This window comes from Eutrigla gurnardus (genome assembly GCF_963514095.1).
Source record: "Eutrigla gurnardus genome assembly, chromosome: 6".
In the NCBI taxonomy this organism is placed as follows: domain Eukaryota; kingdom Metazoa; phylum Chordata; class Actinopteri; order Perciformes; family Triglidae; genus Eutrigla; species Eutrigla gurnardus.
In genome coordinates, this window is record NC_139920.1 from 30,298,080 (window position 1) to 30,440,178 (window position 142,099).

General features: G+C 44.2%; 10 protein-coding genes across 21 annotated transcripts in view; 3 read left to right on the plus strand and 7 right to left on the minus strand.

Moving 5' to 3' along the window:
- The window catches only part of celf5a (cugbp, Elav-like family member 5a), a 175,485-nt gene extending 172,367 nt beyond the window's left edge, over window positions 1-3,118 (plus strand). For all 10 annotated transcript variants that reach the window (XM_084011753.1, XM_084011757.1, XM_084011758.1 and 7 more), the window contains exons 11-12: window positions 1,532-1,695; window positions 2,127-3,118. In XM_084011753.1, coding sequence (XP_083867879.1) covers window positions 1,532-1,659 — 128 coding nt within the window. In that variant the 3' untranslated portion in view covers window positions 1,660-1,695; window positions 2,127-3,118. The remainder of the gene's footprint in view (window positions 1-1,531; window positions 1,696-2,126) is intronic.
- A 7,755-nt stretch (window positions 3,119-10,873) lies between these two features.
- Window positions 10,874-17,701, minus strand: rgmd (RGM domain family, member D). The gene is made up of 3 exons (XM_084010750.1): window positions 17,534-17,701; window positions 14,250-14,758; window positions 10,874-12,501 (listed from the first exon to the last, which is right to left on the minus strand). The coding sequence occupies exons 1-3, from the start codon at window positions 17,625-17,627 to the stop codon at window positions 11,812-11,814; spliced, it is 1,293 nt and encodes a 430-aa protein (XP_083866876.1). The 5' UTR covers window positions 17,628-17,701; the 3' UTR covers window positions 10,874-11,811.
- A 36,688-nt stretch (window positions 17,702-54,389) lies between these two features.
- Window positions 54,390-58,424, minus strand: hsd11b1la (hydroxysteroid (11-beta) dehydrogenase 1-like a). The gene is made up of 6 exons (XM_084011374.1): window positions 58,263-58,424; window positions 55,637-55,767; window positions 55,347-55,550; window positions 55,109-55,202; window positions 54,728-54,893; window positions 54,390-54,648 (listed from the first exon to the last, which is right to left on the minus strand). The coding sequence occupies exons 1-6, from the start codon at window positions 58,345-58,347 to the stop codon at window positions 54,465-54,467; spliced, it is 864 nt and encodes a 287-aa protein (XP_083867500.1). The 5' UTR covers window positions 58,348-58,424; the 3' UTR covers window positions 54,390-54,464.
- A 5,366-nt stretch (window positions 58,425-63,790) lies between these two features.
- micos13 (mitochondrial contact site and cristae organizing system subunit 13) lies at window positions 63,791-65,920 on the plus strand. The gene is made up of 4 exons (XM_084010925.1): window positions 63,791-63,948; window positions 64,474-64,630; window positions 65,161-65,218; window positions 65,414-65,920. The coding sequence occupies exons 1-4, from the start codon at window positions 63,920-63,922 to the stop codon at window positions 65,509-65,511; spliced, it is 342 nt and encodes a 113-aa protein (XP_083867051.1). The 5' UTR covers window positions 63,791-63,919; the 3' UTR covers window positions 65,512-65,920.
- Window positions 65,921-66,002: 82 nt separating this feature from the next.
- LOC311014358 (spindlin-Z-like) lies at window positions 66,003-70,172 on the minus strand. Of its 2 annotated transcripts, none has more exons than XM_084010923.1 (5): window positions 70,063-70,172; window positions 69,360-69,401; window positions 68,962-69,209; window positions 68,638-68,871; window positions 66,003-67,984 (listed from the first exon to the last, which is right to left on the minus strand). In XM_084010923.1, the coding sequence occupies exons 2-5, from the start codon at window positions 69,377-69,379 to the stop codon at window positions 67,779-67,781; spliced, it is 708 nt and encodes a 235-aa protein (XP_083867049.1). In that variant the 5' UTR covers window positions 69,380-69,401; window positions 70,063-70,172; the 3' UTR covers window positions 66,003-67,778. The 2 variants fall into 2 exon arrangements, with proteins under 2 accessions (XP_083867049.1, XP_083867050.1); XM_084010924.1 differs by lacking the exon at window positions 70,063-70,172 and adding an exon at window positions 69,901-69,923.
- Window positions 70,173-71,282: 1,110 nt separating this feature from the next.
- On the minus strand, window positions 71,283-72,840 carry LOC311014559 (serine protease 57-like). The gene is made up of 5 exons (XM_084011220.1): window positions 72,686-72,840; window positions 72,447-72,600; window positions 72,091-72,220; window positions 71,745-71,999; window positions 71,283-71,574 (listed from the first exon to the last, which is right to left on the minus strand). The coding sequence occupies exons 1-5, from the start codon at window positions 72,726-72,728 to the stop codon at window positions 71,422-71,424; spliced, it is 735 nt and encodes a 244-aa protein (XP_083867346.1). The 5' UTR covers window positions 72,729-72,840; the 3' UTR covers window positions 71,283-71,421.
- Window positions 72,841-74,171: 1,331 nt separating this feature from the next.
- LOC311014543 (mast cell protease 8-like) lies at window positions 74,172-75,469 on the minus strand. Its single transcript, XM_084011199.1, has 5 exons — window positions 75,346-75,469; window positions 75,126-75,267; window positions 74,866-74,971; window positions 74,466-74,723; window positions 74,172-74,353 (listed from the first exon to the last, which is right to left on the minus strand). The coding sequence occupies exons 1-5, from the start codon at window positions 75,401-75,403 to the stop codon at window positions 74,204-74,206; spliced, it is 714 nt and encodes a 237-aa protein (XP_083867325.1). The 5' UTR covers window positions 75,404-75,469; the 3' UTR covers window positions 74,172-74,203.
- A 3,450-nt stretch (window positions 75,470-78,919) lies between these two features.
- On the minus strand, window positions 78,920-80,619 carry LOC311014741 (duodenase-1-like). The gene is made up of 5 exons (XM_084011515.1): window positions 80,491-80,619; window positions 80,266-80,413; window positions 79,994-80,132; window positions 79,572-79,829; window positions 78,920-79,385 (listed from the first exon to the last, which is right to left on the minus strand). The coding sequence occupies exons 1-5, from the start codon at window positions 80,546-80,548 to the stop codon at window positions 79,224-79,226; spliced, it is 765 nt and encodes a 254-aa protein (XP_083867641.1). The 5' UTR covers window positions 80,549-80,619; the 3' UTR covers window positions 78,920-79,223.
- A 9,951-nt stretch (window positions 80,620-90,570) lies between these two features.
- On the minus strand, window positions 90,571-115,976 carry fgf22 (fibroblast growth factor 22). Its single transcript, XM_084010849.1, has 3 exons — window positions 114,806-115,976; window positions 94,116-94,219; window positions 90,571-92,411 (listed from the first exon to the last, which is right to left on the minus strand). Exons 1-3 carry the CDS (start codon window positions 115,167-115,169, stop codon window positions 92,217-92,219), a joined length of 663 nt encoding a protein of 220 aa, XP_083866975.1. The 5' UTR covers window positions 115,170-115,976; the 3' UTR covers window positions 90,571-92,216.
- Window positions 115,977-124,349: 8,373 nt separating this feature from the next.
- polrmt (polymerase (RNA) mitochondrial (DNA directed)) overlaps window positions 124,350-142,099 on the plus strand; it is a 35,940-nt gene continuing 18,190 nt past the window's right edge. For both annotated transcript variants that reach the window (XR_014597247.1, XM_084010829.1), the window contains exons 1-14: window positions 124,350-124,549; window positions 125,001-125,099; window positions 125,320-126,161; window positions 126,859-126,992; window positions 130,407-130,593; window positions 133,083-133,232; window positions 134,396-134,563; window positions 135,039-135,209; window positions 136,119-136,358; window positions 137,337-138,122; window positions 138,304-138,426; window positions 139,106-139,228; window positions 139,771-139,950; window positions 141,229-141,315. Coding sequence is in view for 1 of the 2 variants with exons in the window: in XM_084010829.1 (XP_083866955.1) it covers window positions 124,393-124,549; window positions 125,001-125,099; window positions 125,320-126,161; window positions 126,859-126,992; window positions 130,407-130,593; window positions 133,083-133,232; window positions 134,396-134,563; window positions 135,039-135,209; window positions 136,119-136,358; window positions 137,337-138,122; window positions 138,304-138,426; window positions 139,106-139,228; window positions 139,771-139,950; window positions 141,229-141,315 (3,447 nt within the window). In the remaining variant the exon portion in view is untranslated. The remainder of the gene's footprint in view (window positions 124,550-125,000; window positions 125,100-125,319; window positions 126,162-126,858; window positions 126,993-130,406; window positions 130,594-133,082; window positions 133,233-134,395; window positions 134,564-135,038; window positions 135,210-136,118; window positions 136,359-137,336; window positions 138,123-138,303; window positions 138,427-139,105; window positions 139,229-139,770; window positions 139,951-141,228; window positions 141,316-142,099) is intronic.

The following is a 142,099-nucleotide window of genomic DNA, read 5'->3' on the forward strand; positions in this document are numbered from 1 at the left end:
TTCTTCTCACATAGAACTCTGTGAATCAAGTGTTCCTGTCGGAAAGTTTGATTTAGCTTCTGTCGTGTTTCAAGGATCAGCGAGGTGCTTGAATGTCTGTTGGCTTTGTGAAGAGCATAGCTTTATTTTAATTAAGAAATTAGAATCATTTTGCAAATCCCTGTTGATTAAATGTATTATATATTCACTTCAAGTCGCTGTCCAACTGTTTCCTGAGAATTATTATCCCCTAAATAGACTCAAAGTATCCCAGAATTCATCTTGTGAAGGACTATTATGTACAGACCATTAAAATAATATCTTTAATGTAAGTAGAGCATCATAAAACCGACACTCATAAAGTACTTTGAATGAATGTATTAATTTGGGAAGATACGCTAGTTTCCTAATACTGCTCCTTCACAATAAAAGCCCTACAATATGTTTTTATTACAAATCAAAATGTCCGTGTTTATCATGGATGGTCCACCAGAGAAAAGTGTGTTTTTTTTCCATTTTCCAGATGAGCTCACTATATAACTCCCCGGTCACTATATAACTCCCCGGTCACTATATAACCCCCGGCCACTATATAACCCCCCGGCCACTATATAACCCCCCGGTCACTATATAACTCCCCGGTCACTATATAACCCCCGGTCACTATATAACTCCCCGGTCACTATATAACTCCCCGGTCACTATATAACCCCCGGTCACTATATAACTCCCCGGTCACTATATAACTCCCCGGTCACTATATAACCCCCGGTCACTATATAACCCCCCGGTCACTATATAACCCCCCGGTCACTATATAACCCCCCGGTCACTATATAACCCCCGGTCACTATATAACCCCCGGTCACTATATAACCCCCGGTCACTATATAACCCCCCGGCCACTATATAACCCCCCGGTCACTATATAACCCCCGGTCACTATATAACCCCCGGTCACTATATAACCCCCGGTCACTATATAACCCCCCGGCCACTATATAACCCCCCGGTCACTATATAACCCCCGGTCACTATATAACCCCCGGTCACTATATAACCCCCCGGTCACTATATAACCCCCGGCCACACCTCTGGGTGTTTGACCAGTGCATGCCTCTCTGAAGGATCTCACCACCAGCTGATATCACGTCTCTCTCAGACCGAGCTGTCGATCACCAGCGTGATGCTTTATGACAGCGACCCCCCCGGGCTGGTGGCTGCTGTCTGGCGTCCCACAGCGGTGGCTGGTTTTAGCTACACCGCTAAAAGTTGATCAGACGTCGAGCAACAAGAAGCAGCTGGTGTTCGTTGTGAACATTTTCAGTTTGAAAACAACTTTATAGGCAAACTGTCACAAACACTGAGATCCGCTCTGAGGCTCTGACAGCCGTGAGGATCAAGCAGGGAAGATATTAGTTCATATCTCTTCTACACTTTTCTCTGCCTGCCAGTTGAGTCATCTGCAGTAGAAAGCATGCCTACATATTGATCTGAATGATGATGTTAAAGCTACGTTCGGGGGCTAATGAGCGTGCTCGTCTTCCCACAGGCTTCGTGAGCTTCGACAACCCTGCTAGTGCACAGGCAGCTATCCAAGCCATGAACGGCTTTCAGATCGGGATGAAGAGGTTGAAAGTGCAGCTAAAGAGACCGAAGGATGCCAGCCGCCCTTACTGACACAGCCTACCTTCAGTATTCATCGCAGCAGCACAGGTGAGCCAGCAACGTGGCGTTTAGACCCCGACGCGTCCCCGAGCTGCAGATTTAACCCCTGAAGGCTCCTCGCTTCTTCTCCGATCACCTCCCTATAACTGCTTGTAGTGTTTCTCTTCATAAATCAACTATGTACTCATTGAAAAGCTGAATTCTTTAATGTTTCAGGAGTTTCCGTGTCCGCAGACGCGTAGAAACCATAAGACTTGATTTCATATGCGTCACAGCAGGCGTATTAATTATGGGGAAACCTGTCATCACGGTGATTGACAAAGATTGATTGGGTTGCCAGTGTGGGTTCGCTCTCTCCAGACCATTTCACTGATATAATAGAGCCATATCCAATCCAAAGTTTAAAGAAATGGATCTTTGGAATGACAGCTTAATGAGCGGTGAGATCTGAAATTGCTCCCTCTTTTCTCTTTTTTCAGGTTTTAGAGGACACGTGAAGATATCTCGGAGGAGTTAAACTTTTTTTCTTTGAAAGCAAAAATATGTTTTAAAAAAATCAACACATAAGGAATTTTTGAAGACATATCAGCATTTACGTATGAAGATATAGGTAACGGCGGGGAAGAAGATGTCTCTTCACCGGGGGACTAAACGGGGACAGACGGCACAGTGAAGAAGGAAAGTGAAAAAGACGTGGTGGAGACGGAACAACAGAACTTTTTTTCTTGTTGAGACTTGAATCGTTAATTAAGCAACAAACTAACAAACAAAAAAGCAGCAACAACAAATAGATTTCTATATACATATTATATACACATATATATAAGGGAAGAGGCGCTTGTGGCTTTTACTGTACTGGACAAATGAGGGTTCAAAGGTGAAGATCCAAGAAAACGGTGGGAAAAAGAAGCTCTTCTGTTCGTCCGCTGACAGACTTCCTTCCTCGTTCCCTCTTTCTCTTACACTCGTCTCTCAGTGCAGAACTACGACTATGGAGGTCACGGAGGTTTCCATTAGCTAGTAGAACTGCAAATCTTTCACCCCTAAGGGACCAAAGGACCAAACGTTTTTATTGTTCTCAAACAGTAAGATATAGTATTAAATGATACTAATACTACAAACTACTACTAATAATATTACAAGTTAAACTTAAGAAGAAATACTAGCTTCAGGTTTGAAAAAAAAAAGACAAAAGAGGAAATGGGCTTTTTGGTTTCTTTTCCTTTTAACATTTATAACTACCGGGTTTAAGGAATATTAAAAGAAAACAGAAAAAAAAGATGTATAAAGCTATACTATTTTAGTGGCGTAGAATATGTGGGTTAGACATTGTTTCGGGGCATGTTCAGATGTGTTCTTTCTCTTTTTTTGCCACATCATCGCTTCATCACAGCGTTTCATCTCGGAGCTGCGACCCGTCGCCCGTCGTGTGAAGAAGGAAAACCTCGGCCCGTTCAGCCACGTGTTGCCATCGCCGATCCGTAATTGAAGCGGGAGATTCGGCGTCGTTGAAGCCTCGATATCACAGATAGTCTGAGCGTGAAGCACCGCGGTGGAAGCTGCGTAGCCGCGGCAGCATCTGGGGCGGCTGAATGAAACACACAGATGAGAAAGAAAGAAAGAAAGAAATTCCAGCGGCGTGTCACCGTGGTCCCGGCGGGGTCGTGACCTCTCCCGCTGCCGAGCTCCTCCAGCTGCACTCAGCAGGAGGCAGCAGCCTCCCCTCCTCTCTCCTCCTCCTCTTCCTCCTCTTCCTCCTCACCTCCCGAGTGCCAGCAAATCTCTCTCTTAATAGGGACCATCAGTTCACGGGGGCCGAGCGCTAACCCACAGCATAATTAGGATAATGATAATATTGATCAGATGGGGAGCAGCGCCGCAGGGCGAGAGATGCGCAATCAATTACACATTGGCATTTCCAATGAATTGACTGAGTGACAGAGTCCATTCTTCTCTCGTGGTCGCGGCGCATCTCTTCTTCTTCTTCTACTCCTTCTACTCCTTCTTCCTCTTCTTCTTCTCCTTCTCCTTCACCGTCCTGTGGGAGTCCCTTCAACCCGCGTCCATTATGTCCAAATCTAGCCGTGTAGCTCTGAGTTTTCCCTCCTTCCGAAGGGTGTGATAGCACAGCGAGAGCTTGTACACGGTGAGGAACAGCCTGGCATTAGCAGCCTTAGGAGGTCAAATTAAGAGCAAAATGATCCATCAATTAGACAGCAGCAGGCCTGAAAGTGTAGCGGCTACAGCTGCTGCTGCTTCGCCGAGACGACAGCTCGCCATTAGCGGCGGTCACACGTGGCTCCTATACGGTGTGGTCACGACACATCACGCTGCATCATGTGATTAATTAAGTGAAGCAGCGTCGTGGCGACGGGAGGCGCGTACACTACGTCCCAGATGAAACGACTTATCCGCTTTATTTCCATCCATTTCACTCTCAACATCCACTCCGCTGTCTTTTAATTTGAAAATCTTTCCAACATTGATTGAGTCAGTTTGCACTGAAGTCCCCTCAGGACTCTGATCATCACGCCAAACTTTAGACACACCAGCTTCAGTGGTCCAATCAGGATGCTGTCTCCGGGTCTGAGGAGACCGCTGAGCTCTTTCCAGTCTGGAAGAAGAGATGTCATCACCAGAACGGCTCCACGATGACTGCATCTTTATTTTCTCTTCTCTTTATTAGTATGATTAGCGATGATCAGGAGGCCATTAACAAACACTGCTGCCCCTCATCCACTCTATATTGTTCTCTTGCAGGCAATACTTCGATGCCGTGAAGTCTTTAAAAAAGAAAAAAAATGCCTTTTCTCATCGCAAATTGCCAAATTATGCAAACATATCCACCGCCTTTCCTCTCCGGACTCAAACGTGTGCCAGACTCCTCGGGAAGAGGGTTTCCTACAAACCAACGTGTTGATTTTTGAGTTTGAGGAAATGATTGACGAGTAGGGAAAGTATTTGATGTTGTGTCCTATCGGGTTGTAATGGTATACAATAGAGATTCCCCGTGAAAAGGTTAGATTTCATCTATATTTTCCAGAGACGGCTTTGTTCCCCGGTGAGTTACCGTTGGTTTCCTCGGTGCTGTCAGGCCGGCAGCTTTAGGGAGCGGTGATATAAGACCTCCTTACCCCGGGCCATGCAGGGCCTTAGAAACCCACTCACAACGCCGTTCTTATGGGATTTCTACTGGAGAGTTTTTTAAATTATTAAAATCAAATTAAATTTGGCCTTCACAACAGCTTGGGTAATGCAAATTAAAGATGCCAGCTGTGGCTGAAATTTAATGAGTTTGAAAAGATGTTGGAGTTCATTTCTCTCCGCCAAGAGAAAGAAATGAAATTTGATTGAACGCAATTAAAAAAAAAACGGCAAAAAGGTTTGTGGATGGAGACGAGTTGGAGTTCATAAGCCTGAATATACATTTCCACGCTGAAATCCAGGGGAAAAGTGGGGAAAGTAATGAAATCTATGAAGTGAAGTGAGTTAACAGTTTTTCAATTACCAGAACTGATTGAAAGTCACTTTTTTAAAAGGAAGGAAAAGCAGCGTTGATTCCATTATTGTTAGAGTTCGGCTGCGTGTGGTCACAACTTTAATTTCACGTTTTCACCCTCATCTTCATATTTCATCCTACATGTTGCCCTTCGATCTCTGAGCATGCTCAACGGGGGCTGGGGGGGTAAAGATTACGGGACTACTAGTATTAACAATATGATTCTTTATGGTTTGAATGCTAAGGATAGTAGCTTATTATAAATATGAAATCTGTATATTATGGAAAATCAGCACAGGACCTTTTAGACTAGGGTTTGGAATGGGGGGGAGGGGGGGTCGCTTTCTGAAGATGTTAACTTCCTGGTTTCTCAGCACAAAGCAAACTAAAACATTCAGCAGCGGTGAGTCCTGGAGGAGACTCCGCCCACACCAGAGGAATCTCAGTTTATTCTTTAGAGCTGGACGAGGAAACGCAGTTTACAGGTCGGATCGCTTTTCCTTCCTTTCTTTCTTTTTTTAAAAGGAGAGCGCCACCTGTTTCCGTGGCGGTGTCAGTGCAGCATGGATTAACTGACGGGGAAAGCAGTATCTTTTTATAAAAAACAACGTATTGAGAAAAAACCTATGTGTTCTGTATTAGCCTGAGAAACCAAACATTTTCCCCCTGTTGAAATTTCTTAATACTTGCTGCTTAGAATTACTTCATATTAATGATTGATGATTAAAATAATTTTATAATTCATTATCGGGGTCAAGTATGTAACTTGATGTTTATTTATTTATTTATTGATCTATTTATTTTTTATTTATTTATTATTTATTCAGCCACTTTTCTTTTACGGTTATGGTAAGATAAAGATATGTATCAAAAAGAAATGCTTTATTGGGGCTTTTCTCTCTTTCTCTCCTTTTTTTCCAATTTTACAATAAAAATTCAAACAGGACGTTTCGTGTTTCTCTGCTGTGGTTTTTGTCTCTCAAGGACGTGAAACCGTGATGATGATGATGTCATTTAAAGGACAGGTCAAAGGTTATTACTGTGGAGCCCACAGCTTGAACTTCTGTACAGCTTTTTTTGAATTATTATTATTATTATTTTGCAGAGGAGCCACAGTTTTCTGCTGCTCTGCTCTCGACGGGAGTCCACTTTGGTTTTCATCACAAAGGAACGTCTTCATTTCATGCTGGTATGGAAACGCAGCGGGCGGCGGGTCGTCGGTTCAGATTATCTGTCTGTGGATACGGAAGGCTTTTCCCACTTAGAGGGTCACCTGACGACAACGTGAACATCAGACAGCTGGGGGGTGAGACAGGAGAACAAACAGCATTATCTTCCTCACAATAAGAAGAGTTTTCCATCAGAAGCAGCCCGGCTGATTTCAAACAGCAGCGTTGAAGAAGAGGAGGAGAGAGTGGGCGGGACAGGAAGGGAAAAAGGAGAGTCACTGGCTCATGAAATAAATTGTCCCAATTACAATAAAGTGTGGCTCTTGGTCAGCGTGCACGGCAGGCAGTTCATCTTTATTACAATCAGTTAATGAAAATCAATCCCCCTCCTGATAAACTCTTATCTCCACGGCCTCGGCCGCCCCTCGTGCGGGGAGATAATAAATTAGGGTAATATTGCCTTTGATGAGGGAGTGAATTGCAAATTATTGTAACTTTCCAAGATTTATGATGCAGATGCTTCATTTCCGAGGTTTTTATTTTTTTTGTTCCAGGGTGCCAGGGGAGAAGGGGGGGGGGGGGGGGGGGGGGGGGGGGTTTGTTAAAAGTTTGGTGACACAGGCTCGTTAATAAAGAACACACACTCAGACAACCAGGTGTTCTCACTGTTACAGTACAGGAGCCCTCGGTGGTGATTTACCTGGCAGAAACCCGGGGGATGCAACGTGTTTACTAAAGCAGGGCTGCCAATCACACGGTGTCACCCCCCCCCCCCCCCCCCCCCCTCCCCATCTCTATCACACGAGCCAGGAGCGTATGATTTGATATGTAGGTCAATACCCCATTCTGGAGCCAGCCAGTGGGGGAGATATGTCGAGTTGCTCGCTGTCACTCTGATTATTGAGGAGACACAGAGAGATTGAGTTGGTCAGGTATGAGAGAGCCTGCGGTATGAGATAGCTGCATAATCTCCACACACACACACACACACACACACACACGCTGAGAAATGAGTAACTTCTCACTCTTTGTTCTGCAGCAATGACCCATGTAACAGGGTGTAATGTGTGTGTATGTTGGACGTCTTCTCCTCGCTGCAACAATCAGACTCTGAGTGCATCATTAAGCAAAATGCTTCAATGAGGGGGGGGGGGGTGATGATGCAAGGTGATCATTTAAGGAGCCACTTGTGAACCTGAAGGCAAACAGTCTCACTAGAGCAGCTGAATGACTGCTTTTCTCTGTGGCTTTGTGTCAAAGAATCTGCTAACATGTCAAAGTTTTCCTTTTATCATGTGACATGTGTCCGACTGCTGTGATTGGCTCTCTGGCTGCAGGTGTAGTCGAATAAAGGACTATCTTATCTTATCTTATGGCGTCTTACATCAGGTCAAAGTCATTTTAGGCGCCATATTGCTCCAAACACTCGTCATCACGGCCTCATTAAAGTCTGAGGAACGTCTCGCATTAAGACAGCCATCAATCTGTCCATTATCAATCAAGGAGAGGACTCACACACCACTATCTATTTATCTTGCCAAGTGCTCTATTAATATCAAATTAATTTCCCCATTGAGAGTATCAATCACCCCCCCCCCCCCCCCCCCCCAAACTCATTAGCTTGGTAATTGTCCTTGTTTACAGGGTAAAGTCAAGACAGGACGGCTCAAAGAGGCTGGACGAGGAATCTCTGCAGACACCAGCCGCTTCCTGCAAACCTGCATCCGGCCAGCTAGTAGAGGAATATATAACATATATATGTTCTTTGTTTCCCAGAGCGGGCCTGAAGCTTCTTGGATTTGTTTCACATTATAAAACAACATAGGACACAACTTACAAGCCATCGGCTCAGCTTACTGTTCATTTAGAGGGCTGGTGAAGAAGTACAAGAAGTATTCTAGTCATTAAATACAAAACTAATACTCAATGACACGTACAAGTACAGAAGAATGATCAGCAGTACAAAAAGTGAGTACTTTCTACAAATCTGGCTTCCTTATAGTGACATATTTCTGAGTGAACCAGGATCGGAAGGCGGGACATAACGCCGGGAGGAACTTGATCTGATCTTCAAAAGTATTGGCTCACCTTCTCCAGTAGTAGAGGTCAGATTGATCGATGATGTCATGATCTTATTGGTTGAAATTGGTTGGTACTCGCTGATGTAAGCACGCATCATATTTTGTTTTCCAGGACAAAAAATATTTTTGATATAAAAATACAAAGAAATTGTTTCGTTTTTTTCCCAGGATAAATTGTTTAACATCATGTGACCCGTCATGTGATCTAAAAGGCTTCAAATATTTATATTAATAATATATTTTTTTATTATTATTATTTCAGCTCGACTTTAAATAGTTTTGCTGCTTTTAACATTGCATCGGTTCCAGAGAAAACCCCAAAGTAACATGACCAAGTCCTATAAACGATGTGAGAAGCTGCAGTGTGCGTCTGCGGCCGCAAGAGGGCGGGACTCCGGACAGGAGACACGCCGGAAATGATGCGTCATAAATGATGCGTTCACGAGCCGCCGAGTTCATAATTAAGGATGACACAAGAATGACGTTGTTGTTCCTCGACGTAGTTTAAAACGTAACGAATCACTGATTTAACGACCCGCGACCTGTTGGTGGGGCGGGCTGGGCTAACAAGCTAACATGCTAACACGCCAATCACTTCCGGTGTTCTCAGACGAAGTTTTACCTTTTAAAGGCCAAGTGGACTGGTCATACTGGGACCAGAGAGGCCGAGTGGACTGGTCATACTGGGACCAGAGAGGCCGAGTAAACTGGTCATACTGGGACTACAGAGGCCAAGTAAACTGGTCATACTGGGACCAGAGAGGCCAAGTGGACTGGTCATACTGGGACCAGAGAGGCCAAGTGGACTGGTCATACTGGGACCAGAGAGGCTGAGTAAACTGGTCATACTGGGACCAGATTGGACTGGTCATACTGGGACCAGAAGAGGAGAAGTTGAACCAGGAGCAGACTGTGGAGGACTTCACGGGGTCTCAGGACGTCAGCGTTCAGACAGGTGAGAACAGGTGTGTGTGTGTGTGTGTGTGTGTGTGTGTGTGTGTGGAGAGAGAGTGGGAGGAGTCGGGTTCATGTTGATGAAAGGAAGAGTCATATAAACAGCTTTTTGGAGGAAAGGTGCATTTTAGCAGATTCTTTGACACGAAGCCACAGAGAAAAGTCATTCAGCTGCTCTAGTGAGACTGTTTGCCTTCAGGTTCACAAGTGGCTCCTTAAATGATCACCTTGCATCATCACCCCCCCCCTCATTGAAGCATTTTGCTTAATGATGCACTCAGAGTCTGATTGTTGCAGCGAGGAGAAGACGTCCAACATACACACACATTACACCCTGTTACATGGGTCATTGCTGCAGAACAAAGAGTGAGAAGTTACTCATTTCTCAGCGTGTGTGTGTGTGTGTGTGTGTGTGTGTGTGCGTGTGTGTATACTCTCGTATCATGTAGTAACATCTCTTTCCAGTAACAGTACTTGAATATAATAGTACTCTTTGCACCTCCCCTGTAAGGAAACTAGTCACTGTACTTGAGAGATAAATGTTGAGTTAAAAAGTCTAATATTTCCTCTGTGATTGGTTGAAAGTAGAAAGGAGCTTTGGACGTTGACTCTGGTTGCTGCTCCTTCAGCTCTGTGACAGGCTTTTATCACCAATCACCTCTCCTCTGTCCTCTAATAGCCTTTTAAGAATGAGGTGATGAGGCGGCGTCGCCCACAGAACACTTGATTTAGGACGTGGACATGCTGGACATATCATGAAAATAGTTCCAGCTCCTTCCCAACGCCATGTTGTCTTTTTTAGAAGAAATGTGACGTTCTGTCACTCAGAGCGGTAAAAAAAAAAGACACTTTTAACTTTGATTCCAGATATAAATTAAATTTACATCTGCTAATTATAGCACATTAATTCTTAATGTCTTCATAAGGAGTATGCAGGAGCTTTCTTAATTGCATTTTTGATGGCGACGGGAAGTGATCACATCCTTCTTCCTAATCACGGAGGCTCATTGTTCGTGTGTGTAGTGCAAATATCAGCCCCGTGTTGACTCTAACCTGGTGTTAAACCCCAGACTAAATCCTATTTGGAGCCGTGCAGCGCTCTGGCAGACAAAAGCAAAGCCAGCAGCCAGCTCAGCACTCAGAGGTAACATTTACACAGGGGACTGAGAACATACTGTGGATCCCTACAGCTACACAGCCAGCTTGTCAAAACTGTCTGTATGCTACAAGCTGTCAGGCCTTATGGGCCGAGGACCCCACCAGGACACTAGTGGTATTACAAGCACACGGTCCGTGTAAAAACACTGCATTCGTTCTTGAAAGCATCCGCGGTTTTTGCTCGTCATCTTGTGTTAAATGTGAATGTGGTCAATGTGTTTCCATATTATGGCTCATAATCCTCCCGTTTAAAAAAGGGACAACGGAAACTGATAGACATAATTACAATTACTGTGATGAAAAACATGTCTGTCATCCATGAAACCAGGAACAAGAGAGGGAGAAAAAAACCAGACCGTGATCCGTAATGTCCAACACTTTAATACAGAAAAATTACAAACACATTAGTTTACTTTCTTACAATGTCAAAATAAGCTACTAAAAACACAACAAATGGAAAACAAATTACAACATCTATAAACAGGCAAATGTACACAATATAAAACACATATATACACTCTTTTAATATATTATTATATAAAGATTTGTGTCTTTTTACCTTTTAAAACTGGAAGGCAAACAGCTTGAAGAGGGAGTGTTTCACAGAAGATTAGAACTGTTGAGTGTCACACTGACGCACCGCATATTTATGGATAGGTAGTTTTTACATACAGTTGTTGGATCCTGTGTATTAAGCGTACCGATTTTATGAAATCAACTGTTGAAATAGACAAAGAAATAACATTTTGAATACACAAAACTGGCTGTTAAACTGTTAAGTGCTATTGATATTACTGGATAATAAAGGACCGAGAAGCCGCGTGGCTTCCACACAGTAAGGAGTTACAGCCTCATACATGGTGGAGTGTTGGAAGGTTGTGCACGACGATGACTTTGCTATTTACAAAAAAAAAAACACCTCAATGCCGTTTAGCTGCCGTGACATCAGCACACACACGATTAAGAGTTTTTCAAAGATTGCTGGAAACCAAACAGTGAGCATATGGAAACAACATGTTGAACTGGACCCCAAACCACATGATTTATTATTTTTAAATGATGACGCGACCCATGAATCCACAGAAATGTGAAGTGGGGAAAAAAATACCATCTTTTATGAATGTGAAATCCTTCAAATGACAAAAACAAAAAGATCACAACATTCACAAATCCCCCCCCCCCCCCCCCCCCCAAATCAGAAACATTATAAACAGATATATGAGCTCTCGTCACTCTTTCCTCAAGCTGGTAATGCTTCCACGTTCTGTTTGTCTCCATGTTGTTTTAGATCGTATATATATATTTATTTTAATAAAAGCAGCAGAGTGAGGAGGAGGAGTGAGAGCAGGGAGCTGCTGGCAGCTGCAGCCGCTGTGTGTGATGTCGCTCGGTTGTAAAGGCGAGGAGTCCTCGGGGAATTCTGCCTCAGTTTACTCGGCGGCAGCGCCTTTAAATCCTCCAGAGCGCCGTAGGCCGCCATGGAGAACTCGGGGTCTCCGGTGGTCAACAAGTCAAACACGCAGGACTGGAAGTACACGTCCTCCACCTGCAGAGTCTCTCTACACTTGGCCGTGGCCCGCTCCACCGTGTAGACCTGGTGAGGCGGCCGCAGACGACCCAGCTCTGTGTTGGGGGGCTGCTGGCTCTGACGGCCCAGCGTGTGCTCTTTGATGAGCTCGTTGCGTGGGCAGCCGTGCAGGCAAAGCTGCAGACCGCCATTGTCCTCCGAGAAGTCCAGCGTGTCCTCTGGCATGCGGATGGCAAAGGTCAGGTAGCTGCCCACGCGCCGGACGATGAGGGACGTGCCGATGTAGCGGGCCTGTATCTTCACCTGCCGGCCCACGCCGGAGCCGCCGCGCTCCACGATGGTCAGGCTGCCGCTCTCACCGCCGCTGCGAGACCCGTCCTGAAAGGCCAGCGGCAAATCTTCAGTGGTGGCCTGGTACACCTTCTGATCTGTGCAGCCGTGGAAGGACTTGAAGATCACGGTGATCTGAAACAAGAGAAACACGATAATTTACGTTATAATTTGAATGTCCTTCCCAACACAGAGCAACACATATTTGCTTAAATTTAATGATAAAAACTACAAAATAAGAGCAGTACCAATTGAAGCCACAAGGTGGCAGCAGGAAACCAAACATTTCTGCATGCTGTGGAAGGTGTTGATGGTAAAACTGGCCTTTTTACAGCGTGACAGTGATTGCTGTCAGTCGTTCACTGGGAGACTGCTCCAAAAAACCCCACCATTACAATCATTGTGTGGTCCTCAGTGTTTCTTTTCTTATCCAAAAAGTCTCCCCCCTAATGTTGGCTCAGAACACGGTTTCATAACGGCCTCAGATCTCCACGTATCTTCCAATACTTCGACTCCGCTGGCACTGCTCCCTCTGACTGACTGGGATTTGTATTCCAGCTGAGCTTTGAAAAAAATTGGGGCCTAACCTCTGTTTCTTCAAAGTATCTAGACAAAGCGGTGGCTGTGGTGACGTTTACACTTACGGGGATACAGTATTTGATGGATGATTTCCTGTCTTAAGTCTGGCAGTTGCAAACAACTCTGAAAGCGTGATGGGGGCATGCGGGTGCTGGCGCAGACGTACCCACACTACAGGTTTGCATCAAGCGGCACACACCGCTAATGCCTTTTGACGTTTATTCAAGTGCAATTTTATAGTTAATTGTTTCGTGTAACAGCGGCGTTAACAATGATATGTGTAGGGAGTTTATTATTTACTATTGAAGCATACGATTAACGTAAAAGCGGATTAATGCAACTATTTCTAATAGACTGGATCTGTGCGTGGTGAGCCTTATACAGATGTTCAGGACCAATAGAGACAAAGATTTAAAGCATGAAGAATCCGCCTATTTCATTAAAAAAAATCAAAACCCTCACTGCTGGCCAATTATTCCTTTATTTTCCACATTATTCCATATTTACACAAAAAGCGCCCAGTTAATTATTTGACCAGAGGGGTGAAAAAACATTCCTGATCGCGGCTGTGGAGGAAAATGTTTGAGTGAGCGTTAATCACTACCATATGACCACCCATGTGTTAAAGGTAGAGTGCTCAAGCATGTCTGTGATTCAACACCGCTGAAGACTCCCCTCCTCTTTCCCCTCAGAGATCTGAAGGAGCTCCAAGAGGAATGCTGGAGGCTCGAGAGGCTCCATGGAATGACGATTAACTTCACATGTTGATGCTTTATGGCAATGCTTGAGCCAGCACTCTAAAGCAGCCCGCTCATACGGGCCGCTAGTTTCAAACTCACTATAATCAGCGTTTCTGAATGTCTTCGTAGGTGTTTGTCGTGAGAAACCCTCGAGGGCTCCCGAAATAAATCTGAGGAGCCGTGATTTTATTTTTTCCACACTTTTGTTTAGTCTTTGATTTTCTTCCAGTGAAAGCTTGGATAGATGTAACTATTCATGCCAAGGAAATGTGAGTGTTTGCAAGGAGACACTGCTTTGATTTAAGGGGGTCACATGCCAAAAAAAGTCTAAACTAGGACTTCAACTAACGACGACAATATTACTCGATTAATTCAGTCTATAAAGTGTTGGAACATTTGTCAGAGCCCACCATCTTAGCTTTGCTTGTTCAAACGCTAGATATTTATAATTAACTGTCATGTATTTTCTTTTAAACAAGAGATCGTTACGTTTTAGAATGTGATCCCAGAGAGTATTTTCTGTTAGACAATGAGGAATCGTTGCAGCGCTACGATCATCCTTACCTTGCTGGTTGCCGTGGCGCTGGAGCCCAGAACGACGGGCACGTTGGTCACTTGCACAGACAGGAAGCGGTTGTCAATAAGAGGCCACGCCCCTTCCACTTTGCATGTCTGAAACTCGTCGCGGAACGTCCTTAGGTGCGGGTCTCCGAATAATCCACAGTGGGCGTATTTCTTCTGTCCGCCTGAGCCCGACATGAGGACCCGGTTCTCGTAGTCGCACAGCTCCGACACGGCTGGGCGGGACGTGCTGGGCACCTTGGCGGAGGAGGTGGGCCCGTCGCTGGAGCAGTTGTGCTGAGAGAATAACTCCTTAATGCGGAAGACGGCCGAGTGGTAGACCAGGTCGCCCCTGCAGCTGCGCGCCTGCCGCCGGGTGCACAGAGCGTAGGCCCGCAGGGCGATGCAGTAGTCCACATCCAGAGCCACGTCCTCCTGCAGGCCACTAGAGGGGGAGGTAGAAGCCACATACTCGGCGTTGCAGCGCTGGATTCGACACTGCTGGCAGTGAGCTGGAAAACAAAAACAAATGAGCATCAACATTGTGTGCTGCAGTGTCATTAGTGCATCACAATGACAGTAGAAAAGGTTGGCTTGCCCTCTCATTTTCATCAAAGTCCTCTCTCTGCAAAAATGCTTCTGACTAGATTCACCAATCTGTACAAACGGTTTCCTCTTAACACAAACGACAATCTGACATTTACGGATTAATTACCTCAGCACAGTACACGAGGCAGCAGAGTCAAAACTTTTCCACTATCAAGTTTAGCTCAATCAAGAGAGCCATTAAAACCCAAATGCATGAGCTCACGAGGCCACGATCCCACACTGTGCTCCAGAGTCAGTCAAATCTTATTTCCCCCAACTAGCCCTCATAGAAATGGCACGTAGCCTCGCCGTAGGAGGAAACTAACCTGTGTTAGTTTGCCTGAGGGTGTGTGAATGTGGTTTGGCTGTTGCTGAGGTAATTGAAGTGCATTAAGCTACGCTGCATGGCACGGCAGGCCTCGGTGCATGGGGGCAGCTAACTTCAAGAGGAACATCACAAAGAGTCACACTTATTCAGCAAACTCCGGGTCCAAACTGGAAGCTGAAGGGCCGATGGCGGGGGCCAGCTCGGCACAGCGTGTGATGTTTGGGTGGGATCGCCTACATTCAGGGCTTCCCGTTAACTTACGACTCACAAGTGGGATATTTATTATCAAGCAAAACAAAGAAGTACAACTTTTTCTGTGGGAAGTGAGAGTGTGGATATTAATCAAGCTTATTCAGTGTTGTTACTTCTGGGTGGGACATTTCATATGCTGACTGGAATATAATTACTCCTGCTGTATGGTGGATATATTTTCCATTTCAGCAGCACCAACACATCACTTTTACTGCAAGAAAAAACGGATTTGGTTGCAACAGAATAATCCTCCGTTTGCCTCCATCTAATCCAACGGTGTGGACAAAGACAACCAGATGAGCACGGTGATTTCACACCAGTGCACACCAATATTTTTGCACCGTTTCTTCCCTTTCACATGACGCGTTGGAGGGCGGGATGATTAATGCACCTCACAGTCGCCTGCACTTCAACACACACACACACACACACACACACACACACACACACACACACACACACACACACACACACACACACACACACACACACACACACACACACACACACACACAAAAAGGGAGATGGAGTGTGAGAGGTCACGATGGAGGCATTCTGCATCCCTCCTCTGAATTCCAACAGTCTCGCTGCGAGGTCATCCCAGTCTGCCGTGATTGACACTTTCAGACAATCACTGCCTGCACAGCCATCAACAACTGGGCATCTCCCCAAAGGCTCTTTATGCTCCGGCACTTAGTAGGCTACCAACAAGTGTGAGGACCATGTGGGGAAATAGCAGAAAAGGAAGAGGCAAACACGACCACACAGACAGTATTTATAGGAGGACGGATTAGAGTAGATTTTAAGTTTGAGCTGGAGATAAAGGAAACTTTACCCTTAGTCTTTACGTTACACTCCAACACGGCTTAATGTTTTCACAAACACAACCACTATGAGTGTTACTGGAGCCAGAGCCAGCTCCTAATTGGTACAAAACAAGGCTGAAAACACTTAATTAAATGCTATTTTTAATAACCTGTAAATCGCAGCGACTACACTTTGAGTACACAAACTTTTATAAAGTATTACCTATCAAATAAACAACATTACAAAAACTACTTTTGCACATTTAAACCATAACTTTAAATAGAAAGGTGTTGCATCCAGTTATAACAAGCTATTATTAAGCACCAACGCGAAATAGAAGATAAAGCCTTTAGACACATTTTACATGACTGTCTTATTACATGTTAAAAACTCCCATTAGATGTTGATACTAAGCATTCACATCAAACTCTTATTATGAGTATATTATGGATGAACATAATGCCAAAGGGATGTTTTTTTAACAAATAAAAGTCATCTCACATCGTCAACGGCTGAATATAAACACGAAAACTAGCCCCACATATATGAACTTAATCGAGTCCATAAGCCAGACCCGGGCTGCTGGTTTGGTCGTGGTGGTTTCTGGTCTGTAACTGGGACCAGCAGGTCCAAGAGGCCAGTCGGACCCCCGTGCTCCGCGACGTTAGCTAGAAGACGAAGGTCCCGGGACCACCGAGCCTCGCCACCGACACAAAAACACCCCGAACTACGAAGTTCCTAACTTTAATAGTAACGGTGGCCGTCTGGTGTCCGGTGTAAAAAACAACAAGCCCCGGAGTTTTCTGGTGGTCTGGACTGCGGGTGCTGGACCCCGGTTGCTAGCTAGCTAAGCTATCTGGGAAGCTAATCCGTAACTTCGATTTAACAAAAACTTCAGCGACGGCTGGAAGTGAAACGCGATGCCCGTTAAAGCTGTTGGCGACCAACGCATCACTTAGCGCGGTTGTTTCCCGGCGAGGCCGGTTTTAAACGCGCTTTCTTTGCTTTTCCGAGCCCGTCGGGGAAGCGCGTTAACTCGTGCTGCGGCTCGGCTAGCAGCCAGAGTTCGTCCCAACAGGACGCACTTTGTCCGGACGGGATTCACTCCCCAACCGGCCTCTTCGACCGGAACCACACAACAAATCACAGCGTTAGCTACGAGGCGTGAGGACGGATGGGAAAGTTAAAAAAAAAAAAGTTTACGCCAGAAAAAAAAAAAGTTTTCCCAGCTCCGTGTGCGAGGAGAGCGGGGTTGCGGGGTCTCGCATGCCGGAGAGGAGTGGAGGGAGCCCGGCTTGGAAAACTAACTTACCTGGTCGAAACAGCAGCGAGAGTAAAACCATCGTCAACGTTACACAGTCCAAAAGCTGCCGCTTAGCCGTGATCTGTGGTCCGCTTCTCCCCATACCAATCCATTCACTTAGAATGGAGTTCCTCGACTGCTTCTCATCGACGCTGCGGGAGAAATCACACACAAAAAATCTGGTCTTCCTTCCCCAGCGCTGTCATTCAAAAAGCCCCCCTCCTCCTGCCCCTGCCCCCCTACCCCTCCCCCCTGCCCCGCTCCTCGGCTCTACGAGGGAGGGGTCTAACCGGCGGGGGCCGGAGAGGTGATCGCTGGCCAATCAAACACTAATTATTCACTAACCGCTTGATATTTACATGTAGTGTCAATTAGTGGCTAAAACTACAGAGGGGCGGTGTGAAATTATAATTGCCCTGATTATAACTGAGGGTGTTGTAGTTATAATAGTATTACAACCGACTATTAAATGCATATAACACATAATATATACTTAGATTCATCCGCACAAACAAACAGATGAATAGACATTTACTCTGCACTACAAAGCACTCAGGGACAACTGTCTCCCCCCTCCTCCTCCTCTTCCTCCCTCCTCCTCCTCCTCCTCCTCCTGAGGACAAATGTTTGTGTTTTCAGCATTGAGCAGGAATGTCCCACCTGTTGTTTTCACACTCCAGATTTAGCACTTAAATAATTGCACATGACTGACATTTGTGTGTGTTGGTGCACGCTAACTGTTTATCCAGTGAATATTTTAAGCGTATACCTGACATAGCATATAGCAGGTGCATTATTTATTTTTAAAGGAAGTCGAAGTCGGCATTATCCTGACTGGAAAGCAGCCACTTAGTCTCAGGACAAATATACTGGTAACGTATATAGCATGGGATTTCCTCATCACACTGCTATCGATCACTGCTTATCCTGTTCAGGGTCGCGGGGGGCTGATCCCAGCTGACATCGAGGGGAAGGCAGGGTATTTGGACTGGTCACCATAGCAGGGTGGACACGTAGAGCCAGATGCATGTCCTGCATGTCTTTGGACTGTGGGAGGAAAGCCGGAGAGACCCCACGCTCTTACACTAATTAAGCTTTTATATAATAGCTCAATAAATGCAGTATTTGTTACAAAAGGGGCGTTTAACCTGCCAAACGTCATTGGGCATTGTCTGTTTTGTCCCTTCAGAGAAAATACTCTGACTCAAGTATTTTTCTTTCAGCAAATCTCACTTTTCCATGACATTTTCAGTTTCGCAACTTGCATGTTACTCCTTTCCTTTTGTGGCCAACTTTCCATCTCTCTCACCTCCTTCAACGACACTCCGTCTTTCATTTGCACAGCTGCCTTGAGGCCGGACCATCTGCAAGGCACAAACACTCACCAGCCTTCAGGCTTTTCTCTGAGCCGCGCAAGTAAAGAAATATAATGCACCGACCAATTACCGAATAAAATATTTGGTATTCTGAAAATCAACAGTCCCAGTTTGTGTCGTTCCATGGAGTTGGAGTGAAAGTTAAAGCTTTGTTTTGGTGCAGCTGGGACATTTGGACTGTAGCTGTGGGTCTCCCTCCCTGACTTTATGAGAGAGAAGTGAACCCAGACAGTTATTGGATCACTGGTTTTTCTATACACATGCAGGCTCCTCCGGCCACACAATTGTGTGATTCAGGTGGCCTGTCAGTCCCGTGAAAGGTCTTCACAAGGCCCATGTTGATGTGGGGCTGATATATATATATATAGTGGAGGGGGAAACGAAGACAGCTCAACCCAAGTGGAACGTTTGGATTGTTCTGAGCTGCCAGGAGGGCCTCTGTCACACTGGGTCCAGTGTGCCAAGTCTATCCCCCGGAGGACTCTACCTTACTCTGTTTGTTCAGCTAATTTTGGAGGCTTGGATGGTTGATCTGCCTTTATGGCTGCGCTTTATGGGTGCATTTTTAAATCCCATCAAACCAGGTTTACACTACGTATTCACCGTGACAACTCGGACACGGGGGCAGCGGCGCACGTGTGTCGATGGTGCAGCGGATTAAAATGAACTGTCTCACCTGTTACAGCGTTTCTCTTCGGGGGTGGGCGATGACATTTCCTGCAGAAGAAAACACAATTTATCTGAGATAATCCTCAGCTTTAGTAATAGTGGTAGAAATAATGCATCTGCATTCCTCCCGTGTGTGTGTGTGTGTGTGTGTGTGTGTGTGTGTGTGTGTGTGTGTGTGTGTGTGTGTGTGTGTGTGTGTGTGTGTGTGTGTGTGTGTGTGTGTGTGTGTGTGTGTGTGAGAGAGAGAGTGACATAAAGATAAAAGCCCTAGTTGGGCCCAGTAAGCTGCTGTCTAGTAAATGAGGGTCCAGGCTGCGGGACTGATGACCACTGAAGCAAACAGTTAATTGATCCAGGTGGACGGTAAGGATGAATTCAGCACATGAAAGAAACCCCGAGACCCCCTGTCAGGCTTGATGGGTGGAGAAAGACCTCTTTCTTCCCATGTGTCCTTATGAGCGTATTGCATTGCATGACCCAGCAATATGTATATGCTACCTCCTCTCAAACAAGCTGGCGAGAGGGAGGGAGGGTGTGGGTGCACCACACGGGTGTATATCAGGTAAAAACAAGGCCGGTATGATCCTACTGATGACAGTGGGTCGCTTGTTCTGGTACAACAGAGGGGGGGGGGGACTCTAAGATGTAGTTTATGTACCTCAGAAAGTAAACCTTAAGAATATCTGACAGACGAGAACAGAGGACGCTCCATTATTCAAACTTAGAGACAGAAAATGTAGAGAGCGCTGCTAAAAGAGTGACAAAGAAAGAATGGGAGAAAAGGGGGGAAGGGAAATGAAGGGGGAGAGAGAGAAAAAAAGGGGAGTGAGGGATTGGGTTTCCTCTGACTGTGTGTCTGGGCAGCTCCACATGTTCCTCATTAAGGTCCTCACACTGTGGGACCAGCTCCACACCGGGATGCTTGTTTTTGTTATTAGGCCCAGCGTGCTGTGGTCTGGTGGAAGCCTGAAAACCAGGACCGGGACCATCTCTGCAGCTCGCTGTCCTCAAACCCAGGAAATAAGTGCAGTGACGTCACATGTCCACACCGCCACATGGTCAACATGCAGTCATTCTTTAATAATGCCTTCAACTGGAAAGTGTAAATTCAACTGCACCTTTTCTAAAAAAACACATAGAAAACTGCTTTGTTGCAAACAAACTCCTTTTTTTATGGAAATGCAGTGTTTACTAAATAATAATAATAATAAAAATAAAGTGTAGTTGCAGGAAATAGTTGTTGTGTCACGCTTCTGATTTTTGTTCAATTTCATGCCCATCTAGATTCATCAACTGAGACATGTATCATGTTTCTTCTAGGGGGCGATAACATCAGAGATTGGGATCAGAAGTAGCACGCGCCCTCTGTAGCCTCACCAGCACCACACGGTTGCAATAGAAGAGACAAGCTTATTGAATTTTAAACAGGAACCAGAGCAAATTGACTGTTTTTTTTCGGAGGCCTCCTGTCAGAGATGAAGTGGCCTGTAGCAGCTGAGACGGAGAGAGTGAGCGGGGAGATGCAGAAAAGCAAGTGTGTGTGGTTAGGCCAGCTCGCTGTTAGATGGGGGATCTGTTATCTGTGCAGAGATAAGGGAGACTGTGGTGTGAGTGTATACGGGGCAGCGCTGATAGCATCTCCACTCGAGGATCCCACTTACGGCACCCTGATTGATAGCTGACAGCGCTCACAGGGGGGGAGTGTTTTTGTAGGTACCCCTATAGGTATCCATGCAGGCATCTGTTTACTGAGCTCCTTTGGATCTTTGTCTCTGAGTCAACAGGAATGATCACACTTGTGTGTCATCGGAGTAGAAAGTCTGCTGCCTGTAATCTGAACTTCTGAGACTGGAAACAGAAAAGGATAGATTTTTAACCCATTAATCTAAAATATTTGATTTCTTTCTAAGTCACCGAACCCAACGTCTCCCTGCTTTCTCACAGAACAAATGTTGACACAGCATCGAGTCCCGTGCTCATGAATAGACAGTCAACTGACAGGTAACCCTAGCTCCGGGGTCGCGGGGTCACCCCAGGCCTGATGAGGGATGATGGGTAAAATAAATGGAGAGCAGCGCACAGAGGGACCTCTGATGTGTCCTCAGCCCAAAAGGGAGAGAGTTCAGGGCCATTTGACCTCTGACCCAACCCCTGCATATGTATGAGTGTGTGTTTTAAAGAGTTCTCCCTATCCTGCATTCTCTAATATGTGTCTCCTTGTTTTGTACCTGCACACTGAGCAGCCTGTGAAGCTTCTTCCAGTGGGAAACTCTGTTTGAACACGCCTCGTCTCTCTTTTCATGACAACACTCCCACACTTCACCCGAGCCATGATGTATTATGGAAACAGGCAACAAATTGTTTTGCTTTGTAATGACCTATGACAACTCTCTTTGCTCCCAGAAGACTGAATGAACTGTGCCTGGGTGTAGCGTGTTATATGTTAGAGCATGTTTTATCGACCAAGAAAGAACAACATAGTCGAATCATCCAAAGACTGTAAGCCGAATGCTCATAAAAATGCTGAATTTGCTAAAAGTGGGACGTTTTGTTATTTTCTATCTCGATGATGATCCCAGGAATCCTCCACTGGTTGCATTTTACATCAGTTTTGTTATCTTTTACAAATAAATATATATATTAAGCAGGTTAATGTTTTTTCTCCATTTCAATAGATTTCAAATAATGTTAAATAATGTAATGAAATAATGTTTAGCCCGATGCATCGCGTCCTAAAAGCTGGTTTGGGGTTTTCCCCGCTGTGTTTTCCACCCGACGGCCGAGGCTTCATCTGCAGATCTGTGATGAAGCGAGTTGGGAACGTTTCTGCCCCGGCCCTCCCAGACAACGGCCCTGAACCACGAATAGACGGACAGACAATAACTCACAAGTGTTATATATTTAGCCATTCTGATCCACACATTTTCACCCAGGAGGCATGCGGAGAATGTTCCCTGCTGTTGGGGTTGATTTAAGGCACTGAAACGCAGAGAAACATGGCGAGGGTGTACACTTCTACCAATCAGGTTTGATTGACTCACTGCTTTGTGCCGAGTGCAGATCTGTTAGTGGAGAAACGTCCACATGAGGTGCCGGGAAACTGATACGGCTGTGTTTCCACCCTGAGATTTTTCACTCCACGTTTCTCACATTCACATTTACTTTAACAGAAAACGCCAGACCTTTGGTTGAGCAGGATCACACATGTCACAGATTAAAACACGCCATCATTATTGACACTCCAGTATGTTAGTGAATCACTCCATTACATCTTAAAACTTATAATAATTCACTTTTTTAGTCACATTCAAAGCAAGCGTTCCATCATTTCATCTTTGTTGAAATCATAGGACCTTCCCGTGTGTGTGAGTGTGAGGATGCAGTGCCAGAGAGGATAAAAAAGCAACTTACCTTGGATCAGTGTGTTTGTGGTATAGCTGTATTGTGAATTGGAGTACTGCTCTGACGGGCGTTTGAATGAGCAGGCGGCTTTAACCCTCGTTCCCTCCACAACTTCAGCTGGCCGACTAAGACCTCGGGCAGCTAACAGGGACAGATAGCCATTGGAATCAAGGCACATGACAACAGCTGTCTGTTTCAAGAATCGGCACTTTGATTAGAGTAGGATGGTAGTGAGCGATGTGGCCTAATTCCCACATATCTGGGTAGGGCACTTCTGAGAAGAGAGAGAGAGAGAGGGAGGGGGGGGGGGGAAGCAAAAGCACAGAATGGAAAAAAGATTGAAGCGCGGTATCACATGCGTGCATATTCAGAAACGTGCACACTTGCAAACACACCCACACTTATGCTACACTTATATTCCCAGATATTCATAGGCCTGAAACCATGTGTCTCACTTGGAAAGCTTCCCATCGTCTCTGAGCGTCCCATCAAACACACGGACAGAAGGATATGAGTGCAGCCGACCATTGGCCCCAGTGTAAGCCGAGCATGTGTTCAACGTGAATGAGACCTCTGTCTGTTATTACGGTCGATCCCTCGTCCGCTGCTACCCCCGCCCCACCCCTCCCGTATCAGTTTCTCTCCTTTTTAAAAGCAATTCTTTACGTGTTGTTTTTTAAACTTATTTCTGCTGTTCAAACACCCAAAGACGCTGCTTATTTCTGCTTGGTAACAATCACCCCAAACACCACAGGAACCACGGCTTCACCTGCGATCCAGACTCTTTCATGTGGCGTCCCTGATATGAGCAGAATTCACAAACAAGAGGGATCATGCCCCGTAATGTGTGTTTGGTTATCAGTCGGCTGCTGCAAACAGGCCGAGGAGATGTGAATGTGATTAACCTTGCCAGACTGACTCAGCGCGCTCGCTCCGGGATATAAGCATGCGTTCCTGGTGATTTATAGATGTGGAGTCGTCAGCCACAAGGCCTCGGGCTGAGGGAGAGAGAGCAAAACAACAGTACTTAATTCAAGTCTGACAAATATTCTGCAGGAAATCCATGCAGACCGCTCCATCAAATCTGTTCAGACCCCCTGGTTCTTCTACGGCTGTAAATTGCAACTAGTAAACTCAAAAGTTCCACATTAACAAAGCTGAGAGGAGAAAACATTGTCTGCTTTAGTTTACTTTCTGCAGTAATTCACCATTCTGTTGCTGTCTTTGCCCAGACAGCATAGAAAATGCATCTTTGCAAGCTCCCTGGGAAATGTGCCGTGGAACAGATGTGAATTTCCAATAAAAGTGATTCTTAATCCTGCATGCATTTTTTTTTTTCGGTTGTGAAATTGTAAAATACCTCATAGGCTGAATATGATTCATCCCCACATTGTTCTCTTCTCCCTCCCAGAGTTAGTTCTGTCTTTTCGGCGAGCAGCTGTTCACGCAGACAGCTGCATCGGCCATTCATCGCAGCCGAGGAGGCAATTAAAAAATCAACTCAATGTTGTGTTTCAGTTGATCCATTGCTATTTCTACATATAATCCTCTCTCTCACACACACACCAGCACTTTCTCAGGCACGCACACGTGCTCATGCACGGCGGGCTGCTATGGAGATTCACCATTTTTCTCGAGACAAAAAAGCCCCAAATTGGAGTGACATGGCACCGTCGGATTTGGGAACATTATGGAGGGCCGGAGCTGAGAGGAGCCATGTAATCCACGACTTACTGGGCCACAGATTTTTTCCATATCTTCTCCGGCGGAGGTATGCGGGCCACACAAAGTCTGACTGGCGTCACGGTGGCATTCAGTGGGAGTTAAATCGAGCCGAGGCCCTGCCTTGTGCCACACCGGTGCATTATCCTAGCACCGTGCACACGGACACACACACACTCACACAAGAGCTTTAGCATGCCCAGTTGTGCTCTTGTCCACACACACACACACACACACACACACACACACACACACACACACACACACACACACACACACACACATACACTGTGCGTGCCTCCAGTTGTTCCCTCCTCTCACGGCACACAGCAGGTGTGAGGCGGAGTGTGATGGAGCGGGGGATGGGGGGGGTCGTGTGATCTGAAGTTTTGAGAACAGCTTTTCTATTGTTTCTAATATGTGTGTGTGTGTGTGTGTGTGCTCTTTGATTTGGAAAATGTAATGGGATTAAGCCGTTGGCCAAGCACGTTGGCGACCAACGCAGCACAAGCAATTATGATACCTGGTATAATTAGATTGTTTTCCGTGTGGAAAACAACATTCATCTCATATCATCTGATGGTGGCGGTTTGTGACATCTAGGCATTTCCCCTGTAGTAAACAGAGTAATCCCGCTCCTCACACATCACCCAACACGCTGCCAAACTGGCTTGGGGATCAAAGCCGGCGGTCAGCTGCAGTCACAGAGAGTGATGGCCTTGGGAGATCCAACCAATCAGACGCTGTACTGTAGGTGAGGCGGAGAGAGATGGGGTGATGAGAGGTCAACTCACTCACCGGCTCGGAATCAGAAGTCAAGCTGGAAGTCAAGCTTCCAAATGTCCAGAAAATTGCAGGAGCAAGTAGCAGCGGAGATCTTGTATCGGGGATTAGCCGAGTTTATCGTTGTGATTCAGATGCTGGATTTAAAACTAATCTGCTGCAAGAAAGACGATATTGCGTATAACGTGGACAACGATACGACAACTCTCCAATACCTACCGAGCTTTACTGAGAAAAGTTTTTTTTTTTTTTTCATTGACAACGTGAAATGCTAGCAGGCAATTATTCCCCTCCTCTGCTAGACTGAGTAAACTTCCCTGGCGTTGCCAGCTTTCATTGCTGCAATTCTCCAGTCCTGGAAGGAGAACCAGATCCAATTTTATTTCCACAACTTTGAGGGAAATGTGCCAAGATTATCATTCATCCGTGGTTCAAAAATGTATTTCAGTTTTCCAGGAGAACGATCAGACTTTTGGCCTCTCTTTATACTGATGGTTATAGAGTCCCCAGTGATAAATGGTAGATTCAAGGTAAAACAACTCACTGACAATGACATGGTATTTGAATACGCCGTCGTCGTTGTTGTCTCTTCTGTTGGTTCATCCCATAGACTACCCGTCTCTGTGCATTATTCCTGGCAGATGCCATCCCCTCTGTCAGAGCGGAGCATAATTGTCCCTAACCAAAGAGATGATCCACGTGATTTATTTCTCATGGCGGCTGCACAGACAGACCATTATGTACGTGGAATCGCAGGCTTTAACCAGCTGTGGACTCACTGTTGCCACACAATACGGATTTCTCTTCCCATTTCTTTAAAGCACTCGTCCTACAGACAGGAAGTGTGGATCATATGGAGTGGTGATTTTTGACTTCCTCTAGAGTCTTGTCTAATGATTGCTGGGGATAACGGAGGCCATCATCGTTCCTGCCCCCCTCCCCCGCCCCAACCCAATACCCGAGCACTTCCTGTCTGCCACATGTGTGCTGCAGCATCCAGATGTCCACAGATACTTTCTTCTCTCCAGGCAGGGTTGAGTGAGAGCGCTGCCAATCACAGTGTTGCATGCTGGGACGGGACGTGAAAGTCGTGGACCTTCTCTGTAAAAATGCATTTCCTTTTCCTCCTTCATCCTTCTCCTCCTCTTCCTCCCGCTCCAGACAGGAGCATTACAGAGTAATAGCAGTTGGCTAGGAGCGCTTTCGTAATTGCCTGGGCTCATGTGCTGTGGAAAGCCGGGGCAGGGGCCAGCGGCATCAAAGCCTGACTGATCATTCCTCAGGCTCCCTCCACTGAGGGGGGAGGGGGGGAGAAACACAAATACAGATGGACAAACAAACCAGGGGAAGTCAAAACTGAAGCAGATGTGTTGATAGCAGTAGATGGACAGATAGACGGACAGGAACAGGAGAGCTTCACCTCCCACACCTGTTAATATTTAACAAACAATGGGGGATGGGGAGGAAGAAAAAAAGTAGCAGGGAAGGAAAAACAAAAAAAGTGATGTTGATGGTGACATCATGGATTATTAAGGTGTGTGTGTGTGTGTGTGTGGAGGGGGGGGGGGGGGGGGGGTCTAATAAGGGCCTGGCTTGGCCTGGTCGGTAAAGAGGGCAGGAAACTGAGGCAGAAGCAATTTGAGAAGCCGAGGCCTCAGTCTGCAGCTGTGCACTCACTTTTCCTCTCCCAGCCTCGCAGCTGCAGGACCGACACCGCTGCAAGTACTTACCCACGACCTCTCCTCTACTTCACAATCCAACGCTATCTCACATATGTTCCCAAAGAATACACAGGAAGAATCTCAAAAAGAAAAGTCCAAGCCTTTCGAGAAAAAGCTATGCTTGGCATCTTTCTTTCCAGAGCCGTTTGAGTCACAGCTTACTTCTCATTCGTGTCATGTGTTTTTTTTTCCATGGAGACATTCTAACAGCGGCAGCTAGCATGGAAAACACGCAGTCATCCCCAGCAGATGTTGTCCAGGGCACACAGATGAGTACAGTAAAACAATGAGGTGAGCATTTCTGTGAGGCGGCGTTGAATGATGCACCACACACTGCGATCAGAGTCCCAGCACACAAAGAGATGTCTGCGGATCATGACTACTAGTCGTGTGTGTGTGTTTGAGGCACGTGCACGCCTTTTTTTTATTGGCCGTGTTTTTTAAAGTTTGCCAGATTGTCAGCAGCTTTCTCCTTTGAAATATAAAAATATGTGCTGCTAGTGTCACGGGGCTGCATTCATCTTTGCAGACGCCTCAATTACAACCCACTGATGCCCTTAAAGTCGGAGAGGAGCTCAGGAATGCTCCGGCGGGACAACTGCCAAGCATCACTATAAACACCATCAGCTCCAAGCGCCCCCACGGAGAGAGAGAGCAAGAAAAGGGGGAGAGAGAAAGAAAGAGAGAGGAGGGGGGGGGGGCATCAGTATGTTTGCAGACCAAACCAGGAGAGAGGAGGAGGAGGAGGAGGAGGAGGAGGAGGGATAATATGTGGCACCACTCTGAGAGCTAGAGCCCTCCGCCACGGCACTTTTGTTGCCAGATCACAACCAGATGTGCCAAGTGTGTCCAAACAGGAATGACTGTGTGAAGGCAATTTTCAGCAATTTGTCAGATTTTAGAGTTGCCCCCTCCCCCCTCCTCCTCCTCCTCCTCCTCCTCCTCCTCCTCCCCCTCCCCCCTACGCCTCCTGGAAAGATAAATACAAACGTTGGAGGGGCACAACAATCATTTCTTAAAAAGGGCTCCCATGAATGTACGCTGCCTCCAGCGCAGTCGGGTGATGAGAGATATAGAGTCTAACTGCTGAACGCAGAGGGGCAAGACAAGGCCTGTGGTATTGACAAATAACCACCCACCTTACTTTCATGCATCAGCGTTGCTGAATCTACACATCCAAATGCACGGCGCATCTATTTACTCTTTGCCTGTGGAGTCAAAATCCCCTGACAACGTTCACGCACCCGAAATCCATCATCTTAACTCACTGTGGACAACGCAACCAAAACAAAGGGAGGGATAGATAGAGAGGGGAAAGGTGTTTTAATCTTCCTCAGACACCTCATCAATTACAGCTTCACTATCAAGGTTACAGCAACTTCTCTCACCACTTTTCTTCCTACGTTTTCTACATACAGAAACATAGAAGCACTTAAAGAGGGATTCCAAGTACTTTAAACATCAAAGGTTGTATCATATCTTTGCTGCTCCAGATGGAGCCGTGCAAGGTTTGATGAGTTGAAGTGATGTCACTTGAGTCGGCGTCTGATAGAGATGAATAAAAAGCAGAAAGCTAATAATCTCACTTTCGAGACACAGGGCCAGAAGGTATGTTGTTGTCTCCTCATGTGGGCGTCTTTATAGGAAATTGAGGGCTGTGTCTCGCCTTTATAGCAACCGTGAAATGTGCCAGCTCAAGGGATTGGAGACCTCTGGGGGGTTCACCCTATCTAACAAACCCTCAGGTCCGTCTCTTCACTGCCGTTTAATCCAAAGAAATGCCTTTTGTGCTCCTGCATGTCATCACATGTAAGCTGGCGATGGGTTTCACCACAGCAGCCATTTTGACACGCAGGTTAAACGCAGGTGTAATCCATCCAATTAATTATGATCCCATTCTATTTAGCGTGTCCAGCGAGCCAAGCATACGCACAATGCCAGGACCCGAATGGAACGGGGCCGTAATTAATGTTATTAATTGCACCTGTGTTTGCTCTGCAAGGACGCGTCAACACGGCTGCTGGCGGTGAAAAGGGCCTATTCATGGACGGAGGTGAGGAGGTATCGGTCAGATGGGGGTCGTTTTCACGCTCACGAAGGCCTCGTTGTGACCCGGGAGCGTCAGAGAAGATCCTGTTGAGTCCGTGACACTGTTAGACGCGGGGATGCGCTCGGACGCTCCCACGCAGCTGTATTCGTTGTTGTGTCATAGGTGAGTTATTGGCGTTACGTTTTCTCGCTTATGGTTTTCAGATTGAATCCCACCCACGAGTCCCGAGTCTCTTCCTTTTCCTTGAGTCAGACTTCTGGAAGGCAACAAGTCCCGAGTCCTGGGGACCAATGAAAGGGACAACTGTGGGAGGGGTTGCTCAACGTTGCTGTCAGTCATGTGTCTCGTTACTCCTTAAGAGAGCTCAAATTCACAGCTAATGCCTGTTTTAATTTGTAGCCTCATTGCTCTGGAATCCAGGAGAAATGGCTCATCTGGCGAGTCTCTCATCAGGAAAATTAGCGAGCGTTTCCCGTATTTATTAGCTTGTTGTTCTGGCGGACGTAACGGAGGGAATTTTGCTTATGTTTCAAGAAACATGCTACTCAATAGCTCCACATTTACATTTACATTTGCAATAAACACGGTATGGCTACTCACACAACTGGAAATGTATCTCCGTATAATTAAATAATTTCTGAAAACTGTTTTGGTGTCACGCCGTTGAAAAGTGAGAAGGAATTCTACACATGTGGGCTCGGCTTTCGCTCAAAAAACAGAAAACAGCCCGATAGAAAGATGTGTCGGCTGCTTGCGGCGTAGACGACCCAGAAATGGAGTCCATTCCAGCCAGTATGTGTAAAGTTGCGGGTTTTTCCCTCCGCGGGTTGTGTGTCTAGCATTACGGCTGAGATGGACGGCAGCATCGGAGTTTACAGGAATCTGTGTGGGTGTGAGAAGGGCTGCACTTTCTTCAAGGGGTACTTTTCCCCCACTTTCCTTTTCATGTGTGTGTGTGTGTGTGTGTGTGTGTGTGTGTGCATGGTTGATCTGACTTATGTGTGGCGTTTGCATATGTTTTTGCGTGTTTATACCATTGTGTCATGGGGGAATCATTTTTTTCTCTCTTTGGTTTTGAGCGACAGACAGACTTTGTGCTGGCATGTGTGCAGACCAGATGCGGGTAGAATATTCTAAACAATGACCTGGTGTGTGTGTGTGTGTGTGTGTGTGTGTGTGTGTGTGGTGTGTGTGTGTGTGTGTGTGTGTGTGTGTGTGTGTGTGTGTGTGTGTGTGTGTGTGTGTGTTTTGGGGTGTGCCTGTCAGTACATATCTTACACTATGGGCCCCACATGTGTGTGTGTGTGTGTGTGCATGTTGTGCCATGCTCTTGAATACTTCTGGTTCTATCTATGAGTCTCCCTTTGACACAATAACGATGGCATGCACTTATATACATACAGTTTTGCTGGCGTGTGTGTGTGATGGAGAATGTGCATTAGCACAGGCTGTGTGTGTTTGTCTATGCAGACCCGTAGCAGCTGCTGGACACCACCTGTGGCCCGAGCCCTCCCTCAGGCCTGTTGTGGCTCCAAATAGTCCCTCTGGGCTCACAGGGACTCGGCTTTAGATGTCAGAGATGGCCAGCCCTCCCAGGCTGGATGCATTGTCTGTCTTATAAACTCTGCTGCAGGTTTGTTTCTTCATTGGATGGCTGACAAATGTCCATCATCCCCCCCAGACAAGCAAACCTGGCAACGACCGCTCCACGAAACACGGCCCTATAAATGGAAACGTTCTGGCTGTCTAGATGTTTAGAGCACTTTAAAAGCCAAACATTTTTCTGACTGCGATGATCTGAATAATAGTTCATGTAATCCTTCTATCAGCAGTCGGAAAATTATTGAGAGTCACAGTTTGTTTCATGTGATCTCTTTTACACGAGACAGTATGAAACATGGGCTTGATTATTGGCCGTGCCTGAAATCAATCCCCATCACAGTTCACCATGTGCTGTCTGAATATTTTGTGAGAATTGTTATCATATATAGTGGACTCAAAGCATCCCATAATTCATCTTGAAAAGTAGCGTACAACCGATGATCACTAACAGAGCATTATATACCATCATGCATTGTGCTGATGGAAAAATGACAGATGGACGAGAGCACGAATATAATATATTAAATATGAGTAAAGCAGCGCATCCAACACAGACAGTCACAAAGTATTTTTTGTAACCAGTGGAGGAAGTGACCATATATGGACTAAGGATCTGGCCTCTGGTGCAAAGTTGTTAACAAAGTTAGCTTCATAGTTCAAGCTAACTGTTCAAATAATCTTCGTATCTAACTGTATTGGTTACATTAGAAACTAGTGAGGCTATAAACTCATGTTTACGATGTTTACTGAGATAATAAAGCAGGTTAGAAGTAGAGTAATGTTCTCATAGACTTCCATGTTATCGGAATCGCCCCCTGATGGCCAGTGGAGAAAGTGCAAGTTTAAGGCACTTCAGGATTGGCTTCACTCTTCAGAACCGGAGGTTTCCCACCTTTATCTTGGGCATCTTTGGACATTGACTCACTTTTGGATCCAGCGGGAAGAGGCTGTTTGAGGAACTGCAGTTTTAGTTCGCCGCTTGCCCTCCCCTCATTGAATTACATGACTTCTCCAAACTGAACATGTAATAATGACAGACCTGGTTGTGAAAAGTCCAAAGGGTCGGTTTTCATTCATTATCTCCCCAACTCAATTTCCGGGCCGAGGGGCAGATAGTTACAGCCCATAACTTTTAGGTATGATTATTAATAACCTGTAATTAGTTTCATGTTGAGAAGAAAAGCAGGAATAGGACACGTTTATTAACCAGGTGCATGCAGGAATGTTAAACCGAGTAGCCTCTCCAAAACAATCGTCTTGTTTATCTGCCTTGTCTTTGTTTTCCGCTACAATAGCTAGCACTGTCTCCGTTTGGTAAACAGATAAGCAGTGTTTTCTCCAAGTAAAGCCAGGGATTGTGATAAATAATTGTTAAATACCCGAAATGTGACTGGTGTTAGTCAGTCATCCATTAGTGAGGTCATCTTTTGAGAGAGATAAGAAGAAAAGCAGGTGACCATGTTTTCTGTTGCACTGAGAATTAATCATTTTCTCCATTACTCAGTGCGTGGGTTTATTTTTTAATCTACATGACTTACTCACCAGTATTCTGACATTACACGGTCCCATTTTACATCAACGTTTGTCATTTTTCCAATGCTGAAATGGCAGACGGGTTTGAGAATGTATGTGTTAGTAATTTGGAAACTTAGTTGTGGGGGGTTACCGGTGTCATATCCCACAATGCACCAGCGAATTCCTTTAACATGTGGTGAGTCAGGAAAGGGGTGGTTGACCTATGCCTTCCCATGAGCCCCTTGGGAACAGCTGTGCTCGGCTGCTCAAGAAATCTAGGATCGCTGCACAAGCTGCTGCGCTCGCTGTGACTGGAATTGTAATCACCTTATTCTCCTTCTTCCCCTCCGAACTGAACTCTCTCTGTTCCTTCATACTTTTCCTTCCTTTCAACGCCGTACTATTTCTTATTTGTGCCCCTTTCTTCTTTCTCGTGTCTGTTTTAGTTTTTTTTTTATTCGGCACAACACCAGCTCCACACATGCAATCCATTACACTAGGTAGAAGAGGGAGAAAGTACAGGAAGCTGGAAGGTGAAATGTGTTGCTCTACTTTCCTCTGTTTCCCGTATGAACACATTTCTACTGTTTTACCTTCCCTAAGTCTCATATCATTACCATGTTGTCAGTGGTTCTGTAACCCAGCTCAACAAAATGGGTTAGAATAGAAATGAACACATTCATAAACATTTGAATTATTGTAAATGCTTCTATCTATGTGATTTGACACTATGGTTGTGTTAACTTTTATTTGATACATTCCCATCATGGATGTACACAAAGAACTGGACACCAGTTCATTCCTATGTAGGGTGCTCAGTGGTGCATGAAGCAGGAGAAGTCTGACTTCCACATTACCTGCATCTTCATCATCTTATGCATCCATGGGGCCCATATAGCAAACGTTTTCTTTAACCCCGCCCCCCAGCTGCTCGCACAAGCTCGGCCTCATTCACGTACGGAAAAAGGGAAATAACTCTTCATTTGTCTACGAGTGTATTTGACAACTTATAGGACCTAATGATTTAAATAAGTGCTATTTAAGTGTTTATATTGGGAAGTTGATTTTCCCTTAAAAAAAAAACAAAAAAAAAGATCAGCTGAGTTTTCCCCGATGTAAGGTTTTCCTAAAAATTCACTGCAAGACGTGAAGGACCCGGAAGTTGTGATTCCACTCTCCGACTGTGTGAATTTGCTTCAAAACTGCTCTCTTTCTCCTAAAATTAACAGGAAGGATGTGTCCGACTCACTCATTCACTTTCCCCTATGCTACTTTTCAAGATGAATTGTAGGCTATGTTGTGTCCACTATATAAGCCTTATCATATAAGGTATAATAACTCATTATATAGTCCACTATATAATCACTATTTAGTGTTGCAGACCAGAAAAAATAATTACAGTGCATATGCGAAAAATAACCGTATAGTAATTGCATTTTCCATTGCAATTACTATACTCAACCGGAAGTTTTGCAGTTCACATACGAAAATGAACCGGAAGTTTTGCAGTGCACATACGAAAAATTAACCGGAAGTTTTGCAGTGCAAATACGAAAAATTAACCGGAAGTTTTGCAGTGCACATACGAAAATTAAGCGGAAGTTTTGCAGTGCATTTACGAAAATTAACCGGAAGTTTTGCAGTGCATTTACGAAAATTAACCGGAAGTTTTGCAGTGCAAATACGAAAAATTAACCGGAAGTTTTGCAGTGCAAATACGAAAATTAACCGGAGGTTTTGCAGTACACATACGAAAATTAACCGGAAGTTTTGCAGTGCAAATACGAAAATTAACCGGCGGACGTTTTCCAGCGCGGTTACTAAAATTAACCGGAAGTCTTGCAGTACTAAAGGTAACCGGAAGTGTCGCAGCTCTGTTTGGCAGCGGGACGTCGGGAGATTACGCCTCTGACTCGTCATGGTGAGATAATTGCGTCATAAAAACATTGAGCTTCACAAAAATGGTGAAACAGTCGTAACGAAGTCAAATCAGTGTTGGGCAAGTTGTCAGCTGACTGAAAGCTTCCCAGAAGCTTCTAGAAGACTTTGCCTCGGTTAGCCAACGTTAGCTTGTATTTTGCTAGTTTTTTGTTGCTATGTGAAGTCTGTTCTAGTCTGTTATTTTACTCTGGCCTTTGAATATATAGAGTCCAACAGTACATTTAATATGTCTTATTGTTCAGAAGAATGTTTTATAATAAATAGAGAATTGGGAAATTATTGACTGTTTCTCTGAAGTTTTTGTCAAAACTATTGTTTCCTCAGTTGGTGAAGCAGGTGCTGTGTTTCTACAGAAAATATGATTTTGTTTTCTGAGAGAGTTCAACGTTCAATGCTGAATCTGTAAAATACATATTTATATAAACTGCATGTGTGTGTATTTTATTGCTAACTAAAGTATTGGCTTTAGCCCTATTCGCACAGGACTGTGATAATAAACTGCGAATCGGCCATTTCTGTAATTTGTAAAGTAAATATTCCTGCACAAATAACCTACAATATTTCGGTGAACACAGTGGTCATCTGGCAATGCTAGTCCTGTGTGAATCGGCATCTCAGTGATTCAGGGTCATTCGTTTTGTTTTTCCCCTACAGGTCCGACTGAGTGAGAAGATCCAGCGAAGAAGATCGGACGAGTCCAGTAGATGGCGAGCCTCCCAGCGTGATATCCAGGAACCCGGATATACATTCCCACTGAACCAGCCCGATGAACTGCTTCTGGTAGGATCTCACCAGTCACCTGGTCCCACCCTGAACATAACAACAATACATGTAGAGACTCGGACTCATCAGATCTCCAACTGATCTCAGGGTTCGGCCATGGTTTTCATATTTTTGCTTTAATCAGTATTTGTTGTTAATACCCTTTTTTCAAAAACACATTACCTGTATTAATGTAGCGTTATGGCAGCAATCTAGCAGCAAAGTACATTAATACAACCACAATAACTCAAAATCCTATTTTTAGGGTGATAGGGTCATAAAATATGAAGACATTTGGAGCTTCACTCAAAAAACCTCAGTCAAAACTTTGCATTTAAAAATAAAATACAGCATATTCAATACTCCACAATATACTCCATTTGCTCCAATACGCTTATAAATACTAAAGTGTTATTGTTGTAGTATTATGTTGACTAGATTATCATTCATAGTCGATGGCTAAATCATTCTGGTGGCACAATAAACAAATAAACATGGCAGCTAAATGCTGCATCACATGACAGGTGCATTAATGAAGGCCCCTAATGAGTGGAACCACTTTAATCAAAGAGAAGTAGTAAGACTTTCCAAGGTCTCATAGATGTGAGTGAGGCCTCGGGGCGTGAGGAGGATGTAGAGCGGCTCTGAGTCGGGGTCATGAGTGTCCCGATGGCTTTATTGTGGCAGTGAAAGCGGCTGTGATTTAGGCGAGGAACGGCTCAGCTCTGGTCCGATTGGCGGCGGTGTTGGTGGTGTTGTTGGTGGGGGAACCTTTGGAGGGGACACAACTCGTAGGGGAGCAGAGATGGGAGAAAAGGAAGTAGACAGCTGCACAGGGGTGAATAGGAGGTCCCTTTGTGTCCTGCCAACACAAATCTGTGACCAATTATCTGTGTCTGTCTCTCAAGGGGGAATTCTTGAACACTTTGGGTGGGTGGGTGGGTGGGTGCATAAGGGGCAGTTGTGGGAGAGAGAGCGAGAGCTGGGGTTCACTGTGGTGGTTGGCAGTTTTTAATTTTCAGATCTTGTCTTTTTCTGTGGCCTGGAACTTTTTGGAGGGAGAGCAGAGAACATATAGCTTCCCTTTTTGGGTTTTTATGTTGCTAAAGAACCAAAAATATACAGAAAAATGTTTAGCATTGAATTCAGTGCATGTAGCCAAATGTAGAGCCAGTAAGAATATTATTTTGCATCTCCTGTGTGTCTATTTTAAGCACAGGAAATAACAATTTGTCCCACAATTGCTGAATTACGCCTGCCTGCTCCTCACCCCCACCCCCACTGAGAGAGCTTCCTATTCGTGTGGTTAGATTTCCAGCTTTGTGAAGAGTGTGTCCTACGGAGAGAAGGGAAAAGTGGTTGGAAGAAGGGAAGCTGGGCCCATGGATGGCTTGTAAGCCATGTGTTAGACATTATTGGGCTAATTACAGTTTTAAAAGCCCCATGTTTACCACTGAGAAAAGCCTTGTTAGGTATATTTTACTGTCTCCCCTGAAATTTTTCATCCTTGACAAGCTCAATTGACATTATCATAATTACAAATGGGATTGCCGCTTAATCGCTCCGACCGCTGTTTCGCCATTTTTAAGTGTCTGCAGCGGAAGTCAATTGCTCCTCTTTGACCATTCATCAGAAAAGACAGGATGCAGGATACAAGATAGTTGTCTTCCTGTAATGGCCACGCTTGAAGGGAAAACTGACACAGTAGTTAACTCAGGTGTGCTCGCGTTGATGCCATTCATCATTTCTTGTTGACAAGGGAGAGGAATCAACACAAGTAGTTTCTCTTGTTGATGCCTTTTGAACTTAAACGTGAAATAGTGCTCCAGTGTGTGTTTGCAGGATGAGGGTAAAGGCATGTTGTGAACTCTGCCCCTGGCCGGGTGTGTTATTGCATAGATCTAGAATAACGTGGCTGCCGCTGACCCCGTGGCCACCTCTCCCCTCCAGTCCCGCCGAGCGATGACTCCAGTTGATCTTCACCTGTCAAAGCAAAGCTCTGACTAAAGACTTGCAGCTTGAGGAGAGGAAAGCAAAACAAGAGGCGGCGAACAAACAAGCAGCTTTGTGTGCGACTCAAAGAGTGTATCCACAGTTAGACTAGCATAGGGTTTCTCCGTTAAAGTTATCGTCCTTTTATATTTGATCTCCTGGTCGGTTTTGGCAATGCCCGTGGTTACCGTGGTAACGGCTAGTGTGGTTGAATACTACAGGAAACACTTCTTGTGCGGCTGGATTGTCACAAATACAACAGAGGAGCAGCTGTATATCTGTTTACAGTGCAGTAAAACACACTCACGTCGGTTTAATAAGGCAGTCAGTCAATAGTGATTGCAACAGCACTCGTGAGTTCATGCCAAACACGTCATGAAATCAGACTGCATGCAGGAAGATGCGTTGATCAGATCCTTCTGATCTGTGCAACCTGCAACTCTTCAACTGAGATGCTATTTTTTTTACTCTTATTCTTATTTATTTAAGCATATTTGTTATCTTTTTTATTGTGATATTGTGGCTGTATGTCTATCTGTCTTTTATGTCTGGTGAGCCAAAGAAAAATGTCCTCCTTGGTGGACATTAAAAGATTTATTCTATTCTATTCTATTCTATCTAACAGACAAAGAATCATGGTTTTTGATGTACGACCTGGTTCCTACTAACTGGGGTGGCAAATACATGCATTTCCTGTGGATGCTTAACAATAATCCAATGATTAAATTAAATTAAATTGAATGCTTTTAATGTGAAAAAGCCAATTTAAGGGAATATTTCGGTTTGCATTATTAGTAACTCATACAGCTCTCATACGGTCTTAAGAGAGCGAGCGTTCAAACAGTGAGATTGAGTTCAACGAGATAGAATTAAAAACGTTGATTGTGTCCCATGTGAAAGCAGAAATCAACGATGACTTATTTTACTTCCATACTTGTAACCACTTCTGTAATTATTTTAACCTTTTCCTAAAACTAACCCAGCAGTTTTTTATGAATTATGTTAATAAAATGCGGAGCATAGATGGTATCAGGGGTTGATTTCATGAAAATCTTAAGAACTACAACTGTATACTGTTATGTCTTTATGTGAATGAGCCCAGAGGTCTAGCTTACTCTTTCAATGCCTTCAGCCATTTGAAAGGAAGAGAAATGCGACAAGTCCCAATCAATCAATCGGCAGGCAGCAGGAGGCTGGGATTGTTTTGCATTTCTTCAGTTTGTTTCTTCCTGGGATTTTTCTTCTCCTGACAGGAGGTGCCGCGAGCATACCGACACTTGAAAGGGGAGCCACATTCTTTCAGCGCAGATTCCTCCATCCCTCCTTTTGTTCAGAGTTTGTGTTTGTTTGAGGGGCTTTCCTCACCTTGCACCCTTTTTTGTAGATACATGGTCTGAACCAACCACAGACAGGGGAGAGGCCCAGCGGCTGCTCTTATTGGCCGTCTCCAAATGGAACGCTCTGATTTGATTTATGTTATCAGAGAAAGTCTCGCTGTCACGGATGAGTGGCAGGAGTCGCTCGTTTCAGTCCGTTTACAGTATGTGGTCACGTTCTGTTGTCATAATGTCAGGCCGGTATTAGCATGTGGGCTATTTTATTGGCCGTTTCCTGTGTCATGTGGTTTCTGTCGGAGTGAAAGTACAATGAAAACGTTGCTGTGTTTATAGGAGGAAGAATTCTCAGGAAGCTGATTGAAGTTGTCTGGCTTAAAGAGAGAAGCCTCCTTGTAAAAAGCCACTAAGTCCTCTGTTCTGCTTGACTTGCACCCCCCCCTCCCCAACTCTTGGAAAGATGGGAGTCAAACATTCCAGTCCACATAGCCCCCTCCCTTCAGTCCTTTTAGAATTAAAAGACAAATTTGGCAATGGATCTTATCCCTAGGAGTTCTATTTGTCTTGTGTCAGGGTTAAGAAAATAACCTGATGTCTTTTACCTCATTGGTCGGGGTTAAAGGGGGGTGGGGGTGTCATTGTTACAGTAGAAAAGCAGCATGGGCACGCTCACAATGCAGCTGTAGGATGAACAGCCTCTCCTCTCCTGTGGGTTTGTTCCCTACCAAGCTGTGAGGGCTGAATGTGGAAATCGAGGCTACCTGTTGCATGAAACAGCTCAGGCATTATGCATGCTGCTGGCCTGCCACCCTCAGGGGAACCAGAGTGCAGGCCGCTGATGGAGACTTGGCTGTGGAGCCTAAAAGCACATCTGGTAAACGTTGTGTGGACTTTTACTTCTTTTTTTTTCTTCTTCTTAAAAGTGCAGATGGTCTTGAATTGCTTTAGAAAAAAAAATCTCTCCGTTCTACAAAAAAAAAAAACTATAAAATGGAACCTAGGGGGAATTTTGACTTGACCGTTGGGGATTTCTTCTTGCTGGTTCAGTTCCTGAGCTGTTCATGCACACGTAGAGAACATGCATGGAAGGGAACGGAGATAGTAGAATGAAAAACCTGTAGAAGCAACGGTTGTTCTCCTGAGAGGTTATGTAACAGTGAAACGGGTGATGTATGCGTGGGCAGGAGCATCGAGCTGTGGCCTGGCTCCTGTTGACGTTGGCCATGTTCTTAAGGATCTGTCTGCAGGAACGGATCTGAGTCTTGTTTTCAGGCCTCTCACCTTTTTCTTCAGCCTCTCCCCATCCGCTTCAGTCCTCCACGACTGGCTGCTGCATTGTGCTCTTCTGCCAATATGACGGGCTTAAAAAGATCTCGACGTGTTATAAACGAATTGTAAAAGAAATTCGGCGGTACGAAGCAGAGGAGGCTAGAACAAACAACCTGACTTACTAGCCTCTGCGTTAGCCCACACCACATGGGCCTTTTATGGCAGTGCCCAATGTCTGTTGACTCACCGAGGTGCAACTCGCCAGCTATTCATACCTTCCGCCCACTCGCCGTTTTATTTCTCTGGCAAATCAGACGGCGAGCTTAGCAGGTGGGGACATTCAAGACCGAGACAAGAGCTCCATGAGCAGTGAGTGTTTTTATACCTATATGTTCTATATTATAGGACATATGCTATCTTTCTGTACAATCTATTTGACTTGATCTGATAAGGGGATTGATTCTTAAGAGGTATAGTAGTGTCATCAATCATATTAACACAGATATTAACTGTAAACAAATGAAATGCTTCAGATCTGGAAATGTGGCTACAATGAAGTCCAACAGGAGACGTGTTGTCCATAGATATCAGACAGGTTGTAAATACACCTCATTATACAAACGTGTTATTTGGAGGTAACACAGAAATGGAGCACACCCGTAATGATGGCAGTAAATTCTCACTGTGCAGAAAGATGGTGTGTGCGCTCACAACCCAAGTATGGTGGTTCAAAGTTGAACCAGGAAGTCGGTCTGTAAACAGTGATGAATGTTTACCTCCCATAGTTTAGGTCATAATTTTACACTTGGGTTTGCATTCTCTTAAATACTGTAAATTGTATACCTCTGACCCCAACCTGTATGCAGTCCAACACTAAACACTGCCACGTATCACAAGCACGAATTGAAGTCTGTGTTTTATCTAAATTATTATTATTTCCTGTAAAAAAAACAACTCTTTCAGTCAGGGCCATTCAATTATAATATTATGTTACATAATTAAATATATTCACATTCTACAAAAGTGTTTTGGTTCAAATTTCAGTCACATAAATACTGCCAAATACACAAACCTGAGTCCGGCTCTGCACACGGCTCATGGAAAATAAAAGTGTGGACAGACTATCTCCGTCCGTTCCAGTGGTCAAGACCGCGGTGATGATGATGATGATGAGTATGATGATGGTGATGGTGATGATAGTCACCCAGATCAGAGGTGTGTGCATCCATTCCCCCGGAGAACCATCAGGGAGCAGAGATGGGCTCTCCCCCACCGCTCCGGCCCCCAGACCGAAGCCCATGTCTGGAATGCAATCTGCCTGCCATCTGCAGGCCTCCACGGCTCTGTTTGATATTCAAACAAACACCTGTCAGAAGTCCATGTCTCATCTCACATAGCTCTTGGAAATTGGCAAAAAAAAAAAAAAAAAAAAAAAAACTCGACTACTTCCTCGCACCGAAAACAGAGGGGAAGAGGGGTAAATGTGGGTTTTATTCCAACCATCTGTGCGTGTGTTTAAATATAGATTTTTTTATGGAAGACTCGGAGGACTAGTTCTACTTTCCACTAAAATGTCAAAGAATAATAGGCCAGTCAAGGTGCTGCGTTCAGTGGAGGTGTTTGTACAATAAATTATTTCAGATTCAATTAGGGTTTCTTTGATTGCACAGTGGGTGTGCAGTCACGGTGTAACGATGCCAAGAGCTTTGGAGGATGTTCTCATATGAAGGAATAGTCCTGAGCCTTATATAGTCCTGGAGCCTTATATACAAATCTATCCGTCCCCCCCTTCTCCTTCCTCCTACTCCCTGCTGTTTTCCACATCTCCCTCTCCCTCACTCATATAGAGATGAAGGGTCTGCTGTAGGATGACGGGGCGCTGCTTGGCAGCCATCCAGGCCCCACATCTGCCTGACTGCTGCCCCCCCAAACAGCCCCCTACAGTATTGGTTCAGTTGTCAGCCCATTTCAGGGTCCGTCTCAAGGTCTGCAGATGTGTTTCTCAGAGCAGCAATGATGGACTCTTGCCGAGATCTCTAGTGTGAGTGACTAATGGTGCGGAGACATCTCCGAAGACATTGAGGAATGGATTTATCCAATGTCATTTATCACGCTGCCTGTCAGTGCCAATATAAAGGCCTGATGGAAAGCACACACTCACCTTTTTCAAACCGACTCCACAAAAACTGGAGGAGAAAAATCTGCAGTGAATCATGAGATTAAGTATGTATACAACGTTTGAGAGAGAAAGATTTGTATTCATTTTTATATTGAAAATAAAATTCTGACTGCAGGAAGAGATTAAAGCGTGGAGAGCACATGTTCCTGTTAGAATTGGAGAGCACGAGGAACAGCTCATTTTGGACAAACACATTGAGACATGAATACGACGGCTTTAAAGCCAGCTGGTTTCCCCATGTTAGTGACTGTGGATTCACGTTCAGATCATCTGTGGAGGCTGTATCACTTCAGTTCATCTTTTCTCAAAGAAGCGTTTTATGGCGTGTTTCTTGCATCTGCCGTCAGTCAGGTTTGGAAAGCTGTTCTCAGTGTCAGCAGCAGCAGCGGCCGTCCCACTACGAAGATAACCTTGAATTAGTCACTTGCAGATTCAAATTTATCATAAAAAAAAAGCAACGGAACATAAAATGGCATCCATTATTCATCCGCCCCGAGTCGAGAGCGAAAGGCTAGTCAAACTCTTTGAATTTCGCTGCGTCTGTCAGTGAGGAAGGAAAACGTTGTCAGACAGCCGCTGCACAGAAGAGTGAGATCACAGTTAGTGTAGGTATGAGTCTGTGAAAGGTACCAGATGCCACATACTTTATTTTCATTTTGCAAGAGGAGTTATTAAATGTCGCAAAGACCGATCCAGAGAATAATGAAGCGGAAAAGAAGCACAGCCGAGTGCATTTTTGGGACAATAAAACCCGAGCGCCGAGTTTTATGTAAAGATGTTCTAACTGGCGAGGGGGTGAAAGAGAGACAGCGAGAGGGAGAGAAAGGTAACAAGGAACTGACAATTAGGGACAACTAATCACCAAGTGTGTAGCCAAGCGCATCCCCCCACGCTGGTGCCAGCGCTTGCACTGTGCTTGAACCTGTGCTGAATGCCAACGGCAGATAATTATAAACCCGCAGGGCAGGCCTCCTCTGTGCAGAGGGAGGGATGGAGCCTCAGCCAAGCCTGAACTCCTGACCTTCTTCACACACCGAGCGTCTGTTGTGGGCTTCGGGAGGTGCAAGATGGGTCACAGCGAGCCGTGAGGCAACTGGGAGAGAGGGAGGGAGGGAGAGGGGTGGTAGAGGGCTGGGAGGGGGAGCGGGTAGAAGTGGAAGGGGGATGGGTGAGGGATCCAGAGCGAGGGGGGTGGGGGATGGAGAGGCATTTGGGGGAGGAGGTGCTCACTGGAGGGGTCACTTTTTTGTTGGCATTCTTTGGTGAGCGTTCCCGGCCAATCGGAGGGGAGAAGGAACCACTTGACAAATCAGAGTGAGACCCTCAGAAATCCCTTTTGTTGTGCCTGTTTGCTTATCTGCTCTCACTTTATCAGCATTCATGAGGTGGGGAAATGTGGTCCGCTCAAATCCTTTAGTATACAAAGAGAAGCCTTTGTTGGAGGGGGGGTTCATCTTTTAAAGGTTTCTTAACATTATCAGGACATTGTCAGCAGTTAATTATTTAAATCTTAATAGTTTTTAAAGCCCTGATCTCCCTCATTAAGAATAAAAGGGATGACGTTTACAGATTGGTGGCAATATATTGGAATTGAAGTGGTGTGGTAGTTACTGGTGTGATCAAGAGAGATCGAGACGTGAGCGGCAGTGAGCTACATATTTGAGGACGTGGATTGGAAGCCACTGTAGAGGACGAGTGGCGAGAGAACTCTGGCTTCTTGTCATCCCATCAGAGCGAGACACACATTTTACATTATTTAGTTAAACTTTCATTCATATCAATAATTTAAAAAATATACGGTGTCTGCAAATGAAGTCAAAAAGCCATCTTTGTTTGTCACCCTGATGCCTGCAGGGTGCCGTGAAGTCTGTGGTTGGCCTTTACTGCACTCATGATTTGGGGAATAAAGTAATCCCATTACTGCAAAGCAAAGCATTATAGCCCAACACTGTTACTGTGAGCGCTGTGTAAATATTAAATGACATTGTGTCGTTCTGCTCATCTGTCAGTGCGTATGTGGTTATAAATAAATACACTGCATTGTTGATCAGTGGATGTGACAACACAAATCACATCAACAAACCTAATGCACTTCTGTGTTTGTCAGGTTTTATCCGCTTTTATCTGATTGTGATTTTTCATTTCCTCTGTAATCTACATCACGTTTGACGATGGTTTCATTATGTTTTTGTCATTTATCCCTTCAATCCGAATGGAAATAAACTGGTAGCAAAGTCAATGTCGGCGTGACCCACAACAACAAGGAGACGCAGAGAAAATGCTCCAAACATCCAAAGAGAAAAAAACCTTTGTGAAGTCAGACATGTCAGCGGACCACCTCGGCTCATCTGGCCTCCTGCTCTCATCTCATCATGAAGATCTCTCTCGCTTTGCACTTTGCCAATTTCCCATGATTGAATGTAATTGGGACCAGATAACCCTCTCTCTCTCTCTCTCTCTCTCTCTTGCTCTCTCGCTCCTCAGCAGTCTTTGATCACTTCTGACCTGGCTCCATCTCAACTCTGACACACTGGCAACCATTTCTTGGGTGGTTTGTGATTGCTCGCAGACAGACTGGGAGATATATTGAGTAGTGATGTGTGAGCCCTCGAAAATCCACCATGCTGCAGGGAATATTACAACTTAATTCTCTGGGATTGTTAGGAGTTTGTGCGACAAGCTCTCCTGCGGGCACGAATACATCTGTGCGGGTGGACCAGCGCAGAGTTGTTTGAGTTGTTTATGCGTGTGTGTGTGTGTGTGTGTGTGTGTGTGTGTGTGTGTGTGTGTGTGTGTGTGTGTGTGTGTGTGTGTGTGTGCATGCATTTTCATGAGTGATTGTCTGGAGGGAATAGAACAAGATGTGTGCTGAGATTCCCCAAATTCGATTCAGGAGATTTGTAAATCCTGTGCAAATTACTGTTGCCTCTTTCTCTTCTCCCCCCGCCGTCCTCCTCCTTTGAAACTCGTCTTCTGAAGCAATCGCTCCCAGATGGAGAATATTAGATGTAATCACTTCCATTTGCCGGCTCTTTTACTCTCACTGCGAGGTGACACGCCGTCTCCCCCTGACATCTCCTCACAATGGACAATTACCGAGCACTCATCGATCACTTTTCTGCTCAGAACTTTGACACCCAAAATCTGGTAGAAATCATCTCGTTCGATAACCTAGAGAACTCTTACAAATCTGCTTATGTGTGCATTATAAGTTCAGATTCTTCTGAGCGGCATTTTGAACTGTCAAGTGCATTTAGAGTACCGTTGGTGAGCCCCTTTGCTCATGGTATGGAGCATATACATGCAGTATGAATGTGCTTTTGATCTGCCGTTATAAATACTGTGTCAAGGGGATTGGCTCAGCTTTAAAGATAGCTGTGTGCTTCGAGCCGAGGGGAAACTGTCTTCCAGTCTGCCATATGGAAAAGCTGAGAATCACAGACCGACGTGTGGACCACCTCTCTATACTCATTCTTTCCCTCATCTACCTTTATGTCAAAACATCTTCCATAATACCCGCTTGCCCAACCTCTCCCATCCACCCTCACCTCCTACCATCCCTCCCTCTCTCTCTCTCTCCCCCTCCATCCTTCATTCTCCGAGACAGACAATAAAGCAAGCTTTTTCCATGGCTGACCCGTAATTCACCCCTACCTCCACACCATCCCGAACCACAGACAGAGGGTGAGTTACAGCCCGAGCTCCAACGTGGAGCAGAGCGGTCCTGGATCCGGAGCCAGATTTGGGTCCCGCAGGGGCTTTTTGGGCCCCCGTGGCCGGTCTGCTCTGTTCTGCTGATGGGGTCACGCATACTCCAGACGTGCACACAACACTCGCATCGCGGTCTCATGGAAGGAAATTCCTGTGAGTTTGGGAGGAATAAAGGATGTGAGATTGAGGGGCGAAAGAAGAGAAGAATGTTGAAATGAAGGAAAAGAGGAAATCCTGTTTCACACAGAGAGAGAGAGGGAGAGAGACCTGCAATTGCACTCTGGCCAAAGTGACTGCTCTCACATGTGTCCGTTCTTTAGGAAGAAGTGGAACAAATTCTGACATTCATCTAATTCTAGGCACGTGCTCCTTTGGGCTTTTCTCACGACCCTCATTTGACACAGCCACATCACTGACCTATGGATCAGTCGTTTGGCAAGCAGACATTCTAGTTCATGTGAATCAGATGTTAGAGAGGAGACTGAGTGCACTTTGCTGCCTGGCAGCTTAGCCGGAGGAGGAGCACCTGTTTCCAAATAAATCTTCAGATAAAAATGATATACTGGAGCTCCATTATGTGTCTGGAAATGTGGAAATCTGATTCCTTGCGTATACATACCGTTTTTTTAAATTCTTTTTTATTCCCACATGAATTCTTCATCTATTGCCACAAGCTGTGAGTTCCCATTTTAGACTCCCCTAAGTAAATCCCAGGATTCAAAGCAGAGGCCAGAGTCACATGTCTGGCCAGCCGCCTTCATCCCAGAGAGGCTGCAGAGGGTCTTGACCCCGAGGTCCCAGGGTTAGGTAGAGACCCAGCCAGCCGCTCACTGGTGGAACCATGAACCGTGTCAGGTCATGTCAGCTCGCTGCTCAGCTCTCCTTACTTTAATGTGGATAAAGCCCGTCTGGCTTTGTTCCACACCTCCACTGCCACTCACCCTCTTTTGTAGGGCCAACAGATGACATTCTGACCCTTTAAATCTCCCGTTCATCTTCTGGAAAATAATAAAGTAGGGTTATTAATATCCATAGAGCAAAGCTGTGTCATTTTTGCTCAACAGGTGCGAGCTCAGGTGGTAATCTCTCGTACTGAAAAGTGAGGCAAAAGCAGAAGTGCCTTAAACATGCATTCTCTCTGCTGGCCATCAGGGGGCGACTCTTCCAGTAGCAAAAAGAACAGAAGTGTAGAAGAAAATGAATCTTCACTTGATTTATTACCTCAGCGAACATTGTTTCTGGTCTCAATCTGTAGTTTTAAGTCTTCTTCCATCCAGCATGATGTTCATTTAGTAATATAATACAAATAGACGATAAAGAAAGGCGTGCTTTAGAGCGTGGCTACCAAGACGGCCTCCCGTCGCTACCAATGCAGTTAGTAAGATTTAGCTGTAAAGTTAACGTGATTTATAAAACCTAACTTTGCGCCAGAAGTCAGATGGAGCCAGATGCATTCCAAATATGGTCACTTCCTTTCACTTGAAAGTTCCAATATGGAGATGGCCAAAATGCTGAAGTGGAGGCTTCAAAACCGTAGTCCACCAAACCGATGACATCACGATGACCACGTCCACTTCTTATATCCAGTTTGTGGTCTGATCCCTGCAGACAACCAGACTCCCTTTAGAAAAGCTCTCATTTTAGTGTAGCAGGATCTGACAGTGCTCCCTGTGTTTTATATTTTAATAATAATTTTAATACGTGTCGTTTTTGGTTTTCTTTTGAGTGTAATATTATCATAAGTCTTACTTAATAGTGCAGATTTTACTCATACATTGCACATTGCATTTTTTTTTACATGCAAGTTATTTAGTGTGTTCTTTTCAAACTATATTATGAACTAGAAGGAACCATGAGGCCTTTTTCTTGAGATAAGCAAAATTCAATTCAAGCTTGGCTCCTTCCCCACAAAACAAACCCATTTCAACCGGGCATCTCATCCCCAAGTAAAGAAGGACTAGGGGACCTGGTCCCAAGAGGTCATAAATTGTAGAGGCAGACCCCGTTTGGGCAGGGAATTGAATTCAGGCAAAAGCTCCGTTAAAGAGCCAAGTGGTCTCTGTTTCTCCCGGAGTTTAACCCTCTCACCTCTTCTCATTGGCCGCTCTTTTATTCAGAAGGCTGATTTATAGGAGTTCACAAGGGAGAAATCCAAGCATAGCCTTGCCTGTGATAAATGACCAACGCTGCTATCTTCATCTCAAGTGGGACCTACAGTTCCAACGGGTGAGAAATGCATATGTATGTGAGCCCTTATGTGTAAACTGGAGTCTTTACATAAATGTTTGCATGCTGATGATGGAGGTGGAAACAGTAAAGCTAAAGGGCGAACATGTACGTTTATTCTTTAATGACAGTTTTTTTTTGTAAAAAAAAAAGAAAAAAGTAAGATCAACACATGATGTAAATATTTGGCCAAATCTTAAATTGATGATGGTTGTCTCTCTTCCTCTGCCCCCCCGGTCCTGCCCCTGGCTGCCCCAATGCAACGCAGCCCCTCTTCTCACTAAATGAAATTCTTTGGAAAGTCATTTTATATCACCCTTTGACTGTGCATTGAACTGTAAAACCACCCCATTGGAAACAAAATAAAAGGATAGGAGAGGGAGAGAAGGGGGGATGGGGCAAGGAAGAGAATTATAATTCTTTGCAGGCCTTTGGTATTAACCCAAACACCAGAGCTGTCAGCAGTTCAGAGAGGGAGGTGCGAGGGGCAAACATTCAGTGTTAATTGGCACTTTGTAAGCTCTGAGCCTTCCTTTTGTGAGGGAAGTGGAAGAGAGAGTGAGTGAGCAAGAGGGGGGAGGAGGGGGGAGGGAGGAGTGGTCAGCAGAGGGGGGTGAGGGAGAGAGAGAGAGAGAGAGAGAGAGACAGCTCTTGTTCTTGTAGGTTTGTTGGGCCTTGTTGAGGGTGTTTACGGTTCACTTCTTATCCTTTGTTAATTGGGCTTTCTCTCCCCTGATGGAAAAAAAAGAAGAATTCATGTAACCCCCAGCCCGCCACCCATGCTCGCCGCGACTCCCCCACCGGCCCGATCGGCTGAGAGGCATGACATGGACGCCACAAAGGCCTGTCCTGCCAGCGCCGTTAAACGGGAACTGTTTGGGTTGCGTTAACACAAATTTAGCAACACAAACAACAACCAAATGTGATGCCCTCTATGTTAACGGTGCTGGAGCGATGTCAGGTCATTAGGAACCGGATGTAAAAACACCCCGTCTGTCCTCTTTGTGGATCCTCTCCTTCATCGGAAATCATTAAAGAGGAAGAGAGAGAGAGATAGGAAGGCACCTGTCTGTAAAGAGAGAGAGAGAGGGGGGGGTGTTGGCATGAGGCTGGTCCACTCTGCTTCACAGCACCTCTGGCCTCGTTCTGTCTCCCCCTCTCTCTCCCACTGACTGATGTAAATAATAATAGTGCCAGTACTGAAAGGACACAGGTGTCAACCATTGTGCTGCTCTGAATGGACCTGGGGGATGGAGGTCAGGGGTCACAGGGCCACCTCAGCCACCTCTCACACCCACCGTTTGTTTTATTCACACTGACGCTCCCTTTCATAGGTTGCCTCCCCCGCTCCCCTCCCCCCGTCTCCCCCGCTCACTCTCTCCCTTTTGTTATCATAGCTCAATGTTTTGTGAAAACTTTTCAGAGGTCGCACAGAAGCTTGGTATTCAGGAAGATTAACATTCTTTTGAAAATGTATGGGCCTTTTAATAACTACGCAGATCAATGGCTGGGTTCAACTCGCCAATGAAGGAATTCAATTTGACTTTAAATATTTTCATCGCAGAAATGTGCTACATATCTACGATCTATTCACGATTCATGCCTACCAAGGTTAGCCTACTTGCATGAGGCAACGCATGCTGAGGTTTGTTTTGATTTATTCAGTAACATTGTGTTGCATATTCTTGCTTCACTGCGATGTGCTGCAGACATTCTGAGAAATGCACCTCTTCACAGATCGATAGCACTCTCATATCTGTCAGTTCAACAAGTAGCTGGAGCTAAGCTAATTAGCTTAGCCTAGCACAAAGACTGGTGGCAAGGGGAACGGCTAGCCAACCGCTATCTATAAAGCTCACTTATTAACATGTTATATATTATTACTTTCAATGTTGGTGTTGGTGTAAATCCTACAGATCATGACCCAAGTGATCGTCCCCATCTATCTAACTAACTGACTAACTAACTAACTAAACTAATAACTAACTAACCTAATAACTAACTAACCTAATAACTAACTAACCTAATAACTAACTAACTAACTAACCTAATAACTAACTAACCTAATAACTAACTAACTAACCTAATAACTTACTAACATTTTTTCCCTTCACATTACATTATTTTTGCTTTTATTACAATTTATACTAGCACATTTCTTATTATTTTCACAGCTATCTTAATTTGTGATGTAGTATATGTCCTTGCCTGCTAGCCTGTGTGTGTGTGTGTGTGTGTGTGTGTGTGTGTGTGTGTGTGTTCAGCTTTTTCTTGCTACAGAAATCCATATTTCAACATTTCCGCATGTTGATATTATAAAGCTTTACATTTGCATCGTAATCTTTCCAGTCGGCCTTTAGGCCATGAACAAAAACTAATATAGGTATTTTGCAATTTCTGCCCGTTTTATCTTTACTTATTGACAGATTTACATATAACATCTTAATATTTTAAGTGGCCGTCTACTGAATTAGTGTTTAAATGTATTGAATTAATTAAAGAGCAGCAGATACAGTCCATGACTATCCATCACAACAGTCATGTAAAATGTCTTAATAAGAGCGGGAGGGAGAGCGGAGATCGGCGGTTTGAATCCCAGCTCGGGCTGAACGTCTGTACAAGCCCTGGACTATAGAGCTGATGGATTAAACGCGATCAGTGTCTACGTGGATATTGGATGTTGATATAAAAATAATTTAAGAAAATATTGCGACAGTTATTGTTGAATAGGTGCACAACATGACCGCGGATGTGATCTAAGAGGGACATTTTTCATTTCAGCTCCACTTCAAACGGCACAATTGTATGACCAGTAAAATGACAATACATTTTGAAATGACGGTACAGATTTCTGTGTGTGAAGTTTCTCTCAGTACTTACCTCCACCTGCTCCCTTCATCTTCTTCCAGGAGTTCTCTGAGAATTAATACATACGTGTGTGTGTGTGTGGTATCGTCACCGTCTCCCCATTCTCACCAGTTGGCCGCCCTCTCCCAAGCCAGTGGTTGATAAATGTCACACACTCAATACTTACAGGCCGGCGGACATCAAGGCCGCGCTTCCCGTCGCGCTGAAAGTAACTGATGGATGAAGCCAGTGGAGATTTGTGGAGCAGTGTCCTTTGTGCTCAAAGAAGCAGGACAAGAAAGAATCATAAAAATGGAATTGGTGCTTGATGGTTGATGTGCACTCTACTATTGCCATGGATAGGTGACTATTTATGGCCTGAAACGTGACATTTCTGCTGCATCAGCAAACGTGTGCAAATATTAAAAAGCCGAGGACGTACGGTGTGCTATCTGGAGAAGTCGTTTGACTCCGGCACATACACAGATTGTCTTTCTTTATCGGTCGACGTAGAAATGAAATAATATGCTGTAACACGGACATTAAAGCAGAATTCCACCTCCATTACAAACCTCGCTAAGTAGGAGTCCAATTGGCCAATCAGTCTGCCACCTTTCAAGTTTTTATGTGCAGTCGGTAAAGCAGCCGGCGTCGGCTTGGTATTGGCCTTGGCTGTTTGCCGTCATGATGGAAATGTTTGATCTTGATGTAGAGGCCGGTGTAAAACCCTCGGGGAAAACCTCCAAGAGGCCGTACCAATAGGAGAGAGATTATATAAGTAGTTTTCATTTGCAGCATACACAGCAGTCCTTAATCAAAGAGACAAACTAAATCCATCCGTAGATGCATCAACATGTTTGCTACGGTGTGTGTTGTGTTGTGGGTGGATGCTCCTCAGCCTATGAGAGCCATGCTCGGTGGAGATGGAGATGCTAGAGAAGGGTGAGAGGATTTATTACTTCGCATTAGGACAACTAATCTGTTGCAGGTGTTTCTGGCTGTTCTCCCGGGCCATGCCTGCTCTCCTCCCCGGGAGGCCGAGCATATCTGTGTGTGTGTGACAGCCAGAGGAGGGTTTCTGTTTTTCCCTTCCTTTCCACTGCATCTGCAGAGAGACTACGCCGTCTGCACAATCCTCTCCAATCATTAAGTGTCAAGATGAGGACAGAGAGAACTTGTATTCCAATGACATCCCCCCATGAGTCATATCAGTCAAAGCAAAGTGCAGGGGAACTGTGCAAACTTTTAGATTAAAGATTCGAGGCCACTCGATTCAAGGAGAATCATTTGCATACATACATTAGAAAGCGCTCTTCATTTTTTTTTGGTTCTCTACTTTTCAAATCGCACTATAATTTTCAGCGAGGCATTCGCATTTGACAAGGACAGCTCACTCTGGCTATACAGTAGGAAAAGCACTTTATCAGCGGGGTACAACCTCCACAATGGAGGAAGAAGACCACCCGGATGGATTTAGCCAGCAGCTTCACAGGAAGCCTGCGGTGCTTTTGGGGGGGATGATGAACAAAGACACAAAGAGAAAGTCCTGCTCCGTAGGAAGTCTGCAACGCCTACTGTGGCCATCTTTAGAAAGGCGGACCTTGGGGAAATAGAGAAGAATGGGGATGGAGAGGAACCCGGGGGTGGAGAACAGTGAAGACGGGAAAACAGGCAGGGTGAGGATTAATATGCTGATGGAGGGTTAAAAAACCCACATGATTCAGTATGTGAATCCACAGCATTCCAAAGATTAAATAATTTCAAACCACATCACCAGCACATTCATGACAGTCTGCTATTAAGGTTTACTTTTTAACAGAGAAAGACTTCACTGATAAGTGTAGACAGAATGAAGAAGAATGACTCCACTGCTTTGGCACTACTGCCCTCTTGTGGACATTCAAAGTACTTTCCCATTCTTACAGGAAAGAGACCTTATATGTATGTATGTATGACTGGGTTTAGACCTCAATGATGGTGTTTAAGGGGAGACGAGTCTAACTAATAGAATCACTGGGAAACTTCTCACTTCATTACTTGCATTAAGACACTTTTTTGGGGAAATTGCATGATTAAAATGCAAATGAGGCATTCTCTTAAAATATCTTGTAATTTGGATACTTTTCAGCAAAAGAAATGTGAACATTAGATAAAGCAAGTTTAAAAATTAAATTTTGTTGACAGTCAGTTTTTCACAGAGGGAATGTTGGATCTTTTTGTCTCGCTTCATAAATCAGAGAAAACCTTCAACAACCATTCTTGTGTTATTTGTAGGATTAAAATGTTCTATAAATCAGGCTATGAATGATGTATAAACAAACTCCTCTGTTAAAACCTAGGATGTACACACGGAGTGAAACTGGAAAGTTGGACATTTCCGGCTCAAAGTATGACAAAGGAACATTTGTTTAAAAAAAACGAGCCTTGAAAAGATGTGAAACATTTTGTACGACACGGTCAAGTTTCCCCTCGTTCTGTTGCTCGTGGTTTGCATTGAATTGGAACTTACTACCTCGTCACATTGCACTTTGAACTTTGACCCTCTTGCCCATATATGTGCTGAGTAGAGGGTTATAGGTCAGAATAGCCAGAAAAGCATGCTGGCTTACATACTGCAGAATGCGACCGCATGCAGGAGGACGTGCCGGCATTTTTGGACATACATTTACATACTTTGTCTTTTTTGGCCTGTGCAGATTTACCCGTGGATGTTAGATTCCTGTCTGACTTGACCGCCACTTGCTCTGATGTCATGCACACATAGGCAGCGATCGAGGCAGGCAGTTTTTAGAGCCATGCATTAAATATATTCAAATCCAGGCTATGAGCTCTTCTCCATACCCTTTATTTATTTATTTAATTTATATATAAAACTGGACCAGATAAAGAAATTGTAACAAGATCCATTTGGGTTTGACAGGAAAATTATTTTCTATCTGGAAAGTTAAAAGAGAACCATGGGTGCAGTCGAATAGTCAAAAAATAAGGTCCTAACTCCTATTCCTTGACCTCTGGGGAAAACGTCACGGGGTTAAGGAAAGGCGATAGGAGAACTCAAAAGGACTTAGGAATAGTCGACCGCGGTGCTCAGAGAATCCGACCGGACTTTCACTAAGCTACGTCATTAAAACGCGGCCGCTGATGATTGACAGCTGATGATCACCGGTGATTGACGTGCGTCTGCGCTGGAGAAACTACAATAATGGACTACAAAAAGCGCGTCGTCCACTTCTCCACATGTTGGTTTTATAAACAGCTGGTTCACTGACCGGCTTCAGGTCCAGCAGCTCCTCCTTCCTGTTTGACCGTTTGATTTATTTACGTTTCATTTGTGGTTTTAGTTTCGTTTTTGTCAAACATTTGTAACATGATTGAAATAAATGAAAAAAAAAAAAACATTCAATTATTATCACTGTCCACACATTTATCGACACTATTCCAATTACTATATGTCTGCATGAAAGTTAATGTCAAATATGCAAATGCACATATCGTATGTTTTCATGAACGGCCGAGGTGTGCGGCACTTTAAATGTTGCTCTCGCAAAGAATTGTGGGTCGGCGTAATCTCCTTTCCTATCGCATAGGAAGGTCCGTTGCATCCTATGCTAAAGGAGCTCTGAAAGGAAGCATTGGAGCTCCTTTCCTTCAAATTTAGAGAATCCGAACGGCTCTTATCATGGCGGCCACTTGTTTACTTCCGGGTCACTTCTTCAGTTAGGAACCTTCCTAAGCAAAAAAGACTATTCGACTGCACCCAACGTTAAGGTCATTGGGTGAACTAAAACGTGGAGGCTGAATCCGGGCAGTGGAATATCTAAATGATTACAGAACGTTCTTCATGGGCTGTAGCTGTAAGAGTTCTGGATGATGTAGTTTGTGATCGAGGGGAACCAGTCTTTGCTCAGAGTCACCATGTGGGTGAACCACGGGTAGAAGAGGTCCGGCTGTCTCGTAGCTCCGGTCTTGATGATGTTCAAGGCTGCGTCTGTGGCCGGGTAGGCCGGTACATTGGTGACTTCCCTGTAGGAAAAACACTCATCAATACACTGGGAATGACTCTGATGTAGCCACGAGACACGGCTGTGTTCACTTGACCGACCTGACTTTATCCATAGCCGATTCCGTATCGATGAGGCCCAGTGTGCATATGGAGATGGAGATATTGCTTTTCTTCATAGCCAGCTCGTGCTGAAGGGCCCCGAAGAAACCATTCAAGGCAAATTTGGTCGAGGTATACGGCGCCACGAAGGGACTGGGCATTTTACCTGCCAAGCATCAACAACCATTACAGTCGCATGTAAAATGTGGCCTTTTTTAAAAACTCATCAGCATTTCAATATTTCCCAAAGTTTTATAAGTAGGGACAGTTTAAAAATAAAGAGGCCAAACACATACATTATTTGTAATTGCTTGGTGAAAAGTCATAATGTAGGTAAACATCTATGTTTCAGTTTGTGTCAAATAAATGTGGCAAACTTACCTAAAAGTGATGAAACAACCACTAGTGATCCTTTACTTTGCTCAAGTGAGGGCAAAACTTTCCAAGCCATCTGAATGTAGCTGAAGAAATTAACCTTTGGAACACACACACACACACACACACACACACACACACACACACACACACACACACACACACACACACACACACACACACACACACACAAATCAATGCATTCCCCTTATTCTATGACATAAGCATCAAAATGTTGCGCTACCTTCATCAGCCACCGGGTGTGCTCCACATCTCCCTCCCACATGCTGAAGGGACTCGGGCCAATGTGGTTCAGAACCAGGTAATCCAGCCCTCCAAGCTTGTCCAGAGCAAAGTCGACAGCTCTGTCGGGGTCCGACTCGCTGGCCATGTCTGCTGCCACGTAGAGGGCTTTCTGGGCTCCAAGTTTCAGGCAATTCTCTGCCACCTGGAAGCAAAGATCAGGAAGCGTGGATCCACTGCAGGTGCACAAACGAGTAGAAAGTACTTTTTGATATTGTTAAGGTCACTGACCTGCTGTAACAGTTTCTCCCTCCTTGCTGTAATTACTAGATGGGCACCAAAGCGGGCATAGTGGTACGCCATTTGTTCACCAATCCCTGTACTGGCCCCAGTCACCAATACCCTGGCACCTCTGAGGGACTCTGAAAGACACGAAACGCATTAAGACACGGCTTTGGTCATTATTGATAACAATGCTGATATTTTGCCTGGGCAGGTATATGTGACAACTAAAGTTCTGGAAGTGATTTGAAGACGTGCAGTGCATTTCTAGAATTTGCACCACGAGAAATGTAAACCAGGTTACAGGATACAGTTGCCCAACGAAGTGCAGTTTGCAGACACCAGGTGGCAGCAGAGTGAGCAGGCTGTGGCTGGGCACCGCTCATCATCACCAATAATACTGATGCTCAATAAGAGGGCATCAATAATGTTGTGGGCGGTTTTAATCACGATTCTCATGCCAGTGTGGAATGTTCCCGTGCTTTCTCTGCTTCAGTTTGAGAAATATATCAGTGATGCTGTTCACTTGTTCCTTCTCATCTCCATTGATGTAGACAGGCGTGTGTGTGTGTGTGTGTGTGTGTGTGTGTGTGTGTGTGTGTGTGTGTGTGTGTGTGTGTGTGTGTGTGTCCTATTAAATCAACAAGCAGCTCCTTTGTTTTACTGAGGTTATAGTAGTGTAGCGACTCATGCGATGCATCGATCGTCAGTCCTACTGATTCCACTACATCCATCTGCTAAAATAAATAAAGGGATAACAACAGGGATAAAAAACAACTCAGATGTGGTAAATTTCCATTATTGGGATAATCGTAAATATCGTTAAAAAAATATGTTTAGCTCACTCTCATGGTAGAGAAGTGGAAAATTTGAATGAATTTGATTCATAATCATCTTAATATTATTAGATGTTTTCATCTGTGATGCAATACAAATGTTTGTTTCTTAAGATAATGTTATGTGATTCCGGTATGTTTTAGTGCCATTTTAGTAGTTTTGAGCACATTTTGCTGATTAATGGCTGATTAATGGGGATAACATTGTGATATGATATTTCCATGTCGTCCCATGCCTTATGTGAACCGGTGAGGGTCCAGGTTGAAAGGAATGTGTTTGACGTGCTGGAGAACTGATAGGCTGCTTCAGTGGACTCTGAGCTGGGAGATATAGGTCTCACTGTAATGTGGAGGTAGACCATAATGTCATGTGGCAGCTTACAATAAATAGAGAATATCTCTGTGCACCATTCCTGCAAAATAGCAAAACCATTTTTAAATCATTTCTTAATAGCTGCGTGTTACAAAAGTGAAATGTATTTGGTTATCACATCGATGCTACTCGTGATTCCCCCCCCCCCCACACATTGATATGATCAATAAGCTGTCAGGCAGTTATTAATCAAATTAAACTGAACACATTTCGAATGAATTGAGACAACAAGAAAGAACATTGTATGAATGGAGATTCTGGTAGGAGTTCAGGGGAAAAACCTGGGTTGGATTTCATGTCACCTCAAGCTGTGCTTTTATTACACTGGTGGTTAAACTGATTAGACACATTTAACTCTAGATAAGCATACACACACACGCAACAGATACGAGACCTGTCTGCAGCATTTGGCTTCCAGTAATTCTTCAACCGCAAAACATTCAAGTTCAGCAATAAAGACTTGTTGGAGCAGAATCACACATACACAACGTCAATGAAATAGACATATTAATGATGCGTTTCATAGAGAGCCTGCATCTTGAAAAGGGGGAGAAGAAAACACATTAACAGTCAAAAGACAACAGGAATAAAATCACATTCTGCTCAATCTGGCCTCTATCTCACATTACCATCTCCACCGTCAACACCACATCGACAGCTCCTTATTTGACCGGAACACGTTTCTCCAAGAGGTTTGCTGAACATTCAGCATATTCATATATTCTTCATTGGTCATTCAGGAAAATGAGGAAAATGTCTTTCCATAATAATTAGTGCTGACAGGTGATTTTACCTTTTTCTGAACTAACAGCCAAGGGTACTCTTATAGTAGTAGTAGTGATCTTAATTGATATAACACTTTTCTGAACACTGAGGCACGATCACAGAGGAGGAAAACCTGTATAAATGAAAGCATTTCACACAGAAGATTTCACAAATAGAAGTTTGAAGAGGAGTTTAGAGACTTTGTGTGTTCAGAGTTAGAAGTTGCCTCGGGATCTGCAGTGTAGGGATCCGTGACCCAGCAGGAGTCCATCCGGCCGGGTTATAATCCAGAGAAAGGTGAGCTGTGCAATGTTTAAGATCAACTGGAAAACTAGGAGTTGATGTGAGTTGCTGGTTTGTCCCAAGTTTATCGACCTGGCTGGAACCTGAGTAGGTCAATAATCTGCCATGTGTGACTTTTATAGATAGTAGACAATTAGAATTAATCACAAACAGAAAGTTTTTTGAGTTTTTTTTGCCAGGTACGTTTTCACACACAAGCAATACAAGCAAAAAGGAAAAGGTAGTTCTGAACAAGAATTCAAAGCATTTCTTTTCATGAATGTAACGGTTTTTTTTTTCTTTTAAAATTAAAGTATGGGCTCCTATCAGCAACAAGCCTATTTAGATAAGCCCACCTTGATGTCGGCGTCGCTCTTACCTGCATCAAACCTGGGTGAAGTCCACTTGCCAGCGAAGAACGCGACGCATGCGCTGAGTAATACCACTTTGGTGAACGTCCCCATGTCGTTGGCAGGTAGTTTAATGTTATATCTGTAGCACCAAGTGTTCAGGAGTGAGCTCCTGCTAATGCGCTGCAGCGGTGACTATGAGGACACGAGATGACAGGCCCCGCCCCCCTCTCTCCCCTCCTCTCTCTCTCCCTCTCTATTTAACGAACTTTGAGCTCGTTAAATGGTAACACGTAATCACTACGTCACGTCACGCCGTTATACAAGTCGACATGTTTATGATGCACGAAGAGTCGCTTAAATATGAGAGACGAGCAAAAGTTTGATCGAGCTCCCCAGATTTCCGACACTCGTTGAATGCGTCACACGGCCGACGTCGCATGTAAACGCTCGCACATGGCAATTACACAATTACATTCTGGATATCTGCAATTGAGTTCTTACTAGGAAAAACTCCCATTTCAGATATCTTCAATCCAATTGTTAGTCATAATTTTAATTTCAGATATCCAAAATGAAAAACTATTCCAGATATCCAGAATGTAATTTTGAATATCCAAAAATACATTATGACTAGTAGAAATGTAATTTCAGATATCTACAATTAGAATTGTGACTAGGAACAATACAATTGCAGATATCCACAAATGTATTGTTGATATCTGTTGACAGGTAGACAGACGGTTTTTCATTTTGGATATCTGAAATGTTCTTTATGACTAGGAAGAATTGAATTACAGATATCTGCAATACATATCCAGTTTAGCTATTAAATTATAAAACGGCCACTTACTTTTACTTTTAGTAATACTTTTTAAGGATTTTTAGATATCTTAAAGGAAAACACCACCGCATTTCCATACTGAACTATGTTCTGCTCTGATGTTAGACGAGGTGATACATACCTCCCTCTCCTCTGTGCGTGCACTCAATGGCTCTTGCGCGCACTCCGCGCAGCGCTAATTTGCTAGCATGTAGCTTGTCCCAGTATATTCCTTAGGATCCAAAGGGGGGTGAAGTTAGAAGCGACCAAGCACTTCCACGTTGTCCCTATTTAAATACGGTTACGTGAGTAGTTACACGACCCAAGTTTGGTTACACAAAATGAAACATGCCAATTTTTCTAAGCGGATAACAAGGATAACTATATAGTATGGCGGAATAACAACTGGAAGCACTTCGACGTCGGCGCAGTAATATCATCACTCAAAACATGACGGGACTATATACCTTCTGCTTGTTTTCACAACCCTGTACGATGCACGTTATAACCATGATGTTTGATTGTTCACAAACGATCTTACTACAACCTGATGCTTCCTCAACTGTGCACAAACTACTACAGGTAGTGCAGGCGGCGGCGTGCAGGTCACGTAGGTTCTATTGACGGAAGTAAGAGGGGGAGCGGAGTGATGATATTACTGCGCCGACGTCGAAGTGCTTACATTTTGACTAGGAGAAATGCTATTATGGATATCTAAAATATAATTACAGATAGCAGTGTGGTTCGATTAAATGTTAAAACGCTCCATGTGCGAAGGGGTGTGTGTGTGACCGTGAACTGGGCTTTCTGCTGGGGTGGACAGCAGCGTTGCTGCCTGGCTGGCAGGTTTCCCACTGTTGATCAAGTCTGGGAACCGGAGCATTGTGCTGGTAAAAAATATATCAGTCGTTGTGTCCACTTTAAACCAGTTTAAAACCATTACACGCACAGTGGAAGACACATACAAAGCTTCCTCTTTGTTAAATGACTGAAGATAAAATGAATAATGTGCAGTCAGATAACCAAATATGCAAATTCTCATGACTGTAACCACAACGTCGAGATAAGTAGTTCCTCCATCGTCCCAAACAGCGATGCTACTCCTGTCAGTCGAACATTTCTCAAATGAATCGAGTCTGTAATATGAGAGTGGATAAATACTATATTATTATTGTTATGTTATGTTTGACACATAAACCTGTTAATGTGTTCCTGTTATCATATGTGTGTCATTTAAAGTCTGTTGAAGGTGAACTGTTATGTAAAACCAGTCAGTTATCAAAGACAAAATCATTGCTACATGAATCGAGGTTTTACACCCACTGACGTATCTTGTGATATTTATAACTTTATGACACTTTTTCCACATTTTTATGAATGATCTTCTCCATAAAGTATGTCGCTAGTTCGGTAACCATCCTCTCTATAATCCAACAAACATGCCAGGTGGGCCATTGGCCTTCAATTAGAGGACCTAGAAGGATCCGTCCCCGGCTTCCGTATATTGTTTTAGCCTTCCTCCGTGCTTTTGGCAGCCTTCCTTCCTCCCAAACGCTGACTTAAAGCCCAATTTTTAAGATTCCTCGACACGTTGCAACATATTTGATCTTTCCCTTTCCAAATTGGCATGCCTGCTTCTCACATAGAAATAACAAATTATTTTTATGTGGTGTTCAAAAAAATGCAAAAAAATCAGAGGAGAAAAAATCAGTGGCTCTTAAAACAATTACGTGAGCTTTTTAAAGGACAACTTTATTGACACCACCTGGGGCGAAGCTCATTTTGACACTGAGCGAGCAAACAAAGGAATTCAGCTGTTGCTCCTGTTATGGAGACTGATAATGAAGATCGGGGGGGTTATCAGATGATGAGAATAGACAGCAGCCAGTCAGAAGACTTTAAGGTGATCCTGAAATTGAAGGAGGGCAGCCGGGGTTTAGTTCATTGAACTGGGCGGCTTGCTGTGGCGCGGAGGGAAGAGCTGGGTGAAAATGCTAAATGCAAGAACTCTGGCAGATGGGAAGCTTACGTAAGTCTGCTGCTCGGTTGGCCAAAGCTGTTGCACTGGAGGCGATAGGGAAGAGGCAAAGAGAAGTATTTGTTCCAGGGAGCCGTGCTATGAAAGGGGTGATCTATGGGGGCTTGAAATCTCAATTGGGGAACCAGTCAAGGGCATTGATGGAGCTGAGAGTGATCCAAAGTTGATCCACATAGGGCGCCAGCCTCGTGTGTGTGTGTGTGTGTGTGTGTGTGGGGGGGGGGGGGGATCATGACATTGCTGAGTTGCTAACAAATAACTGGATTGAATGTGTGTTCGTGGCTGAAACCAAATCTGAAGTTTTGCACACCAGGATGCGTTGGAGATGTTACAGATATGATAGAAATACCCTGGGGGAAGGTGTACAGTGTTGGTGAGTGAGTAAATGTGGTATCAGAGCTAAAAGCTAAATGCTTGTCACCAGTTGTAAGATGAAATAAGGGGTCATGTGCGGCCCCCGGGTTTTTAAGCAGCAGCAAAAACCACGATAATAATGCGAGTCAGCTTAGGAAAAGTCCAACAGTCATGCCGTTGATTGTGACAGACTGCGATCAGAGGCTAGGAAGGTTATTAACGGGGCTGAAGGACGCTGGCCATACTTTGTGGAACTGGAGGTACAGAAGCAAGTCTGGAGTCTGATTCATTGGGCAGCATTAACAGGGATCTCCCTGTCTTGATGGAAGGAAATAAAGGGGTTGTAAGCCACAGGGAGAAGCCTGACCTGTTAGTAAAGGACTTTTTAGAGAATGCACAGCATTGGTAGCGTGGCTGGAGATTTAAAATGTGTGATACGACGAGGGCAGTCATTCCACCCCTGGAACAGATCGCTGTGAGATACTTTGGTTCGTTTTGTAAATTTCCCTGCTGTGGGACAAGTAAAGCATTATTATATTCAACCACATGGATGGCTTGTCATTGGAGGAGATATGTTTAGCGCCATAACTTGTGATTTTATTTCAATGCTCTCTCTCCTGTCATCCATCTGTCCTTTTTTTCCTTCAGCACAATGCATGATGGTAAATAATGTTCGGGTAATGACCATCGGTTGTGCACTACTTTTAAAGATGACTTGTGGGATAATTTGAGTCCAGTATAAAGGGAATAATAAACACTACAACATGGCGGACACACTCAAGGGAAAGGAGGTGGTGGATGAGGTAGTATGGCTTGTTTGGGCAGGATGGCCATATTAGATGGGATGCAGACAGAAGAGGAAGGACGTTTTGTAACATCCAACCGCCAGTGAGACCTGGCAGCACAGTGAACATGGCTTGGGAGGATGAGATGGGGGTGCATTAGCTCAGGAGGTAGAGCGGGTTGGCTGGTAACGTAAGATTACCGGTTCGATCCCCGGCTCCTCCTAGCTGAGTGCCTGGTGTCCCTGAGCAAGACACCTCACCCTAATTGCTCCTGACGAGCTGGCTGTCGCCCTGCGTGGTTGACTCCGCTGTCGGTGTGTGAATGAGTGAATGAATGGGTGAATGTCAGTCATTCCTGTACAGCGCTTTGGATAAAAGCACTATATAAATGAGGCTAACAAATTGTTAGAAAGTGGTTTGGTGCTAATGGGCAAACACAGAAATGGCAGCTGTGAACACACCTTATTTATCAACAGTGCAGAGAAAAGGTTCTACTTGTCTAAACCACCATGCTCGTGCACATTGGGGGTCATTTGCATTCAGAAACGCCCCCAATTAACCATATATGGTAACAAAACTTCCATTTAAGAACCACGTCAAAATTATTTTTTTCTCCTCACTGGCATGACGGAGAGCAAAGAAAAGAAACGTTTCCACAACAGAAATGGAGGTGCTGTTGTTCAGTTCACTTAGTGCAGGTGTATTATGAGTACATAGATGAATGAAACCCCTTTCTGTTGGCAATATTAAATGCGTTGTGTGATGGTGTTTTATCACTGTCTGTGTGCAGTCTAACGCTCCTATTTGGAAATCCAGTGTGAAATCCCCATTTGATCTGGGCTTGTTGTGGATTCCTGGAAGGGAAGTGGATGTAGTTTGGGCCCCGGGAAATTTCCATCTCAGGGATTTTAAGATAGATCTTAAAAAAAGGCCAAAAAAGCAGGGTGGATATCTGTTTGGGGAAGCGGTTCCTCCTCAGAAGCCAGTCAGTGCTCTCACCAATCAGATCAGCACTCCTTTACTAAATCTTCCAGTAATGCTAGATGAGCCATGTTACACTTTCACATACCTGTCGAAGGTGTCCTTATAGATTTTGACACCAATTAGGCGACCTGTCTGTTCATAATGACACGCTTTCTATTTGCAGGTCCCCTATTCTACCAATAGATGCTGTGCTAATATATTTGTGCACATTTCTAAGTTCAAGTATAAGTTGATGAATTCCACACTTTGCGTAGGAATGATGGTATGCACCCATCACTCACAGAACTGTGTGTATGCACGGTTGATCATTGAGGGCCCTGGAGTCTACATGCCCGACTCTATGCTGCGGAAAGGAGGATTATATTCAGTGAATTAGACAAACTAGGAATAAAGACATTCTCTATGAACCCTGCTGGATGACGGCGTCTCTAAAAGAGAGAACCATAGAGGTAGTAAACTTCCTGAAGACCCCCTGATTAAATCTATCAGCAGATATTGGTCACAGAGGGCAACAGCAGTGGTGCTTCTGCACCTGTGGGGGGCAGCAGTGCACTAAACCGCGCCGAGTCTGCCGGAAATGAAGAAGACGAAGAAGAAGCAGAAGAAGGAGGAGGACAGCAGCGCAGTGTTGCCCTTCAGCAGAGCTACCCGGAGTCACACTAACGTCACGTTAAATTAAAGGATACTGCACCGCTGTGGGCCATGGCGGCAAAGATTCTGCCCGTAGTGAAGTTAGTATTTTATTCAATTCTACCCGCCATTTCCCCCCGAAGTGGTTGCTATTGTAGCACGGTGCTAGCTGCGTCTCTTAGCTAGCTAGCCGCCTGCCGCTGTTATATACCTTATATATGTATAAGAGCTCATGTTTAAGCTTATTCCGTGTAACGTTAGGTGTTTTTTTTTCATAATTAAATTAATGTCTCTGAACGAGTTTGAATTAAACTACTTTTTCAGGACGTTACGATGATATTTGCAGAAAGAATATGGTTATTTTTTGTGAGGCTGAGCTGGATTTTCCATATGTCTTTAAACGCATCACAGCTCCGTAGCCTTGCGTTGAAGCTGACGTTTCCTATTTGGCTACAACTTTGACTGACGTGTCATCAGCCAATCAAATTGTGATGCATAGTGACGGAACGCCCCAGTCCACACATGACGTCACTAGCTAACTGGTCGTGTCTGTGCATAAATAATGTGTGATTCGTGTTTTCAATCAGTGTGACGTGTCTGTATGTAATCAGCTGACTGTGTTTCAGGCTGGCCACCAAGCTGACCATCGCAGGAGGAGCTCTGTACGCCGCCTGTGACTCGGGTCTGCTGGGGAGCAGCGAGCAGGGCTCGGAGGCCCTGGCCAAGGCCACGGCTGCCTTGCCCCCCGCCGTGGAGGAGTGGATGAAGTACTTTGGCCTGGAGGTACAGATGACATGCATCAGCGTTAGATCTAGTAACGTTAGGCACTTCAAGCAAAGCAGTCGAGTCAAATATGACTGGAAAACACATCTGTGTCTCTTTGGTTTTGAGATTGTCAGACCAGTGCTATAACCTTCAATCATACGAGAGGTTAAATAATTAAATTATATTTAATTTAAGTGTCCCTCCACCTCCATGGCCCGTTCCTCAAGGAAGCAGAACATGGCAGTATGCCACTTATAAGCTGAACACACACAAAATGTCCTTGTTGGATTATAAAGAACACACTTCCTCAAAACGTCCCAGATATTCTTATTCTGGTGTAAAGCGCTAACCTGTCAGCCCTCCATTATAATTGCTGCTGATGGGCATGGCACACTACCTACCTGCATGATGTTGCGTAATGGTAGAATAGTAGTTTCATATTTCACTCATTATCTGTTTGTACTGGTTGTGACGCGTTGTATTTAATGTAATGCAAACAAAGAACTGTACTGTGTTGTCTCAAACTAATGGACCCCTCCTCTTCTCAGGGTCAGCTTCCAACCATGCCTAAGTTAGAATTTTCCCCTGTTTTGGCATGGAACTCTGGTAAGAACTGAATGAAAAGCTTGTTTCTTTTTTTTAAAGAAAGGGCACACATTTGGTAATGTCACATGGTCATGCTTTGTGCCTGGAGTTTAAAACGCGGATGTGAACTTTAAATTTTCAGATGCAGTTACATTATTGGTGTTTCATTGGAGCTTTGCATCAAATCCAAGCCAATTGATTTTTATTTTCTTGCAGGGGTGCGGCAGACAATTTCTGCTCTGTCGGAGGCGCCAACAAAAGCAACTGCATACACAAATCAGGGTTTGCAGTACCTGAAGGACCTCACCAAGTGACAAGAAACTCTTGACAACCCAACATTTAACAATCTTTTTTTTTGCACTTGAGAAATGACTTCTTCAAAAGCCCCTTGCAAGAAAGAAGGACCACTAAACACGAAAGCAAACAGCTAAGACAGAAAGGAGTTGAGACATTTTGATTCTGAATCCTCCTGATTGGGTACTGGGGTTCTCTAAATTATAGTGGCATTGTATTGTACATATTGCTAGGAAGCAAAAATGTATTTTTAACAAAGGCTGTCATTTCATTTTGTATATACCACATTTAAGTTTGCTCAGTACTGTCCAATATACCATGTCTGACTCCCCTTTGTTCTCAAACCACAAAACATGTTGTGAAGAGTGTCTGTTGTATATATGCACTTTCACCATTTATGACTAAATAATACATAAATCTTCAAACATGTCTAGTTTTTAGTGTGATTCCTTGAGGCAACGCATGCACCACACATTTCTCATGGCGGTGTGTTCAAAGAACAAGACCAAACAAATGTGCAAAAGTCTTTTATTACTCTTGACAGAATAATGACACAAATTGCCTGACGCTGCTACGACTTCAGAGCAGGGGATTTAAAGCATGAAGAAGAGCGCACACAGTCATACGTAACTCTACACGACACAAACACTACACAGCACCACTCACGGCGGTGTACAGTGTAAACTTTGTTTTTTCAAATGTGGGTTAAACAAACCGTACCGATTCTGCCACACATTGTCACTACTCGTCTGTCAAAGTAAGGTTTGAACATCTCTGGACACGATTCAGATTCTGCAGTTAACGCTGTATTGACTGATTTACTGAGGGATACGCTGAGTGACTTGAAGACCGAGAGGGCCCGAGACTAGCTCAGAAACTAGTGACAAGGTTGGCAATAAACCAGTACTGCAAGCATACATTTCATGTTTGCAAGACAAAGTTATAACGACGAGAACCAGAGTTGGCTGCTGTCAACAAACTGGTTTGTCAGTTGATTATACCTGTTAAATATTAAGTTTATAATTCATGTAAATAAACGACCCTTTCACTTAAAGCTGGTGGTGTTTTGATGGGATATCTGTATAAATGGGAGTAGTCACAACAGGCAACATTACAAGGCAGTTTACACAAGTTGTACATATTAAATACTCATCTGAATGTATTGCAACAAATCTGTTTTTCTTTTTTTTTTTTTCTTCTTCATGCATGTGATATAAAGTATTTATTCCGCCACATTTGCCCTTCAGGAAAAAGCATTTTGGGGAAACTAGATAGCATAACCTAAACATATAAACTTTGTACAATAAAGTGCTCCCCACAAGATCTACAGTGAGCTTATACAACCAATGATGATGCATGTAATATTTTCATACTGCATTAAGAGAAAACAGCACTGATATATAAACCTGCTGTCTGTGTCACCACTCACGAATGAAAACGGCAGCCTTCACGCGCAACGACTCATGAGACCGTAGAGAATCGGAGATACAGTATGTACAATATTGCAAAATGACAAGCCGGAAGGCACTTTTATGATTTGCGAGGGGTCAAATTTAAACGAGAATTTGGCAAACTGCGTCTTCACCACCAGCGCAAAGGATCGGATAGGATGCGAAACATGGCGCAAAGGTGCAGGAGTGTATTTCCACTTGGGAATAATTTGTCAACAAGGCATTTGTAAATATAAGGGCCCCATTCTGGTGATAATACAATTCAGCTTTCCCTCCCTTCCTTCCTTCCTTCCTCCCTCCTTCCTTCCTTCCTTCCTTCCAGTACTAACACTAAATTTGATAATATGGTTTAAATAAATACACCAACGTATCTGCCCACATTATTCACTAAATGGCTCAGTGGAAGGATCTATCCCAAACGTAACGTGGATATCATGCTTACGAGTTAGTTAGATGATCCAAAGGAAAAAAGTGTCTTCAAAAAGAATATTTTTGGGCAGATTTTTAAGTCTAACAATACAGATGCAGTAACAACTGCACAGCTGTTGGGGGGGGCGGGGCAGTGCAACCTTGGACCGTCCGAACATAACGTATAAAGTAGAGCAGCAACAATAAAACAAGTTTGACTCCCGTCTCCTCGAAATATACAGCTCAAGCATAGTGGTGCTACAGTTCTGCTGTGCATGAGAGACAAGATTGCACTTTCTTCTGAACAATAAAGCGTATTTAACTATTCAAACCTGCCATGGCTTTGGATAACAGATCAATAACGATGAGTGGAACAGAAGCAGATGGAGGGGAGGCTGGAGAGGGGGAAAAAAGGTGTCCACTACCTCCTAGGTGGTTTTCACCAGGTCATAGACGTGGATATGAAAGTCATCATCATATTTGATATAGTAGACGGAGGGCTTGGCTGGGACCTGGTAGATGACCAGGCCTGTTCTCTTCACGCCCTTGTCAGTAACATACTCCACCTGCTTCCCCACCAGACTCTCCGTCTCCTCTCCCGGCTTCCTGTCCGCGGGCAGCAGGTGTTTGTTTTCTGAGGAGTGAAACATGACATCACGTTTGAGTCAAGTCTCCGGGTTGGATCGCTAAAATATGCTTGAGCGACTCACCAAACACCACAGACTTAAAAAAGCATCTAAAAAGAAATGTTTCTGAGCAAAACATGCATGAAAAGTTTGTATTATTCTTTAAATAGTCTCAGTTTCTGGCATAATGCATCAGCATTCTGATATTTACTGTCCGGATTACACTTAATTAGGCTGTGGATGTGTGACAAACCCATTTGAATATTCTCAAATTAGATGCCTCAATTAGCGTTTAATATGTTTAGACATAGCCATCACCTCTGGGAACGATTGTTCTGTGAATCCACTGTCATTATTGAACAAAACGTCTATGAATATCTAATATGTGGCTGTAAGAGGTGCTCTGCCTGTCTTGTACTGGGAGGCTGATTGGGACAAACACAGACGTCTATGACTGCTGATGACCTCACATGGTATCCATGTCAAAAAAGATTTAACCTCCCTCCAATGCGGAACAAGTCATTTAACCAAGGAAATCAAAAAGAGGCACAGAGCATATGTTAGATTGCATCTGTGAAGCTTTAGGGCAGAATTATCTGTATAAGAGTGAGAGCGTTATGAAGTATCGGCCTGTCTCCGGGTCGCACACAAATGCCAGTACCTGCTTCGGGCAGAATCCTGAGGTCTCCGTCGGCATAGTCGTCCCACAGCTGGTACATATAAAGTACGGGGTCCTTTTCATAAGTGATATAATACCAGTTGGTCATGATGGGCGCTCTGGAGAGGACCATGCCTCTCCACTCGTTCTTCTCCCCGTCCTCCTTCTCAAACAGATGCTCCACGGCTTTGCCCACCAGCTCCTCCGCCCCCGGAGGAATCTTGATCTTGTTGTTCACTGTGGAGATCCGAAACCCATGCAAAGACTGAGACACAATCCGTCACCGGGTGCACTTTCATTCTGAAGAACGTTTGTCTACGAACTCACCGACTTTCTCCGTCAGGACCTGCAGGTTGGACACCCTCTCGTCCTTGAACAGCTCGATGCCGTAGACGCAGTCGAAGCCGTCGTACTTCACCATGAAGAGAGACGGGTTCACGCTGAGCCGGTCCAGCACCGTCCCCTTCCATTTGCTCTGGTTCCCCTTCTCGCGCCAGTTGTGCTGTATGCGCACTCCCAGGATGCCGTTGGGATCCGGGGTCAACGTGTCACTCAGCTCCCCGCTACTCCGCTTTCTGGCCGACAAGAGGAACGAACACGGCGTCAGAAACCCGATACATACAAGGTGTTTTCTAGACGTGTGCACCTGGATTATTCACTGTTATTCGCTGTTTGTGTGACAGTTACGTGACGACATACACAGCAGCAGCTTGGCGTCTACATACCTGCCCCTTTTCTTGGACATGCCTCCAGAAAGTCAAAGGCTACTGATTTAAGAGAAAAGACAGGGCAAGGTTCAGTTATTGTGTTTGAGTGAGCAGGACAGCTGCCAGACTTCACATGTACTCTGCCTGCTCGAGCGTGAGGGAGGCCTCTTGTGTCTGCTGTGACAGAATGCAGGCTGCTCAGCGCAGACTGACAGCTCCGGCAGCCAATAGAGTCGCATGATGGAAGAGCTTCCTGGGTATTTATACTCGAACTCCACACAGCCATGGAGGTCACTGTTTGTACCGCGGAGTCTGCCGAGGCGACACCGTGCCGTCTGTCACATTCACCGCACGGCCTCAATTTAAAGCATTTTTTTTTTTTTAGAAATCCAACAAAAACATCTGGCCTGAACTTCGAGAGAACACGTCAGCCATTTCGCCGCATCTGACGTATCGCGTAACGCTAATTTCTAGTGTACGTTAGCGACATACGTGTCTGTGTTGAATCTACGCGGTCTATGTGTCACCTGTCCCCGGACTGAAACCCGTCCCAACACACCTCCACCTCCACCGCAGCTTATCAATAACAGCCGTCTGCTGCCTCAATGCAGATGTGAGTGTGAGATAAGTGGAGGCGGCTAGCTACATCCGCTCCTCGGCGTCCCGCACGGCAGGAAGCGAACATACAGCAGCGACCGGCCTCGCAACATGTCTTCGTTACCTTTACGCAGATTTCACATCAGTATTGCTCGGCTCGTCCGGCAGAGAAACGCTGCCACACACCGCCAAACCCGCCTGTGGAAATCTCGCGAGATCTGCGTGGGAGAAACGGGAGAGAACGCGCGGTTGAGACTCGAGTTCCCGGCGAGCTTTCGGCTGCCGCGACCGCGGAGGCGGACGTTGAGGCGCGCGCAATGAACGCTGGGAATCGTAGTTTTAAATGACAACGACACGGCCTCGTCGAACGGAGTCGCACACAGGTGTTGTAGGAGAGCGCTGCATGCTGCGTTCGATTGTTGTCGGAAATAGCGAAGAGAGGCGAGAGTTGCCGAGAATGACCGAGTAAGAGAGGCGTTAAAGAAACATTAATATCAAATATGATATAGAAATATAAAAATAGATTTAAAAAAATACATATATAATATTAGTATATATAAATATAAAATTATAAAAAAATTATCTAATAGTATATATATATATATATATATATATATATATATATATATATATATATATATATATATATATATATATATATATATATAAATATATATATGAACATTATTTATATTTATATATAATATTAGTACATATAAATATAAAATGATTAAAAACATTATAAAAAAATCTAATAGTATATATATAAAAATACATGTATAATATAAGTATATATAAATATAAAATTATAAAAAAAACACATCTAATAGTATATATATATATATATATATATATATATATATATATATATATATATATATATATATAGTATATATATAAATAATACATATATAATATATATAAATATACAATTATTTAAAAAATATTTAAACGATCTTATAGTATATATATATTTAAATAAATATATAATATGTATAATAAAATGTCTTTCAGTGTCCTGAACTACGCCCCTCTCTGCACAACTTAAACCGAGTGCACCACTGTCACCTGAACCTCTATTATCATTACATTAAGTTGCTAATTATGTTATAATTAAAGTTGCATATCCCTGTTGCAGCTTACAAGGTACAACTGCACATAAGAAGTTCACATAACATCACTCAACTGAATGTCACGCCTGCTCAGCTTTATTGTTTATTAAATGAAATGATTACTTTTATGCTGCTTCTTTATCATTTTATTTATAGTATTACCAAAGAAATGAAATATGCAAAACAAAAATGTGTCAAGTGGGGGTGCCAAAACACAATGAATCACCTCATGTCACAAACCGCAGCACTTTATTGTTAAGCAGAAATAAAACAACATAAAACACCATTGTTTGTCGATCACTAAGAGCCTCATCTTGAGAAGTACATCCCCAATCAAGCACATTGACACATCACCATTTAATCTAAGTTGTCTAATTGTTCCTCAGCACGTCTGTAATCCATTCCCTGAAGGATGATATGCGTGTGTAGACATCAGGCGTCCTGGGGTCTCCGCATCGCCGTCCAGAGAAGGAGACAACGCCTGCTGCAGCTCCATCACACACCAACGGACCACCCGAATCCCCCTTTAACAAAAAAGACACGCTTAAACCCTTCACACAAGGTGTTTTTTTCCATCTCATCGTAAGTGCTTGCTTATAATCAACCAGATCTTCACGGTCGAATACGTTTAGAATCTCTCCAACAAACACACTAAAGACAACAAGGATCATTTGATCAATGTGTGCTCTCTTACCGAGCAGAAGCCTTGGAAGATGCGCGCCCCGGTGCCACAAACCATCGTCCTGGTGATGGGGACGCCTCTCCATCTCTGGCGACACGTCTGCTGCGACAGGGTGGTCACGTTGACCTCCTGGAGCCGCTTTGGCAAGGTGCCGTTATCCCCTATGTCCCCCCAGCCAGCTGTGATGCACCGACTGGATGTCGAAAGCCTGCCTCTTTTCGGAGCGATCAGCTGCACAGCCTCAGTCAGGTTGGCTCTACGGTCGAGCTGAGTCAAGGAGATTAATGGTTGGTCATGTCAACATTCTGTTTCATGCAGACTAGAAACAATGATTAAAAAAAGACTATTCAATCCTCACCTTGAGGAGCATGATATCATTTGCCTCTCCGTCGTAGTCGGGATGTGGAATGGATCTGACTGCGCTGAACTTCTGCATCGTAGGCTCGTTAGCGGTCAGCGAACTGACTCCAACTACGACTGTGTACGGTCTAAAAACCACAAGTGAATGATGATAGCCTTATGACTATGAGAAAACCCACTGACCACTTTGGAAGCAAATCACTGCTTTCCAGTCATTTCAGTACAGCAACAATCACCTTGCATAGACATGAAAGACGTGCAGTAAATTCACCAGCCAAATTCACAATTTTCTGGCTTGATTTTCCTGCTAATTCAACATTAAATGAGATTTTTTTTTAAATTTTGGATTCTTACCTGCGTATCCGACAGTGTGCTGCTGTGAGCACAAAGTCCTCTCTCACCAGCGCTCCTCCACAGTTGTGGCGATCTCGGATTTGCAGCGAGGCCATGTAGGGGCGCGACATGGGGGCCGCATCCCTGCCTCCCACGATACGGGTTCCATCAGCTCCTGGAACATAAAAACCATCAGTCATTATTTGCTAATCCAAGTTGTTTTGGGTTTGGAGTGAATGCGGATGCGTGTGACAGCTCACCGTTCAGGACGAAGACCAGCAGCAGAGCGAAGCTGGCTGCCATGGTTCCCTGGTCGAGTCTGCACCCTCCACTCGTGGGCTTTGAAGGAAGTCTTGCTTATCTTGTGGTCATTGTTGCTTAAGCGTGTTTGCCAAATGGTTGTGAAGTTGTTGGTGGTCTTACAAAAGACGTGGTTTTAGATTTTCAAAACAGGGTTTCACACTTGGTGCAAGAAACCGATTTAACCGTCAAACAGAGGGCCATATATCTACTGACCAACTGTAAGCTAGACACTTGATTTTATTGGATCTTCATTTTCGTTGAATACAAAGTACAATATTTACATGACTTAAAATACGTCATACAAATATGAAATATAAAAACAAATTAAAAAATAAATCAATAAAACCATTCCTGCCCCTTATTATCCAAGAGAGAATATGAGCTATATATCCAACACAAAAATATAGATAACTGTAAATCTCATACTCCATACTTGTCCATGAATAACTGTCTATAACTGCTTTTAAATGTTTTTATGGTTACACTGAGTTTCAAAGCCACCTCTGGTCAAGAAATGTTAAACATTTTGAATAAATGGTTGTTAAAGTCCACATTGTCCAAAACACATTTATCCAATTTATTAACGTGTTAAAAAGAGGAGGGAAAAAAGATAATATATGTGTTTGTGTGGGGGTTCTTACAAAGTTGTGGTTTATTCCTCAATAAAATGCTTTGATTTATATCTTACAAATTGCGGCGAGATTTATTTCCTCCTTTTAGGGTTGCATCATGTTTCGTGGTAAAAGGAGCGTTCTCGAGAAAGAAAACGGTGTGGTGTGATGCAACGTACTAAAGAGTCGCTCTCAACGGCAACTCTCACTTTCAAGTCCACCGTTAAACTGTATAAACGTTGATTAAAAAGTACCGCACTGAACACTATGAAAGGAAGCTTTGTTTCATTGACTTAAATACCATTTGGAGCCATTTTAATGCTTTTGAGTGGATCTACTTGACAAACGTTTCTTTGAATAGCTCGCTGAACACAGCAACGACAGCTTGGACGTTCACACAGACGTCAGACTTCAATGTGTCTTCAAGCGAAATGCCATGAAAATGGATGATGTTGTCTGGGACTCTGTAGGGCACGAGACGTTACACACACAGCCGGGAGAGTGGCTTTTTGTAGCTGAAGGGTCTCCTGAATAACCACGATGCAAATCTATGAAAACATTAAATAATGATGAGGTTATGAATTATGATTAGGACCCTAAAAGGGTAAAAATTTGCTTGGTTTCCTGTTCATTCACACATTATTTTTGATCTCCACCGAGATCATTAGATTGGCCGTGTGTGTGTGTGAGAGAGTTTGCGGTGTGTTTGTTGGTTAAGATTGTAAGACGTGTCTCATATCACAATTTTGAGCGTTCAAGTCAAGCTGCTGGAAAAATCTACTGTGTTGCATTTGTGTCCTCTTAAAAACGAAAGAGAAAACAATATCTGAGACTTTTTATTTTTTGCCTTTCCGTTTTATTTATTTATTTATTTATACAATCATTTCTTTTGAGAGTCCGGTCGATCCAGGTCCGGACCTTGAAGATGTCCATGTAGACGCATTTGCCGGCCTTTTTGCAAGACACGACACCAACGGCGATCCCATTGCACACAAGAGGACCACCAGAATCGCCCTGTGAGGAGGAGGAAGTATCTGGATTTATTCATCTCACAGTGATCTCAGATGTTCTACCTTTTATCTGGACTGGAAACAATAAGACTTGTATGAAAGGACAGAAACCATACCTCAGAGAGCCCTTTGTCTGTGCCGGATCCACTCGCACAGATAACATTGGAAGGAAGATCAGGCAGTCGCCCCTTGCAGACTTGCGAGTTGACGGACACGTTCACCACCCTCAGGTCATGAACACTTTCACTGACATCAGGGTTACCCCATCCAGCCACTTGGCACTCCTGCTTTTCTTCCATGTTCATTTCACACGTTGCGAAGGGGATTGGTTTGGATTGGATTGGAACGTGGAAGTACGGCTCGGACCGACTCAGCTGGAGAAAATCAGACAGTCAAAATGAAACTCTTTCATGAGATGAAATCACATCTACAAATCACTACAAGTTGGAGCCGATGAATCATTTCGACTGGTATTTTCCAGACCTCAGTTGCTTGGTTGAGCGAATGCATGCTTACTTTGAGGAGCATGATGCCGTCCTTATGTTTGCACTTCTTATCAATGTATTTCACTGTTTTCATAACCGTCTTCAGATCACGGGTGCCCAGATAGACAAATCCTCTCCTGAAAAAATGTATAATTGTTGTCATTGGATTTTTTTTGTTGTGCCAAGAACACTTTATGACATTTCATTTGTGTTACTTTAGTTCATTTTCATTGATTTCTACTATTAAAAAAAACCCAAAACAATACTGCTAGAAGAGGAAATGCATCTCACGTTTTACACTTTGCAGCAGTGATCACCCAGTCTCTATCGATGAGGAATCCTCCACATTCATGTTTGTTATTGAACTGCAGAGCGGCCATGTATGACGTCGGCTTCCCCAGAGGTTTTCCGTGTATGATTTCCCCGACGAGCACTGAAAACATGGGAATAAAATTTGTTAAAATGAGTCAACATGCCATTCTCAGGCTCAAGACAAGATTGCACGTCTTACCGTTTTGTCCGACGCACGCCAGAACCTGAAAAAGCAGAAAGTCGTAGAGAACGCGCATCGTGGCGACAGGATGAGCAGTAACCTGTCGTACCGTGGCGTCTATCCTTTTTATCCAGCAGTTTGATCTTCATAATTTGATATCTATTTCACTTCCGGCCACATCCTTGTCCCTGTTTTTGCAAGTTTGCAAAGCACATAACGTCACGAGATAAGTCCGAATCACGAAGAAGAACAAACTCTTCTTCCATTCCACCCCTGCCCATTTACTTGTCTTTTAGATTGTGTGAATAACCGTCAGCATCTAGAGCCGTTCAGAGCCGTTCTCTCTGTTTTGTGCCATCGAGCTTTATCATCCCCATTAGCTTATGCCGTAGCAGTTTGTCTTCTTGGGGTCCACAACAATTAATACAGTCCTATGATAAGGCGTTAAAGGCGTTAAAATCTAGTTTGAAGGGCTCGATGATTTCAGGATACGTGGTTCTAAAATGTTACGGGTTTCTACATAAATCAAACACATGCCATTTAAATACATACACCGTAGGACTGTGCCTTTTAGAAATGAAAGCCTTCAATCAAATTTGGGGGGAAAATGCAATATGTGAACTTTAATGACCTGAACTCAAAATATACAGTCTGTATTAATATGATTAACCAGTGGGCAGGCTATCGGTACTCTACTCTTTTCTCTATATTATACTCGTCTATGTTAATTCAGTTTACAGATTGCGAGCATTACTCAACTTGGTGCACAAAATGTGTGTCAAACATTTCTCTGAAATCTGCAACAAGCTAAACAAACCACAGAACCACAGTTTCCAGGTTCAGATCTGAGTTTGGTTCTTGTTACGAAACTATTGCTCTAGTTAGTACAAGCGTTGCGTAGTTTCTCTGCTTTGTGACCGTTGAGTCCGTCATCATTCTTAGTGAGTCTGTTACTATTAACAGAGAGTTGTATGATGGGTAATTGTAGCCTGACATTTCTATGTCTGTCTCCCATGTGTCTGTTTAAGCATAAGAAGATAGCACCACCCTGGTCCCAAAAAGCTGAAAAAAAGATGATTTAATTTTGTATTATTGCAGAAAATAAAGTTCATGGTACTTCTTTTTGTCAATACACAAGCCAGTATGCTTTCCTGACTATTCTGGCCCATAATCCTCAGGATATCCTTAAAAACAAACACCTCTTGAATTTGGGAGGAAGGAACTGGAAGAGCAAAATGCTCATTTACGTGTTTTTGGGATTCATTTCCTGCAAGTCCATTTACTATTTAGCAGTATCCTGTTCCAATATTGATATCACCATTGTTTTGTGTATTATGGATGTGTGTTTATAAATGTGGACGGGTTCATTACTGTGTGAAAATCATCTTACGTCCACATTGGGAGCAGTCTTTGAACTTCTCACGGGTCGATTTGTGTTTTCGTGGGACGTTGTGAAAAAGCTAACTGACAGCTGCTAAACTAAACACGGCTTAAAGTTATTTCTCCATCCAGCAGTTTCTAAAACGTGTTTTAATCCCTGTTAAACGGGAAAGTGAGCCTTTGTTCGGTTTCTATCGGTAGTTTTGTGTTTGGGCTCCAATGCGGTAACCACTTGCTAGCTAGCTAGCTGCAACGTTGGCGGTCATTAGCTGTGATGCAAAGACTCATTTTGTGTGCCAAGTTTCCCAGTGAGTATGCTTGAGGTCTGTAAACTGCGTTAATGTAGACGTGTGTGGTTAAAAACGAGAGTAGAGGTTCATGTGTGTGGATTTGCTGCAGGGACTTCCTGCGGGACCAAGACCGGTGTCGGACTGTTTCTCCTGCCGGACCGGCCGGATGTCTAGAATCAGGGTTTGCTGAACGCATCAGTGGGTCCTGACAGAACACATTTCATGGAGATTCAAATGACCTCCAACATGCCCACGTCGCTATGGTTCCAAAAAGATCTCTCTTTACCTTCTTCTTCTTCTTCTTCTTCTTCTTCTTCTGTGGGTTTTTTATGGCAGCCGGCATCCAATGTGTTGCATTGCTGCCACCAGACCAGTGTCTGATAAATATTTTAAAAAACAACACCTCCCCCCCCCCACTTGATCCCAAGTTTAAAATGCCTTAAACGGACATATCTTCCAGTCCCAACTCTCTCATTTTCTCCAGGAACTCCTTCCTTTCACTGCTGTATTTCCTAAAATAACTCTCTTTACATCTTCATTATGCTTTATTTTACTATCACAGGGTGGCATGCCCTGTTGTGTTGCTACATTTACACATGTGTTGCTCTTATTATGACACGTTCATTTATGAGCTTTACTTTTAAGCTGAGTTGAGTCTTATTATTATACCAATGGTACGAGTCTCTCTGAGGAATCTATTACATCCATATTGGTACATTATAGAACATCACATGTCCGGAGTGTATTACCTATAGTAGATGATGTCACCTTGGTCTGCCGCTGCCTCTGTTGGTTATTTGTGTTGTTGTGTGACTTTGGGGAATCTGAACTAATCAAAGGTTCCTAGTGATTGACAGGCTGCTATATGGCCCGATGAAATCCGTTTAATTTTTCCCAAATTCCATGTTCTCATGGTTTTTATTCAGTCTGTGCTTCTCACACTTTTCTAGGAACATCAACCTAACTGGGAGTAACTGGGAGTAACTGGGAGCTGAGCGTACTAACTTTAGTCGCTTGTCCAACACTGACAATGGAAGACTATGAGGAGTCTTTGTGATGTCCTATTTAAAGGGGGTAGTAATGCAGTGAATATCTACTGATGTAGACTCCAGCGGAGGAAGAGCTGAAGATCTGGACGGATGTGATTAGATGGACTCACAGAGGCTGTGGCAGAATCTGATTGGTTGAACTGAAAGAGGGGCCGCCCTTAGTCAGCTGGTTGTTCGTAGGAACAGAGAGTGACTAAATAGATAAAGCATGAAGATAGTCAGTCTTCCTGTTTGAACTGGTGCCAAGCTTCATTTTGTTTGTCTCCTTGATATCTGACACTCTTGTGGACCCCCCCCCCCCCCTGTTTGAGATACTAGTCACCCACATCTGGTGATCCTTTAGTGTAGTTGATGATGTAACGATAGTTTACTTTGGTGTGGATCTACTTTACACCGTCCACCGGAACATTTCTTTGAATTCTGTGACAAACTAGGTGAACCACAGAAACCACAGTTTCAAAGTAGAGTTGTGAGCATCAGTGTTCACACAGTTATGAAACGTATTCCTCTCATCATTCATGGACAGCTAGCTTTGCAGTTTTGTCTTGGAATTCTGTCGATTCTGATCGACTGTGGATACTGTCTTTATGCACACCGTACATCAACAAATATACCAACTCACAAACATAGGCGGGACGTATAACTGTGAATGCATTCTGCAAAACTGTTAAAACCAACAAAGGAACGTGAAACAATGGTTTATTACACATTTGTATTGGTCCTGCACATTTTATTGTAATATGGAACTGGACTCTGTAAGGCCTTTAAATTCTGTTTTATTAAAGAAAATTGCCCTAAAAAGTTTTGAAAGAAACGTTTGTGATATATTTTTGTCCAACCATAAGAAATAAAACAAAGTATTTGACATTTGACATTGAAGTTTATTTGATTTCAGAGAAAGAGCAAACACTGTCAGGGCAACCAAAACACAGCAATACCCCACAATAATAGTATTATTTTAGAGCACTTTTCAAGCAAAAAGCACAAAGTTCGGAAATGTACAGGCATTAACGGATTTAATAACACCAATTATTGTGTAATATATCAGCTGGCGCATCATAAGTAAGGCAGTTTATAAGAAAGGCCTTTCTGTAAAGGCGAATTGATGAGATTTAAAGGACAAAGTCAGCTGGCCTTCTGTGGAACGCTTCGGGTACAAAGATGTTTCCTGTTACATTTAACATGTTTTTCTCTTTAGAATATTTGTGATCCATTTGATGTATTTTGATATATCTGTATAGACATTGGGGAAATCTGGGTAGTTACAGATTCCTTTATTGTTGAAAGACACAACACCCACAGCCTTGCCGTTGCACACCAGAGGACCACCAGAATCACCCTGTGAGGAGGAAGAAGCTTCATTCGTTTATTCAGTTTCTAAGACTAGAAACCAGAGACGACAAAGACTTGATAGGTTGTAGAATTTGTTGTAAGAAAACAAGCAAAAAGAGCATTCAAGATGCTCATTTTTCTTTTTTCTTTTACATTTTTTTGTCCTAGAATCATGAAAGTATTGAAAACATACCTGACAGAATCCTTTGTCTGTGCCGTCTCCACCCGCACAGATAACATTGGCAGGAAGAAGATGACCCCATTTCCTCTTACAGTCCTTCATGTTTATGATCGGCACATCCACCATTTGCAGCACGTCAACGACTTCCCCACCAGTCCTTGTGTAACCCCATCCAGCCACATGGCACTTTGTTTTACTCTTGATCTCACTCTCAGGTTTTGGAAGTTGAATTGGTTTTACTCCCTTTTTCTGTCGAACTTTCTTAGACAGCTGGAGACACAAAACCACAAAGTAAAACTGAAAGCCAGGACCGATTTACAGCACATTTCTTGTCCTCTGTAGACTTTGAGTTGAAAAGAGAATTGATGAAAGTAAGATTTTGCTGTAAAAAATGCTTCTTCTGAGACCGTTTTGCTGATTAAATATCGACTTACTTTGAGGAGCATGATGTCGTCCCCTTCTGTGACATTCACATACGACGGAAACTTGCATCTCTTGGATATCTTATATCTCATTTTGTTTTCATTAGCCTTCTTGAGATCATGGGTGCCAAGAATGACTCTCATAGGATTCCTGAACGATTGATCATTGAGAGGTTGTCAGCAGTGTTTGAGTCATCAAAATAAATACAAATGTAAAAAATATCAGATTCTTTGGATTGGATTTCTAATTACACGATTCAAAGATGGCTGAAAGAGAAACTTACGCGTCGTCACAGTGTGCAGCAGTGACCACGAACTCTTCATTGATGAGGAATCCTCCACATACATGACCTTTATTGCTCTGCACTGAGGCCATATACAGCATCGCTTTCACTGGGACATTTTGACCATTTATGATTTTACTCCCGAGTGCTGAAAGATCAGATGAAAAGAACGATGAGTTAAGCAGCATCTGTACATCAGAGACTGACCAGATGTGGGAATCTTACCATGATGTCCAAAACATGTCAGAAGATGAACAAGCAGAAACCCTGGCAGAGAATGCATGATGCTGGCAGGAAACTCAACCTGTTGTCTTTGAGGTGTCAACTCGACCTTTTTATACCACAGTTTTCTCAGTCAGCGACCCTGTGGTTTCCATCTGCTTCACTAAGACTTCTTTAGCCGAGAGGAGAGGGGGGGCTTACCTCTGCATAGACACCGATAATGTTTCATCATCATGTCTGAAACTAACACTATTGCTGCCTTGTACATGGTGTGAAAGGCCCAGATACATGACTTATCAAACGGCGTCATGTCTGACATCATAACATCACCCAGAGGTGCTGGGTGAGTTTAATTGAGCTGTATTCAGAGTGAATAGTAAGCCTGGTTTACTGCAGCGGTATGCGCCAAAATCAATCAGTTTGTCTGTGATATAATTGCAATAAACTGATAAAAATGATGCCGAAGTAACGCCATAATGACTATGATTGGTCAGAAAATAACTTGTGTGTGTAAAATGTGCAGCGCATACTGTGAACACCACATATGCACACGGGCCGGAATGAAAAGCTTAGAACATGGTTTTGCAGCATAATTGAATGCTGTATGATAGTGACGTGGTTCATTAGGTCCTGAATATTGTATTATATCTGGGAATTCTTAGACTTTCTTATTTTGCTTTTTGGATAACAGTGACCCTATAGTTAAACTAAATCATTTGTTATGGATCCACTTTTGAGCTGTGACCTTTGGGCTGTTGAGTTACAGAAACCACAGTTTCCTCAAGGTTTCTCACAGTCACACAGTATCACACTAATACTCAGAGCTCATGTGATTATGGACTAAAAAACCACCAACCGACAGATAGAAGATGGGGGGGGGGGGGGGGGGGGTACTATGATAACGGGATACTAGTCATTTCCCGTCTTTCGTTCTTTTATTTTGAATTGAAAGACGGGAAACGACTCGTTATCTGTCTTGCGATTGTCGACTTCAAAACGAAAGTCGGATGGCTTCAACGTACACGGACTCTGCTATGGGTATCAGCTCAAACTTGTTTTGCATGGTTCAAATTTCCCCACCTGTCATGTTCACTATGCTTGACATGCTTTCTTTTTTTTTTTTTCTTTTTTTTTTTATTGATGTTTATGACAGACAAATACAAACAAATACTTGTTACCTTATTGCAGTTACATGAATAAGATACACATCTTGTATGCATTTATCAGTATCTATCTGCCCAGTCTTTTTTTTTTTTTCTCTTACAAACAGCAACAAAAATAGCAAAAAATATAAATGCAGTCCAGCAATAATGTACAGAACAGGCCAGACCTACAACACAAAACATATATCCACAAAACAAAACAAAACACCCTAGGAAGTCTACATATTATACCAATCCTGTACCTGCCTCTAATAAAATATGGAGAGATGGCGACATTCTTACATATCCAGCAATTGAGCAAGGAATGGGCCCCACACCTCGTTAAATAAATCTTCCCTCCCAGCCACTCTATAGGTGACCCGCTCGTAGCTGGCCATTGAGCTTAAAACCTGTATCCACTCCTTAAAAGTGGACTGAGTGGGAGATTTCCAGTGGCGTAAAGTTATCCTGCACCCTGTTGTCATAGCTAGACGACACCAACTTTTTTGGTGTTTCGACATTTGAATGTTGCTTGACATGCTTTCTTCATTTTAGCCCATGTTGGTACTTTGTGTGTATAATATTATGGCCACCACAGGAAGTGTAGCTGAATGGAAGCATTACGCTGAAAACACAGACGTGTGTTGGTGTTCATATAGTCAAGCCACAACCCAAACACTTCTTTGAATTGTGTTTCACTCTTGAACCACAAGAAAACCACCGTTTCCAGCTGCAGATTTGAGCATCAATGTTCTCACAGTCACAGTTTAGAACCAGAGGTCATTCGTTTTCTCATAATTGAACAGACAGAAGAATGTTTGTTCCATGAAACACATTTTTAATGGTGGATCCAGAAAACTTAATGCAAACCATAAAAATGAATCGGGTTTTTGTTGCACTGAGTATGACCTTTATGCAGAGTCTCACACATAATCCAGTAATTATATCATCAATATACAATATTGTGGTACTTACATACAGGACTTTGTATTTCTGCAGTGTTTTATTGCTGCTTTAGTAACGATACACAGTTTTATTCGTACTTTAAGTACGGTAGCGTTTTGATAAGTGTCATTCGTTGCGTGAATGTGCAGCATCAGTGATGTGTGTGTGCAGCATCAGTGATGTGTGTGTGCAGCGCTCAGCTACAGGGCTGTACATGGGATCCCTCAAGAGCGGATGTGTGCAGCGCTGTGCTGAAAGACCAGTAGAAGACGTTTTGCAGAGTCTGTCATATTATTACAGGATCCAGCATGTAGGCATGATTCAGTCTTTGCAAGCCCACATCAAGACTTATCAGCTTACAGGGCTGCCTCCCGCTGCTGGCGGAACGAGGAAGTCTTGCTACATTATGCCGTCTCTTTTCATATCTGCAGTACATTTGGATACAATCAAGGTTAACACTACATGCAGTATTTCTGATCTCAGATGTTCCTGTTGCTCCGTTAGTACCTCCCCAGAGCCAGTAGGGAGTGCCAGAGTTTGCAAAAACAACTTAAAGAATTGTTCTGCCCTTCCACCATCAGAGGGTGCTGCTTACATTAGATGTGCACTGATGGGGTCCGTCAGTGCACATCTAATGTAGAGCCACAGATGGAGCTGTCTGATGAATCTTCCTAACAGCATCTTTTTTTGTTCCATTAAAGTCAATTCCCTCACTTGAAGCAAAACGGTGACCATGTCATCCCACTTAGTGTCTCACCTGGAGCTGGTTTATGAAGTGATACATTAAAGCAGGACCTCGTTAAAATTAGACAACTGCTTGTTATAATGAATACATTTAAGGTTTGACATGGAAGCATGTAGCAACGACTAAACTTATCCAGAATAGCTAATCGTGTGCTTTAGAGATGTCCAGATCAGGTCAACATCCAACAGAAGGTCACCGATGGACTGATAGAAAATGTACATTTCTGACAAGACAACAACAGAATCTTCCTGGTTTAGGGTTCAGAGGCAAGACCTCAAGAGCCATCTGGTTCTGAGATTGGGAAGTGCAGGACAGGGACCACCGCATGGTAGATAGCTGCATCCTGTCATCATATTTGACTTTGGCTTGACTCGTGTTTGAGCAGAAAAACCTCTTGGTTGTTGGAGAAGTGATGAACACATGAATATGCTATGAGCTGAGGGGGGTCTGCCCTGTAGACACAGATCTTTAGAGGCACCGTGTCACTGTCGTGTGTTTTCGAACATATGCGTCTTGTAAAGAACAACGTGAACATTGTATACAGATTGTTTTTCAAGCCTAATTTGAGAGGGATATTGTTCCCGTACTCAGTTGTAATGAATCTATGCTGTTTCCCAGCCAGTTTCAAGTTATTGCTCTATGACATGATGACAGAACTTAGAGGAAATGCTAATTGTCAGATACCGTCCACAATGAAGCCAACGGAAACCTAGTCACCTGCTTTATTTCATATCTGCTTACAGGAAAAAAAAGCAAATTCTAAACATTATTCATGAATTGAATTAGCTTTTTAGGAAGAACATCCACCTGTTAGGCTATGAATTAAAAAAACCCTGCAGCGTTGAAAAGGTACCACTATGTATGCAGTGACAGAACACAGAGTCTGTCTGGTTTCACTGGCATGAAGAATTACTTCACACAGCGGGGATTGAGGGGAGGGTGGATGGGCTTTGGCCTTTTCCAGTTCCGAACAGCCAAAGACAACCTCATGATGTTGACTGGGACGTTGGCCAACATGTGGCTGGCCTGCCTCAGCAATATGAGATGGTCTGTGCCCCTTTAGGCTGCCGCCACCTAACTGTGATCTTTGTCTGATATCCTTAGATTTGATCTGGTGCAACTCTCATCTGCTTAGAAACGGTTGATCATAGCATCGTAGCCATTAGCTGAAGCTACATTAAATAAAGAAATCCATCTTCCCCGTCTTCTACAACTGAGGTAAGAGTGAAACAATGGACGGAGGGAAATTAAGCCAGTTCAGACATACATACGCTGTCTTAAACAAAAGCAAATATTTAGTTAGCATTTCAAGATTAGCCTTTTTCACCAAATCTTTGAGTGTAGCAGTCGAGGCTCTAACTGGCCGTCCCAGTAATAAAATAACAATACAAGTATTTACACAATTTAAAGTGATGTGGGGGATAAATGAAACAACATTATAAATAAGCTCACATGTTATAAAAGTATTCATCACATATACATATTCACTGGCCGTCGATGTCTATAAGAGTAAAATCCCACCACCGTCTCAGGACGCCGTTGTAACTTCCTGTCACTATCGCGGTTCACCTTCATGCTGTGCATTCTTGAATTGAGGTCTATATTGACTACTTCATCATAGTATCGTATGGTTTAATCTGTTAAGCAACCTTCCCAAAAATGTATTTTTGGTAACAGTTTCGATCAGGGAACACATATTTACCATGAACTAGTTTCTTATTAGCTTATTCTTATTAAGTGGTTTACAACAACTCCATAACTCACTATCAATAAGCAGTGATTAGGAAATGATTGATGGAAAACTCTCACAGTAGTAAATAGTAGTTGCAGAATATGATCATGCAGAATAAGGCATTCGTTTTTAACCCATTTATAATGGCTTAAAAACAGCCAATATGCTACTAACATGCATGCTAGTAAGGAACTAGTTCATGGTTAATATGTGTTCCCCAATCTTTAGTCTTATAGTTTCATCTTTTTTTATTTTTAGGCCAACCTTCTGTTGTGCAATTTTCCCAAAAATGTATTTTTCATCCCTGTGACAGTAGGACTCTCAAGTTTGAGCATTTTGTGTTGTTCTCATAATGGCCTTTAATGTGTTTTGTAACATTTTAATTGCACCTTGTACCTGCGTTTTCTTGTCTAATTGGTCACAATAGCAAATGTTCAGATTCCTAAGGACATCTTCGCTCTCTTTATGAGAGTTCAATGAGAAGATGGATAGCACCGTCATATCTGTACACTCAATGGAAGCTGCACATTAGCTTCAGTTAGCATAGAAAAAGGAAGCATGGGGAAACTGCTCATGTGGGTCTGTCAAAAGTTCAAATAAATCACCAGCACCTCCAAAGCTCGCCAATTAACACATTAAATCACATTTGTTTGGCTTTGGGTCTCCACTGGTTGCTTGGCAACGTCACCATGAAAGTGACTGCTCTCGTCCAATGTTTCGGCTCATAGCTCATGTTGCCGTTTTAACACTTGGGACTATATGTATATATATATATATATATATATATATATATATGGATATATATGTATATATATATGTCTTAATGAGAGAGTCTTAGAGGTGTTTGTAGGTGGAGCTTTGCCCATGTTTCTAGGCTGTATGCTATGATATGCTAAGCTAACTGTCTGCTGACTCTACATCCATGTTTGCTGTTCAGACATGAGAGTGGTATTAAACTTCTCATGTAACTCTCTGCATGACAGGGAATAATCACATCTCTATTCTTTTGCATTTCCATTGTTGAGGCCACATTTTGTGCCGTAACCATTTAACTGAAGCAGGTTTTTGTCAGCTGCTCCACCAACACAACAATTTATTCTGATGTCACCACACACGGTGACGTCCATGTCTGCACTCTGTTTCTCTCTAAATGTAAACCCAGGAAGTCATTTTCTTCCTCAGTATATCTCACTGATATCATGTTGTTTTTGGTTTATGAGATTACAATCTTCTGCTGTCTTTACTTTCCTCTCCTCCATTCTGATTTACACAACCATCGGCCCGTCCACCTCTTCACCTCGTCCCCCGGTGTCTGGCACGACTGCAGGCATCCAGAGAATGCCCGACGTGGGGTTTGGCTGGTCGGCCCCACATACCTGCGGCGTGGCATGGCAGGGCTTCGGGGAAATGTGGCGCATGTGCCACTCAGCAGCCCTGTCTAATGTCCAGTAAGTGGCTTCAGACATGAACACTAATCCACTCAGCGATGAGAAGGCCTCAGTCTGACGGCTCTGCTGCAGGCTGCCAAGACTGTCCGAGCACATTCTCAGCTTCAGACGGCACAATGAGGACAAACTTGCGGCTTCAAAGGGAATCACTGCAACTTAAATGAAATTGCATTTCCTTTGCAGGTATTTGACTGTGGTGAATCGATTTGTTCATGCTTTTCTTCTTGCTTATGAAATATTTATTTTCAAAAGGAGACGGTGAACTCTGTCTTTGCTCTCAGATGAAGTGAAGGCAGGTGGAACAGTTTGATGCTTGTATTGTCAACATGTTATTGACAGAGCAACGCCAACGGTTAACCACTGCTAGACAATCACCTCGTCAAGTCAGCAAACGTTGAACCTCTAACTGGTCATCCCATTCCCTCTACAGCAGCTCCAAACTCACAGCAACAGAAATCTAAACCCCTGATATAACATGTAACTGAGTGCACATTTCTTCTATAGAATGATATATTTAAAACCTCAAATACACATCAAAATAATCATAAAAGACATTCATAAAAAAAATAATTCATTACTTTTGAAGAAGCAGCAAACCGAAGCAGATTTTCTTCTGACTAAACTGTTTATTGTTTAATACTCCTGCCCTTTTTAAATGAAAATATTTTATACAGTTCCCTTTTAATGTATATAATTATGTAACAAACATCTCTAAGGAAAAAGCAACAGAAAGCTAAACTAATTTGTGCCACATCATTTGTGCAAATTTGACAACTGCCCCTGCATTTGTGCAGTACATGTTTGTTGACGCTACTCTAACTGTACGTTAACCAGAAGTGGTCCGATGCAGATTCAGAAAGATTTGCAAATGCACATTTTTTTTTTATTTTCAAGGTTTTCCCTCAGTTTGGGCTTTTGTCTGTCAACCAATATCCTAAATCCAAATACATATTCTTAAAGTAAAAAAAAAATATTTGAATAAAAACATTTATATTGAAAAAAGCAGCACGACCCCGGCTGTGAAAATGAAACGTACCGCCGAACAAGGAATGATTCGACAACAGCCGTGATGCAGAGAACCTGTCTGCAGAGAGCGTGGCACCGTGTCCTCACTTTTATTTTCATTACATGCATTCTTCATGTAAACGGACCACGTACCTATCAGCTGTGTGCTCGGATCAGACTGGAGACGTAACCCCTTCACTATGGGTGAGTTGTACTTCCATCTTCCCATGTTTGTACGTTTTAAACAGAAAACAGACGTTACAACAGCAGGTAGGAAGCATTCAGGTGATATTGAGCCAGCTGCCACCTTATTTAGATTGTTGCAGTTAAATAAGGAGGTATCATGTAGGTACAGTGTCCTTTTCTAAAGCTGATCCTGTTGCCTTTAAAGGCGGTGGTGCAGTTCAGCTTTTCTCACAGTCAGCACTTTATGTCATGGTTTTAAACACAACAAATATTCAAATATTCAAACGTCATTTCTGTCTGAACACATAAAATGAAGCACCCACTTACCACCCAGAAGGTTGGACGTTTTAAAAACCTGTAAGACCCACATAAAGACTCAGTGATCACACATTGATGTATGTAAGCTTAATATTGTTTCACATTCTTCTGTACATTTTAAGATATCTGTTTGGACATTAAAGTTACAACAAATCCATTGCAAAGAAAGACTATAAACATGTTTGCACCATTTATGACTGAGATGGGTTATAAGATAGGGTCTGCAGTCTCATGAATCCAGTCATAAGCGTACATGTATGTAGTGTATGCCTGATAATGATACACACACACATGCTCTCATCCGTCGTCCACCCTTTAGTCCATCTATTCAGCATTATAACTTGGGCTGTTTTTGTAACAAAACAAGGCCTAATCCTAAATTCAGGGAGCTGTGAATGTGCCTCAACAAATGGCAGACAAATGAGAAGGATTAGCGAGGGCCTGTGAAAGAGTGAAAGGTTTGCCATTGATCTACGGTGGTCCTGTTCTCTTTCAGGGCCACTCGGTCTGAAAACCCCACTGAGTAAGAGCATACAGGGCCACTCCAGAGCCCCCTAGGCCACCGAGAGACACACAACAGCCACAATTAGTCTCAGGAGCTGTAATGGCAATTCAATAAGCGCTTTAAAATTGTGCCTTAGTCCGTCTGCCACCCCCCAACCCCTCCCATCCCTTCCATTTTCGTCGACATACATAAGATTGGTATTATGAGTGGCGAGGGGCTCTTTTTTTCTTTCCCACCCACCACAGTTCTTTTCAGTCCCTGTGAGAGAAAATGACCACACAGGGTTTCAAAGGTTCCAGAGGCTGTGGTTTGTTGTCGCTGAAGCAGCGTGACTTGTGCCCCTGTAGATTTTAGCTAAGGCCCTCAAAATGGGCTTCCATTATTACTTTTCTTTCCTGTCACTCTGCTGCAAATGAGTTTAGAAGCAGTCAAAGTAACCTTCTCCATGAACACTATTTTTTTTGATCGGGTCGTGCAGAATCCCGTCACCCCCTGTTTCCATGCATGTGCTGATGTGAAGATGCGTTTGTGATGTCTGACGTGACGTTTCCAGCCCTGTGCAGCCGACCAGGTGCTCTCTGACGGAGACTTCACAACAACATGGTGGTCGCATGACTCACTGCCTCGGCCCTCTGCTCACGGCCATCAGATCAAACCAAACACCTGCGCTCCGACATCAACACATCAGGCCGGAGGAGGAGCTCAGGATGTCTTCTGGCCGGCTGTCACTTCCATTCTCCTCTTTGGGACATTCCTCGTTGATTCTGCACAGTGTTTAGGTTTTTCCCCTTTTTTTGCTTCACGATCAAAGGCCCAAGCTTTTGATCGGGACTTCCAAAGGATCCCTCTTGTTTTGCTGGCGAGCTCTCTGACAGGACAGTGGTGGAGCAATGATAATTACAGCTCCCATTTGGTGTCCCCGAACTGGCACCGAACAGCCAGTCGCACCCTCGGGCCAACAAGAAAGGAGGGATTTCTTGGACGGTTAAGAGAGGAGAGGTAGAAAAGGTGGAAGACAAACTGACAAAGAGGCGAGTCAATCCAGAGAACGGGCAGAAAATTGGGATTACTTTGCGCCGTGCATGTTTTATAGTATTTTCTTTCAACAGAGAAGCAAAAAAACTGAATATATTGCATATCATAGCACAAAGACGGGAAACATCAGTAAACCGCTAGCTCACTAGCCTGTATAAAAACCAACGTGTAAAGATGAAAATGTGCCGTTTGTTGTGTTCGCTGGTTGCAGGGCGACTTGTTTCTTTATTTTTATAGGTAAAACCAACATGATGCGTTTGACTTAGTGAGTTCTGTGACTGTTAACTTCCTCTCTCCAGTCGTTGCTAAGCTAAATGACCTAGCTGCTGGTGGCAGCTGCATATTTAGCCTAGAAGTGTGTTTTCAAAAATGCCACATTTTTCCTTATATTTTACAGTTTAAAAGCAGCAGCAAAAAAAAAATAAAAAAGTAAGGGGTAGTCTTTATGTTTCCAATGTCTCTAGGGTGCACAGCTGAGGACAAAGACATTTGCATGGCAACGGTAGCCGCCAGACCCCCCATCCTGATATCTGTGTGCTGCAGATAGACCTCTGAGCTGAACTACAGTGTGACTTCACGCCATTCTGACCAGACATGTACCCCGTCACAGTAATCTCACATTATGACAGGCTGAAAGGTTGGCCTTTCTTCACCCCAAACAGCCACCATTCATCCAGACTCTCCTTTCTGTCGGCTGAAAAGGCAGAGCGGCCTCCATGCTACTCTGGTCTGTGTGTAAATGACCTCGATGCTCGGGTGCATAGTTCATAACCGCGGAGCTTTCATCGGACACGGGGAGGTCCTCCACATCAACGCCTCTCCTGCTGTGGCGTTTCTTCATGATTACCACGAGGGGGGGGGGATTAGGTCGGGGAGCTCTGATGGAGATGTTCCAACACTTAACGATCAGTGCCACGCATGAGACCGGATCAAAGTGCCATTTTCTTCTGGAGACGTGATTTACAAAAGGCTTGCTACTGTAGCAGAAGGGAGTGAGCCGTGACTCATGATTTATCCACATTTTTTATTGAAGTTTTCCAAACTCAGCATGGACCAAGGCACTCAAATGATTTTGCTTTGCTGAAATGAATCTAAAGACTGTTTGTTCTGAGACTGGCCTTATATACAAACCTACTATTACTGGCCTAGAGCTGACAGCTGTTTATGATACGTGGATCACACATGTACCGATATCCAGTAGTAATACCATATAAAATGAGCCGGATATGGACTTGATTACTTTTTTTTCCCTTCTTTTTTTTATCAGTATGACTACAATCCAACACAAAAAGTAGACAATAACATTAAACATCAACTTCAAATAGTTAAAGAGTACAAAATGTTTTAAATATATTAAGTGTTCTATTAGCAACGGCCTTGTTGTCGAGAAAATGTTAGCAAGACTTAACAGAGAGGCAGAATGTAATAACCATTTACTACTGTGTATACAAAATTAATGAAGTTGCTGCTATGTGACATCTGCTTTGCCTATGGCTGTTACAATAATGCATTAAATGACAAAATGTATATTATTATTTCACGACTGACCTAAGGACCATCAGACTAGATGAGACTCGATGCATGTTTTTTTCTCGGATACTGATTCCTACTCTACTAGCTGTGGGTTGTTGAATGGGAGAAGCAGTCGGACAGAAGCATGCACAAACATATAAAGGTCATCTCAGAATATCCAGCATGTTATCCCAGTAGTTAGCTCCGTGTTCTTGTCGTACGTAGGCATAGAACAGAGGTTTTTCCTCTCGTCTGTGCAGTTCAGGTGCAGATCAATGTCTCTTATCCAGTAGTGTCGGTACAGTATTTCCCAAGCAACAGTCGAGATGTGAGGTTTGAAGCAGGGCAATAGCCAGGATTTTGGAAATACAGAGTGCAAAGTCCATTTTGGCTCTTTTACTCTTACGCAGATTCTATGAAGGCAGAATACTATTCAAGCCCTCACCGCTTTACTCCACATAAATTAAATTCTGGTGGACGAATACCAATTTTTCTATTCTTAAATTCAGTTTTTCTGTTTGTTTGTACGTTTGCCTCACAAAAAATAGCACACGTTAAAACCTTTCCACTATAACGATTCATATGTAAACTGCTTATTATAATAACCCATGTAGTATGTACACATGAACATATTATGTTTTCTTTTAATGTTATAGATTTCACACGTGAGACACCCAAAAATCCATACGGGAAATGTTCATTTTTCATTTTTTGACTGGTAGCTTTTTCAAAGTTGCTTCTTCTTTGTTTTCATAGTGATATTTAAAATAAAAATATATTTGTTTTACCGTACCAGATGCTTCCAACTCTTTAGCTGAGCATCTTAAATAGCCTCGCTGTCCCTTTTCAGTCCTCTTCAGGTCACTCAAACACCGCTTTACATGCACAGACTCTAGACACAGACAGATACTGTAGCCAGACAGATGCCTGGAGATAGTATAATTCTACTGTGTATTTACCGTATTACTGAACATCATTAGAGAAAATAACTTAAAAGTACATATTATACTAACTACAAATGTTACAACCCTCAACAAATGTACATTTATGTGACAGGAGGATGGAGTAATAAAAATAAAGACGTCACGGCTAGATCAGCGCTAGTGAGGAGGCAGGTGAGCCAGCCAGTTGCCGGGCAGAGTTCAGGCTGGGGCGGCTAGGAGGGCAGCATGGGCAGGAAATGGGTGGACGGGTGTCTCCGTCGAGCCTTGTGACCTCGCCGTGGCTTCCCCCGCCCATTCAGGGAAACAAACATCTGCCTGCCGCCGTGTTTCCAACGCAGAGAGGCGTATGTGTTGTAGCCGTTCTCCTCGATGCGCTCCTTGAACTTGCAGCTCGGGTTGTACTTCACCTGGTCAGGGAGGAAGACAGACGGGTTAAAGGTCATTCCTGCTGCAGCCTTCCAAAGACGTGCACAAAGCTTAATGTGTGCTGCTGCAGTCGTCTTTTGCAAGTTTAAAGCTGTTTTTTCTTGTTTGAGGCCACAATGGAAGTGCTTAGTCTCACATTAAAGGGTTGGTGGAATTTTGTTTCAAACTTAAAACCCAAAGCAACATGTCCTTCCAGAAACAATGTTCTGGTTAGTCGCAGTAATCTGCAGGCCCAAGAGTTAAGTTTTCATTGGGAGCCGTCACTGAAAACTGATCACTGACTGAACCTGATCACAATGAAGTCTGCGAAATATCCTGAGCACCTGGGACATTGTTACTGGAATCAAATGATGCTATTGAATGTCATTTTTAATGGTTTCAGTTGCAGAGACAACACAAAAGCCCATAATACCACACATGGAACCAAAACGTTTTTAAATTGCAAATACTTTGGAGTAACAGAACCCATAATGTACTCAAAATAATAACAATGAACTAAGTTGTAACTAAAACACACCTTTAATCATTGTGTCTCTATTCAAGTTAAAGGAACACTGTAGGATTAAGGGTGATTTTTTTTTTGTGGGGCAGAAATGGAATATAATAGTAGAATGTGTGTAATGACCTGAAACTAAGAATCTTTGTAATTGTGTGAATTTAGAATGAGCCATTTATTTCTACACAGGGAGCGGGGTCCTCTTCAGAGTCCTCATATGTTACACCGTCATGTTTCTACAGTAACCCAGAACAGACAAACCAAAAAACTGGTTTGAGAACATTTTAATGTTATCTGAGGGCCACCGTAGTTCTCTGACACGCTTGGAAAGGGAGGGGTGAGCAGAGGGGTATATATCCTCATCACTAGATGCCACTAAGTCCTTCACACTGCTCCTTTAAGAGCTTTGTCTACAGGTATATAGATCTGAAGGTAATCCAACAGTCAGCAAAGCCACTTTTTGGGTGGTTACTGCTTCTTATCATATCTCTTCAAAGTCTTGAAAGCTATCGCAGCGACAAGAGATCCCGTTTGGGGATGGTTTGCGTGCTGCCGTGATGAGCCTGATGTGATAGCATCAGGACAGTGTGAGCCTAGCGTGATCCACCTGCCTGTTTGTTATTATGGGAGCTTTCAGATCTGTTTATCTCTTATTTACTGTGTTAGCTTGTTGAAGGCACTTTTCTTATCACTGCCGCCGACTGATTGCGTGTGCCTGATTTCTCCCTTTTCCAAGATGTAAATACATGAGCTAGACACCACACACACCTCCTGTCTGATGTGTAGCTGCTTTAACAAAGAGAGGTGATTACTTTTGAAAGCTTGCTGTGTGAAACAACAATTGGCAGATGGCACGCAAAGACTTTTAAAGGAGCCCAGCTGGCTCTTTGTCACTGCTGGTCGGGTGTCTTTTCTCTGCTATTTATTTTGACAGTGGAACAAGCCAACTCAAGCTGCAGGTATCCTCAGCCGTGGCCCAGGTGTACAGCCATGATTGATTGGAACACTCCGACCTTTCTCTGGACTTTCCAGCAGAGGATTCCCTTCGCTACAGTCAGAATCCAACATGTTTGGATAGGCACTCATTTGGGACCCCTATACATATATATACCTCCCCTCACCACCTCCTCCCCCTCCCAGCCCTCCCAGCTTGACCTGCAGAAACAAAGTTGCCAGGTTGTATACGCACCGATCCAAAGAGCGTGCCTTTCTTGGACATAGCTAAGTACAGCCCGGTGCTGACAGATTTGATGGCAACAACTCCCACACTGACAGATCGGATTTCCATCAGGCCTGAAAATAAAAAGAGGGAACAAGAGTCTGGGTTAGAAACATCTAGCTTTGGGAGTTTCCCCATCAAAGCTACTCTATCATTAGCGATTAGGATACCAGACAGCCATATGCTTTGGGGGGCCCAAGACCAGAGAAAAAGAAACACACACACATGAACATGCACAATGGCCCGAAAGAGCTCCCTTTGTGAGCAGACCAGTGGAGCATGGAGCACGTTTGAACAATAGATACAGATTTCTTCATATCAAAAAGGTGGGAAATGATTAGTATTTTGTCATAGAAGCTTAATTGAACAACTTTATCATTGCACCCCAGTCTCACAATACATCCTGACCGACCTTAACACATTCTCCCTCACCGCTTGCATCCATTCAAGCCTCCTGACTCCAGATGTGACACTCCATCCTGATGCTACCCAGCGTTGTTTACCGAGGGACACAAAACCCCGTCTGCTGGCCACTTAGGCAGCCTCTCCAACTCACTTCACCCCATGAAAAACGCTGGCAAGCTTGTGGGCTAATTGTTTCCTCTGGGCACTGATTGCAAACAAGTCCCATGTGGCACACTCTTGATCTGGTTTTTGTCTGCATACAAAAATAAATACACACCCATTGTCATGGCTACGACGGTAAGATGTTTTGGAGATGACCTGAAGGCGTACCACAGGGTTCTGAATAGTAGCTAATTGCTGGAGATGAAGCTCTCTTTTGGATGATATATTTTTTCCCTGGCTTTGTTCGCCCACTTACACCTTCAAAAGTGCCCTGATGTTGCCTGCTATCTGATCAGAACACAAAATCATCGTTTTACACCCCTGAAAGCCAAGTCCCTGCAGGGAAACCCTGTAGTGTTGCTGCTCAAAGGCAAGGCGCTGCGGGATATTTATGAAAATGGGTTGTTGGCTTTGGATGGGTGCTGTAAACATAGCACCAGATCAAGGTGCTGAAGGACAGAGTGACCCAGAGTTGGTAGGAAAGGAAGGAGTCGTAAAAGCAGCAGTGGGCCACTGGCCACCCAACTGACCAACCCCCAGCTGCTTCGGTACAACCGCAAGTCTTCCAAGAGTTCCTGAGCCGTCTCGCTGGTTAAATCCATCCAGCAATGAAAAATAAATGCTCACACAAGAAGTTTGGCAGGTGCTTCTCCACCTGCACTGCAGTTTTTCTGCCTACTGATTCGTGTAAATCCAGATTTTGTTTGGAAAGAACAGCAAAGCTCAACTTGGCGCCAAGGCTGGACTTAATATGTTTTTGGATTAAATAATGAGTTTTATATTTGTGTTAGAACAGGTTTGAAAGGGTATGTTCACTTTTTTTCAAGTCTATCTTCATACAGTCCTCAAAATGAAACAATAAAATACCTTTTTGCCGACGCCCTTTAGAACAAAACACAAGCCATGTTTCCATTCAGTTGTCAATCAAATTTTAAGCAAACTTTTGAAATGACGCACAAAAGAAATGTGAATTAGTCCCGTTTCCATCAACTGGTTCACAAATCTGAATTCTGTTTGGCCATATAACTTTTTAAACTTTTTTAAAAAGTTTTAATTGTTCTTTGTTTTATTTATGAGCATTTGCATATTATAGGAAAATTTGAGAAGACGTGAGTTTATGTTTGCAACAACAGAATTGATTCCTTAATCCATTTAGTGTATCGACAAAGGTAAAAACCACACAATTGAGCAAGTCTACTTTTTTTCAGTTTTATTTAATTCGTCTCCATATAAACATTGAAACAGCAAAAAAATGCACTTAAAATATGTGAATGGAAACATAGCTATAGAAGGATTTCCTTACACCCCTATTGTCAGGATGACATAATTTCTCTGTGCCTGCCATAACTGTCTAATCTCTGTTTTATGATGTGATGACGCGATGGTTAATGTTTGGTTTGGTTTGGGCTCAAAAGGACTTTGTTAAGTTGAGGGAAGCATCATGGTTTGGGTTCAAATAAGTACTTTGTTACGGTTACAGAAAGATTGTGGTTTGGGCTAAAATGACTACTTTGCTAATCTTATGGGAGCTTCGTCTTCATGGTTTCAATAATAAACACTTGGTTGAGGTTTGGGAATGATCGTTGTCATACTGTTGAGTGAACGTCCGTCTCCCGTGTTAAAGGCTGATGTTTTGTTGACCCATTCATCCACGCGGACGTTTTCAATGAGCACATCTGAAGGGCTTCCAACTTAAAAACACACATCTGCTGCTCCCCTCACTCTAAACACGCAACTATCTCCAACTCTTTTTTTTCAAGCTCTGAACATCCCCAGTCGTGCTTCCAAAGTGAGGTCATACTTCAGGCACAGACACAAATAAGTACAAAGTGTGAAAAAAAAGAGGAAACGGGGATGAGGAAGGCAAACAAACACAAACTCCTGTTGAGTGTCTTTCTTCTCTGACGGCATCGTGGAAATGAAGCCCTCGCCACAGCTGCAGGGAAGGGAGGGTGCCTCCGCCGAGTCCATCCAGGTACCGGCCCAGCTGCACCCCCATCATTCCTGCATCGCCTCTGATCCTCCGAGGAAACATTAACACTTTGATGGCAGCCTCCTCTTTTACAAGCAGTGTTACAAACACCGGGTGTGCTACGGTGGCACCTGGAGCGTGCAAAGGACTCGTAAGCAATTAGCCCAGGCCCGGCTGGTGATTGGAGCGCTGCAAGGATTTATGGGGGATTAGGCCAGGCCAATGAAAACCGCTGGTGCCTGTAAGTGGTGCCAGCAGTAATTGCCATGATATGCTGGTTTGAGTTCCAGGCACAGGAGGTGTGTTGGAAGGATGTTTGTCACATCTGAGACGTTGCAAAGAGTTGTCTTAGCAGTAAAAGTTTCAAACTAGAAAAAAACAACGTATATCAGTTTAAAATTTGCGGAGGATTCTGGCTATTAGCGATGGCTGACCATTGCACATTTAATATTGTTCATTCTGTCCTCCGGTCTTATAGGTGTCATTTCTTTCATACATGCCGGTGTAGCAGCCAGCGGTCACAAAAGATCTGAAGACATGAAATGGGGATTTCACATTGTCCAGAAGAATCACTTGGGCTCTGGACGCTTGACCACACATTTATAAAGACCAGTTAGATCCATATAACTCACATTCCCCCTTTGAAAAGTCACTCCATTGTGTTCAAAGCCTGAGAAATCAGAGTGAGGTATTTCAAGCTATCAGAGGGTTTTCCTATCTGTTGAAACCCAAAGGTCACTTTACTGGAAGGAACGGCTGTATGAGTTTAGCCTCCGGACTTAAATGTGCTGTAATTAATTAATCTTAAATCTATTCTACAGATTACGTCTTCTTTTTTAGAAGACATCCAGGGATTTGATTTTTGCTACTTCTTGAGTAATTTCAAAAGCAGTTTATTGTGACTCTTAAAAGCAACTTAAATTGAGGTTGAACGAATACACAATCTCTCAATATATCAAATCTTTTTAAGTTCAGTGTAATGTTTAATCCTCTCTTTTAATAAATCCTGTCCGGTGTAAATTGTTAAGAACATGTATCTAGACAAATGGGCAGGAATGTCTAGTTTGCTCTAATAATTTTCATTCCAGAACTGTTAACAATAACACAATTAGAAGGAAGAGAGAGAAACAATGGAGACAAATTAATTCTTTGTCCCCCAGTTGCATTGGAAGCTGAAGGTCACTCCCGCTTCGCGTTCTGCTGAGCAAGTATCAACTGATGGCCCTATTGAGCTCATGAAAAAGGTACTCTTGGCTTCCCACTTTGCAATTGGCAAGATCTCTTAACCTTTGACATGTTTTGGCTGGGACTGTCAATAAGCTCAAGCTGCCATTACAAGCAAATCCTGCACTATACATGTCTAGTCAACTGTGGACTTGCCATTTATTTCTCCTCTATGGGATTTTTAAAAGCATAGAAAAAGTCTTTTACCCAGTCTTTTTTTTTTTTTTTTACTCTTTCTTTTCTTTTCCGTCCCCCATTTTTTGGACGTAAGCCCAACGTCAGATCATTCAAGCCTTTTCTGACTTTGAAAAAAAAGGCAGAAAGGAAAGAGAGAGACACTCTCACGGGGTTCCCTTTTGTCAGACTCATGGTATGGGAGGAGGAGGAGGAGGAGGAGGAGGAGGAGGAGGAGGAGGGAGTACAGGCTGAAGGTGCTGGTTAGAAGATGGGGGGTTTCAGTGGTGGGGGCAAGCGCTCCCAATGGCTGCTGCCCCGAATAAGTCTTTGTTACTCACCTGAGAGGTGAAGAGCTAGACAAGATCTTATTAATGACCGAGCGTTTTCAATGGGGCTCTACAAAGTGTGGCAAAATGCTTCCTTTCATCACAAATTTAAAGCAGAAAAGAGTGAAAGACTTGAGCAAAGAGAGAGTGAGAAAAAGATTTTTTTTTTTATTCCTTTTCCCAGGTCTTTAATTTCTTGGGTTGCCCCCTTGAGCAGCCCTCCATGGCTCAGTGCTCGACCAGAGCGGAGCCTGGGAATCTTGGAGTTCCCGCTGGGCTCCTGCTCTTGATTGACATACCTTTTCAATTATTTCACAGTTTGCTTGCTTTTTAAACGAAGAGGGCCCTGTTGTTTTTTTCCTTCTGCCCTCCTTTTCAAAACACAAGCTTTTCATGTCGGGTCTGGGCTGCCGGGCCTAATGGCTGTGACCAGCACCTTTGATCTGCCATGACCCCCTCGAAGGGTCTGGTCCTGGGCGAAGCAGCCGCCTGTGTGGACCGGCACGGACAAAGGCTGCATCATTCACTATTGCTTTAAACACCTTGAGAGATTAGCATGAGAACGGGCGCTCTAGTGGAGGCCATCACAGGTGGTGTGATATGGAAACTTGGACATTAACCCTCGAATGTACAGTCAAATACCTACCAAAGATTAGGAAGCAATTCTGGAGGGACATTTTAGATTTTCAGCCCCAAAAAACCCAAATATACTTTAGTATCTTCACAGGAATTTGACTCTCATTCATGCCTTTTGTGGGTGATGTTTGTGCATTGACAACCTTCGGTACATACAGTCAACATGTTGCTTTCTGTGTTGTTTGAGCTGAATCGGCAGAATTTCAGAAATGTTTGAGGTCTGTCCCCTCGCTGTCTCTCCACTAAAATCCTCCATCATAGATGCCCTTCGTCTCTTATCTTCCTACAAATATCCTCAGTATGTTTCAGACAAACTGGAAGCATATCTTCTAACCCCTTCCCGATGCTGCCTCTGACCATTTTTGACCTTCACACCCAATTTACACAGCAATCGGCCAGGTGTTTGGAGGTGTAAAAGTAGCTGAGTTTGAAATTCTTTCTTCGAGTGTATTCACACTATTCAAAAATCAGCACATCTGGAGACACGAGTTTCACCGGGCAAGACGTGGATGAAAACCTGTGATCTTAAAAGTAGCCAAAGCACTCAGACAAATGTAGTGGAGTAAAATGTATAAAGCTGCAAGTACAAGTACCGTGAGTAAATATGTATTAAATTCTTCCACCGTGTTCAAACATGTTCTGTCAGAGAGATATCGTTTTCAGAGATGTTACGAGTTTCAGCTGGGTCTGATTTGATGAATTATTTGTGTGACAGCAATACAAATCCGATACAGGCACACGATACACTGATATCTCTGCTGAGCGACGCGGATACTGGCTCAGTGATGACCTCATTGCAGTGAGTGGCTGATATGAAAGCTGATCTACAAGTTGCTGTGGGACACGACAGATCCTTTACAGGAAGTGTTCTGGACTGAAATAGTTTGCAATCTGAATATGAATGTGCGTTCCGCTCTCTTGGAAAGAGGATGTTAATATCTATTGAAGCATGCTTTGCAGTTCAATGGTAGCATTTGCATATTTTATTCAAAGTATAGCAAACTTAATTTATGTTTCAGTGTGAAGGGAGGTTTGTTGTTGGGACTGGGACGAACTGCAGCACCTGTATGTTTGTATGGTTTCAGAGTGTATATGGTCCTTTAAATACATGTCTTTCTCATAGGAGACGGGTCAGGGAGACGGGTCGGGGAGACGGGTCAGCCCCACACAGACTCTCATTAGTTGAAACCAGCAGATAGTCACAACGCACACAAATACACAAACAAAACCCACCCAAACTGAGTTAAAGGCACGAGTAAACATGATCCTCTCCATGAACCATGACTTCAGTGGATGACTGAGAGTCTCTCCTGCTAAAGTAGACTTATCTAGCAAACGTTTCACCCCTCACAGCCCTTGATTAGCAGATGGTGTGGAATTCCCTGAATGGCTGAGGTCGGTTTGAGTTTAAGTGGTTTATGGTAAGTTCTCTGGTAAGTTCTCTAATACAAATCTCAAGTAATTCATTTATGCCGGGCAGGAAAAGCAAATTAAAGTACATTATATTTTCTTCTCCAGTTGCATTGTGCTCATTCCCGCAGCAGTGTGCTCTAGCAGCCCAGCCGCCAGAATAAAACGTTGGCATTGTACTTTTTTGCAAAACACAGATCATTTAATCTTGATGATCGTGAACCAAAAATACATTTCATATCAACATTTCTACATACTTTATATGAATATTATATTGTTTACAGTGCTTTTGGCTTTTTAAAACCTCATAAAATCACATTTTGGGTTAAAATAATGATGTTGCATTTTGAAACATAATCCAGAAGAATATACGTTCCTTGGAAATAGAATCGACGATGCAGTTTTATGGGATTTTATGGCATCAGGTTGCGATTCTCCTCCTGCAGCCAATCAGTGTAAAGGACACCTCTAACTTCACATGTTCTCAACATCAACAGCACTGTTGAACAGAGCCTGGTGTCTGGTCTGCACTGACACATAGGACTGTTTCACCTTTTTAATACAGCTTTTAGGAGCTTTCACATCCATTTAAAACATTCTGTTGAAGGTCAGGGGAAGCTTTTTTTAATGCTCTTCATTATGAGGTTTACTCCTAAAAAGGTTTGACTTCATTATTTTGGTTTGAGGTTGAATGTTTGCTCAGGATTTCCCTTCCATTAATGAAAAAATACACTGTCCATAATGTTTCATACACATAGTGATGAAATGATGACATTTATTTTTGTTTGAACCAGTTTGATGATCAGGCTCAAAATACATATGATGCAATGCCTTTATAGGTTTAATGGACCGACCAGTTCTGGACAGCAATATAACATTTACAGTCTCTTTAAAGAAGCTGTGACTCCCACTCTGAGAGCTCTACTGTTCCAGCAGAGGATCTGTGTGTGTGTGTGTGTGTGTGTGTGTGTGTGTGTGTGTGTGTGTGTGTGTGTGTGTGTGTGTGTGTGTGTGGGTTATGTTTGAGTGTGAGTGGCCCTCTGTTGCACAGCAGCTGTCGTTCTGCAGGCAAACTGTACCTGTCTTTCTCTCCTTCCTCCTGTCTCCCATCTGCCAGTTAGCCTTTCACTGCACATCTGTCCCTCACTTCTGCTCACTTCTGCCACCCCTCCTCTACCTGCCCGGGTAACCCCTCCCTCAATGCCCGGGTCACCCCTCCTCCACCTGCCCGGGTCACCCCTCCCTGCCCGGGTCACCCCTCCTCTCCCTCTCTGCCCGGGTCACCCCTCCTCTCCCTCAATGCCCGGGTCACCCCTCCTCTCCCTCTCTGCCCGGGTCACCCCTCCTCTCCCTGCCCAGGTCACCCCTCCTCTCCCTCAATGCCCGGGTCACCCCTCCTCTCCCTGCCCGGGTCATCCCTCCTCTCCCTCAATGCCCAGGTCACCAATCTTCTACCTGCCCGGGTCACCCCTCCTCTACCTGCCCGGGTCACCCCTCCTCTCCCTGCCCGGGTCACCCAGTCTGCAGTGGCTCTGTGGACATGCATCATACCTGCTCGACCTGTCCTTCCGCCCCAACCTCCTCCCTACGTGAACTTTTTGGCTTTTTATAGACTTCCTTTAGCGGCAGCCCCACATCTCCTTGTTTAGGATTTAGTTGGTGATATAGACCAAAAGGCAATTGCATTACTTTTCTTAGGTACGAGTACGAGAAGTGGATGGGAACAGCAGGAAGCGGCACATTCAAGCCAACATGCCGAGTAATCAGTCTCTCAGATGAGCTCAGACTGTCTGAACAGTGTTTTTCTTGCCCAATTTAACTCTGAATTCCTGGACCGTTCCAGAATCCTTCGAGTAGACTAAAGTTTGATCAAACAAAGTGTAGAAAGTACGTAATTAAAGTAACAGCAAAGGAAATAAGAAACACACTTGAACGTTCACAGGTCTGAACATGTTGTCACTCTGTGTGCATCGTTTAAATACGGCCGTGTTCAACGTCCTCAACCCGTTGAGGAAGAAGGACGCAGGAAAGAGCGCGCTGCATGTGTGCGGTTTTCCGTGCGTAAAGCACATTCCCTTGCATGTGGCCCCGCCCCCTCAAAGAAACGAGGACGATGGATAGAAAGAACAGGAAAAAGGAGAGAAAAGCCTGGCAGTGGGCTGATCTTCCCTGCCCACATATCACTTGCTGTTCCCACATTCCATTAGAATCTCTGGAGGGATGAGAGTCGAGATGAGACTGATGAGATTACTTTTCTCCTGTCTTTTAAATCGCGGCACATGTTTAATGTGTTGTTCAGCAATACTTTTATATTTATCACTATTATTATTATTATCGTCAGCTTTGCTCTGGCAAGTAGGATTTAGTTCAGCCTTTGGCTGCTTTGCTTTAACTGCTGCAGTACTGGGCATATGAATCTCTTCTGTTATTCAATGTACAAATTTCATCCACAAAGAAATCCCGAAGCACAGATTACAAAAAGAAATCTAGAAACAACTTGAAATCAGGAGTTGTGCGCAGGCTGGTCCTCGGCCAGTCCCTCCCTGTCTGCCAGACTGAGCCACTGAGGGAGGTGTAAAGCAGAGACAATCTTCTTCTCTACAAGCCGGGACCAGTTTTTTTTTTTTTTTTTCAGCCATGTGAACAAGCCACATGGTGGTGATCTGCTGAAAGCTGACTCCCAAACTCCCTCGGCCCCAACCCCGGCCGCAAGGGGTGACATTCTCTCACACACAATCCAGAGGCCGGTCCTCTTTCAGGCCTCGCACTCGGCCCTGTTCCCCCCACCCTTTCATACGGTGCTGCTGGGAGAAGTACTCCAGGGATTAGCCCAGCCAGGTCTTTCAAAGGCCATTAGAGCAAATTACAGGTATCCTGTTACCAGTGCGCTGGGACAGGCCAGGTGAGGGGCGCAGAGGCCAGGCGGAGAGCAGGGGTCAGCTTGGGACAAAAAGACAAGGCCACCCTGGGCCCCACTCTATCGGAGTGTCTCCCTGGCTCCACAAACTGGTAGGCCTGCATCTATGAATGGCTCACTTGATGGGACCTCAGAGACATTGTCTCACCACTGTAACTTTAGCCTTTTTTTCTTAGCACCCCTCCACCCACCCCCCACAACTCACTCGCTCTCCCCACCCTGGTTTTCTCGTCTTTTGATTGATGTGGGCATGGCTTTGCCCAGATAAGTGATCACACAAAACGACTGTAAAACATGAGCAAAATTCAATAAAACCCGACACAAGGCTGTGTGATATCGACCGTGGCACCGAGACTATGATCTAAATGCTGCAAACCCTTCTTCATGTCCTGGTTTCACTATCAGCATGCGCCACACAAAAAGCCCTGCCTTGGGCTGAAGATTTAATTTGAATTGCATTAACCATTTCTACTTTAATCCTTAAATTTAAATTGTAATGGCAACCATGCAACCAGTAATGTGTTCTGTCAATGTATCAGAAGGCTGCAGGCATCCTGAGGCCGATGCTGTCGATAACGTTGTGGAGATGGCCATTGGGAGTTCCGTATCCTGCCATTTTCTTTTCTCTAGACAACTCACACTCTCGCCCGCACACACACATGCCTCTTGGCGACTTGTGCCGGCCACACTCACACAAACACACACACACATGCCTCACCCATTCCCAACCGGTGGATGACAATCTAGTGGAGGAGTTGCGGAAGTGTTTCATTAGCCAATTACCGCTGGTAGATAAAGCCCCGCGTTCCCACAGTCCGCAAGGCCGGGGGGTCAAATGTGACCAATTACCCTCCATCCCCTCACAGGACATATTAGTCTGTCTGATATATCCCCAGACAGACTGACCCAATACTCCCAGAATCACCACCCACATCTGGATATATCTGTGCGAGTGTGGAGAAGCAGTTTGTGTGTTTGAACAATTTTACCATTCCAAACCACTGCTTATAAGTGACACTAACAGGCACTTAATGTAAGTGCAAAGTGAATAACCATGGCAAAGCTCAGGTCAAAGATTCCAGCAGTCCTGGGATCGCTTCTACCACACACAGGGTCCCATCAAACAGTGATTAGTGTATCTGCACGTCCCTGTCAGCAGCCACTCCATGGGAGTTAAACCACCGAACATTGACTTCCTTGGACCTGTTCAGCTGGGATTGTCCGTGGTGGAACATCAGTCAGTTCATTATGGACCTCCAGGATGCTGAATCAAAGGGAAAAGACCCTCTGCTGATTAAACCCCAAATTTGCAAGCATGGTGGGGGCAAGCCAGCCAGAAAAGGTAACACTAGAGGAGAACCTGAGGGAGTGTGACTGTGGTGGGGTTGAGGGCTGGCGTAGTGAGGCTGAAGGATGGCAGAGGTGAAAAAGGTTAACGAAGCCCACGGTGTACTCCGCTGTGTCTGTGTGGTACTGAGGGGCCGCAATCTTACCGACCAAGAGGCCTTTTCTTTAATCAAGGAGGGCAAAGTGCCTCCAAATCATGCATCACATCCGTAACAACCGAACAGCGAGCTTTCAAAGGCTTCACAGATAGTTACGAACAGATCTGCCCGCCGAGCGCTTTGTGACTCACGGCTTCTGCAGTTTCCTGCACTTTGGTACTGAGGGGCGGCTGGGACGGCGGGATCCACATTAGACTGAGGTCATTCTCCTGTGCCACTTAATTGCAGTAAGCTGGTGTGTTGCATCTGTGGCTGGTTTGGTTGCCTGTCCGGACTCAGCCAACCTGAGTGGAAACATAATCAGGACCAAACAAAGGCCTTGTTTACAGTTTCCTACCTTCTTCTTCCCTGGTAGTTATGGAAGAGTCAGTTCTAACCGCAGTGGATCTGCTACACTGGAAAATACTTGGACTTTTGGTTTAGATTGAGCTCTGCTTTTTTTCTTTTTTTTTTTACTCGGATCTTGTAGGTGATGATTGCTCAGGCTGGCTGGGCTGATTCCATTGATTTGTCCATGCCGTAATCACAACTGGGAAACATTTCTGTGTTTTTCTGAAAAAGGATGAAAACCAAACATGGAGGCCTCATATGTCCAAAATAATTGTTAATGACTGTGTCAAACGTATTTTAACTGGAAATTATGAAATACTGTGATGCGCATCATCTTTAAAGGTCCACTTCACTGATTGTATGAAGTTAATTTTACTCGTCATAAGGAGTACTACAAACTGTGAAAACAGTTCTATGTCTTCTGTGGTGCAAGATTCCCAAAGTTTGTATAACGTCAATTCATTCATCTTTCCTTGATGCAACTAAAAAAAAAGAATACAGTGTATTTGTTATTAGTTCTGTATTCAACTCTGTCACTCAGTTTGGAGACTCCTGCCAACTATAAGTGCTCAGGTGTGCAATGAGGTTCCAGTGAGTGAACACCAGGATACAGAATATTCTCTGTGGCCTGAGCCTGCCCCATATTTACATTATTAAAATGAGATGGGCATAGAGGGAGGTGACAGAAGGCACAAGAGTGAAATCAGGGCCCTGTCAGAGCTGTCACTTGCTCCACTGGCCAAAGGGCCCTGACCCCAATCCTATCCACTGCAGGGGAGGAGAGGGGGAACTGGAGAAGGCAGGAGAGCGAGTGGGATGGTGATAGGTAGAAAGGGGCAGACGGATACGAAGAAAGGGGATGATAGTGAAAGATATGCGTATGGAAATAAATATATGAGGAGAACTGTGCATGGGGATCAGAACCAGCTTCTACCTGTGCATTAATGAGATGCAACCCGGGTGTTTCACATGAAATTTAATCTTTTCTCTGCCCGTATTATACTGTATTATAAGCACCACCAACAGATGAAACCAGGGGGATGTCATGGATTAATGTTATGTTGGGCTTTCCTCCATGTAGACAACAACAATGTTTCATCCATCACGACTTTTACATGTTGTGAAAGTCCCAGATATGCCAGGTAATCAAACAGCGTCCTGTTTGAGTTCAGAACATCATCCGGAGGTCCAACTTTGTTGAACCAGAGCAGCTAATAACTGTAGCGACAGCAAGAAGAGGCGTCTCTCAGCTCCTTGTGCAGGAGTGTGATGGTGAAACACATCGATCAGAGGAGAAGAGGAGTGAAACAGGACATGCTAGAGATGATACTTGTGTGATGATAGTGTGATCATTTCGGCATCGGCCCTTGCCGACTGAAGTTCCAGAATCTCCAGAATTTCCATTCATCTTGGTGTTAATGACCCCTCTCCTTCTCCCTCAGATGCTAGTTTTCTTCCCGTTACGTGCCAGTTGACTCACTTTGAATTCTCCAAACAATGACAGGCTCTATTCACTCGGACATTACAGACTTTGTGCGAGGGAGCTGGCAGAGTAAAGTCCGTTTCACGTCCGGTCCCAATGCTTTGGACATTTGGGTTCTTACGTACAGCTCCTCAGGAAAACGTCTAGATCAGTTCAGGGTTGCAGCACGTGTGGAAGCGGCCAAATGAAATGTGTAGAATTGTTCAGCAAGAAGGAAGCTGGGTTCAGGACAGAGACCCCAGTGTCCATACAGGACCTGGTGCATGGACTGTCCTACCTCGGCTATGTCACTGCTTTGTGCCACCCTCCGAGTTCTGAAGAGCATCGCCTTCCAGATGGGGAAAAACACAACCGTGTGCACACGAGCTTGCACATGTCAGCGTGAACACACACACACACACATGCGTCTGAATTGAGTGCAAGGTAAGGTCTGGTTCATATTAGCCATTAGGGAGAGGAAACTCGCATCTTTTTCAGTTTAGGGTCCACTTCATGCTCCTGCAATGGCACAAGCATAAACACAGGCACATGCTCTCTAAAACGTACACACACAGTCAAGCCGAGCCCTGACACGATACTCACATCCTGCTCGTGTTCGTTTAGCCAAATGGCCTCAGAGATAAAAAGCAGGTATGGCTGGATGTGTGTAATGCAGCTTCAGAGAAGACGCTTTATGGTCTCAACCTGTTGGTATGCACAGACCGGCATCGGATTCGCCGCTTTTAGCCTTCCACATTTGCATCAATTACCCCACTCTCAGGAAATGTATTTCCAACGTGGTTATTCAGTCCAGACGGACCTCTCTGTTTCAATCTTCAAGTCTTCCAGCCTCACAGGGCAGCTGAGATGACTGTAGAGTCACAGAAACACATACGTGATGCTAAGAATGTGGGATCCTCACAGGCTTTCTGGTGCTCGCTGTCTTAGTTGCTGTGCGTCTGATCAGTTATGTCATTTCCAGTCATGATCCTCAGTGTGATGCAGCACCATTTCTCCACAGAGGTGTCATTATTAAACAGATTTCCAGTCTATTACACACTGCCAGGTGTCGTAAACTAGATTTTTTATGACTTGCTTTTCCTGACAGCAAGTCAATATTTAACTACACAGATTGATGGGCAGGTTGCGGTTGCTCTGTTTGCGTGTGCGAGTTGTTTGTGGCTGAGATGAAAGTCCATTTAAAGTCTCCCATGTGCTCGTTTAAAGCTCCACGGAAAAAAGGGCGTGGACGCCCATATTTACCTGAATGTCACCGATGAGAAAGAAGCGCCTGATTTCACGGCTTCTTATTGCTTCCTTTATGATCTGTACCAAATCCTACAGGGAGGGATATCTGTCTTCGGGGCAACAGGTGCATTACATTCCTGCTATTATTGCTTCCTCGTCACGGCTCCTTGTGATTTTAGGTTAACTTTGAACACCTTTAAACTCCTGTAGCTTCAGCCAGTCGGCCGTAGCTGTATTTGGGGATGCCAAGTTGTTTTTTCCCCCTCTGACTACCAGGGGTTCTCTTGCAGCTTCTTTATTCCTGGGCCAGTGGTTAAAGGCCTTCCAAGACATGAAGTCTGGCTCAGTTCAGTCGGGAGGTGAGAGGCTTGATTGGAAGGGTCAAAACAAAACCATTAATCTGTCTTGGTCTATCTGAGGCTGAGGCAAGACCTGTCTCCCCTGACTCAATGAGCTGATTACGTCAGAGTGTGTGTGTGTGTGTGTGTGTGTGTGTGTGTGAGTGTGTGTGTGTGTGTAGGGTCCGAGATGCGAGTGGCTGTTGCTCCTTGGTGAGACTTCAAACATGTGGTGCTGCATGAGTAACACTAGCTGGCCCGACCGTTCCCATCTGAACTAATTAATACTCATTTTACAATCTTAAAAATAAAAAACACAGTAATAACAGTGCTGATGTGTTCTCATTGAGGAAAAGGCCAAACTCTTAACCCCCGTTTTATAAACTGGCTGTGACCACGTCCAGTGTTGCAGCATAGCGTAATTAATTTTTGCTCATTACAGTGATGTAATGAGCACCTAAATCATTGAGGGAGTCGTTTTTGGACGCTAACAGATCATTCTGCTTTTGGGAGAGTAAAGTCGGAAAATTACTATGATGGGTTTTTTTTTTTTTGCCCAGAGAACATGTAAAAATTTGAACCTCAATTTGCTCTATTACATTCTTGAATAATTTTCCGATGTTCACACTCACACCGTCAAGTATTCAGAAATGGATATACTTGAACCATGTATTCAGAGTCATTCACCGTTTTTAAAGGAGCTTTTCAGAACATCAGTGCAAACACCTTTTATCAATGGCCCCAAGATCCAAGGAGCTGGTTACCGGCTCAGTGGAGTCTCCTCTTTTGTGTTGCCTTCACACCCACAGGATGTCCAGAGCTGTGGGACGCTATAAAGGAATTGGCTGCCGGAGCCAAAGTCAGACTCTATAAACCTGCTGATGAACCCAGTAAATCCCAGAGAGGAGCCGGAGCCAGACTGCTAAACGTTGTTAGCTACTAATTGCTACATTTCTAGAGCCCATTCATGATATCAAACCCTGGTGGCAGAAACCAGGGATCCTCAGCTAATTAGGGTGACACTGACACTCTTGTCCTGCAATGTTCCCAGGACAGTCATTGTGTGTGTGTGTGTGTGTGTGTGTGTTTAGCTTTCGGCCTCTTTAACACGAGGAAACAGCTGGCAAAGGGTTGCATTTTCATTTGTCTCCCACAAGCTGAGGCCATGCACTGTCCTTGTTGAACGGATAATAAATGCGTGAGGATTTCGTGGGATTTTACCCTCCTGTTGGCATCCGAAATGTCCACGAATCCCGCTGTCAGTTGAGACGACCCAGAGGAAACCTTACATAATGCTTAATGAGCAACGGGAAACGCTCCAGCACTCCTCTAGCCTTTAATTTCCACCTCAATACTGAGCAGAGCACGCCCCAGCCCCTTCTCCGAGCCTCATTAACATGTGTATTCTCCCGATTCAAAACACCAAAGCGCTTCCTTCGGCCAGGTGCTTCCCTCTTTTGCCCCTCCAGCCCCGGTGCTGTTGATCCAGTCACACATCCCCGTCTGAGCGCCGCAAGAATTAATGGTGAGTCATGGTAAGGATGTAGAATGGCAGGGACAGAACAAACGCTCTTACACCTTTAAAATGGCAGACAGCGTGGAACAGACATTTTGTAATGTCTGTCCCTTCTGGCATGTGTATGCTATTGTCCCGACATCGCAGGCTCCATAAAGCATGAGCTCAATAGTCTTTCATTCTGACTGTCAAAGGTATATGGCTTTGCATGCATATATAATCTCTGATTAAAATCATCGTAAAGGCCTGATGAATGGGACTAATGGGAGATTAATGCCCTTCATGCATCTTTTCTTACAAAAAGTCTTTGTCTTCGATTTGCAGCGCTTTGATTGATAAAAACAGCATACAGTTTGGTTACACAGCGGTGATTCAAGAGGGATTTAAATACTCTGCGTTTGATTGGACGGCTGAAAACGTGATGCGTTGCTACATAGGACTGCAGATTAATTGATGGATGTCATGATCCATCAACATGTTGCTTCTAGCTGACATAAGCACTTGGCATATTTTGTTTTACATGAAGAAAATATTATTCGATTTGAATGTAAAATATTTATTATAAACATGCACAATATAACGGGATACTTTGTTAAAGTGTCTTCCACCTTAGTGTGTTACAATGGAGAGTACTTCACAAGAGCTGCAGAGTACTTTACTGTGTATGACTGTTCACGAGTGGTACATCACGATAGTATTTCCTGAGTATGAGGTATGACTGAACTCAGTTGACCCAAATATGAAATCCACGTAGTTGAACTCTTCCTCGCGCTCATCTTTCTTCTGCTACCGTACGTGCAGAGACAAATGCTCATCACCGTTTACCCAGTCAAGCCTTTTGAGGTGCATTTCGTCACCCGTCTGCTGTACTCGTCCTGTCTTTTCCCATTCCTCAGCCCAAGTCAGTCTCTCCTTGGCGAGTGACAGTTTCCCCTGTCTAAAACAAGTTTGAATAATTTCCACAACATATTTCAGTAGGGTGGAAGATTTTCTTCCCATGGGTCCCATCCAAGTCAAATACACTCATGAACTCGGAAAACTCTCACATCAAACAGCACTTGCACACCAAGGGAAATGTGGTAAACACAACACACCCTGGCTGTGAGGGACGCATGTAGAGGCCGAGCGGCGCTCGTCTGGCAGCGCTGCCTTCTGTGATTATAGTGTGCGTGGTGAGGTGACCTTATTTCCTCAGGGTGAACGGGCTGTCACTACCTGGAGGCTACGCAAACCTTTGATCGCTTCAGCCACACACACACCTACAACTTAACAATTCATCCTTTAAAATGAGATGAAACATGAAATTAAATATATGCTGTATGGCATGCCAAAGAAAAGAAAAAACAACTGAACATGCTTGAAATGAAAGCCATTAAATTCCAATTAGCTTCCATGTATTAAGTGAATTTGATGTTTAGTGGCTGTTTCCCCCCTGATCTCCTCTCTGTACTCCTTATACTCTGTTTAGCTGTAGGATTTGCTGTTGCAATTGATCATGAAACGGTTGCCGGGCGTGCCCGCACAGCTGTTGTGCTTTAGCACTGTCTAATTAGCAGGCTATGACCGTTGACCCAGGACAGGATATGATGCGTACCTGCCTCTGGAGCTTTTGTAAACACTTGGGTGTGTTTTTCCCCTCGATCATTTTCTGCTTCTCCATTGGTCAAAAGAAAAACATGTGGAGGCCCTCCCCTTCGGTCCCTCAAAGTTCTGTACATTGTCTCTTCTTGGTGGCATTTTCAGCAGGCTATTTTTAGAAGCTCCATGGTAGTGACATGTTTGGGAAGGTGGATCTATATTTAGAGCAACGCTGCAGTCAGATAATAGTTGGGTTGCACCTCTTGTCTGATTTCTATCTGTCTGGTTTGATTAACAAACACGTTGAAGGGCATAAAACGCGCTTGATTGTGAAACCAAACTTCAGGAATGGATATCGTAGTGTTTGTGAGTGTTGAAGTTTGTGTTTCCACATGCGTGCTCACCATGCTTTTCTCAGAACACTTCAGATGGAATTGATACGTGTGGATGAAAGTTTTGACTTTCATCACGCAGGGCATTTCATCTCTCATCTGCCCTTTCGTAACATCTAAGGGGGCATTTTAATGACAGCTTTTTTTGCGTGTCATACGAGTAGCTAATTCCCGACCAACCTTTTTCTCTCTATCTCCCTTCAACCCGGTCCAGCTCTCTCATCTCTCCACGTCACTCCTGCTTCCCTCAGCTGTTCCATGCCACATGCTCCGCTGGGATTCATACAATATTTTCCAACCTCAATTAGCAGAGAGCCTGTTGACTAATTCTCAACTGTTTTTGCACCTGAGAGGGAGTTGGGAGTTGGGGCTGGAAAAACTGAGTGGGGTGGAGGTGAGGGCCGGGGCCTGGGTGTAGCAGGCAGAGCTGTTGGGGCGAAATAGCTGTGTCGACAAGAGTGTAAGGGCAACACAGAGGACAGAGGAGGGGTCGGCCAGACTGCCGGCTTCAGCGCTCACGGAGGCTGCAGGCCGGCTCGGGACTCAGCTGTTGTTGGTCACTGTCACTGAAAACAATGGACAAATGTAGAAATCATAATACAGGCCAAAACATTCCCGTGCCTCTCACACTGCATGTTTCTCTTTGTGTTGTTCATCATATAGAACAGGGCTTCTCAGCATTTTGGGGAAATTCAGGGTCTCTTTTGATTGATTAGTGGTCCACGTTGGCAAATAAACGGGTAAAAATCTGACTCAAATAATATGCTTCTTATCCTCACGCATCACTGCCTGCCTTTATGAATCCAAATGTATTGCATTCAGGCTTCATATTTCCTCAGCACTTGCTTTGGAGCGTTTACTGGCACAGGGTCGTCTCCGACATCACCGTTTCATTATGAAAATAGATCCAATTTATGTCACTGCATCCGAGGGGCTTGGTAGATAGCCAACAGTGATGATGTGTTTCGGTGATATTGAAACGTAACCGCTCGTTGAAATTCTGCTTTGTTTTTAATTAAAACAAATTTACTGGGGACATTTAGATATAAAATAACTATATTTATAAATGACCAAAAATATATATTTTTATCAAATTTAATCTGAGCATTTGGTAGTACCTCCGCAGCCATCTAGATGGCGCTTTGAGGGATCGCCACTGGGATCAATGCCTGAGATTAACTTAGATAGAACAAGATATATCAAGAGTATCAATACAATCCTAAAAAAGAAATCTCCTATTTCCTGTGTGAGACTTATGCCGATGATGCACTGTAGTATCTGCGTTTCATTAAATATGCACAGCTTCCAGCTTGTCCGCTCTGATCTATAGTGTGGCCACCATCGGTGTGAACAAAGTGTCTGGGTCAGGAGGCTTTGAGTCTGATTGAACGCCTCCTTATGCGATGGCAGTAATGGTAGCCTCGTGTAGAAAATAGCGAGACTTCAAAACGGCCTTAAACCAGATCTGCCCCCATTGTGAGGCGCGACCACAGACCGACCACAAAAGTGTACATGAGCGCTGGTTTGGCGCTGCGCTCGGCTCAGGGGTGCAGGCACACAGCCTCGCTCCGTGTGAGCGCAGATAGAATCGTTCTTTCCACCAAAGGAAATGAGAGGATGATGGCTAAAGTGTATGAGGACATTATTTTTAAGGGGACTGCTCTTTTTCACGGAGAGCTACTGCAACCACCTGAGGATTAATAATGACATGAGTATGGCAAGAAAAAGCACAAATTTCACAACCCTAAGCCCTGAACTTCTGCTGCCTTCCAAGTGTCTGAACATTTGTTTCAATTCAAACTGCCTCATGTTGCCAAAAATCGGTATTGCTACCTCTCTTCCAGTGGGACCTCTGAAGTGTCAAATTCGAGTAACGTTGGGAGTAATATTTTATTATTGTAGCTGACAACTACCACTAATATGAGAGAATAATGTCCCGACTCGGAGAAGCCCACGGGTCCAAATTTAACACCGTAATAATTCATCTCAACTTGAATTTCGACCAGCGTGTGTGGTTTTTAAAGATTCTGCCAGGTGACTAATCCCGACAGGTTAACAAATGTCATCCAGTCTGCATGTTGGAGCTTATTGAAACAGTGGCAGCAGACTGGCTGGCCTGTTAGCTGGACGCGGCAGCTGCTCCAGCCCCCAGTAGCCGTATGGAAAAACTCTGACTCACCCACTTGTATAAAAAGGCATTAACGACCAAATGCATAAATATTACAGTCAAAGGCATAAACGTCTCTAAGGGCTACCCAGTCAGTCAGTCAGCCAGTGACTAATGGAGAGGGAGGTCAGCTCATGACCAGAGTCGGCTCATCTGACCTGGTCAAGCATCTGAAAGGCGCCTATTGATGGACGCGCTGAAGAGGTTCGGCTGCTGTGTGAGCCGCCTCTTCTCAGGTGTCGCCGAGGCACCGATTAGGCAGAATAACCTATCTGGGTCTATCTGGAGCTGCATGGTTGCATGCTGAATACCTCACATTAGGAAGTCTGAGAAGGTGCTAAGAGGCATGATTGTGTGGGAGGGAGAGTCACAGAATCTCTAAGCGGTGAATTACTCAGTAAAGAAATCCAAACACACTTTAAAACTGACCCCAAATAGCGGTCTCATGTGTGACAAATAAACGTGTGAATCCTGGTTTGCGTTTGCCGTAGAAGTATGTTTCCGTTTACACCTGCTACTTACAATCGATGCACTTTTCGTCACAGTTTTGACAAGTTAATCCCTCAGGGAGACTGAAGCTTTTTTTCTTTTTTTTCCCGAGCCCAGTTTGCATCGCCAACTGATGCTCAATGTCTCTCCTCAAGTCAGCGTTCTTGTCCCGTGAGGGGTCTAAATCCACACTCGGGTATTCCCTTCTTACCTAGCAACATGCCTCACATGCTCTAAACACAACGCAAATAGAAACCGTAGGAGATCCCAATGCTCTGTTAGAAAGGTGAACAGATAAGAAAGTCCATAAAAGCCATAAAAAATCAAAGCGAGGACGTCACCGTGCATCGGGTCCTCCCTGTGACGCTCAACACACATTGGAGACACAGAATTTAGATGCACTTACTGTCTGCGTAGTTCTTCCGCCGAGTGCCGTCCACCTTGCCTGTCTTGTCAATGCAGAGGAAGAACTTGTTGGCGGAGTAAAGCCGCCGTAGTCGGACGTCGCCCTCGAGGTGATTGTAACTGCGAGTGTGCCTTTCCAACGTCCACGAACAGTTGACGCCGCTCGCCAGCACCTGAAGGGGTTCATGTCCAACCCCGGGAGGACAGGCCCCCGTTGCGGTGCCGGCCGTGACCAGGAGGAGGGTGAAGCATGCCAGGCAAAGGGAGGCTGTGCTGGGTCGGGGGAGAGGTGGCCCGGCGGCGGCGGCTGTGCCGAGGGCAGGTTCAGGATGGAGATGGGCTACGGACGGCGTCCATCTGCACATGGTGGGTCAGACTCCCAAGGTGCACCTTGTGCAAGCTGCAGGCATGCTGATGATGGGGAGATGTCCCAGTGGAGGGATGGCAAGAGGGTGGGAGTCCTGAGGAGAGAAGGGAGGCACTCACGGATCCTCTGGATGTCACAGATGACCAATCTCCACGTCGGGCTGACAGCAGGCCTTCCTACAGCAACGAGCTTGCCAAAGTTTCTCCGGTTGTCATCTTCAGTCTCGTTTCCGATGCAGTCTGTCCGATCCTTTTCACGAGGCGCTGTAACTTTAGGAATCCACCTTTTTAAAAGTTCCTCTCAATGTCGCTCCTTGTTTCTCTGCTCCTTGGACTGAGGTCTTCTCTCCCGTAGCACAGATCAAGTAAAGTCCTGGGCGGTTTGAGGATGCGCATGTGTGCGTGTTTGTGTGTGTGTGTGTGTGTGTCTATGGATATGTGTGTGTGATTAAGTGTGTCTGTGTGTGCACCTTGCGATGCTCTACTCTTTCCAGCTGAATGGGAACAAGGTGCCTGTCTGAGCTGCTGACCCGTGGCTGAGAGGGAGTTGAATGAGGGTTGGTGACTGTGTGTGTGTGTGTGTGTGTGTGTTTGTGTGTGTGTGTGTGTGTGTTTGTGTGTGTGTCTGCGCGAGTGTGTGATACTGAGAGAAAGAGAGAGGGAGTGAGCGAGTATGGGAGGGAGAGAGCCGGCGTGCGTTTGCAACAGAGAGAGAGAGAGAGAGAGAGAGAGAGGCTGTGTGTGTGTGTGTGTGTGTGTGTGTGGTGAGTGAGCAGCAGTCAGCGTGTGTGTGTGTGTGTGTGTGTGTGTGTGTGTGTGTGTGTGTGTGTGTCTGCTAGCACGGGGCAGCGAAGCAGTAAGTAAACGGCCTCACGCTCTGCTGTGCAGTCAGTCAGTCAGCCCTCTTCTGTGGAGGCACCGCCTGAGTCGTCCTGAATTTTATCCTGGGCAGGGCCGGCATCGAGGGGGTTGAAAGAGAGAGGGGGGTGGGGCCACCGCACTCATTCATAACCATTTCAAACAAACGAGCAAGGCTGCATCAACCACTATCTATTCTACTCTCAGGGAAACACTCTTTATTCTTGGAGAATCTTTTGCTTTTCACCTGAGGATTTTAACATTTTCTTCCATTGTTGTTGTTGTTTTGTGGTCATGGTCACCTGGAAAGACTTCCATCCCATCTCCTGTCACATGACCTCGGCTGTGTCCTCCTGGCGTGAACGGCGGCGAAGCGTTTTGCAACGCGGGCCCATCGGCTCCATTACTGTCCACTGAACCAGCAAGGAGTCCGTTTCTTGACACCTCCACTCTCTTTTCTTCTCTCTCGCCACATGTGGCAAATTAAAGGAGCCTTTCCTTTTCTTTCTTTTTTTACTGCTCCTGGTTTGAATCATCAAGCAGTCGGAAACCGAGAGCAGGTTGAGGAGTGTCGCCAGAGTTAGTCCAGATGAAGCCTGAGAGACTTTCTGATCACCTGTGTTAATATTTCAATGAAACACCCCCTCTGATCTTTGCCGTTTCATTTGGGAGAGCGGGACGGAAATGAAGAACACCTTTTTTGTGACTTCCCACACTGTCTGTTTTTTACAAGCTGTGTAATGAGCCTGATTAGGACAGGGCAGCCTGTTCCATTTAGTGGGTATAACACTGATTATGCATTAATAACATGTGAAGAAGAGTGAGAAGAAACATGGTTTCCTATCCAACTAGAACTTAACGTTCCATTTTTAGTTAACATGCTTATGTTCTTTGTTGCTGCAAATAATGGGAGAAGATCAATGTCACGGTCCTTCCCATGATGCCGCGGTGCCCAAAAAGACCTTTCCCATAAACGTATTGTTAATGGGGAAGGACACCATTTTTTAGGTAACTCAACTTCCCAGCATGCACACTTGAATGGCTCTTATTTCATGAATAAATGCACTAACAGACGAATCCAGAGTCATTTCCCTTCCTGCATTCATGTGAGAGTGATGCTGCCATTAGGCACCATTAGGCTACACTGTATCCAGTTTTCTTGTTCTCTCCATGGTCTGGCTCTGTCCAAAGGTTACAGTATTTCCAGCCAGTTGACTCCAGTAACGTACTGGTCCTGGCCAAGAAATACTAAACAACACAAAAACATTGAATTTGTTTTTTGCTATTTCCCATTTTTGTGCTAAGCTAACCCAAATGTTTGTTGCTCCAGCTACATATTTACCTGAAAATCTAAACATTTGGATAAAAGTGCTATATATATATGAGGACCATTTAAACCTTCATATACTGCTAATACAACACTGGTGACCTGAAAACAGCAAGAAGAAGAGCTCCTCCAAAGAACGGGATGGGGAATTCGGCACAAACATCCATGAAACGATCGTCCTGGTAACATTTCTGGAGCATTCGCGGACTTAAAATACAACATTTGTTTCTAAGAATTAGCAATGGCCTTCTAGTTCTTGCAGAAGCTCATTAAAGGATGAAAAAAGAAAAGTAAAAACAGATTGAAGAGGTGAGAGAAGACACTGGGGCATGTGGGGCTGCCTAGTAGACCTTTCTAGAAGAGATCCTGTCTCAATCAGCCTGCCGCCCGGAGGCCACACTTGTCCTGCTGGAAGTGTGTGTGAGGAGTGTATGCTCAGAGAGGGTGACCGTCACTTCACACTCTTTAGCTTGTTAACTGCCCCCAGAGACTTGCTGTCCCCATAGCCCCTATTTAAACCTTCCCATCGTAAAAGGAACACCAGTCACCTCTCCGAACTCCCAGCTCCCCCAAGCCATTCCTGTCTACCTGCCTGTGTTCTGCTGCTGCTGCCCGCCGGGCTTCTCATCAAAGCTACTTTCAGCACACATCTATGGGCCCTTCGTAAAAAAAAACCCTCTTTCACCCACAATTAAACCATGCTGCCATGTCTGCTAACTCCGTCTGGCTTATCTGCTTTCTGGTTCTTGTCTTCCCCCTCTTCTCCCTGTCCCTGTCCTCGGGAGTCTCATTTTAATGTCTTAGTGAGGAAAGCGTTTGATGGAGCCCTCGCTAGTTTGAGGGATCAACACAGACCTGAGGTCAGTCAATATGGGGTTGGTTGTGCAGGGGAAGGGTATGACAGCAGTACTGGTGGCAGCGTAGCTCGTTATTATCAGAGGTGTCAAAAGTACATTCTCTACTCAAGTAGAAGTACAGATACTTGTGTTCAAAAGTACTCAGATAGAAGTACTGATTCAACGTCTTTACTCAAGTAAAAGTACATGCTCTGAAATATGCTCAAAGTATAAAGTAAAAACATGTCTATAGCTCCTTTTTTTTTACAAGTAAAAGTAAAATAAACACAAAGTAAAGTACAGTTACCTGAATATTCAAATTATTTGTACTTGTTTACTTCCCGTCTCTGGTTCTCATGAACGATGTTCCTGGAGCTGGGGGGCCGAGATGACCGTGAATGTGTTTTGTGTTAGAACTTGTTTCAACAACTACAAAAACACGTGAAGGTAGTTTTCAGGACATGTGAGCGTGATGTGAGGCTTGGCTCAGTATCTCAGTTATTGTTGTACCGCTGTAATAATTTATAATAGCATATGTTAACACATATACATAAGGCATTGCAACACATGTCTTTACTTCATGAAGGTGGAAAACACTGATGGAGCCACTTTGGAAGTCTTGGCAAGCTGAGTTTTTGTTGAAGTATACATTTTAATCTCACTGTAGAAAGCAAGTTTTGATTTTGGTGCAAACGCTCGCTAGTCAGGTGAACAACAAACTCCATATGTGTATTATAAACCCTCCAACAGCCGGAACCATGTCTTTCTCCGTCATTGGCCAGCTTTTTTCACGTGAAGAACGTAGAGCGTGCGCTACGTTTCTGATTCTAGGAGTTCTCCTGAAAAGTCATCATTTTAATATTCAAACTCATTCCAGTCATCTTTGCTGGAATGAAGCCAAAGAAAATTATTTTGAATTTATGCAAACTGTTATTCAAATGTTCATGTGCATAAGCTACATTATGTATAAGACACATGAGGGTTGGAAGTTTTGTAATTTGATCATAGAATTGTACGGTAGACCTTCTTCACGGTTCAAAACAGAGGCTTGTGGTTACAATCCTATTCTATTCTACTGACATCTGGACAGTATGTGGCTCTATTTCTGTTATAAAAAAATGTACATTATTTTAATGGAGGGCAAAAATGATTTTGTGTCACACAGTGGGAACAAACACACACACAAAGAGTAGAAGAAGCCCCATGAGGTTCCAGTTGTGCTTCCTTTTGTCGAACATTTCCCGTAATTAAAATCATACAATCATTCTATGTAACTTCTCCAGAAATCAGAGCCCCCCCCCCCGAGGTCACCAACAAAGCTCGCCTCATGTGATGTCAGATGTGGCAGCAGATTGCTTTGTGGCGTCTTGGAAGCAAATGTTTGAGCTCAGAGCCAGAGACGAGACCAGCATAGTGCATTTCTTTGTTGGACGTCATAACGTGCAGAACTCTGCTGTTACACAGAGGGTGTCTTTGATGTTAATACATTTGCATGATTTCAACATGGTAACATACAGATATGGAGATTTCCAGCTGAGAATGTAGGATGAAGTCGGGGTGTAATCTAAACGGGTTCTACCAAACCAGACTGATCTATATCTGTGCTGCCTGGTCTCCCTACTATAAAACTCATCAGATCACTAATACGCTGCGTGTCGTCGGTGTAATGGAGGAGGTCTTTCTGTGACCCATGTGAAACCAGATGTTGACTTATTTTAATTTACCTTGGTACTTTAAATGACATGAGAGACGTTGTCATTTTAAGCCAAACTGTAACCAAGCAGTTCTGTTGCCTTACATCGACCACATGTTCAAACCTACCACCGTAACTCTAGGAGACTTTCCCTGGAAACGTCATTGAGAGTGCAGCTTCATTGCAAGGTGACTAAGTTTGGTCTAAATGCCTGACATTCTAATTAACCCTCAAAACTGTCTCGTGACAATGTCTTTCGTTTTGTAGGTAAGTAGTCATAAACCGAAGTGTTGGACATATTTGACATGATGATGGTGCTACAGGATTCTTCCCGAGGGGGAGCATGAGGTCTGGATATCTCATAATTATTTCATCACATTTCACTAAGGACCACAGATGTGAAGCTCACGGTGGTGTTAGAAGATAAAAGTCCTCTGATGAAGGAAGTCACCTCCGAGCACCGCGGGTTATATCTCAAGCATCGGATGACTGAAGAGATTCCAGGCCGGTCGCCGTGCCGGCGGGCGGCTCGGGTCGCGTGGAGCGGCCTGCCGTGGAGCGCTGCTGCGTGGGTGTGCCTGAGCTGAGAACAGCGCTCTGTGAGCCAGGCACCCAAGGAGGATGTTCTCAAGTGGAGGAACCTAATCTTTCCCAGCAGGAATCCAAGCGGCTCTGAAAGTGTATGAATAGAGATAATATCTCTATAATGAGGCCTGTTTTGTACCATCAAAGTCTTCAAAAGGGCCTGAAACCCGACCTCCCTCCTCGCACTGACAATCCCTCAGTAATAGCTCCCTATTATTAATTGTTTTGCCTGTCTGCTAAGTCCTTGTCTCGCTCTCTTTCTGCTCTTGTCGTTGTGTTTGAGCTCAGCCGTGACCTCGTGCTTTTAGGCGGACTGACATCCTGCCAGGTTGTAACTCAGCGGTAGAAGGACTTTGGTTTTTACAGTGAAACTGTTTCCAGACAACAATCTACTTTCCCTTCATTGCAGATAACTCAACTCACATAAGGAAAGTATCTGACTGGATTATTCACAGGGCAGTCAATTCTTATAATGTGGGCTATTAAGCAGTTTATCCTTTCAGCGCTGCCTGCGTGTCGTTGCGTCAGAGCCCAACGCAGGTGTGTTGATATGTTTGAGCTGTCTGCTGGTTGGCTGGCAAACATCCGGACGTGTTAAAGGAACTGACGGCGACGACGTGGCCCTTTGCATATCCTGCTTTGTGACCATTGTCTATTGTTGGTGGCTTTGTGATAAGTGGGTCATCTATCTGATGCCGGGAAGAGTTCTGAGAGGTCCAGTACTTCACAGGACAGCAAGCGGAGATCCAACTCACCGATTAGTGTTTGATAACAGATGATTGCTAATCTGATGTATCGCAGCATAACAGAGGCGGCGGCGAGGATGGAAAAATAATACTTTAAAACTCTTTGCTGACTCAGCAGCTTTGTCTGATGCTGAGGTTGAGCTAGCATCCTTGATGTCAGGAGTAAAGGCCCGGCATCATCCTTTCAGATGATTCTATTAAGAAGCACTTGTAAATAGTGGCATGACACATCTGAAGACATTTGAAGCGACTCTCTAATTGAATCCATCTTTAAATGCAGAGCGAGCTGCGTGAGTCACAGCAGTCCAGGAAAGGCAGCAGCCCCGAGGATCACTCTCGTGTCTGCCTCGCCTGTAATGGACATAAAGTGTGATGAGTAATGGTTGTATAATCGATGTTTGTGTCAGTGCTCTAGAAGTTTACTGGAGACCGTAAACGGAGCTGATGTGCTGCACGACTCAGCGTGGGATTCACAAAGAGGGCTAAAGAGTTTAATAAAGTTTTCAAAATTCTGCTCTAGATATGACCTCTGGGGCGTCACAGGTGGAGTCTCACTTTGGGGAGATCCCGAAGAAGCAGTTTTATTTCCCCCCACAGGTCACTAATTCCATGTAAGTGGAGCACACACACACACTCACACACTCGTGCACACACAAACACATGCCAGAGGCATTTACCAACACAAGCATCTCACAGAGAAGTATCTCCATCAAAAAGCAGCCCTCTCTCCGTCTGTTAAACAAATAGGGAGCCCCTACAAAGGTGTGCAAAAGAATCCCCATGATCAAAGTGTGTGAGAATGGCAGCCTTGTCCTGGCCTGGCCATTATCAGGCCCCATGAATGCCTGTCTTCTCCTCTTTTGTCGGCCGAGGCATTGACAGTCACTCACCCGGCAATGACTGTCACACTAGCGCAAAGAGCCAGCCGCCGACAGGGCCGACCACATCAAACGAGGCTGTCAAGGGGCCCTGCTCGTGAACCGTGGCAACAAACACCTCCTGATCCTCACCTACAGCTCAGCAGCAGACACCCACCGCTGTGCTCTCAGCCACGGCCTCCGCTGAGAAAAGATGTACTGCTGGACCCCCCCCACCCTCCCTCTCTCACTGTCAAGTAGTGCTTGTGTTAACCTCCAGCCCGCCGAAACACAAAGGGCCGCTAAAGTGTTTAAGAATGTTTTATGGATGCATGACAAGGGGAGGCTGACACCGCCGGCGGGTCAGAAAGTATCCAGGATGTGAATGAGATGCATTCAGTTTTACTTTCAGTTTGGAGTCACACTTGATTTAGACGGCATGACGTTTGGACTTCAAAAAGTCGACATTAACAAGAAGACAGTCATTTTAAATGGGATGTAATAAGTACTTTCAGTCAAGTCGGCGCGCATGCAGGCTGTGTGTGTGTGTGTGTGTGTGTGTGTGTGTGTGTGTGTGTGCACTACCAGCATCAGATTACATTCAGGGTATAAATAGTGAGTAACCTCATGCCATATTTTCTTCAATTAAGTTTATTTTAATGCCACAATAACTGTACAGACACACACCTGTCATGAACTTTGTGGGACATTTCTGTGCTTAAAACATTGTGAATTGTTTCACTTTATTTGATCATTCATGCCAACAGTCACACAGTCATACAGACGTAGCAATTATGGGCAAACAGTCAGAGCCGCTGACCTCCTATTGAATTTAAACAGAGCATTAATTACCAAACTTTTGAACTCTTTTTTTTTTTCTGTAAAGAAAGGCTTAGAGAAAACCAAATCCACAATCATGAGTGATCATCCTGCTTCATCCCTGTTGGCAGGTAGATGTTCTTACATATCTTTTGTAATGTTTCATGTATTTTATTGCATTGTATTGTATTATTGTATTGTATTATTATATTGTATTGCTTTCCAATGTATTGTTAATACCATGAAAATACATATTTGTAATAACCTGCCCATCGACTACAGATGAAAAAGTCTTGCAAATGTTTTTAACAGCTTTGCCTGCTGTGTATTCAATACATCTGTATGTAACTACAGTTAGTCAACTTGAGTGCTGGGTTTCAACCAATGAACCAGTACAAACAGCATGAATAACATTTCTAAACTAAACTATGTATCAATCATGTTAAGGTTGCAAGAGATGCTTATATTTAAATGGGGTGTAAAATAACACAAATAATAATACAAATATCAAAACATTGTATAGCTTGTATCATTGCAGCACACTCATGTTCACCTTGGTCTCCTGTTTGACCTTTAGTGCTACTTCGATTGACTGTGACGACAGCGCCACCTGTAGGCCAAACATAATTCACAGCCATTTCCAAACTACTCATGTATAAACATTTCATTCAATGAAGAGACAGAAAGGAAAACAGGAAAGTTTGTCTTAATATTTAGTATCAAACAAGTACAGTGCTGCCCTGGGTAATGGGGGCGGGACTAGATAAGCCTCGGCTTCTCCCGCTTTCCCTTTCGGCCATGTGTATTCATGTTTACTGTGTGAGCAAGATGTGTGATGATGATTTAATGTACATGCCCGAAATAAACAAATAAATAAAAAATAAAATATATATATATTTCTCTTTATATAAATATAGAGAACCCTAATGTGTGTGAACATGAAGATATGTTGTCTAATTACTTCTAGCCCTTTAAATATATCTAATTATGTATTGGATCTACTGTAAAAAAACAACATTTAAAGGGACAACTGAAGCTATAGGGATTTCTTTCTACCCCAACCATCATATATGGTTAATTATTATTTAATTTTGTTCTTATTTTTTTTTTTCATTTTAACTTTATTTTATTATTGGCTTGTTTTAATGTTTTTTTCTGCAATGCTTTTAATGTTTTATGTAAAGCACTTTGAATCTCCCCGTTGTTGAAAGGTGCTATACAAATAAAAATGCTTTGCCTTAACTTTTAATAGAAACAATAAACGTTTATGTATTTGGAAAAGAGGTTTGACAATCCCCACACAAATGTAAAATATATAATAATACACACCATGAGCTAGCCAGGATTCAAACCCCATTATTTAACAGAAGTTGATCCCTGCTCGATTTATCTGTGATCTTCTAGTCGGGTCTTAACGCGGGACGATCGCTCCCGCGCGACCAGCCTGGTCTCGTTAAGATGGCCGCCTCGTCTCGCCAGTAGCGCGGTGCTTCATGTCAACATGTCGCTTCTCCGACTGTGTGTCTTTAACAAATGTCTCACCCGTCGCAGTCTGTTGGACACGCGCGCGTTCCGCGTGCCTTCTGCGGGCCGCGCTCAGCCGTGCGCGTGGGTTCGGGACGGCGCAGTCTGGCGGGGTTCGGGTGCGCGCACAGCGGGTAAGTGTCCCCGGTGACGTCGAGGACTCGTTGAAATGTCATGTTATGATAATAACATCATCTGGGGTTCACCGAATAGTGATTGTAATGACGTACGACCACGTGACGTGGGTCACCGTCTGATCCAGCGGTGCTGCGTTTGCGGACACGAACTTGACAGTTTGACTCTAGCTGGTTTTTACAGGGAGTCCGTGAACCTCTCATGTCTTATTTGCATTTGTTCTCTAAAATAACTCCCAGTCACGTAACTGTCCCTTACATTGCTGGTTACCCGCCTCCGGTGATGGAGCAGGTCAGACAGAAAGGTTGCAGGTTCGAGTCCCGGCTCCTCCTGGTCCTTGAACGTGACCCTGAAACCCCCAACTGCTCTTCGCCTGTATGTGGAGGGGAATGTAAAAGAAATGAGTCCCATGTATGCATTATTAACTGGAATGGTGTCTGTGTGTTTCAGGGACACCCTGGCAGCTTCCAAGAAGAAACGTTTCCTTTTTAATCCCAAAGAGAGAAGATGGGAAGAAACGTGGACTGGAACAGTCTCAGTTGTTAGACGGTATGTTGTTGTGGATGGCAGGTTGTGATGCTGTCACGTCTCTAACCCCCAATCAGGGACGGGACGATAGAAAGGCCTAATCTGAAATAAAATACAGGAGATGATTTATTATGATGATTTTATTTAAGATTAAGATTATGTCTCTGAAAAGGATGTTCACTAAAAAAAGTGTCTAATCTGTGACGCACTAAAATGCCTTTCTTTTTCCTCTCCATCTCAGTGCTTGAGGCCCGGATACAACAACTCCAATCTGACATATTTTTAGACGTCCAGCATGCAACGGTGCAATTTGTTAAAGCTCCCTCTTCTGGAAGAGGGCTTTTATCTGGTAAGGGTCCCAAAACCCCTCGGGAGAAACCTGACGTTCCTAAATCTGGAAACACTGGTGTGAAGGGAGCTTCTAAATCTCAGCCCAGCCGCTGGATGGAAAAACTAACTCTGGAGAAGAAAAACAAACTCTCCAAACAGCAGCACCTCAATCAGAAAATACAGAAGAACGTAAAGGAGAAACCGGTCAAATCTAAAGGGAGCAAAAGCAGCTCGGTGCTCCCCGGTACATCACATAAAACTATATCTACCACGCCTAAAAAGACCGCGCCCTTGATGAAGAACAGCAGAGGTCACACCAAACTGTCTGACGAGATCCGTGCTGCAGTTTCGTCCACTCCTGCTGCTGCTGGTTCAGCAGCCGGAGCACAGAAAGCATCCAAAGGGAAACAGAAGGGCTCCAAACATCAGGGCCAAAAGCAGACTGTGGCTGAAGCCCAGCACCGGGCCGAAGAGCTGGCTGAGGTAGAGGAGCTGGAGAGGAGGCTCAGTCAACAGGTAAGCCAGTGGACGTCTTCGAGTAACGCAGACCGCCTCCAGGAGGACGGCGAGGGCGCTGCTGCTGTGTGCGGTGACATCCAGCTGAGCATCCGCTCCTACCTGGAGGCGTGCGTGTTTGCCGGCGACGTGGAGCGGGCCCAGCGCTTCCTGCTCAGCCAGCACCGAGTCATGAGCCGCCGGAGACACCTGAACACGGACGTCTACAACATCATGATGAGGGTGTGGGCCAAGAAGGTGAGTTCAATGACTCACGGCCACGTTTATACATAGCAGGGTATTTAGAGAAACGAATATTTCCCCCTCCGTTTTCAAAAATAACATCGTGCACACATCGTTTTCAAAAAAGTTGTCATTTACATCAACCTGCATAAATACATTATAACGATGCCAAACCTATGGGTGGCAGTGTAGGGAGAAGGATAAAGCCATGCAAGCCAATCAGAATCCTCAGAATCAACAACAACCAATAACACGACTGACTTCCTGTGATGCTTGAGAACCTAAAACCCTGTTTCTCCCAGTCGACACGACAACACATAACCAGCGTTATCAGAAATCTCTTTTTAGAAATCATCGGTTTATTTGATAAAAACAGGGTTTTTGTGTAAATGAGAGGCCAAACCACGTGGAAATATCTGGGTTTCCCTTTGTGTAAACGGGACCTAAGAGGCCGCTTTGAAAGGCAGCCTTTGTTTCTGGTGGGAACCAATCAAAACACTTGCATGTGTTAGCCACTGAGTGGTTTGAAACTTTAACAAATGCAAATCTTTCTACGTTACTTGCATTGGTACTGTTTATCACTGATTGCAAACTGTTCGTCATTGTCATGTGGTTCTTTGCCGTCCCTAATTTTGTGAGTAAACATTCACAAATATGTAATAAAGTGCACGTGGAAGCGAAGTTAATGTTCCATGTATCTCTCTGTTGTTAGGGCACATTAAATCAGATTGGCCGCATATTTATTCTGTTGGAGGAGGCTGGCCTGAAGCCCAACCTGGGATCCTACTGTGCTGCCCTGGAGTGTATGGGCCGCAATGCTGACTGCTCCCCGAAGGTCATCACAAGGTACACACACACACACAGAGACACACACACACACACACACACACACACACACACACACATTTAACATGAGGTGTATTCGTGTAAATCCATGGGACAAAGATTTATCATGATGAGCAGTAGTGATACACACACTTACCAGCAGGGGGCAGTCTGTGCCCATGTTTTGCACATGGTGCTGTGTTCTGGCATATATTAATATTTCACAGCCTTATATTTCTCATGTATGTGTTGTTGGGTTGCAGATGGTAGTTTTAGTTACATTGGCATGAAGGACGTCCAACTAAAATCTATTGTGATTATAAGGATTTTATTTTCCCTTTATTTGTTGCTTGTTTTCTTGTCTTAAACACTTGTGTTGCTGCAACAATCTGATCTCATGTTCTCGGTGAAAGGAGCTTCCTTTAACATTAGTGTCCACTTAAAAAAAGAGAGAAGGAAGTTGTCTTGCGTTTGTACATTGAGGCATGCTTTATTAAATAAAGTTTATTTTGTGTTTGGTGTCTCCTGTATTAAGATGACAGAACCCAGTGTTAGCACCTCATGGGCTGTTCTTTTCCCTCATTGCTGATATGGTTTCCATGGCGATCCAGCATCACATGGGTCTTCCTTAAGAAAAATGATGTCGGCTTTTGGAGCCTGCTGTAATTATTATTGTTAATGAGATGACTCATTTATTTTCACTCAGACAACCTTTTTGCAACTCTTTTCACAACCATGTGTATCAGCGTTAACCAGGTCATCCTGACATAAGTGTTATTAATCAAGTTGTTATGTCACTGACAGTGTGTCAGCTCCACACTTAGATTTATTACATGACATTTAGCACAGCTCCAGCAGGTGTTACTGTGTGTGTGTGTGTGTGTGTGTGTGTGTGTGTGTGTGTGTGTGTGTGTGTGTGTGTGTGTGTGTGTGTGTGTGTGTGTGTGTGTGTGTGTGTGTGTGTGTGTGTGTGTGTGTGTGTGTGTGTGTGTTTCTGTGTGTGTTTCTGTGTGTGTTTCTGTGTGTGTGTGTGTGTGTGTGTGTGTGTTTCATGTCCATGTAGACGGAGCTGCCTGACTCCAAAAGCACTCGTATTGATATCTGCATCGCCCTCAGACATCCATTATTGGTTTGGTCCGAATATTTCCAAGAATATTAAATACTAGACCTTGTAGGATCTACTTCCATGAAAGTGAAGTAACATGGAAGTGGACTGTTTACAGCGGTCAGTTTCATCTTGAATATTCCTGTAATCCCCCTGGTCCGACCTTCATCCTTCTGAAGAAGGCACCTTGTGAACCGGAGCACAGCTACTGCCGTTTCTAATGACACCATGCACAACAGGCCACTCCTCCAACATGACCTCATGGTGAATTTATGAATTATTATCACTCTGTGATGGCTGTCACAATCATGAATTTTAGTTTATGCTTAATTGTCATACAAATAATTGTGATTTAGACTGAATCTCCGATTTCTGTTCATACAGTCCCTCTGTGTTTGGCTTACCAACCACCACTAAATCCATATTGTTAATTTCAATGGCCACTAATGAAGTGTTAATCTTCCCTGGTTATCTGAAGCAATGTTGGACCTGGCGAGACATCAGCCTATGCAGCACGTCCAATAGCGGGCCAGGTGGCAGGGCAGCGGGGTTGTGGGTAGGCGTCTGGTTGGTGCATCGATCCCTGTAAGCTGATGCTTGATGACATTGTGCTGCAGTGGTGCACTCCTGCTGGGTCTCTGGCCATGCAGCCTCCCTGGTCTCTACCGGTCCTCACTGTGGCTTCTCCCCTCTGGCTCTACGTTTTCCCTTTTGTCCTCCGCTGCTCCCCATCTTTCAACCTCTCTGCTCTCTTTCTTCCTCTGGACCCAAACCAATCCTCTCTTTGTTTGAGACACTCTCATTTACTCAGACCAAAACCCCACATAGCAGCGTCACACGAGAATCCGAGTCATGACTGCAAATACAAAAGAAAAATTAGAAATACAATGCACAGCTCATAACTACACAACAGCAGACGTAGGACAGGATGCTGTTACACGATGCTGATTTCATTGTATTTATCCGTTTAGTGTGCAGAACCCTGATTCGATTAAGTGGGTGAAAGTTGCTTCGTCATGGTTTCCTCTGGATGGTAATTAGCGTGCTGTTTATTTATATTTGTCATTAAGAAAAAGGTGAGTCAGAGCACTCACCCTCTGTGGTCGATGACAAATGGGTCTTCCTCGCTTCTGTATGTCTGCTTAGTCATGCACTTCTGTTGTTGACCTCAAGGGGGCAGTGCAACCAAACATAGCTGTTGTCTTTGTTGGGTCTCTATAGGCTGAAGTGTGCATGGCGCTAACGAGGTTTTACCCCTTTTAACATAACACATCTGTAATTACATGGAGAATAGTGCATACAAATACAGTTCATGGAAGACATCCATTCACTGTAAAACACATTGGTTCAATTTCTTACCAGAGGAAAACATCACTGTGCAGCATATTACCATTATATATCAACATTCACATAGTTTTTAAATCACTTTAAAGACAAATTATTTATCCCTTGAATGTCACTAATCAGAGGAGGAAACAAAGATGCATCCATGTTGAACCCCTTTAGAGGATACATACCTAAGACTGAGTTATAATATAATCATACTGCACCTCTCATTGGAATTCCAGGGACAGGTTGCACATTGGTATTATCTTTACTCTGCAGTCCAGTCATGGAGACTCTCTCTCTCTCTCTCTCTCTCTCTCTCTCTCTCTCTCTCTCTCTCTCTCTCTCTCTCTCTCTCTCTCTCTCTCTCTCTCTCTCTCTCTCTCTCTCTCTGGGAGATTTAGATAAACATTTCAGCGATGCCATCCCATCAGTGCCCTTCTGTCTCTGAATCAAGATCCTACTTTGCGTCTGACAGAAAGGCTCCGTCTCTTTCTGCTAATACTTAAATTGATATTCTGCTTTTGTCAGAGAAGGCCAGGCCTATAGAATGATATACAAAGCAGAATTAATCAGTATTCCAGCAGGTTATGATAATCCTATTCCTATCCCCACATCAACAGGCAGGTCAGAGGGCTCTGAACTCTGACCTTGTGATCAGACTCCATCATCATAACCAATAATCGGTCACGTAAATGAAAGTCTACGTAGTCATGTGATGGGCTGGTCTCCTGTCTAAACTGCTAAATGAACACTCAGACGTGTGTGTGTATGTGTATAAGTATATATATATATATATATATATATATATATATATATATATATATTTGTATGTATGGATATGTTTTTATCTTGACATTTAAAAGCCAGAAATCTCAGCAGCTGGCAAAATGTTTGTTCACCCACTTGTACCGATGAGCGTCCAAACGGATGAAACGAGGCTAAAATGCTCTTCAGGGCCAACTAATACCTGGAGCCCTAACGGTACGTCCCTGTGTGTGCAGGTGCCTGAGCCAGATGGAGGAGGACGGCCTGGCTGTGGACGATCTGTTCAGCCGGTGTGTGTTCCGGCAGGACGAGAGAGACATGTTGCTGAAGGCCGTGCTCGTGGTCCAGCCCGACTTCCAGCCCATTCTGAACGCCGGCAGCAGCCAGTGCTCCTCATCGCTGGTTCAGGACCTCTACACGCAGGTATCACAGGCTAGCTTTGACCTGGACCGCCGTACACTGATGCATTTAAATCAACTTTAAAGGCTTTTCTCAAATCTGACTTCTGACTTTGAGCCATAGACTCTGAACACATTGTTTCTACCAAAGTTTGAACAGATAAGGTTATTTTACTTCCACAGTTTTGTCGTGGCTTCTCAAAATGTTCTTTAAGTGGACAGAGGTCTGTTAGAAATGTTATGTATTTCTGTGCACCAATCAGAGACTCTACAAATGTCTGTATGTATATTTGAGTATCATCAGTGTAAATTGGACATTTTTGTAACAGTGTTGAATGTATGATGAGCAGAGAGACATCTATGGGCCTGACAGTAGTCCTTGTGGTTCACCGATGTTAACGTTGAGTTTAGCATTCAGAGATACTTGGGTTTTAGCAAGCATCATTATTTAAAACAATCACTAAAGTCACTAAAGTCATTACAACCACTAGACTGTACATCTATGTGTTGACTGCTGCTCTATACGCTGCAGTTCTATGACTAATAGTGAATACTACATGCTGATCTTGGGAAGGCAGTCTGTCTATACCCTGGTTTGTGCGATTATAAAAAGATTAGTTATATATGCCACACCATGTTTATTTCATAGACATTCTAAAGGCATTAAGGAGATGACATAAATGTATTTTTGTAACTGCGTGGCGCTTTATGTCAAAGAGCGATAATGACTATAAATGAAGAGTCTTGTGTATGTTTTCGGGTGAAAAGCACCAGAGAGCTGGGGAAGCTGTCGGAAGGCTCCAGCGTGACTAAGAGAGATTTGATTGTCACCCCTTCACAGCCAGACAGGCTCTGGTCTATTTATAGCCAACTCTGCTTTCTAATGGGCCCTGCTCTCCTTCCTCTCCTTCCTCTCCTTCCTCTCCTCCTCACGTCTCCTGCTTTCATTTCTTCCTTATTTCTCTGCCGATTCTCACATGATTCGTTCACAGCTTTTCCTTCAAACGGCCTCAATCCTTGTCCAACCTTCCCGTTGGTCTGTTTTGGTTTGTTGTGCGTTGGGCTGTGTGTGATGGTAGCAGGTCATGTCTTTTTATGCTGTGTGGGTGTAACTATGTCACTTGGAGACTGGTTATCTGACTGTGACTTTCTGGCAGGTTGGTGTTAATGACTTGAAAGGCTGTCCAAATAACTGGAGCGCTAGATAACAGCGAGCAGGCCGGCGCTCTCTGGGGGTTTGAGGCAGCGTTAGCAGTCAAACACACAATCTAATTACAATATTGTTTGTTGTTGTGAGATGGAATGTTGATGAAGCTGATGCTCGTACAAAATGCAGTTTGATCTGGTTTCAACTCGTCGTCAGAGATCGTGTTGTTCCATATTTGATTATTATTTCCGTCTTTTGACTGGACTTCATGCATTGTGAATATTTTGTGGGCTTGACGTAGGAGGGACGAGGGAAAACATGTTGCAGCACAGTCCAGAAGTTTGTACTGTGTTGTGACGAAGGCTGTCGGAAGGAACTTCTAATAATATAATTCCAATAGTTAAAAAAAAAAAAAACGTACTATCCAAATTTTGTTTTAAATTAGAAACATGTGTTCTAACGTTAGCTAATCTCTAATCCCTGCCTTGGCCTCCCCGCATAAACGGAAGCTTTTGACACTTGAAGTCTGATGAACATAAAGTTTTCTGGATCACAATCTCACGATCAGAAATAGCGACAGAAATGAAAGGAAGATATGGGCGGAGCTCTAGAAGCGATGACGTCATGACAAAGATGCATTCATGACGCTTACCGCTAGCTAGATCGACCCGCGTCTCCAGCGGCTGATTCATCATCAGGAACCAGTCCGACAGCAGGATGTACGTGAGAACGTGAACGTAGAGCTGTCGGTGAGACGAGGAGGGTGTTGCCATGGCAACGGCAACACGGCGTCCCCAGGAGAACAGCAATGTGGTTGTTTTACTTCCTTCATTATCACTTATGTAGAAAGCTGTCAGCTGATGGTGATTCAACATGTTTATTGGTCATGTTTGTGGAACGCCCTCTAGTGGACAGGAAGTAAAACAACCACAATGCCAATAATGGCATTGGAAACGTATAAGCCTGTGTAGTTGATATTAATAATAGGCCGAATTACATATTCAAATATAATTCAAATATTGAAAAAAATATGGAATGAAATAGGTGTTATAGAAGAATATTGGCATCTCTAGATTTTTCTCTCCGTCTTACTGTCTTGACCGCTTAAGCAAAGGCTAGAACGCTCTAGTGGAGCGTGGAGGATTTAAGGAGAACTTGGGCAGAAATGGAATATAACATCCATAACTATGCTTTCAATGGTGTGTGATCACATGAAACTAAGAACCTTTGTGTTTGTCGTTCGCTTAGAATGAAGCCTTCATATAGGGAGCCGGTCCTTCAGAGACTGCTGTGTTGCAAGGCCATGTTTCTACAGCAGCCCAGAACAGACAAACTAAACACTTTGACTTTTTTCTGTGTGTTTTTAGAGGGCAGACCACCAGTACCCCAAGCTGGACTTCACTCGGGATGAGCTTCAGGAGCGGTTCAAGCTTCAGCTCAGCATGGAGCAGGCCTGCAGCATCACCATCGACTCTGTGGAGGCCATCAAGCCCATCACGGAGAACATGGCTAAAATGGTAAACATCCCACCTGCTGCCTCTCCTCACACGTTAGAAATGTTCATTTCTACGAGTCACAGTGATGCTGAAAATCCACAACGTATTGAAACCATGGAGAGCTTAAATCCTGAATTAAACTAGAGGGACAACATGGTATTTCAATATATTATGGGCAGATTAATTGTGGCAGACAAACTGAAATAATTGGTACCCTGTTAATAAAAGAGTGTTGTTGCTGATGCAGTGGTTTTAAGAATAGAAGACCACGTTTCCCATCAACCTTGTTGCTTCCTGTTGTGGATAAAGCATAGCTGTATTGTGCTGGTTATTTATCATGCTGGCTCACAGTCCAGACGTAGGAGTGTGTTTATGTTGGCTGTCGTCTCGTCTGTTGAGTGTTTTTCTACTAAAATAGCACCGTTTACGTGGTGATGGTGCATTTCTTTACTCTTCTATCTCACGGTTTGTTTCCTACGAGTGAAGTTTCTCTGAGACCAACTTTTTAAATATTATGCATTGAGGCCGGTCAGGTTAGAGGAAGGAGAATCATATTCCTGTGGTGTGCCTTCTTTCCATCGCTGGCATTTACAGTCGTCTGCCTCTGCAGATGGCTACGTGGGAAGTGAGCTGGCTGAGAGTCCCTGGTGGTCAGAAAGCATTTACAGACAGGCAGGGCGGAATAATAATGTATTGTAATAGAAGCCTCCGGAGAGAACGCCGAGTCACCTTTCCATCTACGATGCAGACCTGCTGAAGAGTCGTGCACAGCATTACGCATGGCCACAAAACCTCCACAGGCACATGTGCACGCATGAACAGAGCTGCTTACCCATCTACAGAATCAATCACTTATCAATCATTTCACGTCAATCATGACAATAAAGAAGGCCAGCTGGAATGAGTCGTGCCCCGTTGTGTTGCTCTGGAAGGATGGTCTGCTTCTGCCCGTCACCTGGAGGTATTTGGGCTGAACGAGGCTAACCTTCAGATGGGATGCATGCTCATGCTCCACAGTATCCGTGTCCAGTGGGAGGTGGCTACTCGCAATCTATAGAGACGTTGCTTTGGTTCGTGCAGCATGTGATAGAAAAGCCTCGGTGCAGGATTGTCCATTTTATTTGACTCTTAAGGGTTTCACTGTCGTGGGACGAGGATGACTTCAGGCTGTGTTGTCCTTTCAGAGAGAGCTGCTGGCAGATCAGCGGGCACAGTGGCAGAAGATCCTCCTCCAGGCCCTGAGGGAGAGGAAGATGATCCTGGCTAACACCAACACCAAGGACTACAGGCTTAACCTTTATCCCTACCTCTGTCTGCTGGAGGATAGCGAGTACGTTGACATCATGATACAGGTAATACACACCACCTACCCGGCCTGCTGATCCTCAGTGCAATGCCACAAGCATTTCAAGAGTTTCAGTGTTTAAGTCAAAGAGATTTGATGGACGACAGCCTTGCTTTGCTGCAACATTATAGAGGAGATTTGTAGGGATTTCACCGTTATGATCCTTTTGTTTTTCCTTGACGCTGCTGTTGTGCAATAAGACCCAACCCGTCTGGGAAAAGCACCAAACACAAATCAAGACAGCAGCTGCAGAAGCACCAGGCTTCGTCTTTGGCAGCAAAGTAGAGCATGCTTTGATCACTTTGCTTCCAGCGTAGACGAATCCATACGATGTGACGTTAATTCTGATTCCTGACAGACATTTCCCCTCTGACTGAAGGATTCCTTTTCATGAAAAAGAAACCAAAAGTTCTTCGTTCTTTTGGACAGAATTCTAAACCTTTTCTTCTGTTTGACGTGTTGACCTTTGTCCTCCTCCTCAGAGTGTCTCTAACCTGCCCCCTAGTGGAGAGTCGCTGAAGATCTTAGCCCGAGATCTCGGCAGCCGGGTCTACACCAAGTATTCTGTGCGGCAGAAGCATCAGAATCAGATGGTGGAAAAGTTGGGCAACATTTACAACGCTTACACAGACCTGCTGGCTAAAGACACAAAGGTAGAGAAATCATCGTTTTATTATTATTATTATTATTATTATTATTATCATTATTATTATTATTATTATGTCCTCATGTGTCCTTTGTGGCTACCTTGTGATTGACAGGTCACTACCATAGTGTCGTCCCTGTTTTCCTCCTTAAACATCTTACAAAACACAGAACTCAAGGCTTCAAAACGGCAGTCAACCAGTCACGTTACCATGACAACGCCCAGTTCTTATAGTCACTCTATGGGACCATTCTTATTTTATTGCTATAGATTTGGCAGCACTGTAGCAGAAGACATATTTGGGTATATTTGGATACACAATCAAAGGAATTATGTTTAAATTATTAGGAAAAAACGATTATTGACTGATTGCTTGATGCCACAATAAATCTATAGCCTGAAAAGGTGCCGACTAAAAGACATTGCATTGCATTGCTCCAGCTCATGTTCCATAAAGTACATTTCATGGCCGGTTCTGGTACGCTGGGGGAAAAGCTCTTATGTCATCAAGACTTTAATGAGCAACAGCTCATTACACTCCGGCAGCTCGTTGTTCCAGAAGTTAGCTAAGGTGCTTGTTTGCATGCAGCCTTTGTAGTTGAAAGTCGTGCCTATTATTGTGTTGTGTTTGTGTTATGACACAAAACTTCTTGTCTGAAGACAAAATAATATTTCTATTCTCTTGGATCATCACTTTCCTGAAGGCTCCCTATCTGTGGGTTCTTGTTTTTGGCTGGAATTCTAAGACATCTAGGCTTTTACATTATTAATTTCTTCAAACAGGATGTTAATCTTTTGATTAGATCAGAACAGCAGAGCCTGTTTGACACATTATTTTAGGTGTGAATATCAAAGCTCACTGTGATGAGCGATGATCCGTCCTCACTAAATGAAACTCCCGTTATCTTCCCTCCAGGAGTACGACGTCCTCCCCAGCGAACAGTGGTGTAAGCTGGAGATGGAGCACAGTTCGGGACCCACGCTGCAGGGAGGAGAGACCCACTGGCCGTACATCGTGACCCTGGAGCTGGGCATCAGCATGGTGGATATGATGGTCAAGAACTTGAAAATTGAAAGCGACATCCTGAACCCGGCTTTTAACAGGAAGCTCATTCCCATCCTGTACCACATGTACACCTTCCGCAGCACGCGACAGGTACAGCACTCTTCCCAGGGTTCACATTATCAAAGACCCGGCTAACCTGGGGTGGATTTTACTAAAGTGGTCTTGTCAAATAGATGGGGCTTTGATAACCCGGTAACAGGATTCCTGAGCACAAAAAAGACCCTTAAAACCCATAAAACTGCTGTTCAGTATGAGAATCCTTAATCAGCCAGCTCAAATTATATTTATTATGATGTTTTAGAAAATCACAAGCAGTTAGTCTGATTAGAACGTTAACGAGGTAAAGTTATGTTAAGGAAATACCTGAAAAAACCCGTCACCTTCGCTCTAAAGCCTGTAGCCTCATGCACTTTCCATTGTGGCTTATAAATCCGTTTCCTCCTTGTGTGAATCGACAGGGGGAACGGTCGAGGAAGATGAATAGGTTCCGGGCTAATCCCTTTTTCAGTGTCCCCTTAATTGGCTCGCTGATTTACGGCCAGGGAAGCTGCAGGAGGAGCCGACCGTGTCGGGGGAGAGAGAATATCGTGGACTTTCTGGACTTAATGCCCTCTGACAGTGTTGCAGAATTTAGTTCCTTCTCTCTTCCTCCCCTCTACTTAATTCACTCTTATTGTCCCCCTTTCCTTCTCTCTTCAGAGGTCAGCCCATCAGGGGAGCATCCTAATGATTTCACAGCACAGCATGACAGTCTGACTCATGCAAGCGATGCTGAGGTGTTTGATTTTTCTGTCAGGTTACTGTATTTATTCTTATTCTGGTCTTTATGTCAAGTCTTCCGTGTTGAATGTGTGAGTTAGAACTGTCACATCATCAGTCACCTCCAGTCTGCCACCCTGATACCCGACCAGGGTTTTACACACTTAAACAAATAACAGAAAGGCGTTCCCCCCCCATCTCAATGTGGAGCAAACTTCCATGTAACACACGTTTCTCAGTCACTGGGGTTTATTTAACAGAATTACATCCAAATCCTTCCTGTTTCTAATTGGAGTTTCACCCCACCAGGTCGGCTTCATCAAACCCCACCCCATCCTGACTCAGATGCAGCAGGAGGCCATGGAGACCAAGTTGACCTTTGACTCCTACGTGATGCCGATGCTGTGCCCTCCTGTGCCCTGGACCTCCGTCAGGTTCGGTGCCTACCTGCTGACGCCCACCAAGCTGATGCGTACAGTGGAAGGCGCCACGCAGCACGAGGTGTTGTTGGAGAAGTGCCAGAACCTCCATCCAGTCCTGGACTCTCTAAACCAGCTGGGCAACTGTGCCTGGACCATCAACAAACCCCTGCTGGACATCATTATCTCCATCTTTAATGATCGGGGGAGTGATAAGCTAGACATCCCTCCTCCTCTGTCAGAGGCCCCTAAAATCCCCCACTTCAATGCCCAGGATCCCAACTACACCGCCTCTGAAAAGGCCCACATGAAGAGGGAGGTGATTACCGCCAAGAAGAAATGCAGTGAGATGCACAGCCTGCGTATGGACGCGCTGTACAAACTGTCCATCGCCAACCACATGCGAGATGAGCTCTTCTGGTTCCCTCACAACATGGACTTCCGGGGACGCACATACCCCTGTCCTCCGTACTTTAACCACCTCGGCAGCGATGTCACGCGGGCCGTCCTCGTGTTTGCAGAGGGGAAGCCCCTCGGTCCAAAGGGACTGGACTGGCTGAAGGTCCACTTGGTCAATCTGACCGGACTGAAGAAGAGGAGCTCACTGGACGGACGGCTGGAGTACGCCAACACCATCATGGAGGACGTGCTGGACTCTGCCGACAACCCTCTCAACGTCAGTTCATAGTCCCTCATAGCTATTACTATCTGAAATATCTGAAATATCCCGATTATAGCACGACCCCTTTGTGTTTTACTGGAGGAATGGTCGGTTTAAACAGTGACACACAAAGCCCCATGGTCTTCCAGCAGTGTTCATGCATGCAGGGTGATGTAGCGTGGGTTTGTCTTCACAGGGGAAGAAGTGGTGGATGAATGCAGACGAGCCGTGGCAGGCTCTGGCCTGCTGCATGGAGATCGCCAGCGCTGTGAGATCTCCTGATCCGACACAGTTCATCTCTCACTTCCCTGTTCACCAGGTACCACAAAGCAACACACAACTGTGGATGCGTTAACAGATCACATAGTGATGTGTAACACATGTTGGGTATATTAAAAATGTCCGTTATGATGTATATATGTCTCTGCTGTCCCATCCGTCGACATGAGTCTACAGGAGGAAAGACGTTGCATCATGGTGATGTCACGGTGAAACAAAACAATTAAAGCAGGTTTTCTCCAGGAATCCATTCACCCGACAGCACTTCAATCATCCGTTTATAGCCTCTTTTAAAAATGTCAGTCAGTCCCTCCGGAGCTTTATGTTTGGGAGGGCACATCGAAGTTAACAAAGCAAGACCTCCCCGACCATCTGGAGCCTTTTTATTTCATCCGTCATAAACCTGTAGCCCTAATCTCCCCGACCAGACCACAGCTTCAGCGATCAGCCGGAGATCCAGACCCAAGCGTCACACATCCTGGAGAACAGGGGGATGTGTGTTTACACGGTCGAGCCACGCTTACTGTGCAGCCCAGTGATTTACAGCTTTCAATATATTCTGCTCATGTTTTCCAGTAAAACAACACTGTCTGCTCGTCACCTTGTTATGATGAAGCATTTATTTGGCATTTATTTAAATGTCTCTCATCTGTGTTGCTTTTAGGAATGCACGTATGTGATGAATTAGAATGTTCTCCTCCGTGTCTGTTCTCCTCCAGGACGGCTCCTGTAACGGCCTCCAGCACTACGCTGCTCTAGGCAGGGATGTGATTGGTGCCACCTCGGTCAACCTCATGCCATGTGACGTGCCCCAGGACGTGTACAGCGGGGTAGCACAGCAGGTCAGCACCAGCGGGACGTTGGGTTTTTCTTCTCTTCTTTATGGAAGTTGCATAACATACCTGAATGGAAGCTGATTGAATATATACTTCAAGTTTTAAATGTGCTTTCTCTACTTAGTTGACTCAGATATCCAAACGCTTCAGGCGACTGGCATACAATGCTATCAAAGAACCCAGCTCGCCGTGAACCTGATTATTTTGAGCAGAAACAATTTGAAGCTAATTGTTATGTTCTGGCGTTTGGATCAGAGTGTGCTGAGGAGGGGAAGTCTGTGCTCTAATTAAAAGTACATTGTGCTGTTGTCAGTGGGGGGGGGGGGGGGGGGGGCACTATCGTACTGTTGTATTATTGTAAAATGATACCATGATAATATCCAGCTCCCTGATAAATAAATATTTAACCTGTAACCGTGGCAACAGTCCTGTTATTGCAGGTTAAACCTAGTAGAGATCTGTGCAGTCGATTATTAACATGATGTTGTTTTTTTTAATTGTAAGTCATTTTTAAGCTGAATTTGCCAACATTTGTCCGTGTTTTTCAGGTGGAGGAGTTCCGAGCGCGGGATGCAAAGAGCGGTTTGAAGATCGCCCAGGTCCTGGAGGGCTTCATCAGCAGGAAGGTGGTCAAGCAGACCGTCATGACCGTTGTGTACGGGGTCACGCGCTACGGGGGGCGCCTCCAGATAGAGAAAAGACTGAAGGAGATCGATGACTTCCCCAAGGTACAGTAGTGCTGGTGGATGGGGCTTCCCTCACACTGCCTCCTGTTTTAGTCGTGCATCAATGACAGAATGGCCTTCTATATAGAAACTCCTCTATATGGAGCTGCCATCCCCCCGTCCTCTCAGGCTATACATCCATATGAGCCCAGACTCATAATTCTGCTCCTTTTTTATCTCTCCTCCTCTTATTATTGCTCCATTGTATCCTGCAGGAGCGTGAAGGCATTCATCACAGTTGGCAGTGACTGCATATCATTTAATAGTCCGTCCAATGGGGTTTCAGTAGCTCTGACCTTGACATTAAGAGTCCCACCACACTGTCTCCAAATGAGCTGCGTGGAGCCAGAACAGGAGCGTTCAAAGTTTAAACGATGTTTAACATCGGAGTAATAGAAAGCTTGCTGACTGGAACCAGGAGGGCTCTACAGGGAGCCATTCAAACCTCCCAGAGCATCATGGGTAACCATCTACCGAGCATCACTGATATTGGTGACAAGGGGAGCCCACCAAGGCTCGGTTCAGCCTGCTTCCGTCTGGCGAGCGTTAGGTTCAGCTCCCGGACTTCAGAGCAGCTTCTCTGACGACAAACTGCATGTCTTTGTGTAACCCTGTTGGACAATGAAGCTTTAACCTTGTATCATCCCACCGCTGTGAAACCCGATACTGAATGGTTCTATCAGGGAGGCCATGAGTGTAATGCAACAAGAGATATATTTGATATCCTGTGCACAGTCATTAGGAGTCTATTCTTAGTTTGGATGGATGTAAATGGTTCTCTGAGGGGCACACCCATTCTGTCAGACGACACGGCGGCAGGACGACGGAGGCATTTAATCTCCTTACAGCTCTGATGTGCCTTTCATCTCTCAAATAGCCTTATTCTTCCTTACAATAGTTGGAGTTAATCTAATTGTCTGTATAGATGGGATCGGCATGATCCCGCTGTCAGTGTATCTGCCATCTCACAGCCGGAGGATTGTGCAAAAATGACTTCTGCATAACGTCCCTAATTGTTTAAACAGGGAATTAGTGGCAAGTGTAATTGGGAGTGATTACAGGGGGATGGATGAGGCAGCTCCAACCGAGCATGAGATCATATCGCTGGAATGATATGAAAAATATACCACGCTGCCTCTTCTATCACTTATGTTTCCATGATACTTCCCCCCAACGTATTCTTTATCAGGGATTAAAACAGTCTGTATCCATCTTTGTCTTAATGGGAGATGCTGCAGTGAAGCAAATAGGTAACCATAAGCATAATGCTTGTTTTTGCAGGACCATGTCTGGGATGCATCTCATTACCTGGTTCGTATGGTGTTCAGTGGCTTAAAGGAGATGTTTACGGGGACCAGAGAGATCCAGGTGGGTTCACTGCAACTACATGAAGTCACATACACAAACATTTTATAAAAAAGCTCCTCCACTTAAATCATAAACCCAGCTATAGATTTCTGTAATTCTCTCATCATTTCATGTCATTTGGTTTATTATGAGTAAAATTAAGACATTAAGGCATAATACTTTCACTCTTAGAATGGACATCTTGTATCAATTATTTGTTCCATCATGAATTAGAAAACAAAACAATTTTGATCAATTGAATTAAAAGCAAAAATATATCAAAACATGTTTAAAACCTCTTGCACAACCGAACAATCCATTTATCAGTTCATAATGCTCACTACTTCCCTGCACACATGCATTTTTGTGAAAACAATATTTAAAACACATTTAGATTATCCGATTATGCAGAAAATGCATGTGTGAAAATTGGACTTGGTGTTTGTTACCTGGCCTCCAGAATAAAGTTTCCAACGATGGATGGATATTACATTGGGTTGAAATTTCATTCTTTTCTTCTTTTTTTTTTCAAAGAAATTTGTCTTGAAATTGAAAACTATGAATAAACCCAGCAAAACTGACGTATAGTCTCTCTATTAACCCTGGAGTGAATACCATATTGTTTTCTCTGAATCTTCATAGGATAGAGCTGTACAATGAAATGTTTCTGAGTAGTGACCTACTGCTCCACATAGGAGTGTTATTGTTGTCTAGTTTACTTCACCATTAACCTGGAAACAGCAGCCATTCATCATATAGACTCCATGTATGGTGTGTGTGTGTTTCTGTACCTGGATACGAGGAG

Coding starts and splice junctions, on each gene's coding strand:
- rgmd (XM_084010750.1), bottom strand. CDS start 17,627: ATGGGGAGAAGCGGACCACAGATCACGGCTAAGCGGCAGCTTTTGGAC. Junction 14,759..17,533: donor CTCGCTGCTGTTTCGACCAG/GTAAGTTAGTTT, acceptor TTTGTTTTCCAG/CTCACTGCCAGCAGTGTCGA. Junction 12,502..14,249: donor GCGCCACGGCAACCAGCAAG/GTAAGGATGATC, acceptor CTCTTGTTTCAG/ATCACCGTGATCTTCAAGTC.
- hsd11b1la (XM_084011374.1), bottom strand. CDS start 58,347: ATGGGGACGTTCACCAAAGTGGTATTACTCAGCGCATGCGTCGCGTTC. Junction 55,768..58,262: donor TTCACCCAGGTTTGATGCAG/GTAAGAGCGACG, acceptor CGTGTCTTTCAG/AGTCCCTCAGAGGTGCCAGG. Junction 55,551..55,636: donor GGGAGAAACTGTTACAGCAG/GTCAGTGACCTT, acceptor CTTTGCTTCCAG/GTGGCAGAGAATTGCCTGAA.
- micos13 (XM_084010925.1), top strand. CDS start 63,920: ATGGCGGCAAAGATTCTGCCCGTAGTGAA. Junction 63,949..64,473: donor AAGATTCTGCCCGTAGTGAA/GTTAGTATTTTA, acceptor ACTGTGTTTCAG/GCTGGCCACCAAGCTGACCA. Junction 65,219..65,413: donor TGTTTTGGCATGGAACTCTG/GTAAGAACTGAA, acceptor ATTTTCTTGCAG/GGGTGCGGCAGACAATTTCT.
- LOC311014358 (XM_084010923.1), bottom strand. CDS start 69,379: ATGTCCAAGAAAAGGGGCAG. Junction 69,210..69,359: donor ATGTCCAAGAAAAGGGGCAG/GTATGTAGACGC, acceptor CTTGTCGGCCAG/AAAGCGGAGTAGCGGGGAGC. Junction 68,872..68,961: donor GGTCCTGACGGAGAAAGTCG/GTGAGTTCGTAG, acceptor GGATCTCCACAG/TGAACAACAAGATCAAGATT.
- LOC311014559 (XM_084011220.1), bottom strand. CDS start 72,728: ATGGCAGCCAGCTTCGCTCTGCTGCTGGTCTTCGTCCTGAACG. Junction 72,601..72,685: donor GCTGGTCTTCGTCCTGAACG/GTGAGCTGTCAC, acceptor TTTATGTTCCAG/GAGCTGATGGAACCCGTATC. Junction 72,000..72,090: donor ATGATATCATGCTCCTCAAG/GTGAGGATTGAA, acceptor TCCTTGACTCAG/CTCGACCGTAGAGCCAACCT.
- LOC311014543 (XM_084011199.1), bottom strand. CDS start 75,403: ATGCGCGTTCTCTACGACTTTCTGCTTTTTCAGGTTCTGGCGTGCGTC. Junction 75,268..75,345: donor GGCGTGCGTCGGACAAAACG/GTAAGACGTGCA, acceptor CCATGTTTTCAG/TGCTCGTCGGGGAAATCATA. Junction 74,354..74,465: donor CAGACAAAGGGCTCTCTGAG/GTATGGTTTCTG, acceptor TCCTCCTCACAG/GGCGATTCTGGTGGTCCTCT.
- LOC311014741 (XM_084011515.1), bottom strand. CDS start 80,548: ATGCATTCTCTGCCAGGGTTTCTGCTTGTTCATCTTCTGACATGTTTT. Junction 80,414..80,490: donor GACATGTTTTGGACATCATG/GTAAGATTCCCA, acceptor CTGATCTTTCAG/CACTCGGGAGTAAAATCATA. Junction 80,133..80,265: donor GCTGCACACTGTGACGACGC/GTAAGTTTCTCT, acceptor TCAATCGTTCAG/GAATCCTATGAGAGTCATTC.
- fgf22 (XM_084010849.1), bottom strand. CDS start 115,169: ATGTGCAGATGGACGCCGTCCGTAGCCCATCTCCATCCTGAACCTGCC. Junction 94,220..114,805: donor GCGGAAGAACTACGCAGACA/GTAAGTGCATCT, acceptor TTTTATTTTCAG/GCCTGATGGAAATCCGATCT. Junction 92,412..94,115: donor AAGGCACGCTCTTTGGATCG/GTGCGTATACAA, acceptor CTCCCTGACCAG/GTGAAGTACAACCCGAGCTG.